This window comes from Lichenostomus cassidix, chromosome 11 (genome assembly GCF_008360975.1).
Source record: "Lichenostomus cassidix isolate B80296 chromosome 11, HeHo_3.0, whole genome shotgun sequence".
Lineage (NCBI taxonomy): Eukaryota > Metazoa > Chordata > Aves > Passeriformes > Meliphagidae > Lichenostomus > Lichenostomus cassidix.
Genome location: NC_139492.1, coordinates 4,675,101 through 4,819,279, shown reverse-complemented (window position 1 = coordinate 4,819,279; position 144,179 = coordinate 4,675,101). Strand labels below are relative to the sequence as shown.

At 39.5% G+C, this 144,179-nt stretch overlaps 1 protein-coding gene and 2 long non-coding RNA genes across 4 annotated transcripts; 1 reads left to right on the top strand and 2 right to left on the bottom strand.

Annotated features, from left to right (window-relative positions):
- The first annotated feature begins 46,916 nt into the window (after positions 1-46,916).
- CDYL2 (chromodomain Y like 2) lies at positions 46,917-105,887 on the top strand. Its single transcript, XM_085071480.1, has 7 exons — positions 46,917-47,271; positions 77,628-78,222; positions 86,385-86,602; positions 93,453-93,625; positions 98,188-98,398; positions 99,113-99,256; positions 101,383-105,887. The coding sequence occupies exons 1-7, from the start codon at positions 47,248-47,250 to the stop codon at positions 101,539-101,541; spliced, it is 1,524 nt and encodes a 507-aa protein (XP_084927606.1). The 5' UTR covers positions 46,917-47,247; the 3' UTR covers positions 101,542-105,887.
- LOC146432100 (uncharacterized) lies at positions 53,252-61,412 on the bottom strand. The gene is made up of 3 exons (XR_014854484.1): positions 61,314-61,412; positions 60,508-60,640; positions 53,252-53,420 (listed from the first exon to the last, which is right to left on the bottom strand). It is a non-coding gene; the product is annotated as an uncharacterized LOC146432100 (long non-coding RNA).
- On the bottom strand, positions 77,768-142,415 carry LOC146432098 (uncharacterized). 2 transcript variants are annotated; one of them, XR_014854483.1, is made up of 5 exons: positions 142,209-142,415; positions 110,874-111,000; positions 88,060-88,196; positions 78,015-78,068; positions 77,768-77,898 (listed from the first exon to the last, which is right to left on the bottom strand). It is a non-coding gene; the product is annotated as an uncharacterized LOC146432098 (long non-coding RNA). The 2 variants fall into 2 exon arrangements; XR_014854482.1 differs by lacking the exon at positions 78,015-78,068 and having other exon boundaries at positions 77,780-77,898; positions 142,209-142,414.
- Positions 142,416-144,179: the final 1,764 nt, after the last annotated feature.

The following is a 144,179-nucleotide window of genomic DNA, read 5'->3' as shown; positions in this document are numbered from 1 at the left end:
CCAAGGGAGAACAGAACAGTCCATGAGTGAGCAGACTACTTTGTCTCTTCAGTTGTGTCCCTGGCATGTTGTGTAAAACAGCACATTTAGCTTTCCCTGGGTCATTTGTGCAGTGCATGGCACAGCCACAGCTGGAGACTCTAGGACCTGTCCTTGCCTTATTATCTGAGTGAACTGGTTTAGTGCATCTAGGAAATGCTGCCTGTACCCTACATTTCCCTGACAGGCACACTAATGCTGATCCATTACTCTCTGGTCAGTGCAGTTGATACTGGAAAGCTAGAACTACCCCCACTGAAGAGAAAAGAGCAAGATGCATTATGACTTTTTTTCCCAATAATAAGGATTATGCAACTCCACCAGAAGCATTTCCTTGGAAATCTCCCTGTTGCGTCCTCACATGCTTTCTCTGTCTCAGCCAGAATTCTGCCCTTCCTAAAAATTACCTACCCAGGAATTCCTACAAGCACAGCTTCTTCTGTTTCAGGGTGGGGAAAAGAACTCTGGAATGCCAGTGCCTGGCTGTCAGAATACCTCTCATCCTCACCCGCTTACATCTACTGAAGAAATGATCCTCTGTGTCTTTACACATTATGTCAGGGCACAACTGACAATATTATGGGAATTAGGTATGTAGAGTAACAAGAGTTGTGTTTGCTGATCATGTGTTAAGAAAACAAGAAAGTCACTTGGTTCAGTTTCAAGTGTGTAGGCAAACCAAGAACTTACTCCTGTCAAGCAACCATACCATGAGCAGTCTGCCACGCTAGGGAAACCAGGCAATGCCACAGTGATCCGGAGTCTCCTCTCCAAATTTATGTCACATTTATTCTCTCAGCTCAGAAACACATTTGGTTCACAGAAAAAAAGACAAGGAGTGGCTTTAAATGACTCGTTTATACCTCATCCATATTGTGCTGATCTGCAATGCTTCTTTTTCCTAAAAGCAGCCACTCCATTCAACTCAGAGCCTGCTTTATTCACAGTCCTGCCAGGGCTATTTTTCCCCCTGAGAGCAGAGCTCCTGGAGCATATCTGCATATTGAATCCAACCAGACATTCCCATGATGAGGGAGCCACAGTGAAGGAGTGGGGAAGCCAAAGAAAACCAAGGAGCTCTCTTGAATGCACACTGGGATGGGAGATCTACGAGACCCCACTCCTGACACAGTGAGGAGAAGAAAAGTCAGGGAGGGAAAGGAACATAGTATTGCTGCCCCAAATTAAATGACATTATTGGCAATTCCACTAAGCAAACTGGATCAAAAAATCAACCTGATTAGGGCACAGGAGCCTCTGAGGAATCAGGGGCAGGGTGGAGTTAGAGAGCATGGCAGCAAAAGAAGGCTCTACAATAAATTCAAAAGAAAACAGGCAAAGTGGAGAAAGTTTCGAGATGCCTGTGGGTAGAACATGTAGTGGTGTCAGTGAAAACACTGAGTCCTTTGAAATGCTGAGTCACTGGTGATGGTGGAGGTGAGAGTCCATGCCACATAGTCTAAAAAGAAATAGAAAAGGAACAAATAATTTTTAAATATAGAACCAGAATATGGGTAAATATTGGCTTCAGATAAATATGTCTATGAATAGTTTTTTAGAGGAGAGCATATCTAGAGATAAAAAATGCCCTTGAGTTCAGCCTTGGGTTAGGAAGTTTTAGGCAAGCATGCTGTGATTTCTAGATACTTCTCAAGTCTGTACCTGAATGTCCTGCAAGAATTTCCCAATCAAATCTCTCTGCAATCCCAGCACTTGAAACAGTTGAGTTCCTACAGAATAAAAGGGGGAACAGAACAAATCTTTCAATAATATTCATTTATTTCAACTTTACGCAGTTCTTTAAACACCTGTGATTGAAACTCCTCACAATCACTTAAATTCAAGAAGCAAGAAAATGATACTACTGATTAGAAAAGCAAATAGAAATACATTAAAAATAATTAAATGTAAAAACATGTATTAACTATCGTTATTCTTTACATGGGAAAAAATCTGTGCCACCTGAGAACTGGTGTATCCAGCCATTCAAAATGCATCATTTATCCAAGCCAGGAATGTCAAAAATAATCTCTCCACATATTCAGCTACACAGACTTTTACATAAATCACTGAAGCTATCACCCTAAGGGAACTGAAGATGAGTTGCCAATTTCATTCTGTAGGCTTGCAACAAAACTCTCTCAAAATGAATTTTGTCAAATCAGAAGATCAAGGGCTGTTTGGAAAAAGCACAGTATTTTGCTGTATTCTTCTCTTCCCACTTGTGCCAGAAGAGATTTCCAGAGCATACAAGTTGGATAAATAGTTGCACCTGAATCCAGCACTAATGCCAAAGCCTGTTGAATTAATCCAAGCCATGACAACTAAATTAAGGAATTTTGCTGTCCACAGAGTGACACATGCATGGACTGAATCAGGAACCAGATTACCAGTGCAACACTGTGCTGTCAAACCAAAGCAAACAGGTTTTATTACAGGCACTACAAGAAAAGCCTTACTACTCTAGCTTTAAATGTTTTAAAGGACAGATTCTTGGGATGCTGAGTAACACATCAGTGCCAGAATCAGCAGCCCAAGAGAAACTCCCCATGCCAAAGAACAGAACTGGGGAATTCACCACACAGCACTGGGGAGTGAGGAACAAGCACTCAGCAAAGGCTCCCAAACAAATGCCACTGAACTTCCAAACAAATCTGCTCTGACTGCATTGCAACCTTCTGTGATTACCATCCATGAATATTGTATCAAATGAAGATTGCTCACTGGAACACTGAATTTTAAAGGAATGTTGCACAGTAGCTGAGGGAAAGGGAACGATGAATTTTTAATTTAGGCATTCACATCAGAAACAAGCCTCTAAAAGTTTTGGGTCTTCCAATCAGATAGACATTTGGTGTGACCTGAGAGTGCAAGTAATACAGTTTTAATTTCAAATGCCAAATAAGAACAATGAATCCTGACAAGTAGCAGACCAAGAATTAATAAGACATTGCTTGTATTTTTCCTGACACTAAAACATTTGAATTTTAATGGCATAGTATTTTTTAATCTTTTTTAGTTTTTAGTAGGGGGAAAAAAAAACCACAAAAGGAATTCAAATTCTATCGTCTACTGTCAGCCACATGTAGTAATTTATGCAACTGCAACCCACTCTAACTCCCACTTACACCAAAAGAAGTTGATCCAGCTGATTCAATCCAGTGACTTAAGAGGAGGGGGATCCAACTGATACCATTCCTGGAGCAATAACAGAACTGCAGCTCTACAGCTAAATCCGGTAACAAGGAATATTTTCGTTCTATTGAGCCACAAATGGTGGCCAAACTTCATCAGGCCTTAATGGAGCTGAGTCATAAACCTTCATGATAGCAAGTGTATCAATCTTTCCCCATTTGGAACTTTGCAAGTTATTTTTGCAACGTAAAATTATTTGGTATCATACATGACAAAATATATATACATTAACAAAAAAATATCCTCATTTTAGGTTACACCACACAGAAGTTTCAGCTGAAGAGGAATTCAATAAAGTGTGCTAAGCATCTAAATTTTGGGAACTATTACAAAAGCATCAATGAGGCATTTAAAACAGTCATTATTAATTAAGGAAACAATTAAGAGAACATGTGCACAGAACTTAATGATAATCCCATACATTGTCTAATTGATACAAGAACATGCTATAAGCTTGATATCACTCCTGTTGATAATAACAGCACAATTCTGTCATGTACAGCCAAGAGCATTAACTTCCTGTTAACTTCCTTCCAATAGCTCATTGGAAATGTGCTATTCAAAGTTGAGCTGAGAAGAAAAAGAACAGGAGGAGGAGAAGACAGAAGAAAAAAATACACAGAGATATTCTTGTAGAGGTTCTGCTGAGCTGGAAAGATTCCATGTCACTCTCGTGCCCCAGTGAGGCAGAAGATCATATTTTAAATGAAGTGTGGGGCAAATGTAAATTACTGTTTGCTTTTTGCAGCTGTGCTTCCAAAATTACTTTCTCTGCAGACAAGAGAACCATGGCAAGGGCAGGAGGGAGGATCAACAGCTCTGACCAGGCAAAGTTGAAGACAGAAATCTGTAGAAACCCAGTGGGATATCAGCTGCAAAAAAACCAACCAAAAAACACTATGACAGAATGTCTGGAATATCTAGGCCAGAATGAGGGGGACAATGAATTCTCCATATGGAGTTGTCATAAGCTCAGCCCATTCTTCAAGTCTGGGCTCCTAAGGGCACCAGTGAGTTAGACAGCAGCTTTTACATGTTTTAGTGATTAAAAAATTAGATGGATTGTCAGTGGCTGGACAGGTATGAATCAGTCTGTAAACATCAAGACAGAGTCCTCAAGAAAATCTCATCTTCTACAAGGCTTCAAGATTATTTAACATGCCAAGACATATGTCTTAGGCTTCGAGATTAAAGCTTTCATGACCTTTGCTAAATATCACCTTTCATTCTCCTCCTTTATTCATGTGGTGACCCATGAAAACATCAAACCCTTCTTTCCCAAACATCAAGTACATAATACCTGCTTTCCATTGTCACACGTCTTCTGTCACTGTCACTCTTAAATAAATAAATGAATAATCTTTCTCTTACTCAGTCCCCTACAATAAATACCCTGAAAAATGTTTGCTAAGAGCTACAGTAGTCAGAGTCATTTCATGCTAATATTTCATGCTCTGATTATCTCTTTTTCCAATGCATTACCTTTTAAAAAAAACCTGTTCAACAATACTATATACAGTTCATTTATGTCTTCTGACTGTTTTGTGCTTATTCATGATACTGTTCTTCATTTCTTTGGTTGATGACACTGTCATCTGTCACCTCATCTGCCATTTACATCTCATTAATATCAATTGTGCCCTCAGGGATCAGTTTTGTCATCAGAAAATGGCACAGAGGGTCTGCAAATGGAAGAAATACCAAGCATCAGTGCCAAAAATAGCAGCAAGGCATCTCATCTCTTTTTCCCAGACCCCACAGATGCTCCTGTGTATAATCACAGCACGTTGACATCATTCTGGTCACTAAGGTATACGGAAGTTGTATTTAATAACCACACTGGTTTTATTGGAAAATTAACTAAGTAGCAGAACAGCAAGGTGGTATTGACTGCAACCCACAGCCTCCCAGTGCCCAGGACCTTGAAACAAGAAACAGCAGCTACTAAAGACAAGGCTGGATGATTCAGAGTGAGAGAAAAGCACTAGGATGCAACCACTGAGGCTACTCTTCAGGTCTTCGTTTCCTAAGAAAAGCTGAGAGGGATGTGATGTTGATAAATTCTGCTCAGGCCAGTGAGGGTAGGCAGAAACACCATTTCTCTGAATACCCAACACACTCTTTCCATGTTTACAAACCATGAAGAGTCTCTACATTGTGATACAGAGATATGCTTTGGAAAGAAACTAAAATGTACCCTTCCAACCACACCATCATGGCAATGCTGCCAGTCCCACCCACTGGAAAAGGTATGAGACAGGCTCAGTTCAGTTCAGGTCTCATGTCAGACACCTGTTGAACACTGGAAGTTTTTCTACAGGAGAACCTTGTGAGCTTTCCTGCAGCTGAAAGCTTTGGGGTTTATATACCTGTATGGCTTTTAAGGTGCAGGTTCAAGAAAACACTGTGAAACACCTGCTAAAGCCTTGCAGCCTGCTGGGCTGTCATACTCAAATGCTCTGGAGTGTATTCTGCTGTGCTGTGGGAGGTCCAGCAGCATGTTCAGCTCCTTCTTTCTGCTGATTTCTATTGTTGAAACATAGAGAACAGATGATTTTCTCTTGAAAAAATCATTCCCCAATGAATGTCCATAATGTGGCATTTGAAGGCCCCTGTGAAAATCACAGCTGTAGCAGCAGAATTTTATGTTCTATGAAAGCTACAGTAATGTCATTCTCATTTCACATTGGACAGTGCTGCACTCACTACAGCCACATAATTAACCAACTTTTAAACCATGGACGTGCTTGGTTCATTTGCTCACCATTCTATTTAGTGAAAATATCTCACACTGTTGGCTGCTCAGTCACTTCCCTCTGCACCTTATTAGCCTGAGCACTGGGAGAATCCTCCACTGAGCCCCAAAAATGCAGAGCAGCAGACTGCACACACATGTGCCTAACTGCAGAAAAATGAACTGGCATCCTATTTTATCGCAAATAATGTCTACCAGATTTTCCAAGAGGTGTGTATTTCACACATCCTCCACCACTTACCTCCACCCCCAAAACCTTTATCCTGATTTCACTCACCAGTGTCTGATGTCTTTATCTATCACATTAGCATCTAGCCTGTCTCATCTTTTCCACTCCAGTGGCCGTAGATGGCATTGTGCTGCAGTTTATCCATGAGGCCCACACCTTCCATGCTGCAGCATCAAGATGACCACTCAGCCAGATAATCCTGGTCAGTCCTGTCACAGCTTTGACAACAGACGACTGTACCTGTCACATTAGATAAGCCATCCCATTTGCTTCACATTAAACAGCAGGGCAATACATAGATATCATCTGTCACATGGGAAGCCTTGGTGAAAAGACAGCTCTATCACACACGGCACCCATGGAAAGCAGAAAAAGCCCAGCAGCGGGAGGAACTGTATTTTAATGTTTCAAAGATTTGCCTTCTGAATAAAAATTAATTACAAGGCAAAATCACACACACTTCTACAGGCACAGTCAGTTTTCTGAGAGGTGGCCTATTCTTGCCCCTGCTCCTGATCAACCATCTTGTTTCCATCGGAAACACTCTAAATATGATAAGAAGTTCGAAAAATGCAAGGAATCGGATGTAAATCTTCACCCAAGTGACAGTCTGTGCTCTTTACATCATCTTGAACAGAAAACTGAATTATAAGAGTTTGAAAGTCTGTAAGCAGAGTCAGGGGAAAGATGCATTGGAAACACTTGCTAAAATATGAGCAGCTTAAATCTCTCTTTATCGAGCTTTGTAGGAAATATATTGTATGAAAGTCACACCATTTATGATGCTTTATCCAGACAGACTGATGTGAATGGTTTATTTGTAAATTGTCATCAAGCATCAGCTTTTCATTACCTAAGCAGACAGGATCCTGTTACTCTGGGCTCTGGAAACACAGGAGCTCTTCCAGCCAAAGTCTCAGCAGCAAATGCCTCATAGAAAGGGGCAAAGGCAACCAGGGGTGGTGATGTGGTGGACATTTGACCAAACCATGAGCGTCTATGCAGCAGTAACAACTCAGCTATGTAACTTCACTGGTTTAACTTTGTTTTGATGCCTTAAAACTGATTTATGGCATGATTTACATGGATTATTATCAAATTCCAAATGAGGCGTTAAAATCATTCCTTGTATGCAAACAGAAGAAAATTTGGGATATTTATTCTACACTTAGGAGACCTTAGTGTATAAACTCACCTCCTCTACTATGCGATCTTTTATGATATATCAGTCATAAAAAAGAACAACACCCAAAATCAGTTTCCATGGCTGGTAGAAGAGAAGTTAGAACATCTCAGAATTGCTGTCTTCTCTCTCTCTCTAACCCGATCACTAAAAATGTAAGCTTTTTTTAAAAAATTAAAACTGTCGAGTTATTTCAATAATTTTCCATATTTTGATAATTTTTATTACAGCTATTTTACTTTATTAAAAACTTAACCTTTGCGCTTAGTAAATAATTCAATTTTACATCTAGAAAAGTGTTTTATATAAAATTTTCAAGAAGCACTTTCAAGGTTAAGTTTATATTCCCTTGTTAATAAGGATAAAAATGACCAAAAAGTGCTAGGAGAATGGCAGCCTAAATTTAGGACAAGTGTGGAATCTTCTCCCCAGATTGCAGCCCAAACCAAACGTGAGTTTCTCACCAGAGTGATGCTGTATATTATCACATCTAAAACTCCTTTCCATTCATGCTACACGGATTATTAGCAATCATATATTTGACTGGAGTGTGTACATACACAAAGCCACTTAGCTTTTAACCCAAGCAATAATATCATCTCAGCAGGAAGCTGTAAGGATAGAAACATTCAAGATCCTGCAGCATCCATATATTATAACAGCAAGACTAATACAAGAAACTTAATAGAATTTTCTGCCTACTGCTAACAGATTTGCCCATTAACTCTGGGAACACAGGGAGCCTCACAGGTATAAGGCAACATTTTCAAAACCCTCAAAGTGGTTTAGGAATTCCCACAGGACTTGGGCTGAGTCACGAGGGTGTTAAAAATGGCACACAAAAAAACTTTAGCCCAGGAGCCTTGTTTCCCACACAAAGGACTTCAACAAAGGCAGAGACAGACAGGAGCAAGTCTCTGGGGAGGTGACTCTGAGAAGGGAAGGGCTTACATTAATTGAAAGATACTTTTTCCTGGAGCCCAACTCCAGGTGGAAGCAGAGGCAGCTGGGGCATGCTTGGCTACTGCAGTTCTTGCTGCAGTGGCCACAGTGCTCGAGGCTTTTCCATGTGGCAGCAAGATCAGCCCTGGTCAGTGCTCCTTCAGCAGAGCCTTGGGACAGGGCTGTGGCTTTGTCTGAGCAAACACCAAACCCCAGCACACATCTCACGACTCTGGGTGTGCTACAGACCAGCCAGACAATAGTAACTGTGATCAGTCACAGATGAAGTAGAAAACTACATCTAGATGGTGGAATTCACAGGGAAAAACAAATGTCTGAGCAAGTGTTGGGTTTTGCTTTGACTTGATATTTTGCTAAATCTTAACAGATTAGCATCCCCTTCTGTGGGTTGGGGATGCTGTGGGATCCATCTGTGATGGTAGTTACTACCTGCTCGACAGGAGAACTGTCAGATTTAATCAGTTTATACCTAAATGTTCTAGAGATTGAAATTCAATGGCAGGCCAAAGAACTACTATTGCTTAAGTACTACAGAGCAGGTGCAGCATTTCAAATCTCAGGTGACTAGAAAAGAGACATTGCATAAAGCATAATACAAACATTTCATGTTTGGGGCAGCTGCTGCAATGCTGCTGTTATTATTTTCTTTCATTATTTAAATTCAGTGTTAACAAAAAGTTAGGTCATACTGGAAATTACTGCTAAATATTTTATGAACTTCACTTTTTTTTTTTTTAATTTTTACCCTTGTTTATGTACTTAGAGTAATTGACGCTTTTTAAAAGGATCGATTCATTTGTAAACGTGAATCACACGGTAATCTTACAAGGGAAAAGAGGAATTAGTCATAAAAACAATTGTGTATTTAAGCTGAGAAGAATGTGTAGAACAGGATAGGGGGAGGGGGGAGGCTGAGATAGACACAAAGCTGCCATAGCTATTTTAATCAGCAAAAATAATACTGTCATGGAAAAAAAAAAAAAAGAGAGAAAAAAAAAAGCTGAACCAGCTTCATAGCCAGCAGAGGGAGCCAGGAAAAGCCCTTCATATCCACAGTTAGGGAATAAAGACAAATTTAAACAGATGCATCCTTTCTCACACTATTTCTCTCATCTTCATCTCTTTGGTGGAAGTGTCACACTCCTGGATTCCTAATCCAGATTATCCATTTCCACTACCGTGGAGGTGTATTAAATGCAATTGAGTATCTTCAAATATTTCCACTTACTTTATATCAGAGACAAACAGGATTTATTCCATTTATAGAGAAAACAGAGAGTTCTGCATGGACTTGGATGACTTGCCTGCTGTGCACTCTGATCCTGATATCAGAGACAACAGTTCTCCTGCAGTATTCTGCAGAGCTGAGCCACAAAAAGGATGCATGCACTGATCCATGGCTCGTGCTTCTCCCAGAATACCTCTCCACAGACAACTATCCCCGAACTGAGAAACTGATAACACACCTGAGCGGAGAAATGACTAATGCTGGATTAGCCATGGGCTCAGACATTGCTGTTATTCATCAAATTGGACAGCAGATGATTTGAAGCCTTATTCAGCCAGCAACAGAAATGACTGAAGAACTTACTGGATAGATTAATAATATCACATAAATCAACTCTATTTCTAACTGAACAGACAGGATCACCATGAGTTGTAGGAATACCCAGGTGCTCTTCTTTCATTGCAAGTTATCTTATTTACACAGCTCTGAACATCTCACCCTGAGCTGGGCAAACTTTTGGGAGAGGTGGGTGCCTACTTTGCATCAGTTCAGCATTTCTTGGTTGCTCATTTTGGGCTCTGCTCTTCAAATGCAGAATCACATCAGCAGCTATTTGAGTAACCCAGAGTCTGAATGGTCTGATCTTTCAAAGAGGTGCATCAGCACCTTCTGCAAGTAGGAAGAAAGATAGACTTTGGGCAAATTTTTCATAATTAATTTTTTTCCCCATAAGAAAAATACTTGTTCCAGATGATCATAACTTTCATGTAGACCATCAGAGTAGCTCCAGTTTCACTACTGCTGTAGCTTGGCTGTTCAAAGACAAGGTTTTGCAGGGATCAAGTTGCAGGCATTCTTCCAACCAAGTTTTCCAGATTTTCTGAATACAGATTTTTGTCTAATGCTAACAGAAAGATGTATTCATATTCATAACCCTCCAGGTTCACAAAAAGCATTTGAAACAAGCCACAATATTCAGCCCAGCATCACTTCACTTATGCCACCTGAAGGACTTTGATCAACATTAGGCATTCACAATGTATCAGCTAAAGTGAGCCAGAGACCAGGATTTTTTTTTTTAACTTATTTTGTAAACAATTCTGAAGTGCAAGGAAATGTCAGTCTATTCATGAACAGGATGTTAACAGAAAAAAATTGAAATATGATTAATAAAACCCAGCTCTTCTTCAATATCCTTCTGTGCCCTTTGGACTGCCAGAATAAAAAGTAATACCAGGCATTTTAAAAGTCTCCAAGTTGGTTATGAGTGCACTTAGGACCAAAATGATTTACTGAAGCTTACGTCATGTGCTATTATTTTCCACTCTGACACAGAATCATGGTTGTTCAGCCCATAACAGTGATACGCAAACATCTTCAGCCCCAAGCATTGCTCTATGACAAGGAATACAGAGAACATTATGTTCCCAACTCTCAGAGCAAGGATAGGGCAATATGCTGCTGGCTGAACAGAAAAAAAGGAAGAAAATGATTCTCCATAGCCTGTATTTATGTAGAGTCTTCTGCAGTGGTATAAATGTAGTGTATTTGGCTGCACACTTTGGATTGCAAATGCTGTTTGATCTACCAGGCTTACCCTGAATACAAACATATTTCCCTTGCTGTTACATTTAATATTTCTCTTTGAGGGTTTTTTTCCGGCATATTACTTAAAAGTCTTGTCAGAAGATTTTACGGTGCTGTAAGAATGGTGAGAAAACCCAGTTATAAGGAAAAATGTAGCAAACAGGTCCAAACTTCTTCTTTTTACAAATTCAGTGATTATACCAGTGCTGGTGTTTTTCCCCTTTGCAAAGTGTGTACATGTTTCCAAGAGATACTGATATGTGTGCCTTACCAATGTCCTTTATCTTAAAAATAGCATTAGTTACACACAATATAGGCAGTTGCTTTGGTAACTGATTTTTCCCCTTTTAAAGGCTGAATAAATAATTGTGTAATACCCATTTAAATTATCAGTGTATGTGATTGCATTGGTCTGAAGCAACTTTTAACCATAATTTTTTCTGTGGTGCCATGAATATGCATAAATGTTGAGGTATGGCATGATTACTAAGTAAATAACTGTGTCAGCATGGCATGTTGTGATTAAAGAAAAGTATTTGGACAATGATGACTTTGAATAGAAACTGCAAAATTAACAAGTGTTGTGGGAAGCAAAACTTCAACTAGTTTCACTCTACTGGTAATCTCCACCTTAATGAGAGACCCAAGTGTGCAGGACTTTGGGAATTAAACCATTACATCATGTGCATTTTGAGCTGATTTCAGTAGCAAAATCCAAGCCTGTTGTTTCGGGATTCTGGGCAAAGCAACAAAAAGAGACAAATTTCTTCACCTGCACAAACTATTGATGCCTGGCCTGGAGTCCACTTTCCCTGCAGATTCCTCACCTTTTAGAGCAGCCACAGCTCCCAGCAGAGCAATCCTGCACTGCACTGATTGTACAGCACATTTACATTGCAGTGCCCCAGGAAAGCAGAGGAAAGTCCCTCCAGGCTTAACGCCCTGCACAGATTCAGGGAGCAGCTGATGAAGGGTCAAGTAACTCTAAGTGACTTCACTGCCAGAGTCCAACTGACCTCAGAGAGAGGAAGGAAGTATCTGTATCTCTCTGTACCTCTCCTGGCAAAATGAACCACATGGCTCCAAGCAACACCACTTCCACTGAGAAAGCACTTGTGGCTAATGCAGAAATGCAACTATTTTGCATATGCATGGACATACTTGGACATAGTAAAAAATAAAAAGATAAATCATATGACTGTGTTATATCATTTCTCCCCCTAGAATGAGTGCAAATATATTTGATCTCAACTATTATAACATCTTTCTAGTGACTTACTTAAAATTAAATACTATTTTATTACCAAGAGCATTAAAATGTCATGTTTATATAGCGAAGATTTAATTAAAATTCAGATTATAATAATAATAATTTAACACTGAGGCATAGAGCTAAATTTCTTCTGCTAAATTCAAAAGGGCTCATTAGCACTCACACGTGTGTCAGGAACACACCACAGTATCACATTTGGGAATTAGGTGGAGATTGGAGCAGATGACCATGTTCTTGTATCTACTGTTGAATGCCCAAGTACATCATCCAAACCCAGTCAAAGATCCCTGGCAGTACCAAAGAATGAATGAATAAGGGTAAGAATTTCCTAAGAATGATTCCTTACAAAGATGGACTCAACAGATTGGATGTGCCTCACACATGGACTATCAAAGTCAACTCAACAACTCCTACTGATTTTGGCATTAGACCTTAAGAAGTTGCTTTGGAAAAGCAGCAGCCCTGCCTTAAGCTCTCTAGCAATACAAGGATAGGGGATTAAGCAGCAGCTCCAGTCTTGAAAGTCTCAGAGGTCCTTCAAGGGTGTAGTAAAAACAACATAGTAAAAAACTACCATGAAACAGGCACAACATCAAATATAAATAAGTTTCTAAAAAAAGCACTGTTTTATCAAAGCTATATGTAGATTGGACAAAAGGTGTAGCTGATACAGCTGACAGAAGTGATTTAGTGCATCAGCTCTAAAAAATTTTTAATCCTTCTTCATTGTTCAATACTAAGAATTGAATTTTTTCCTCAACCTCTGAAAAGGATTGCCCCATTGCCACCTAAAAGGGCAGTACATCAAAATTAGAAGTCTCCTGGTTTACTGTTTCGAAGGGCATGATCAGGTATCTTCAAACATCATCCTGACATCTTTAGAGGAAATATGCAGATTGGTTTTCAAGTTGTTTAATTTTTGTACTTACAGGTCCATACCTACACCTTGGCCTGCTCAGGAACTTAGAAAGAATTTTATTCACTGTCATCAATTATTTCCCTGTGTGTGACAGTGCAGAGATCTATAACATCCTTGTTTGATTGGTTTCACACTCCCAGCACCTGAGATAAAGATTTTGATGTTTTCAAACAGCCATTTCACGTAATCTGATGCCCAGTGGGACCTTTGTCCATTTAATGTTTGTTCCATCCATGGGACTGTCATGTCTCTGCTCCTGTTTCAGACGTCCCAACCTAATTTAAAACACCCAGTGCCACTAACCTGCTCTGATGCCTCACATTAACCAGCAGTTCCACCAAGTGAAGTACTTCCCTTTTATCACTATAGGCAGTGAGTTTCATGTGATCTTATTTTCAACAGCAAATTACTTCCTGTTGTGAGTTCAACTGTTTGAAACACTCTGCAAAGGATCCTACGCTGCAGGAAATAGTCCTGTTCTATTTAAATATTTGCTAGTTATACAAATTACTTCCTTTCCAAATTGCTTTGTGCTTTTTAAAAAAGTTTTTACATTGTTCTGTTTAATTATCAAACTGCTTTCAAGTACAGGGTAGCTTGTTTGGGTTTGGTTTTTTTTCAGAATACTATTAGTTTTAAGTTATTTCTGTAAATAATACATGTTTTTCTTACATGTCTTTTGACTCCCACAAAAGTAATTTGAAAATAACTACAGCATCAGAAAAAGTAATGCTGGGATATTTAAAGTTTAAAGGGTAAAGTTTAAGTGACAATTAAACAGTGATTTTTCCATTCTGATGAAGACAGACCTTGTCATTTCAACACTTAAAAAATCAAAACAGCTAAAAAGCTAAACATTTGTTTTCTTTTTTTTTTTTTTCAAAGCCAAAACATATGATGATTTTATTTCAAATGGAAAATAAGGTAGTCTTGGGTTAAATTAAGTGCATTAAACAAGTACTTGGAATACTTGATGAAATGTTTTGGAGGCAAATGCAGAGTGGCATGGGCCTAATGATCTCCCAACAGCTCTGATTTGATCCCAATGACAGCACTTCCAGGTTGTTTCAAAAGGTCACTGTAAAAATAACCCTGCATTTTTAGGATTAGCCCTGATACCTGCTTGCTCAGTGGACCAGCAGGCATGGAGCAATGACAAAAGCAGTTTTATGAAAGTTGAGCAGTTAGGGCTTAAGTGCGGGGTTGACATCAGGATCTAATTTTAGGCAGCTGGGTCAGGCACTGGCTCTGCCCTTCCTGGGGAGCAGCAGCCCCGGGTGAGGCAGGGAGAGGAGGCTCCTGCTGGGAAAGGCTCTTCTCACCTGGCACCTGCTCACAAGGGAGGGACAGTCAGTCTGATTGCTAATGTTGACATCTTTAATACAAAAATGCTCAAAAGGAAAAAAGGAAGCATGAGAGTGCAATGATCATTCTGCATTACTTTAATCTGCACCTATTCAAAGCCCCAAATGCAAACTTCGCCAACAAATATGTTTTGGGAAATGCAATTAAATGTGTGAAACAAACTATTTCTAGGTTGCTGGGGTTTTAACACCATTTACTTGATCATCTCATTGACAAATTAGGGAAAAGTCCACAAACAATTTTCATCCACAAAGAATGAAATCATCAGAGGGGCTGAAAGTTCAGACTTCAAGGCTGCTTTCCAAATGACACCAAAGACCTGCATTATTTGTAAACTTACAGGAAACTCTTGTCTGCTGTGCAATACAATTGTGAAACAACTAAATTGTGTAGGGGGAGGACAGCATTTTGTAATAGAGGTGGATGGCTCTGAAAAATTAATATCAAAACCTGCACTTAAGAATGGAGGAAACTCCTTAAGGTTCTCGTGCTGAAACTGAAGTATTAAATTGTAGTTTATCTAGGAGCCAGTGCCCAAAATGCCTTTGTGAATAGAGTCAATACAATACACCCTCTATTTTTTATTGGCTATGCTTCAACATTTTAGTCTACTCCTGCTAGATAATCTTTTAACTTCAGTCCATTTACCACATTTTAATCTCACAGGACAACGGAGAGAAAGGTCTGGTCAAATGAACTTACTATAAAAAGGGTGGTAATTATCAATAAAAGAAGTACTGTGCAGTTTTGAGATTTTTTTTTTTGTATCACCAACCTTTCCCAAGACTATTTGTTCCTGACTTTTGGCATCCTGGGACATTTACAGTGATGTTAAATATTGCTTTTTACACAGCTACAAATTACAAATTAGTATAGTTACAAATTAATTGAAAAACTTTCTGCAGATCGAACTTTTACTAAGACAGAAGTATGTAATCATATCTGAAAAAGGAAATGTAATGAATTTCTAAAATCCATGTTTACTGATGAGTGAGCCCTAATTCCAACTGAGCTGAATAACTCCAGTCTGCAGGAACAGAGAGGGTTACTAAACAAGGAGGATATTGCAGTGTGAAAGGGAACACAGTATCTTCATTCAACAAAGCAAGGAACAAGAGGGTTCTGAAATATAGGCAGAAGGCTGAGTGCTTACAGTTTTCCTTTTAATTAAGGTGATAATTTTATACGACTGTATTAAAAACAAAAGAAGGTACCTGATCATTGCTGGGAAAACACTGCTTGAAGGTCAAATTCTTCTGCAGCTGCATAGAGGTCACCTGCATTTCATATAAAGGGCAGAACTGGTCCTGTGGTAGGAAAAGAAAATACCTCTAACCTGATTTCTCATCAGCTTTCGGATACTTACTGCATGATTATATTGAATTTATTCTATAAATTTATAAATCTGAGGAGCCTAGTCTTTGAAGAGTCTTACAGAACTAATCTACTAACCACAAAAGAAGGCAGACATTTAGAAATCTTAGCAAGATTTGCCCACCAAGACATTTTCTGGCAAGTAAAATTATTTCATTATTTTAAAGGTTGATGAAGTTAAAGGATGACAAAAGCTGTAAGATACCTCAAATACACAATGATTGTTTAGTGCAAGATATCAGTCCTGCATCAGTCAGCTAAAAAGTCTCACTGTGCTGCCAAAGTCTTGTAGGTTAATATTTAAATCAGTGAACAGCCACTCCTTCAGATCGAGTCATCTCCTGCTGTTGACACTAGGCCAAAAGGAACTCTGATATTTCTCTCTCATCAAGGATAAATACAGCAAGCTTTGTGTCTTTGCCTCTCCAAATACATGTTAATAATGCAGACAGAAATTATAAAGCATGTTGTTTAATGCAGTAACTGAGAGCTTGACACAGTTTGGAAGATTTGTGCAACTCTCAAAGTAAGTTCCAGAGAACTTAAGTGAACATCATTGCACCAGCAACAGAAGGAATTTTTAAAACACTGTAACCAAGTACTCAATAACTAATGGGGACAATGACTCTTTAGTGTGAGCTGCTAGGCATCTGACTGAGGAATATTTTGAAATCCATCCAACCTTGCTGTTTACAAGTAACTACAGTCCAAAAGATTCTCCAAAATACCATGTTACTTCAGCTTCCTGGGAGGAAGAAGGACAAGAGGTGATTGTCCTGCTCTGTCCTTGTGCAGCCTCACCTTGAGCCCTGTGAGCAGCTTTGGGAAGAACATGTAAGATATACAGCTATTAGAGAGTGTCCAGATATGAGGATGGTGAATGGTCTGGAGTGAAAGCTATGTGAGGAGAGAGACTGAGGGCACTTGGACAATGCTCTGAGGCACATGGTGAGATTGTTTGGGCTGTCCTGTGCAGCACCAGGAGTTAGAATCTTTGTGGGTCCCCTCCAGCTCAGGGCACCCCATAAATCTATGACACAAAATTGACTGGACATCAGTATTGTTGCCAGATAACATAACATGATTTAGCATTCACACTCATTTTTCCACAAAGCTGTTAAAGTAAAATATTTAGAAAAGCATTTCCATCACTAATACAAACAGCAGAAAGCAGTCCTGTTACAATATTTTTAGATATCAATTTTCATATACTGAATATAAAGTTCACCTTTGGGGCTTTGTCTCATGCTTCCTTGTTGCTGCTATGCACACTTTCAGGTCAATGTCCCTGCTCTTTTCCTGCTCCCAGATCCCATAATTCAGCCACAAACAGCTGGATCCATTTTTAGCCATGAGCTGCAGTGGGGATGTGTGTTGTGGGGCAGGAGGGTGGCCATGGCACTGCACCCCAGCAGGGTACCCTGTGTCCCAGAAGCTGTTGTCCTTCCCTGCCACAGCACCCAGCAGGACCAGGGATGCTCATGATGGGATTAAAGCACTGCTGTCACACAACCCAGCAGGATGACACCCTGGGATCCACGCCTGCTACATGGTCTGACATGTGAATTGATTCCAGCAGGGACACTCAATTCTGGCTCCTTAGCAGATCTGGGCTTTGTGCCAAGTTTTTAGTAAGTCATAATTAGGAGCTCAGATGGCGGGGATTGGTATGACGATCAGATCCAAGCAGGGAACTTGGTTCCAATCCCCTCTTTTCACCATAGAACTAGAAAAATGACCACCCAGCACTGAGAAAGCTCAATTTAGCAATGCTTATTGCTCAGTTTAACAGAGTGAATTGCACGTAATAATCTGCTCTCAGAGCAATCCGTCTCCTGCAAAATTCTATTTCATCATTGTGGACTAGCTCAAGAAGAAATTATTTCAGCCTTGGCATGAGAATTCTGGATAAGATATTCAATACTCACAACTGGACAAAGAAAAAGGTCAGAGGAGACATAGTGTTCTGAACCTCATTTTCCTTTTTTATGGCTTTCCAATTGTATTGGAGACTAAGAACACAGTAAGGAAACAATTGGCCAGAAACAGATCCTCTCCTCGTCAGCACTCGACTTGGTGCAGGAGGCAGAGCAGATATTAGTCAGGACAGAGCTCCTGGGCTGAGGTCCAGCTTTGCTGTCCCAGCAGGGAATGCTCCTACAGCAAAGGATTTCTCTCCTAGCCAGCTGTGGCCAAACCCCATGTCCTTTGGATAATGGAACACACAGACCAGGATGTCAGAATCCATTCCAAGAATTTTGCCAGATAGCAGTTAACAAGGATACTCATTTTTACATATTTTGTAAAAGCTGATGGCTTTTATGTGAAGGCTTTGGGCTTTGCAGGAGAGTATGAAAGAGTCTACTTTACTTCCTCCACTGAGGTTACTTCTCTAGTTCCAAGCAGCAGGACTGCAGCAGAGTCAAGATAAAAGAGTAGGTCATGTATAATTAAATATTACTTTCTACCACGTTTTTAGAAATGCCAATAATATGAGTCTCAGTACTTGTGAGAACTTGAGTATTTCATCACTTTTCTTGAGTGTTTTACTCACACTAACCTGCTAGTGAAATTTTCAGTAATTTAAGTTTATATTCACCTTTTGCAATTAATAGATTATCTACGTAAAATTTTATTTTTCTTATGCTGCATAATTTTCCTAACAAAGTTAGTCTAATATTAAAAGCAAATTTAGACTAAATGCATCTTTTGAGGGAGAAAATATTTTTTCTTAGTAACTTTTTACAGGAATTCCAGGTTTGGATGCATTCTACTAACATTACAGTACTCTGTATTCTCCCACTGACTTAGATGGGGTAAATTAAACTAAAAACAATTAAACTAAAAACTAAACTAAAAACTAAAACCAAATGCCATCCCCGTACTTGATTTTGAGCAGACACATAATTTTTTTATCAGTTTTAAATAGATGTCATATCTAACAGGATCACATTCCTTCTTGTTAGTCAGCACTTTAATAGTAAAATACTTGACCACTGCAACATTTTTCTACTGGAGTAGCTAATGGAAACCTCAGTATAGCTCCTATTATGTATTCAAAGTATTTGCCAATTTCCTCTCAGCATGTGAAAACCCTTATTTGTGAGCAATGTGCTTCATACACTGGGACTGTCCCAAGGATGCAATTACTGCCCAAACCGTGGTTATGGTGTAACGTCCTCCAAAGTATAAAAGCATCAGGCAAAACACACAAGAATGACTTTTATTGATACCAGAGCCTGCAAAGGAAGAGCCACCCTTTAAACCAGCTGTACCCAAGGCTGACCTTTCCTAAGGTAACTCAATCACATTCCAGTTGGCAGCACAGGGATTTTATCAAAACACCTTCTCTTTTCATAATGGACTTCATCTATTTTTGCTGAACTTGCTATATGTTAAATTTTAAATTCAGCTGTAGCTTCTCTTTTAGGAAATACAGAATATTGAATCATTTGAACTTTAAGATACAGAAGTAAAGAAACAGATTTGCACACATCAGTGATGCCTCCATAAGTTTTATGGACATCTACTTCCCTTTAAAGTACCTAACAGATGGCTCACAAGTTTCCAGAAACAATCACAGAAGTCAAACTTATAGGTCAAACCATCTTCTCTGAATATTAACAATAGAAATGGCTGTAATTCAAAAACCAAAAAACCACAGCCCTACTAAAGTACTCCAATATAAAAAATAACATGAGCATAAAATGCCCTAACACCTCCTCAGAATTCAAACTGCTCACAGGAAAGAGTGGAAAAATCAAAAAATCATACCAAGGAAAAGGTGATTAGGGATACACAAAAAGAAGTTCAGGAACAGTTGTTCAAAGACCTTTCAAAGTAGGGATGTGGAACTAAATAGGAAATAAAATTCATGTCCTAGAACACAACACAATCACCTTGCAAACCAAAAACATGATGGAAAAATTCATCTCATATGAGCAATGATGATTAAAAAAAAAAAAAAAAAATCATGGTATTTACGACTCCTGTAACACCAAAAGGACACCAGAAATCAGACCCTAAAAAACATCCAACAACAGTTACCCATTGAGTACTGTGGTACAGTGCATCTTTGAAAGCATAACACTTTTATGAATCACTTTTCCTTTACACCAGTGTGGAATATGACTAGAAAATAACATCTCTAAACTATGCAAGTTTAGGTTCTACAAGGAAATATGCAATTTCTTACCTTTCATTTATCAAATTGTATAGGAATTACCCCTAAAATCCCAGTAATGAAACTTCACTGAAAACTGAGATTTTGCTACTTTTTGTGAGGTCAGAGGAAGTTTTCCACACCCAGCTGGGTGATTCATCCCAGCCAGTAGAAAGATTTTTGCTTGGCTTTCTTACTCATGTCTTCAGTGCTGCTCGTATCACAATGTACAACACGTGCTCAGCCAGGGAGAAGGGATTTTCCACTGCACTGGATTTCAGCTGAGGAGTGGAATTTTGTATCTTCAGGACCAAATTCCAGTGCTCTAGTGCCACCTGCACTGCCCCATATGAATGTTCTTACACATTTCTTTGGAGCCAACCCTTTCTAGGGAAGCACCTTTCTCACAGTGCAGCTCCTTCTTACTTTTCCTATTGCAACCTTCTCACTCCTCGAATAATTCCTGAATTAATTGTCCCAATCCCATGTAAAGGATGGGCTGAGTAATGGAATTACCCTCACAGACAGGGAAATAGCTCAAGCAGAAGTGATAAGCATCAAATTCTTTTCTGAGGGCTCAGCTGAAGCCAGAGGTTAGTTCCACGTTTCAAGCTGGCCACAAGGTGTGGCTCCATTTTAAAAGAGGTGGCAATGCCTGGAATGTAAAAATAACTGACGCAGACTCTGCTCTACCTGGGGTTTTTCCATCAGAGATCTGATATCTTAATGATAGGTTGGACTTGAATAGTCCTGCATGGAAACATTCTTTTGGAAATTAAAAAATCATAGTCTTTGGATTCTTTCAGACTTTTTTCCTCAAAAATCCTACATCATTTTCTAGGAAGCCGTGTGAGAGCTATCCAATTTTACAAGCTATTGCAAAAGTCTATCTGAGGTATCACTTACTGTTTAGTTCCAGGGGTAATCTTAAAAGTTTTGGTGGGACTTTATTAAATTCTAGTAGAATCCTACTGTCCCTGCTCCTATTAAATTTACTATTCTTTTTCCACAGGGGTTTTCACAGCCTGTTAAAGCAAAAGCCTGGAGTCAGTATAATCTAATTTGGACATTCTGATGAATGAATGAATGAATGAATGAATGAATGAATTTAAAGGGGAAAATTGAGTCATCATTAATTTGCAACACATTGCCAGATTTAACAGTAAATATCATCACCATAGTTTTGGAAATATCTATCACAAAACTTATGCTCCAAGACTTTTATGAACTGGTTTACTACCACAAACAAACAATCTCAATAATTTCATGCTGATGTAGACAGCTGGGCATTTGCAATAGATCCTAAACCCCCATCCTTGAAAATATAAATTTGAAAGTCAAAATAACAGCTTCTTCCTTCAAATATTCTAACAGAAAATAAAAACAAGCAAACAGAAAATGGTTTACTGTTACCTAATTGGAAAGCAGAGGTTCTAGTTTGAAGCAAACACATTTTATGACTATCCAGGATGAACAAATTGGAGCAGAGAGCTAATAATTTATACCAGCATTGCTCCATGCATCAAGGATCTTTTATGCTCCTGGGAGGGCATTACAAAAATTAGAGTAATGTAGCAGAAAGAATGAGTTTGATCTTCTGTTACAGCATTATTCTATCACCCTTGCTTTGCATTTCTGGCAACTTCACAAGGAACATCTCAAAGACTGAGAGAAGTGTGCCTGCTGGTCGGAATTCACTGGGCTTATCTCGGACTGTGAGACTTCTAAAAAATATGTAGCAGATGAGAAAAGTGGTATTTCCTCTGTGCTTGCTCCCTTTCATGCAGAGAGCTGTATATTTGATGAGAGTATTTAAAATCTTCTCCAGCCCCTTTGATCATGTTGTTAATTTTGTTTAATTGGCTCCATCCCTGCCTCAAGAGCAGGGAATTTATAGGACTCTCTTTACTGGCATGTGAGCATCATAAGGGGACAAACCCAATGAGTTTCAAATGGCAGTCGGGAAGATACTGTGAAAATACTGTGACAAGCAGCAAGAAGTCATGAAAGTGAACTCAGGATTTACATTTTGAACTAATTCACTACCTCAAGTGAAGGAAAAATTCATGTACATTAATTGTTATTGATAATAATAGTAAAGTAAGTAGATAAAGCCCAACTCATAGGCATTATACATAATCTGCTTTGCAGTGATCACAGAAGGCAGCCACCTTCAGCAAAATAACCCAGGAATGCCCTCACAGGCAGTATAAATTACAGGGGTTTGATGCTGAATATATATATATATATATATATATATTCAAGATTTCCAGTAAACATTTAAATGAAAATAAGATGAAAGTGACTGCTGATTTATAGTCCTGTTCTTCAGATATCAGGATCACAGTTTCCAAAGGTGGCAAGAAACCAAAACAAGGAGTCTGCAATGTACTACTGAGGGCAGGCCACACCCCTATCCAGCTACAAATAAGACCCTCTGCAGAATTTTACCAGAACATGGAACTGCAGCGTTTTGCAGGAGATGCTGCAGTAGAAACTTTCCTGCAGTCTCACCCTTTACAACAAAAAATTAGGAAAGCCTTCAAGAAACTTCTTGAAATCAACAGAAAATCTCTCAGTGACCTTTGGTTTCCATCATTAACTTGTAACACAGCTGAAAATAAACAACTTTACTGCAAAATAACAAGCAAGGGCAAATGAGGAGGTTCTCTTACTGAAAAGCCCATTTCAGTAGGAAAGTTCACTGGCTGAGTAAGCACTTCATAATGCTTTTCCTAATTTTTTTACATATATATTATAAAAGCTATTGTCACATATATGATACAGGCGTGCATATATGACAATTTTGTACTTCATACACTTTCTCCATTCAGGGTATATTTTGTGACCAAACCTCCAAGACCCAAACCCTGGTAACTCATTAGCATAACAACAGTATAGTAATAAAATCAGTGTCATAATAAAACAATAATACTTTAAGCAACACCATTTTGTCACCCATGTATCTCCCATGAAAAAGAATACTGATACAAATGCCACTGATAAAAGTGTGACTTCATTCTTCTGTCACACACAAAATACCACTACCATATAATTACTGCCAGTGAACTCACAGGCTGTACATGTGTGTTGCTTTTATCCCCCTTGGAAAAAAATAATTCCAATGGTTTTCATCATATGCAAGTCAGTTTTGCTGTTCAATCCTAGAAGAAAACACTTTTAAAAATTCATTAAGCACTGTATTTTCAGTCCAGATTCCTGTGCAGAAAAGGAAGGGGATTCCCAGGAAGGGAAGGATTGCTCCTGCACTGGAAGGACCCTTGCCTGTGGTTGGTTTGCCACCATTCTGCAAGGCACTGAATCCACAGTATCACTTGTTCTGGCTAATAAATTGCTCCTACTTACCAAGGCCCTAATAAACATCTTCCAGCAGTTTTTGCATTAGGTTCTAACTCAGCTGAAAGTAAAAATATTTGCAGCAAAGAAAGAAGGAATTGCAAACACACCAAAGCTACGAATGATATCGAGCCCTCAGGATCTGAGGCAGCTCTTGGGACAGCACCAGCAAGTTTTGTTAGTGACTCTCCACCTGCTGTAGGCAAAACAGGGCTGATTTCTGTTATCGATCAGCCCACACATCACAATAGCTGGTTAGAGCACATCCAGTGACGCAATCTGACCAGAAAGGTGAGAAAAGAGGTGAGTCACTACCGTGAGATGAGACACACACGGGCATTGATGCAACAGCAGGGGGGTGTCAGTTTTTAAATTAGTGCTGGAGTGCCAGAATAGCCCTCAATCCTGTGTGCTTTGGTAAAGAAGGCTCAGAGTTAAGACCCTCTCACTCAGAAGAGGTAGTGCTCATCTGGACCCACTATTTAGTGAAGTTTCTTCCTCCCCTCAAAAGTTATTTGGACAGGGATGAAGTGGGGTTCACTGAAAGCCACCTGCAGTACCAGAATTCTGAAGTGAAGGAAAGAAATCACTCCTGATGTCTGTGAAATCATAGAGGTTTGGTACTTCTCCGTGTTACTTCTGACTACAAGGTGATGCCTTTAAAAGCTTTGCCCTTACACTAGAGCAGGGGTGTTTATTAAGATATCTTCTGCGATTCATTATCAATTCTAGAACACAATTTTATTTCCTGAACAGAGCAGCATCATTATTCATGGCTTTTCACTTGCAAACAGCTGCTATTTGCATGTGAGTGGGGTCCTGCTTCTCAAAACAGAGGACAGAAGGAAAAAAGTGAGTAGTATTGTTTCTTATGATTGCCAGCTCCAGCCTTCATTGCTGGGTATGAGGCCTCAAAAAAGAGATCTTGCAAAGCTGAGCAGTTTTTTGTGTTCTTCTGCACAGCTTAGACCATGCATCAAAAGAATGTCTTCTGCTGGAATGTCTTTTCCATACAGAAGAGAATATGTGAAACTTAAAACTCCATGATGAATGTGAAAAATCTTCAAGAGCAAAGAATTAAATGCAAGCTGCTGCAGCCTCTGAACTCTGCAGCACAGCTCAGTTCTACCAGCATGAAAGGAAGAGGTGGAGTAGACAAATGACGGTAAATTGAATGAAGTAGGAGGTTAAAAGGGAAGAAAAAAAGGTAGTATGTCTTCTGGAACTGAAATTGCAGGAAAACACCAGAAAGTTGGAAACTGAAAACAGAAGTGGAATGAAACCTTTATATGCTGTGTGAATCACTGTTTGGCTAGAAACCAGGAAATAATTGCTGGAACAGGCAAACAGTGAAAAGCCATTATAAGACCCTCAGCAGGAAACAAGCAAGATGGCTTGGGAGAAGCTGCTGGGCTGGATCTGGACAATTCCCATTGATGGTGCAGGTTAACAGAAAACCCTGCAAACAGGAATTAAGGAAGAAACCCCTGCTCACTGTGAGATGTAATACGACAATGGTCTGATCTGATAAGCTACAGGAAACACTGACCCTAAGAATCACAAATTAACTTGGTAAGAATGAATCTGCCCAAGTCAAAGGGTGACATTAAAATATCTAAAATGGAAACAAAAGTTTTCTTTCATCTATCCTTCCATAAAGTGGATTGTTACATCTGGTTTTAAATGGAGTACATTTTTTTCCAACTAAAAAAAAGTTTTCCATAAAGTGTTGGCTTTTCTTGGTAAAATGCTGATTCATTAAAATAGGGGGGGAAATCATTGAGAAATACACAGAGGGCTTATATTGTATTACGGTTCTTGAAGAGAGATGTAGTTTGAGTCTTTATACTTCCATGAGAGGAAAACTGAAACATAACTCTAAGACGGCAATAGCAAAAAAATAAAAAAGACACCCTGGAAGTATTTCCAAATCCAAAACTTGAGGTTTTAAACCAAAATCTTTTCACTGAACATTTTTGTGTTTTCACTATTTATTTTTTAATTTTTTTTTCACAAAACAAAATCACAAAGTATTCCCATCATCTTTAAAGGCAAACTTTCAGAATAGTTATCTCTAAACAGAATAATATCTTTACTTAGCTTAGTAATTGTGCTACAGTTGAGTAGGACATGTCTTTGAGAAAGAGCAGGAGGATCAGATTGTACTAACCGGATTTAGGCAAAAAGTGTTCTTCACTCCCACAAGATTATTAAGAAGCTGAAGACATTACTGAACTATATTTATCGAAATACAAGGCATAAACATTTGCTGAAATCTCCCTCCTGCGAGGTCAGATCCCAAGGTAGCAGCAGGAGGATGCTGATGAGGAGCTATTGCAATGTGAACGAGGCTGTGGCTCCTGCCCAGCTCAGAACATGATCCAAGTGAGCTCTTGCCTTGAAGAGACTCAGAGTCCAGAGGTGTATCTGACCTCTGTGCAATTAATGAAAATATTCAATCCTCACTCTTGGCAAGTCTGACTTCTGGGTGGTCATTAATGTTACAATATTCAACCTTTGTGAGAGCCATGAAGACATACTCAAGTGAAGAAGATTTTAGACTTCAGCCATTAACATAATTAGCTTTTATTCTGTTTTTTTAGGGCCAATTCAGAACACTAAATGCACTTACAATTTTCCTAGTTCTTATGGAGGACACAGATGTGAGCTAACTGAAACATCTCAGAAAACACGTATCTTTTGAAGCAAATATATATTTCTTGTGCCTACTGATGTCTTTGCAATTTCGCCCTCTTAAGAGATAATAGCTGTCTCTTTCTTTTCCCTTGTAAATTAAAGGTACCCTTATTAACTCAATAAAATAATAGTGGTGAAAGAGAACAAGTATCAGGCTCATTATACTCTTGCATTGCATAAAACTGGTATCCTTCAATAGAACTTTTCACTGTGGCTGGTCTCTAGAAATTAGACCTCTAAGGAGGAAAAATATTTACACAGGATTTGAAGATTTTAAAATTTAACTTCATTCTAAATTAAAAACAAAAGTTTTTAAAAGCTGCACGCTATCACACAGACTGCAAAGAACAAGGCTAGCAGGGAATGGTATTTCCTCCAGAATACTCTATTAGATTACTGAGCCAAAGATTGTGTTTCTAAATAAATAGCTGTTGATCCGTTTTCTTTCATAAATTTGTCCAGTTGCTTTTAAATTTATGAAAACTTTTGCTTTCTGCAGCATCCTGTGGCAGAGAGTTCCACAACTGAATCCCATGGCTCTAAAGAAGCACCTTCCTCCGCTGTTCTGAACCTGCCTGATGCTTCTTTCATTTCATGCCCCACACTTCGTTGGGAGACACAGTGATCAACCTCCTCCTCACTTTTTCCATGCCACTCTGATTTCATGGGTATCTACCATATCCTTCACTTATAGGCTAAAAGGTCCCACTCTTCATTCATTCATTCTCCAGGAGGATGCAGCATCACTCCTTTGATTTGGAATGCTGTTTCCACAATTTTCCATCTTCTGGAATTCTGCTGCATTTCCTCTGAGGCACAGAATCAAAACCTTGCATACAGTGTTATGGATTAAAGGGCACAACATGCAGCAACATTATAATGCTTTCTGGTTTGTTCATATTTGTCCTGATTTTTCTCAATATCCAATTTGTTTGACCATTCCTGGGTATTAGCTGACACACTGAACTGAGTGACACTCAGCTGAGTGATACCCTGACACTGCTTTGAGCAGGGGGGTTGGAGTCCACTTTCTCTAGATGTCTCTTCCAATTTCAACAGCTCAGTGAGCCTGTGATTCAAGCTTAGGGGATGGCAGATGAAAGATTTCTATTTTGCTACTGTCCAAGACACTGGAATCACTCCTGTCCCAGGGTTATGCACAGCCTCAGCAACCCCCGCCCGAGAAAAATGAACACAAACTGGATCAAGCACAGAAAATCATTACTAAGATGAATGGGAAAGGCAGAGCTTATCTTCCACAAGAAAACTAAATGAACTTAGGCTCAGCCTAGCAGACTGAAGTCTGAAAAGGTTTATGATTGATGTCTGAAGTACATTAGAGAGCTAACTACATTGAATGTCTATTTTAGCTATAAGACAGCATTGAATTAACAACAAATTGTCCAGGTGTAAGAACCATTCTCGAAAAAACTCAAGCTGGAAAATAGGAGAAATATTCTATGAAGGTTTTAAACAACATTTTCATCTGCCAGTGATTCTGGCAGTACCGAAGTCAAAAGCTCATTATATTTAATATGGAGTTTACCAAGTTTTGACATTTTTGTGAGCTCCTTCTTTCTTGAAACTAAATGATGGGAGAGACAATGCAATTTTACAATGTGCTTTAGCTTTCATGGAATTTCACACTGTAATAGAATATGACACTTGAAATTTCTCTATACACATCTGTCTCAAGTGCAATATATGCAGTTTGAATCAATGAGCTATAGCAACAAGTCAGAGAGAGGCTTTCCACAAATTCTGGATAAAATTCTTAACAGTATAACGAGGAAAAACTTCAAAAGTCTCAGAACTGTCTATATTGGAAAAAGAAAGATGAGTCCAGAGAAATAGAGCTCTTTGAAAAGGTGATTAATGACTTAGAAATTACAGTTGCTAGCTCTTTCTAAGGAGATGTGACAAATGTTTACAGAGCTAAAACAACCATTGTTCTATTACCTCAAATAAAGGCCCTTATTAATGACTGGAAACAACAACAAATTCCTTGAACATTAGGTCAGAAAATTCAAGACAACAGCCTGTATTTCGCCTATTAAAACAGAAGAAAAAAGTACGATCAAATTAATCAAACTGAACAGGCTTCTAAACTTGCTTTTTAAAACCTCATGTTCCCTGACCTCCCTGTCCATGAAGCATTTAAGCTACACAAAGGTGGGGCAGAGTTTGGGAGCCTGTTGGCCTCATCCCTCAAGAGCTGCTCAGCTGCTGATGTGCCAGAAGACCCAGCATGTCAGATTTTATTTGAGCTGCAAAAGTCAATCTGGTAGTTAGAAAGTGCAGAGCATGAGACATTATACACCTCATAAACTCTTTTAGTCAGAGCATTCTACACGAAAGACTTTGAATCACTGACTTTTTCAGGACTGGTTCAGTCCATAAAGCATGTCCAGTGCGTTGCTGCTACAATGGAAGTTCTGTCACACCATGCAGAGGGCTTGTGACTGCTCATAAACAGCTTGGAGGAGACCTCCTCCCCTTCCCAGGCTGTGTTCACCCAGACACACATGTGCACCACGTTTTGGGGAGCACCACATGCTGGGACAGGTCAGCTCAGGGGAGAGATTTGTTGTTTTTCTGAAGAAAAAGCAACAGAGCTTTTCCAGCTCTTTAATTTTAAACAGGAAAAAAAAAATTGTTATTCCAGATTTTAGACAAATATCAGCATCTCTGAGGATCATTTCACTCCTCCTTTGACAGAGCAGCATTACCACATTATTTCTTGGAGAGGACACAAGTCTCCCTACAATTCACATTTTAATTCTCGTTTTAATCACTCTCTCTTACCAAGTCTTGACCTCACTAAGGGAATGGCACATACATCATTGGCCTCAGGGGAGACAGTTTGAGACACTTTTTTGTACATAAATTATTTCTGGATGTATATGCAAGACATAGAAGTGCGCAACACTTAAATCTTTAATTACTATTATTACAGATTACAGGAATCTCCTTCTTATTAAAATAGTGAACTTCTGACAGGCTTGAAACAAATTATTCTTGTGTGGTGGAACACATCACATCTAGGAACAGCTAATCCAGTCAATCACCATCCTGCTATGGAGCAATAGTGATGGTAGTTGCCTTGTAAACCATTTCGCAGCTCGTGGGGAACACAACGTGAGTGAACAGGTTCAAGGTAGGCTCAGTTGTCAGTGTTTGTTTGTGGATCTTTTTTAATGTTTTAATTTGATTGCTTAACAGATTTTGTTTCAGAGTCTTTTGGACACCTGAGCTGATTTAACAGGATGATTAACTCAGTTAGATGTTAGTATTCTGATCAAAAATTTGATTTGAATGTGAATACACTTATTTGCTCAAGTATATTCCCCTGCCTTTTTTCAACTTAATTCTCCTGTCACTTATTGAAATTTACTGCTTGAGGAACACACTTAAATATTTCAGCCAAAAGGTCTGGCTCAATCCCATCTCATTTGATGGGAAGTCTTTGAAAGGCTTGGCTGGAAGTGGCTGGGTTCCTAATGGTTCCCTGAAGGAACAGCAGGTCTAAGGGGCAGCTGACTGGACATCACTGCCCTTTTTCACAAATATTTACCTAAGTGCCAATATACATTTCATATTCTTCCTTAGGGTCAACAAATCCTGAACATCAAATAACTTTCTACAAACTAATAAAAGCTAAAGACTTCCTTGGAGATTCCTGGAGCTCTGGATAGAGTAGAGCTGAAGGCTTTAGCTCCAGCTTCACTATGCTGCCACTTGAGCATCCATTTTCTTTAGCTCAAAGATTTATGATGAACAGAAATTAATCAAAGACCACAGATACAATGCACATGGAATCCTCAGTTACATGTATGTAATAATATGGATATGATGAATCTTAATTAACTCAGATTCTACAATTTTAATATTCTGTGGCCCAGATTTACTGACATCTTGCAGCCACTCACTGGTTATTCTGGTGCTTGCCTGCATGGAACTACTAAGAGAAATTATATATTAGCCTTGTCTCTGTAACTTACAGTAACTTCCCATTATACATAAATGGAATCATCTGGGACTGCATCATCCTAAATACTAAAATAAATGTGGAACAAATACCACCATCTAGATGTAGCTACTTTTGGCTCTATCAATATGTGCCATATTCTACTAAGAATAAATAGCTCTTCACTTTTCATGAACGACGTTTATAAAATTCCGGTCTTAGATTAAACAAGCTTATTCCAAAGTTGCCAGTTATGAAATATTACTTTAAAAATTTAGATTTTCAGCTTTTCTGTACCTTCAAGAGTTGACTCAAGCATTAATGCATTAATTGTGACAATGATCAGATAATTCATCTACACCAACTTTACCTAGAGATTACCACAATATTAACACAAAATCTTCATTGAGTTTTCCTTCAAGTGATCAAAAGTCACAGGACTATAGCTGATGATGCATCTATCCTCTATTTCACCATCATCAGTATAGTTCATACCATGAGTCATATCCCACAAGGTCAAAATGTTAAACACAACAGAAGATCCATTCTATATAATGCAGATCTCTGTAACAAAATTTAGACTTACTCTGATGCAATATTGTAAATTACTTTTGGTTTATATGTTCAAATAATAAAATTCATGTAGCCTATAATAGCTTTTGATATTATTATTCTTATGTTACTATAATATTGAACACATTAAAAGGCAACAGGATGTAAAGATTCCAGCTTGTACCACTTCAGTGGAATTAAGATCTTTGTAACCAAGAGGCAAATCAAACCCAAAACATAAATTTTACTATCTACATAGTTTAGAAACATGAGACAGGAACAAGTTCAGCAGGGCAAATAGCATAAAGTAAATTCAGTACTGAAATATATTTTCCATAGAACAGCCTGACATTTTTCTGAAGGTTTGCAAAAGGTACTTTATGACCCATTAGGAATCAAATGCAATATTTGTGGCACAAGTGCATACACTGTAACATTTATTGAGTCTATTTATCTGAGATAAAACACATAGGATACAAAATGTGAAAGCCATTACCATGTTTTGTCCCCATTTATTTACCTGGCCAGGATACACTATTGAATTTCCCAACTCGTTTATGATGGAGTCATGGGAATATGGCAATTGCATAAATAAAAGTCAAAATGCAAAGCTGTAACCATTGAAAAAGTACAATTGCCTTTTATAGCAGTTCTTAATCTGCTCTTTCCTCCCCACAGAAATATAACACATTAACCATTTATTGATCTTTGATGTCATCATGTGACCTTTAAAATGAAAATGCATGGACTTAAACAAAAACTCTGTTTTATAACAGATTCATGCAGTTGGCCTTTGTTGTGACATTGTTACAGCTTCCAGGGCAAGTGTTTGTGATGCTGGATGCCAAATATCATAATCATGGACAGAGCAAGAGGAGAGAGAGGCACCATGGCCAGCATCATTGGTTTTGCCTGGTAATGAGAAGTAACCCTAAACAGAAAACACTTGGGTACCTCTAAAATAAATCATATCTTTTCTTGGAAACAGTGATTAAAATACATTGAATTAGTAATAAAATTAGTTTTCAGCTTCCAGGTAGGCCATACCTGGACTGCACTCACTAAATACTTTCCACCATGCACACATCTCAAGCTAGAAGAGCTGGATCCTCTACACACAAGGCATTAGAAAACACCCAAATACCTGGGTCCTTCCAGTTTTTAGTGAATGCACAGAACTTACAGACAACATTCTGCCTGCATTGATAAAATAACTACTAATGATGGAGTCATATACTTTAATTTCCGCTGCCTTTTCCTTTTTTTTTTTTGCATCAGTTGTACTTGAATACCCCAATCAGATAAACTGCTGAGTCATTCAGGATGCACTGCTGACTCATGACTGCTTCAGTTCAGTCATGAAAGAAAAGCTTGAACAAAATTGTTTTAGTTAACTAGTTGCAGCAGAATTAGTATTTCCTATCCTGGTTCTACTCACATGAAAATAATTACTATATTTAAGTGCATAATCACCTTCTTGCCTACCTAGAAACTCAATGAGAGTTTTATTTGCTGAAAGGAAAAAAAGGAAATATATTAATTATATTCTCAAACAATAGGCTTTGAAACAGAAAAGGACAGAAATCTCACCATTTTAGAAAATGTAAAGTTCTGTACCAGTAAACAACCAATGTCAACCATGTTTTTGGTCTCAGAATTTACCATCATTTGGAATGCTGGAGTAAGTGATCTGGAGAGCTCTTCTTGAGGTTCCAGCATTTATTCCAGAGGCTTCCCCTGAGTTTATGCTCTCCATGAACAACTGTAGTTGACACTCTACATCTTACTTGATATTTCCACAACAGCAGCAATGGGACATATGTTTTGCAGCTACAACAAGAACAATGTGTGGAGAGACGAGACTCTCAGACGAGGCAGTGCCAAATACTTCTCCGCTGCAATGATGTGGCCCCACTGATTTCAAGATGTGGCTTTCAGGATAAAAGAAAGCATGGAAATGCAGCAACATCACAGGCCAGATTTTGAAAGAAGAGGCAGAATACAGTGGAGTGTGAGCAACATTATGAGTAACGTATAATTATGTTTTAAAGCAGAACTATGAATCAAAATAATCATTAATGGAACCCCTGAATTTATTAATTTTGCTCAAGAGGTAAGCCACTAAACTGTCTTCAAAGTGGTGTTAATAGAAAGGTCAGTCAGTCATTACCAGCATAAAGTATCCTCCTGCACTTTGGAGAATTTGAATGCTTAGTAATGGACGTTAAAAGACAAGCTGGAGTTTATTCAGTGCATTTTAGCTGAAAATTGGAATATTCTTCACACAGAAAAATACCAAAAAAAAAAGAGTAACCTTTTCACAGTAGGAAATGTCAGTGCTACACTACAGAACAACAGAAATATTACATTTCTATTGGGGTTTTTTTGAAATGCGACTGTGTAAGCATTGACTAATAGTGAGCAGGGAGAGACACTCAGCAAATATTACAAGTACTTTTTACCGTATTTATTGGAGATGTAAGTGATTCAAAATTCCCACAGACAAACTCCACCTGTGAAAACCCAAACAGTGTCGAGCAAAGGCAGCTGGGAAACCATATTTTTAATTTCATGGGAAGTTTTAATCAGCAACAAAAATATTTCAGTAAATCTGGGCAAGGGGTCTGTATAAAACATGTTCTTGATTATCAGAATTGAGAACATTTGCATGTTTTCAGATTTTAAGTAAAAAAATAGATGACCCAACAAAAGTTCTTCTTCCATCCCAAAAGTAGTATTTAATTGAAAAGACTCTTTCCAGCAAAAAAAAAAAAAAAAGGAAAAAGTTTTGGTGAAAAATGTCCTTCTTGCAACTACTGGTTTTAATGCTCAGCCTAAGAGTCTGGAAACCACTGACACTGATAAATTTGCTTGCAGTAGCAGAGCAATGCTGCAAACTTCCTGCAATCCCCACCTCCCTTCAGGGACCCAGAAATAGCTGCTGAAGTCCCACCATGGGTTTAGTTGATTCATGAGAAATGCAATTAGGCCAGGAAAAAAATGCACTGAGTAGTTATTTCCCAGCTAGGTTTTTGCAGGTGAGAGCTGCAATCTTGGAGAGGCTTTTGGCTCGAAAGGAACTCAGCCAAACTGGAGAGGCAATACCAACTGTCCTCATTAACTGACTCTTAATCCACAAGTAATTTGTGTTCTGCTTTTAGGGATTAATCTAGGCCAAAGCAAGAGTTTCTCGTGAGCCTAGTGCACAAGAAAATCCCAAATGCTAAAGGATAAGGAAGCAAACAAGAACATGGTTTGATACATATCTTATCACCTCCCAGGTTTTTTGGTCCTCCTTTTTTTTCTGGAATTCAACAGCATTTCCAATCAGTAACAAGATACCTGTGTCGATAAAGGATATCTGCATAATGGGCGTGGTGAATTTAATTACTGAACCAGTGCTCCAGACCTGGTAAATGCAACAAAATTTCTCTGGAAAATATACAAACTGTTTTGCCAACAAATTAATGAAGAACATTTCTTGCAACTTCTTGTCCAGTTATGTGTCTCCACAGTGCTTGTGTGCTGGACCTGTGATTGCTACAGACCAGTCTTGGGCCACAATTTATCCACATTAGCACAGTAATTTTCCCTTGAAAGGATTACACCAATCCTTCCTCTACACATGATGAAAATGGTGCTGCTTTTTCCTCCTGTAGGTTAGGGAGGAAGATTTAGACAGTTTTTAAAAAGACATCAACATTATTGTTACTGGCCAGTCCAAGATTTATAATGTCTAAACCCCTGGATTTTAAAAGATTCTTAGAACCACTTTGACAAGCTACCATGGTTGCCACAGGCCTTTGAAACACAGAAGGCAGACTGCCCTTAAGCTAAAAAAAGTGCCTTTTCTTCATCCCTTGAATTGTACTCAAGCTGAGCAGAGTTACAAATTGTTTAAAATTGACATTTTCTTCTTATACTTGAATTGCTCAGGAAAATTTAGGAACATGGGACTGGAAGGGATCTCCTGAGTCATCAGATGCAGTCTGTAGGCACCACATTATGTAATTCTTTTCATGAAAGTATTGAGCTCCACCTTAAAAGCCGCTGTTCTTTTTCTGAACCCACTACTTCATTTTCAGGCTGTTCCAGAACCTCATAAAAATAAAAAAAGCCTTCTTCTGATTTCCAGTCAGAATATATTCACAGACTGTTTAAACCCCCTTTTTTTTTTTTTTTTTTTTAATAAGCAAACACTGCCCTTTTAGCTCAATAGTTCTTTTCCTTGTCTTGTATTTATTCCCTCAGGTATTCATATTGTCTCTCGTTTTACCCTCCAATGCTGAACAAGCCAAGTCTTTTTTACTTCCTTATCCTAAAATAGGTTTCTCACTCCCCTAATGAGCTTCAGGAGCACAGCAAAAATGAACTGTGCATGAGCATGCTAAAGGGTCAGGTGTGCATGAGTGTCCTAGAGCTGCCACACCACTCTTCCCCAACCCAAATCATTGAGCATTCATCAATAATTTCAGTTAAGAAATTGATTAAACAAAACTCCTGCAATGTACCCAGTCCTGGTGTAATCTTAGTGGTTTTATTTCTCAGGTTCTTTTGGAATTGGTAAATCTTGGAGTATTTGATCTAAGGACAAAACCAGAAAACATCAAGAAGGGTTTTTAAATGTCCTGTAAAAAGCCACCGAAATCAGCCTGAATTTTCTAGAAGCTCTCAAAAGGTTTTTAAGCAATGGGGGGCAGGTTTTAAACATTTTTTGACTGCCTCCACAACACAAGTAATGGAACATAGGCCCATGCAACAACATTGTATAAAAAGATTGGTGTAATTTTGTTGCCTGTGGACTTCTTGGTGGATACAATAAACATAGTTCTGGGAAATGAAGTGGGAAAATACAACATCAACAACGGGAAAGAGAAAAACAGGTTATATAATCCCATTTGGTGAGTCAATGTTGATTTTGATAAAGAAAAAAAATCACACTGTATTAAAAAAAGCTCATGATTTCCTAGAGCCTGGAAATTGCAAAACAGTGAAAGTCTTAAAGTTTGTAAGAAAATTCAGCGGATGAACAAACTAGCATTGACCTGACAGAAAGAATTTTAATGCTCTATATGTTCTGTCTTTTATTTCTCAGGATTTGAGATGGTCATTGTTTGTTGGTTTTTGTTAGCTTTTTTTGCATTCTACCCAATAAATTTCCTTATAAATCACACCCTGAATTTCTCACTGTATAGGAATTTCAGGACAATGGATCAGAAAGGCACCACATCTCTTTTTCATACAGTGAACACACCTGATGCCCTGGAGCAGGGAGAGGAGCCTCAACACTGTTCCACCATTCCATTTGTGTAAGTCCAGAGCTGAGAAGCACTGGAGAAAGGCAGTGAGAGCAAGGGAATCAGTGCATTTGCCAGCCTAAAAGATGAACACTCATCAACAGCGTTTATGAATGACTTAGTATTCAGAGTGCACTTGGGACACTCTTGTGCATCCATCACAGACACACACAAAGAAAGACACATAAACCAGAAAATTAATCCTTTATATGTAGTTTTAGCCAGCACAATGTGTCACTGCTGTGGTTCAGTTCAGCCTGACTTAAAAAATACATTCTGAAGACACCACAGTGGGACAGCAGCAATACATTTTACCAAGCAGGAGACTTGTTGCTTCAATATTACATTCCAAAGTCTAACCTAGCTGAAAGATAAGGTTGGTACATCTTTTCAACGTATCGCCACTTTTCTTCCCTCCCTTGGGTAGCTCTGAAATCTGCAGCAATGCAGATTAACCTCTTAATAAACAAAGTAGAAAAAGAGTTATTTGTACTGAAAAGAGAGGTGAGAATATATAACAAGAGTCTTTAGGGCCATCAGGTCTTGCATAGCTTTCAAGACCAACCACAGGTCAAAGGAGCAGTTGCTATCATAACCGATTATTCACTTGATTTAGAAGTTCTCCTGAGTCAGTTTTATCTGTTATTGCTCAATTTTGCTGTAGATCCCAACAGCAACTACTCAGTGGCTCTGTCCTCTAATAAGAAATACCTTTTTTTTAGCTTTACATATTCTCTGTCCATATATGAAATTTCCTCCGTGTCTGCCCTCACTCATGAGATACTATTGAGAGAAAGAAATATTATTAGATCTGAAGGGAAATAGCTCAATTTGAAATTAGTCTTCTACATTTGAAATTAATGTTCCTATTACACATCTGCAGAAGTAAATTTTCTGACTGTCAAGAGGAAATACTGCTTTTTAGGGTGCCACCTTCCAACTCAGTTGGCATCAGTAGTGTGTTCTCAGTGTTCTGTTAAAGCTGGCTCACGAACCAAGTTACTTTTATCCTATTAATCATGTGAAAGTAGAGGCAAGGTTTGCTCTGTAAGGAATTTTACTACCCAAGAAAGGTGACTGTTAACAGCCATTAAGACTGAAGTGTACTCATGGATTTCCTGGGAGCAGACAGCTGATACACATAACCTGCAGGCTAAGCAAGCCACATCTGAAGATGACAGGGACATTCTGGGTTTATCCCCACCAGCATTAGCCTTTTGAGACCAACAGAAAAAGTGGCTGGTCTTGTGACATGAATAACAGTTCCTCTAGACTTGAAACTCGAGACTCCAAACATATTTCACACAAATATTTTCCTTTTCTAGTTGGGAGCACACTACTGCTTTTATGAGCCTTCCTCCACTGCAGCTGCTTTTTCAGTCTTTGATTGCACTGACAGAGTCAGCAAGGAGGCAGCTACTGAGCACAATTGGCTGCATCAGAAGGAGCCAAAGGCAGTTCCTGCCTCTGCTGCTGTCACCACCATGTGACAGCAGAGCCACTGAAGCCATCCCATGAGTTAAGCAGAATCCACAGCCCAGCTTGTCCATGACCTCTGAGAAGTCCATGACAGCAGACAGCACAACACCCACACGTGGCCATGGTGAGACATCACAGGTGGGTCAGGCAGGATTCACTGACAGGCAGCGAGGGAATGGGACTTGTGGACAGGGGAGGAGGTGTTTCTGGGCGTGGGAGGGTGGCACACAGGGTGGTACCATTGGGACTGTAAGCACAGCTCTGCATTCAAGCACCGTCTCTGCCACTCTGGGCGACCAAGGAAACATCCCCTGTAACAGTACTGGACCCTCCAAGGAACTCTGCTTGAGGCTGCAGCTCCTGCTCACCAAACAGCACCAACGCAGGGAGAGTGACCAGACACATCAGCCAACTCTACCCCTTTCTGAGTGTCAAATGTTGGCAGATACACCCAAGAATCAACAAGCAGCCAACAACCACCATGTCCTTGGGCTGCAGTGCCCTGTTCTGCTGACATTCTGGAGCAGTTCAAAGGTTAGAAATAGCCTGAAACCTAAACATAAAGGGACATGATGTGATCTACATCACAAAGATGTAGAAAACACTGTCCTCTCAGCAACGCCAAATGCCCGACTTCAGGTGTGTTTTACTAATGTTTGTTTGTTTGTTTTACTACACATTTGAGTAGAGCACCAGCATCACAATGATCACCAGCAGACCGTGATTGTCCCCCAGGTCCACTTGGTTGCTGCCTTCCTTCAGCTGAAGCCACTCTGGTACTCACACCCAAGGCAGTGAAGAAAGCACGCAGCAATGCAAAGAGCAGGAGCTCTAGCACAGGATACATTCTGCTACCACCCTGTTTAATTACTATTTGCTGTTCAAGGCTGCACAGATTACCTCCACCCACACAAGGTAATTTGAACACTTTTATTTCGTCTAACTATGCACTGACACGATGTTAACAGTTGCAATTTCAAGAAGTAAAATCCTTAGAACTGCAGTTACAGATCAAGGGAAAAAATCTCAGGTCTCTCCCTCTGGTTTCATAAAATTACAAAATAGCTGAGCATGGAAAGGTCCTCTGGGGGTCATCCAATCCACCTTCTTTCTCAAAGGGTTAATTTCAAAGTTAAATAAGGCAGCCCAAGGCCTTGTCCAGTTGTGTCTTGAAGGTCACTGAAGATAGAGAATCCACAACCTCTCCTGGCATCTGTTCTAATACTTGATCTCCCTCATTAAGATTCTTCTCTTCTTTTTTCCTTCTGTCCAGTCATATTTTTCCCCCTAGGAACCTGTGATCATTGCCCCATATCCTTTTGCTATGCATTGCTCAGAAAAGTCCCTATTACCACCCCATAGGACCATTTTTGGATGCACCTTAGCCTTCTTTTCTCTGGACTAAGCAGACCTTTGTCCCTCAAGCCCCTTCTTCTGTGAGGTTCTCACCCCTCAGCCACCTTAATGACCCAACTGCTCACACACCACAGCCCTCAGCACAGACACTGTCCCGCTCTGCACCAACAAGGCTGGGAGGGCTGAAAACGATCCCTACCCAGGACAGTGACATCAGGTGCAAGGTCCCAGTCTCCACATCAGTCTAAAGTTGGCAGTGAGGCCAGGTGCTCACCTGAGACCTGTGCACCTACTGCCACATCAGAACCCAAATTCAGTTCAGGGGATGAACAGGGATGAACAGGGATGAACAGCATGTGTCAATGATTTCTGCATTAGAGAGAAAAAATTATCAAAAACACGGGAAAGGAATTGAGTAGCCGTTTTTCGCAGGGATACTTAGTTGACACATGCTCTGAAACTGTGTTATTAAAACTAGAACAGAAAATTATATGTTTCATTACCCAGAATTAGAATGAGAATGGACTGGTTTGTGCGCAAAAAAAGAGTGTAACTGAGAGGCTGTTCAAGATAACAAAAAGCAAACCAAGACTGTTATCTGATGATATCAGCGCCAATATTCTGCACTGTCTTGTATGAAAAATTATCTGTATCATATACCAACAAACAATAAGTTGCATGAACTCACAAATAAAACTCAGCCCTCGTTTCCATACAGTAAGTTTAGACAGGCTGATTTGGTTTGGTGTAACTGGTTAACAACAGAGGGAACACACAGTAATATAAGTCAGGGAGAAGTACAACAACAACTGACCAGAATGCCAGGCTGAAACAGTCACAACTTCTGCTTTCAGGGAACTCTGAGCCAGAAGTAAGAAGTCACACATTGCCAAGAGAGCAGATGAAGAAGCAAAATTAATGCACTGTTATAGAACTAGAATAACACTGAGCAAGACTAAGTGGTGAGAGGTGAGTTGGGAGTAATCCTTGGGTCCTACCAACATGGGATGTATCTCCAGTTAAACAGTCCAGGTCAGAATTTCAGGGAAGGTGAATTGCTGTTGCTATGTTGACATCATTCCTTTAAATTCACTGGAAGTTCAGCTTTCAGGTGATGACTTTTAATACACTCCAACTTGCATTTTTCTGACCAGACTGTGTAGGAAATTTGGGGTTGAGTGTAAAGGTACAGACCTGACTCTCATCTCCCCTCAGGTTTTACGTTCCCTGATATTTCAAGAGTTACTCTCAATTCACACTGATAAATGAATTAGTCTTTCAATTTAAAACTAAGCTTTTTTTTCATTGAGGTCTTTTAACTCTCACCCTAAGCCAGTCCTTCTTGGTTTAAGAAAGCCTATTATGGCAGCTGTGGACCAATTCATGCCTCCCACAAGTGGGCTGGCTGCCATCTCATCTGTCCTGATACACTCTGGTAGAGACACTAAAGAAAAGTTAAATGCTTCATTATTTGGAAATCAGTATTGCAAATAGATTTACAATTTTTAAAAATCACTGTAATGCAACAACTAAATAGAGTTATATTCTTGACAATTCTGAAGCTGAGAATATTTAATGTCTAAAAATAAAAAGAGATTATAAAAACTTAGAATGATGTCTAAGAAAAATATATTACCAGTTTCCAAGTTCTTTATGAAAAAATTGTGTGAGTAACACTTTGGAAGGGTACTTTTCCTGCAAATAAATGTAATGCAAATACTAAGTCCCATAAGACCAAGTTTATAGCCCTTACCCTAAAAAGCAGCCCAAATGATTAGCATAACTAAGTATGTACTGTAATGTAGAGCCTGTTGCATATTCATTCACAGTGGGTATAATTCTCTTCTTAGAGACACTACCAAACCAGCAGCAGCCCTTGTATGTAAATGGAGACTTCCCCTAGCTTGTATTTAAAGGCATCTATAATAAAAAATAATTAACATGTGCGATATATTTATAGTCTTTTAAAGTGCACACTCTATGATAAGGCACCATTAAATATATATTATTTCAAAACATAAAGCATTTTATCAAAATTTTTAAAAAATAAAAATATTCCTTTAAAATTTAATCTCCATGCTCCTATAAAAAACCCAATGAATATTACATCTTTCAAAAATGTGCCATTAGGAACTTTAGGAACTCTAGCTAACTTGGCACAGAAGGAATATCTGAATGACCAGCAGATAAAATGAATGCTGCTTGTCCCTGGGCTACATTCGGTGTCTCCCATTTTGCCAAGATAAAAAAGCTCTTATTTTAACTTTCCAGACAAAGAGTAGCTAATACTTGACTAGCTCATAATAATATTTTTCTCATTAGTAAGGAATAATTATTTTATTTTTCTGGAATGCTATATGTCCTTGCATGGTTTCAGAGTTTTTATTAAAATCATGCAGTGATTTTCCTTTTCTTGGGCAACCCTCATGAGCAGCCTACTATATACACAGGGTTTGTGAGAGGCAAATACAGAGATACAAGCTGAGTCCATGATTAATAGTCACAAAACACAGTACTGCTTAACATATTCAATTTATACACCTAGATCTTAAAACCCTGCATATTTGTATGCTGGATATCGTTATTTCAGTGCAATTTTTATAGAGCAAAGGTTCAGGGAGAAAAATCAGCTTAAAAAATTAGCTTACTAATGTGCTGTAACACACTGTGATCACTCTGAATATCACATGCACTCTATGTGCAAACCAAACTGAACATGTCAAATGTCTTCTCTTAAAAGAATCGCTCAGATTAATCTGTTTTCTATCGTCTTGCTATTTATGGATTCTTTCTAATGATTCTAATACATCTTGCCCAGATAGTACTAATAAAACATATCCCAACCTTCTTTAATTGGCACTCTCAAGTGGGCCAGTTTCAAATCCCATGTTCCACTACAACTCAGAACATTCTAGGTGTTCACACACTATTATTTGTTGATTAACAGAAGAAACCACTAGAGCTCCACTTCACACTTCAGTTTCTAAAACTAAAGGCCATAAGCCAAAGTCTCTATACCAGACTGCCCCCGATGTTCAGGATATATAGGAATACAAGAAAACAATGTGTGCCATTTGCTCCTGCTTGATGTACATCATGATTTCCTAAATCAGTTGAAATTCAACTGCTGAACCAGCAATTTTGAAGACTTTGTGTACACAAGAGTTCCCAAATGAGATTGACTTCTACATACATGATCTACACTTTGTCATTTTTTTTCACCTTAGCTACAAAGTCAGCAAATTGTCCAACAGGAATGTTTTGGCACCTTCCTATTATCTATGACAACATGTCAAGTGGGAAAAAAGGCATTTGCAAGCAAGAGGGAGCAGAATGTGGAAAGATGCTATTTCTGGTGTCATTGGGAGGTACTCACTGTGTTCAGAGAAAGACAAAGTTATCTTAATTTTATCTTTGTTCCAAGTTTCTTTTTTACCCTTCTCCAATTAAGGCAAGATGGTATTTGCCATGCTAAATAGAACAGACTCACAAAATCGTAAGAAGTAAAGTCACTTTTCAGAAGAGCAGCCACTAAAACGTACTGTAAACCTAGAAAATTTCCCTTCTACAGTGTATGCTGCACTGCAACAAACAAACATTACTTTGTTTTCTATATATTACTGTTTGTTTCATTATACTGTGGTATTTCAGATTCTATTTCAAATGCTTCCTCTTGATAAGTAATTGCATGTTATAAGATCCAAAGGAGGGTTTGGAGGAAGACATTAATTTAGCATCAGAATCAAATGATCACAACTACTTGTTTGCTTTCAAAGACAGCATGGCACAGGGCAAAGTACATTAGGCTTTTCCCAAGTCTACTTCTTGCCATAAAATTATGTCACTCAATTTTTTAAAAAGCATAGTGCTTTCCTAGTTTTCTCAAATTCACCTAATTTTTAATTTCTAGATGCTATGTACATGCCGAGGACATCCTCCTCTTGTTTTGCGGTTCCTTTTTGACTTCACGTCTTGGATAATTTTTGTGATAAGCTTTCTGAGGTATCCTAGTGCTTCCTCAGACCCAATAGGTGAGTATGGAGCCATTGCACTCCCAAGCCCTGGGAAATCCATGATCCTGCCCATCACCCATCCAGAACAGTGGTGCCTCAAGTGATTCTCCTCTTCCTGCTCTAGCTGCTCACCATTTCCTGTCATCTGCTACTCTATGAACCCACTAAGACTAAATTTGTTTCATTTTCACTCACTGATTTTTTCCATGTTCTGATCATCCTCCCTTGTTAGGTTGGCGATAGACATCTTGTTACCTTGTTCCCTGCTTTTGCTTCAGTTGCTGCTGCTAAAATATTCCTTTGCCTCCCCCATTTTTTCACACACCCATGGCTTTGCACAGCCTTCTCCTTGCATTTGCCTTTGGTTCCTTGTTCTTCACCCATGCCTTGTTTTCTCCCTTCTCTTGTATAATTTTCATACCTTAGCACAGGAATTCTCTCAATTTTTCCATTTACTAAATTAATCTTGCCCACTATTCAGGTTCCTCTTCAAGAGCCAACACAGCCCCTCATGGCAATTTTTCATACAAGGTATTTTCAAATATTCATCTGCACTCCTTGGGGGAACTGTGTCAGTGTACAGTCCCCACATATTTGTAGAGCTCTGGGCTGATTGACTAAACAGTCAAAAAGAAATCAATGGCCCAGCTATGACAGCAGTATTTTTGCTTTCTGGAATAGAATAGTCTTGCTTTTAAGTTTATTCAGACTGAGAGATAATTCCTTCAAATGAAGCAGTGGAAACCAGAGCATCCACCAAATCCAAAGTGTTCAAATGTGACGTATCATGCTTGGAATGCCTCCCTTGCCTGCATTACTCTCTCGGGATGGGAAATAGGAGAAGGCAGCGAAACAATAAGAGTAATGAATAATCACATACTTAGCAAAACCATTAAGTTTAGAGTTTGAAATTTGTACAACAATCAGGATTTTGCTGCAATTTCATTTCATAGACGTTACCATTGAAAGGCAAATAAAACTGGAAAATACATATTCCCAGAAAATCTATTATCAGAAACCTTAAAAAAATTATAATAAGTTTAAAGATTTCTAGTTTTTACATAAGATTCAGAAGGACACTGCATGCCCTGTCTAGTTACAATAAAGACCTGCTGGGCAAAGGAAGGTCACTTGAATTTTTAAAAACTTTAAACCTTGTTTTCTGCTAAATGTCAGGGAAATACACCGAACCCATTATCAACTTTTCCTGGGTTTGACAAATGCAAAAGTGTTCTTCATGCTCCTCACTACTGACTCACAAACCACCACATCCCAAGGGACTGTGCACTCTGAAACGAGGACTCAGTAATCAGGAAAAAGATGTTTCCCCTCTTCAAAGTATTCACTAAAGCATTCATCCTTTCAAAACTTCCAAGCTACTATTTGTTTGGGCTGTAAATCGTACAATATTGACAATGTTAACCATAAACACTGTACAACGTAAATGAAATTGACTAAAATATAGTCCAGGTCTTGAAAACTTCACCATGAGGGTGAGCTGGTCTCATTTCAGCTGTCTGGGAACACAGGAACAGCAAAGCCCAGAAAGAACAGTCTGATTATTAGACCTGTCTCAAAATAGAAGACTTATACTCTTCTACAGCTTGGGAAGGGGATTTTTTAAAATTCATTCAAGACACCTTTGGAAAGAGTTGATACTCTGAAGGAAGCCAACAGTTTAGAGAAGCAATATTTTAGGATGCATCTGAAAAATTACTCACTGGCTCTGACTGCCATTTTGTTTGCTGCTGTGGAAAGCTGCAAAATGTAGTTGTAATAAAGCAGACTTTGAAGTGAACTGTATTAAAATACCTACTTATAAATGGATATACTCTTATATTCTGCTCAATGAGCTGATTCTCTGCTGTAAACAATAAACGTCACTTTACAATAAGACAAAATAATTGATTTATCAAGAAGAAACCATGGGTTGTGATTATTTAGTATTGCATTGCTTGGCAATTAAGAAGTATTTGCTGCATTAATTTTTTAATTAATAGGCAGGGGTAGATTACAGTATTTCTTAATCTTTTCAACATTTTACTCTTCAAATATCAAATTTCAACAATCCAAATATTGCTGGCGAATTGGAAAGCAGAGGACAACCCTCCAGTTACTACAGTCAAGACAAAAAACTGGTTACATTTTATGTAAGCAGTGTCTTGTCCTTAGGAGTTCAACATCATCACATCCCCCAGCAGACCACACAAACCATAAACATCCTTGAGCTCCAAACTACCATTTGATAGTTTTTATTGAGCTCTAAGTCAATACTAAGCTGGTTAGCTGGCAAGTTCATAATCACCAGAGGTAATATTCACAGTTCAGGAGATGGGGTCAAGCAAGAGCTCGATGTGCATGTGTGATTCCCTACTTTCATGATGAAAAGTGACAATGGTCAAAACACCCAATATTGATATTTTTAAAAGGAATCCTCTCAGCCAGAAGAGTCTTTGGCTTCACACCACTTGAACCACAGCAGCATTTTTGGTCATAAATGAAATTTCAGAAATAATTCAGACTTGATACCAGCAACACTTAGTAACAATTATCACATTCAATAACTCTCTCCAACCTGCACTCCAGTAACAGTCTGGGCAGTGCCAGTTCTCACATTCACATGGAAAATCAAGAGAGGAAAAATGACGAACACAAGAAGATGAACAAAAGCCACAACCATGGCAAAGCCAGACCATGAAGCATCTACCACTGATCCCAGGCTACAGGGAAGGGTCTGCTGTGAGTTGAGAACATCGGGTCTGAAACTCACCAACAACTCGAGCCAGCTGGCTATGGAGCCAAGTTGTGAAGAGCTGGTCAGAGAACACCCTCATGGGTGCTCTTTCCTATCGATAAATAAAATACCAAGAGGATGCTCAACATTTTACCTGGAGAAACATGTTATCCACAGGGCAAAGCTGCAGGAACGTGGTGCTCATCAGCCTTCACCTTCACGGTGGCCAGAGCATCATTCACAGAGATCTTTGCTACATCCCGGCTCCTGCCTCCTCCAAAGTCCATCACTGGTGCAAAGCGGGGCTTCCCGCCACCGTGAGCTCGTTCCTCTGCACGGAATCACCAATTCACAGCATCAGTAAGGCTGCAAGGGACCATAGTGGGTCATCTGTCCAACCACCCTGCTCTGGGGTCATGCTAGAGCACATGGCACTGGATGGAGTCCAGACAGTTATTGAACGTGTCCGGACTGAGGTCCCTCATGGCCGGGCTGCTGTGAGGAGAGCTCCTCAGCCTGGGGCTCCGAGTGCCTGAAGAGCTCTGCGGTGATGGTGGGCAGTCAGGGTGCCGCCCGCCTCACTCGGCACACCTTCACACGTTCCTTGTCCCTCAGGTAAGCACCGCGAGGTCGCCAGCGGCCATGGGGAGGCATTTTTCCCCCGAGAAAGAACACGGACGGCTTTAAAGCTGCGACGGCCGACGGCTTCGTGTCGCCACTTCAAAATCGCGGCCGCCGCCTCCACGTGAGGGGCAGGTGGCGGGAGGCCGCTGGCTTTCCTTCCCCTGTACACCGAACCCGTGAAACGGCTGAGGGGCAGCGGGGGCGAGAGGTGTCCCCGAGGCTCGCCGCGCTGCCCCTCAGCCGCTCGCCGGGCGCTGGCGGCACCGCGGGTCCCTCGGCGATGGCCACGGGCGGCGGGGCGCGAGAAGGTGCCGGCAGGGCCGCCCGAGGCCCCGCGCCCGCCTCTCCCCGTGGTGACCTTGGGCGGGCGGCGCGGCCCTCCCCGCCGAGTGCCCGCTCCGCCACCCACCCCTCCCGCCCGCCCCTCTGTTTTTATTTTTTATTATTATTTTTTTTTAATTTATTTATTTTGGCCGCGGAAAGAGTTTGAGGCGGGGGGGGCGGGGGGAGGAGGAGGGAGAGGAGGCCGCCGTCAGAGCGGCCCGGGGACTTTCCCGGAGGGAGGGCGCGGGGGGACCCGTCCCGGTGCCGGTCCCCGCCCGGGGCGGGAGGCGGCGGCGGCGGGCGGGGTGTGAGCTCAGGGAGGGCGGGGGGCGCCGGCCCCGCCGCCGCGGGGGAGACGCGGCTCCCGGCGCTGTGCGCCCGAGCTGCTGCTGCTGCTGGTTACGCCAGCCCCGCCGCCTGCCTCTCCGCTCTCCTCGCCTCTGATTCTGCGCACAGCCAGCCCCAAAGCCTGTCATTCTGCAAAACACAGTTTACTCAACAGAGAGAGCGAGTGGGGGAGCGGGAGAGGTGGAGAGAGGGAGACGGCGCGGAGGATCCCAGTCCCGCACCCCAGCATGGCTTCGGGGGACCTTTACGAGGTAGGGGGGGCCGCGGGGCGGGCGGGCGGCGGGGGGGCGCCGGCCGGGGCGCCGCCGAGGGCAGCGGGGGCGCGTTCGGAGCCGCTCCGCCGAGCCCTCGTAGTTGCAGAAGAGCGGAGGAAATCGCCGAGGGAAGGGCTGGGGTGGGGGGAAAAGGGCTGGCGTGTGTGCCCGGCGGGGGCAGGGAGGGATGGAGCGGCTCCCCTCCCTTCCCGCTGCCTCTCTCTTTCTCTTTCTCTCTCTACTTTCCATCGGGCTTGATCTTAGCAGGCCTTGCAAGAGGGAAGGAGGAAGGAGTGAAGGAGAGCGAGAGTTAGCGGTAGGATGGGGAGGCGATCGCGGTGTGATGAGCCCGGAGAGTGGAGAAAGTCCAGGTAAAGTCATAGGCGCTCTGGACGTGCTGAATGTGCAGATTAGTGCGAAAAAATGCGCCTTAGCGCTGCCGGGAGGCGCAGGGATGGAGGCGGCTCTGCGCCCGCTGTGCAAAGTGCAGGAGCCGGCGCCAGGTTGCTTCACCTCCTGCCCGGGGTGCTGCGGGGGCGGCGGGGGCGGCGGCCGGGCCGGGCCCCGGCTCCCCGCGGGCCGCAAAGTTTGGCGGGGGCCCCGCTCCGGGCGGCCCGGGGTGCGAGCTGGGGCGGGCGGCGGCCCCCGGCCCCGCAGCTCGCCGTGCGATGTCCCCCGGCCGCGGCGGCGGCGACAGCGCCGGGGCAGCATCGGGCGACGGCCGCCCGGCCGCCGGGTCGGGGACGGGCAGGCAAAAAGGAGCCGGCGGGCAATGGGCGAGACCCAGCCGAATTTTGACCTCCGGCACTCAGTTCTAATGCCCCGACTGAGAACGAGTCTAGCCACTCTTGCCATGCCACAGAAAAAGAAGAAGGGAGAAAGCTGAAATGAAAAATAAGACTGACTGTTCCTGGGTGTTTGAAATACCCAGTTCCAGTACGTGGAACTAGGGTGGAAGGGTACCATGTAAAAACACCAAACATGACTGGATGTCCTACACTTCTTGGTCTGGAGCACCTCCTCAGGCTCCACGTTTTTTGGTGAAATGGCCATTTGTGTTGGGGCTCTCTGGAATTCACAGTTGAAGGGCTAGGACAGAAACCATCACCTTCCAGTTGGAGCTGAGTGCTGATGACAAGCACTGCTCAACCATCAGGGTGTGCTTGGGTGTGGAACTACTGCTTGTGGTTGGTTGGACGTGGTTGGACTTATTCCCTGTTTGATGATCTTGATGATCAGCTGTAGGGTCTCAAGTGCCAGAAGTGGAGGATCTGAAAGGTTTCACGTAGACAGTTTTCTCTTTGTCATTGTCTTTCAAAGTCTTTAAGAGGTCATAGCTAAGGGATGACATTGGTCTATTAGGATGGTATTTTACTGTGTGTGACACAGACCTCCTCTGAAGTGAACAGCACTTAAACTCTCTTACGTGGTGTTAAATTATCAGAAGTACATGATGATCTGAATAGTGTCATTGACCTTTTCCACCCCCATTTTGTGGTATCTGTCATTTAACTTTGTAATTTTAAGGATATTGTATGTCATCTGTATTGGTGTTGTGAGTTTATAATAGCCAGTGGGAGTTCTGTGAAGAACAACTTTGACCCAAAAAAGTTAGCAATACAATTTTAGTATTAGTAGTTTCTGGGATGCATAGAAGACCTTAACCTGGTGTTGTCTGAATTTTCTTGAGATGTTTGGATTAGTTCTAGAAAGAAATAAAGCTCGTGTGTCTTGGGCTAATGGTAGCTGGTTTAGCTCTGACTCATCGTTAAAAAATTCTGCTGTTTTATGATCTTTGTGTTGTAAGATGACGTTTGGTAGTTGGATGTGGGCTGTGTCGCTGTGTCAAATCCCAGTGAGGTTGCTCTAGTAGTCACCTGGTGTGTTCTGTGAGGAACAGACTCACAGCCCAGTTTGCAGGTAGTGTTAGGCCCAGTCTCTTGGCAGGCATTTGCACTGATGAATGTGAATTTTTGGTATTGTGGTTCAAAGCCTCTGAATCACTTCCTTTCTTTGTTACTTAATTCGTAATATTTTGCTTATCATTGTACAATATAGAATTGTCTCCACCAGAACAGGCAGGTGGAAGAAGTGTGGCTGTTCCTTTCTTGTTGTGTGAGGTGTTTGCAAAATGGCCTCAAATGGTCATGGTGTAAAATCTTCATCTATATGTTGGACATGTGGCAAAAAGTGCGGTCAGGGCTTCAGTTATCAACCCCTCTGCATTTTGCATCTTCACTGGGAAGTTCTGTGTGACAGAGGTCAGAAGAAATGTTGAGAAATCTGAAGAGTTTGTATGTCTAATAGGTAGCAATTGTGTAGATGATAATGGCTTCATTTAAAAGATTATTCAGTTTTGCCTCCCTGCTTTTTCCTCTTCCCAAAAAACCAAGTGCATCAAGGGGATTTATTAGAAAGGTGCTCCTCAAGCTGGGATGTCCCACACCAGTTTGCACGTGAGATGAAGTGCTTTGTGCTTTCAGAGCAGTCCAGGCTCTTGAGCAAGTAAAACACTGCATGGATCACAGGATGACCATTAAACAGTTTCAGGATTTTACCTTGAAATAATTTGAGGCTGTGGATGTAAATAAACAATTGGTCTTATTTGGTCATACCAAAGGTGTGGTGGAGTCCTGATATCCTTTTGATTACTTAGAATATCCAAATCCTTCAAGGATTCTTACTGAACTTCATCAAATAAGACCAATAATTAAATCTGCAATTTGGAGAATTTAATACTGGCTGCAAAATTATTTGTAAAGCAAATCATGATATAGAAGCCATGATAAAGCACATGGGAAAAGTACAGTGTGCATACTACCTATATGAACTCATCATATTTTGGTGTCACCCAAGAAACTTCTATAAATTTTGAAGTTTTGGAAATAGATGTGCATATTTATCCTGTCAGTTCATTCATTTTCTACTATCATGTTATTTTAAAAAGCTTTTCAACCTTATAAACTTAAAGATAAATTCAATTACTGTCTTTATATTGAAGCAAAATAAGATCACAGACAAAATAACCTCTGTGTTTGGTTAGCCAGGTGCTTTTTCCAGTTAGAAATGGCTTTTAATCATCTGAAATACCTCCTATTACATCTGGGTTAGGGCTCTGAAACACGAACTGATTTATTCTAGAAGCAAAAGAACACCCTTGGGGAGTTCTCTGTTTACTGGTAGTCAGTTCTAGGTCTGTGTATTAGAACCAAGACACTTTACAGCTAAAGAGAGTTATTCCATTTTATGGTAAAAGGTAGGTGTTAGTTTTGACGTTTTAAAGTACATTTCTTTTCTTTTAACATTAAGGAATGTTGTGTATGTTTTAGTGTAATTCTCAGGCTATATGAAATACTGGTTTGATTTTGCTTGACATCCATGTCCTCATGACTTCAAGCTTTTATGAGTGGTGAAAGTGTCATGGAATATTCCTTTTTTTTTTCCTGGCTTTTCCTCTTAAGAGGTAACCTGTTAAAGACCCATGGTGCATGTTTCCTTAGAAATAATAATCTGAAAATGAAAGACAGACAAAAAGGGTCTTCAGAGTAGCCTTCAGTAAGGTAGTCCTGGTTTGCCTTGTGTTTCACAATACACTGTTGGATGCATTGACAGGAAATCCTCGTTCATTTTGGGAACAGACAGAAAGGGAAATGTATTTACTCTTAAATACCAAGTCTGTTGATTCACATTGAAGTTGTCAGTAACTTGAAATAACATTTTTCATTTTCCATGTACAATTTGTTACATTATCTGAACCCAGACAGTTATCTCACAGAGACTCTGGTATTATAAGTCTATGAGGTGGCTCTAGAGGGGAAAAAAATCTATATGAACAGTGCACCTAACTTTCTTTTCCTAGCCCAAAGCATCCTGTTTACTGCAATAAAACCCCATTTATTGATGAATATGTGAATCAGTTATCAGTATCACAGAGATGCTCTTGAAGCTCATCTTGATGCTTTATTTTTATTTAATATTTTGGTGAGTTGTATGCAATGAACACCATTAGACTTTCAGGGATGATGATGTTGCAATGTAAGGTGGTATTTTACCGTTGTGTCAGATTGTATTACAACACCTTTGCTAAGTGATCTAAAGATTAAAGCCAAATCTCTGAAGGGGACTTAACATGTATGCGTTTCTGGATCACAATAATAAAACCAGTCTTTAAAGCTCAATAGTTATTGCATTAAAGGGAAAACGTGACATTTAAAAAAATGGCTTCTTCTCTGAAATGATGCAATGCCTGTGGACAGAAACATGTCCCCCTCAGTGACACATTTTGATTCAATCTTAGTCTCTTTATGCAGCAGTGAAAGACTGAGCTGAAGTTTATTTCAGTTCACATGATCCACCAGAAAGATAATGTACTTCCAGATAATTGCAACATTTCCCATTTATACCTTCACTCAGGTACCAGCAAAGTCAAAACTTGAAGATAATAATGGCACTGTTTGGGCTGCTGAATCCCTGTGACATGTGGAGACATGCAAATGGGTGAGAACAGGGTTGAACTTTTGGATGCAAGGTTTGGCTTGAGATGTAGGGTTTAGAAAATCATCTTTGCTTTACCAGGAAATGCAAGTTTTTGAGCACTGTGCTTTCCATCTTGCATCTCTTTCAATGGAGTCACTGTTTAGCAGAGATACATAACGTAAACCTGCTTACTGAACTGAAAAGCAGAAATCTGTTTTTTAATTATTTCACGCATGTGTTTTCTAAGAGGTGACTAGGAAGAAGATGGTGTATTTTAGTAAAGGTTATTATTTCTCAAATCAACCTCTGTATTGATACAACTTGTATCAAAGCAGAAAACAGTGGCTTGATGCAGGATCTGGGGAATATAGAACTGTTAGGCACCTACTTCTGTACACTGGCAAGCTGTGGATGCAATGCTGATTTCAGTAATACTGGGCTGGCACTCACCAGCCCTAAGATTTGGTCGTCTGTATGTAACACCTTTTAATTTTTTTAGTGGAAAAGTTTTACTGACAACTATTTTGAAGAATCAGCGATTTATCAATATGTTATTGTTTATCTGTTCTCAAAATCAGTATTTAGAAGGCAACTGTCCTCAAAATCAGGTAACCTCTGAGCAGTATTACCTTCAGTCGGTAGAAATCCAGAAATTTTGTTGCCTGATGAAAGTTTCCAGGACTCTGTTCCAAATGTGGCGTGATTTGTAGTGCAGCCTGTATTCTTCAGTCCTAAACTGGGCAATCATCTGGACAACTGAGGTGTAAATTGAGGTATACAGACAGTTACAAAGAGTTAACCAGAGGTCTCATCTGCCCAGGTCTTAGGACTTCTCTAAACAAAAGTCACTGAGCGAGGTTCAAAAGTGGAGCTGGATAACTCTGGCGATATCATTGTCTTACTAAGGAATTCCAGTGCAGAGCTGCATATGGAACATTGCAATGCACATAATGACTGTCTTGTTTACCTACAGCGTCACTGTCACCACAGCTCAACTTCCTCATTACATTGTAAACTGCTGAGCATATTTTGGGACACTGCAAACCAATGGATTTCTTGTTACAATCTTGATAAAGTGTTTCATCTGGATCACGTGTAGCTTTCTTCAAGGTACAAGTCTTCAGTGCACTCCTGCTTGGGGGGATACTGAAAATATACCCTTAAAAAAGGCTGAACATTTGAAGTGAAGATACCGCCAAAGCCACTGAACTGAACATGCTTCCTTCCCTTCAGTGTCCAAGTTCAGAGGCCATTACAATCCAAAGATTAAAACTGAATCATTTTTTGTAATACTTCCACAATGACAAATAGAGTGCTTTATTTTGGGCTGGTCTTTGATTGAATATTAAAATCCAGCAATAAACTCATTGTTTAGTAATTGCTTGTGAAAGTTAAAATATTTAGAGAGAGACAGCTCAAATAATGGCAAAATTTAAATGTGGTCTAATATTGAAAGAAATGGGCTAATTATTTTTTTAAAATCAATGGCGTGATTGTGATGGCCAGCTATGTTGTAAATAGTATTTCTTTGTCCATTCATTTGACTTTTAGCATTAGTACAGTTTCTTGGCTCTGTACATTTTCATCCGTGCAATCCCTTTTTGTTGTTCCTTCTCATCCATATATTTTTCACTTTTTTCAGCACATTTTATGGCAGTGGCATCCTGACACTGGCAAAAAAAATTATGAAATAGTTAAATGTTACTTGCATTCAAATTATTAGAACAAGATAATTAAAGTGAAATGTTTGTAATGTAGGGCAACTAGTAGCAGGGTATGTGAATTCTGGCTTGCTTTACATTCATGAAAATACAGATATTTTGGTTTTGACAAAAGGAAATTCATCCTTTCTGCCTGTTGAATAACAACATAACACTTGTAGTTTATTATAAAACCTTTACATTGGTAATGTTGCAACACTTAAACGAAATACATTTCAGTCTGTTTTTGTCTATTACACAGAGAAAACGTAGATTACAGTACTACTTCAATAATACCTCATTATGAGTCCTGATATAAAATATTGCTGCAAATCTATTAGGTCTCTAAAGACTTTTACAAGAAACTGGTGCAATTGACCTGTGTAGGAAAGAATGATTTTTCTCATGCCTCACCAAAAAGAGGAATTATATTGACTCTTACAAAATTGTAAAGGATAGCAGTATGAGCATGAGACTACAACAAAACTCTAAAACAAAAACAACATTTAAAACATCTGTCAGAAGGACACTTCTGTCTGTAAATAGCAGTTGCCCTACTTGGGCTTTGCTAGATGTCTCACAGACTATCCCCAAAATTTGCAGCCGATTTTTTCAGAGGAGCAAACCAGAAAAGAGGATATTTTCTTCCATCAGGCTCTTCACTGCATTTATTTGTATTTTGTTGGGGTTTTGTGAAACCACCTTATATTAATCACTTACATGTGCTCATACCCAATGGGTTGAGAAGGAATACAAGGGACTACACAGCACTGTCTGAGGTCCATTGCATACAGATTAGTAGCAGCTGTCAAAAGAAATGGAATTTGCAGATACTTGTGAACATCTCTTGGTTTGGACAAGAGTTAACATTTTTATAGGACATCTCACAGATCTCTTAGTCATTATTTAGATAAGAATTACTCTGGCTGGTGTAAAAGGTTTTTCAAAAAACCTTCTTGTCAGACCCCACAGGAGAAGCAAACCAAGCTATGGTCCAGAAGGATTGATCATCTCTTAGACTACCTAGTTTACAGAGAGGTGTCTATGAATAGAGTTTTCAAACATTGGTATTGGGACCTGTGTTGTACAACAGAGGCATCAATTACTTGAAAATAATCACATTTACTCTTGATAATTTATAGATTATTATTATAGTTGTCAAGACAAAGGTTGACAGTGAAGAGCTGAATGACAGCAGCTGAAATTCAGTGTTTACAAATGCACGCTAATGACCAAAGGAAAAATAATCCCAACTATACATGCATAAAAATGAGCCCTGAAGAAGCTGGTACTGTTCTGGACAAATCTTGGAATCATCGTGGAAAGTTTCTGGGTGTGTCCATGTTAGTATTTTAATTTGGATCAGGTGCATGCTTTTGAAGTGAATCTCGCCGTGATCCCCAGTTACCACACCTCTGCACCACAGCATCATCTTGGAGAGCAGTGACCACACTCTCTTCCGAACCAGAAAATGTGTTCCAGCTCCTAATGGGTGTCCTGGCCATGAGACCAGACCTCTGGCAAACAGAAGTTTACATGTTATTAAAAAAGCAGTTGAGAATGAAAGAGAAAATGATCATCTTTGTATCCAGGAGACACGGAACTAGAAGTAATGCAGAGAAGGGCCATCAGGGTGTTGCAGGGGATGGAGTGGCTGTCAGTGAAATGACACCTTATGACAACTTTCTGGCTTAGAAAAGAAGTGATTGAATGGTATGGAAAAGACAGATGGGAGATGTTTAGTAAAGTCAGAGATGAATGCTATTTCTCGTTGCACAAGAAAAGATATGCAGCAAAGGAAATAATTAGGCAAGTGACGGAGACAAAGAAAGTACTTCACAGTGTTTAAATCTTTGAACTCTTTACCATGCGATGTTGTGGAAATCAGAATTGTCAATGTTTTCAAAGAATGGTAAAATGGCAGATTGATCCTTTTATACTTTTCAGCACAACCAGTCTTTAAACTGCTAAGGGTGAGAAGCTGGGAGGGCAGAGCAAGGGCAGCACTTACTCCATAGATGCTGTTTCCTAAGCATGCAGTACTAATTTCTATTTGAACATACAACACGTTGAGCTAAGTGGACCTTTAGTCTGACCTCGTATGGCAGTTCTTAGTTTTGTACTTACTACAGTCATTAAACAAACATAGTTATTGACTAAGGTGTTGATGCGGTCTGCAGAGGTCACAAACACACTTGTCTTACAAGCTGTATCCCAGTATTCTAATTCCTAACCCATGACAATTAATATTTTTCCAAAGCAAAGGACAAATCAGAATAGTGGGTTCAGTTTCTGCTTTAGAGCCCTCACAGTCTAGATTTAGAATCATAGAATCATTATGGAAAAGTTGGAAAAAATTAGAAAAGTCTGCTAAGATCGAGTCCAACCATTAACCACCACATCACCGCTAAACTATGTCCCCAAGTGCCACATCCATGTGCCTTTTGAGCACTTCCAAGGACAGTGATTCCAGCACTGCCCTGGGCAGCCTATTCCAGACTTCTAACAAGATGCAACATGTGGTAGAAGCAAACAAAAGACTAGATGAAGAGAGGAGGTGATGAAGTAACATTGAATCAAACATATGCAATAAAAATGAAGTTTTAGCTCCTTGCTGTAGCTCTGGTGAATAACTGGGGCTAAAGGGTTAAAGATAAACTCCAAAACATTCCAGTAAATGCATGGAATGAGGCAAATGATTGAGTCAATGTTACTGGAAAGTTACATTAATGGAATAAGATGTTTCTGATGAACAAAAACAGATTTCTTCGACAAGAAAAGCATTTTAGCATCTAAAAGAGTTTATCCACAGCTTTCCCACATTTATGGTATTGGATGATATTCATAGGCTTCCTTAATGCTGTACAGGATTGTCAATCTGCCTTACCTGAATATTTGTCAAAAAGCCACTAACTTTTAACAAACCCATGAAGTGCTTCTGTTTGCTTCTGTTGTTTGGGTTTTTTTCCAAGAAGTGATTACTAATATACTGATAAATAAAAAGTCTTATTTCTAACTAACCAGCCTGACCTGTCGAATTCTTTCACACGTACACAATGAAGTCACTGCAACAAAGGAGAGAGCGTTGCTCATGTATCTTATTATTCTTAGTAATACGAGAGATCTTACAAAATAAAACGTGGCATTGCATTGTTTTTTAAAAGACTACATTGTAAAATTTGTTTGTGCTAATGGACTTGGCTTTAAATATTATGCAATTGAAATTTGCTCTCATATTTTTTCATTTCTTGGGGAAGGGATGGTTTTACAAAATATTAAATGACATTAATACACCTGAATAATTTGTCTTCCAGAATTTTTTTGTGATAGATTTTAGGTGTTTTAGCACAGGAAATGTGACAGGGAAGGTGCTGGAGAAATGCTGAGAAGTATGGTTCACACGGAAGGAAAAGGCACAGTAATGCTTACAGGGCATGTAAATGGCTTCTGAGAGAAACTGCGAAGATGTTGATCTCAAAGTGTTTTGGTGATTAATGTAAGGGAGGAATAGCAGATTGCAGTGCAAATGGGAATGCATGAGTTTAGGATGACACAGCACGGGAAGACCTTCGTTGATGTGAAGTGACTGAATTTATCTCTACATAAGCAGATGAAGTAGCAAACTTTTAGGTTCAGCAATGGTGCAACATAGCAGTAAGCTTTAAATTAAATAGGAATATGACTCACATATCAAAACCTATACAGGGTGGAGGAGGGAAACTTTGGATCCCAAATTAAGTACTAGGAATTAGAGGGAAAACTAATATTTATGTACTAAAATGGATTTAGTACTTTCACATGATTCCAGGGGAAATAACCTAGAAGTTCTCGAAGGAATAAATATTGGCTGAGGAGGGGCAATTAGAACTTTGTGATTTGTCTGCAGTAACTGGAAGCAAGAGTCTGAAATAGAGTCCAGGTGTACAAACTCAAGCTTTTCACCATCTAAAAATTGGAAGAGTTGAGCAAAAACTTCCTCTATTGTGTTAAGTAAACATTAGCACTGGTTCATCATTTTCTACTGTGCTGACAAGTCAGAACCAAACTAGAACAGTCAGAAAAAGAGATGGTAGAGATGATGAAGAACTTGACAGTCTTGTATCCAAGTGGTCACTATTACAGACCTAATGCTACTGTTTCCTGCAGATTAATACATGGTGGGATGCAGTGTTTGTACAGTCAGCAAAATACAGCATAGTATGGAAACAGTGATAAAAGTAGCAGGAAATTGAAAGAAGCAATGAAAAAGAAGGGCTGGGGGCTTGGGGTTTTTGTTTGTTTGTTTCGTTATTTACAGTGGAAATGCAAAATGACCACTTTGCTGTCTTTGTAGGTAAAAACAAAGTGTGAAACAGGCAATTAAATAGTTCAGATAGCAAAATTTAATAAGACTGAATGTTCCTGTAACTTGCCTTTATGGTCTGTTAATATCTTATGTGCAGTAGAAGCCCTAATCTTCTGTGCACTGATGAGACACAAAAGGTGCAACAGAAACACCAAAGAACACTGTGCTTGATAATCTGTTTTTACATATACCAGTGGAAAAGCTTCTCTTTCACCCTACACCCACAGAAACCCTCAGGTTTCTTAAGAAAAGAGAAGAAAAAAGGTGAGGCCCTTGGCCAGCTTTTATGGCCTTCCCAATGCTGTGTTTATTTGCCTCTTGGTGTCAAAAAGGGTGATCATCAATTAACTGTGGCAAATGTAGGTTTCTTCAAGGAAAATATTTGGGCATCAATGTGCTGAGCAACACCTTCAGAGCCCAGATGATTTGGATCAGCTCCTGCCTCTGATTTTTTGCTGTTTTAGGACCTTCTGCAGCATTTTGTACATAACAGGGATGTGTTAGTGCTTTTAGGGAAGCTGAAGTATAAATACACCACCAGAATACACAGTGAGCAGGGTGCTCATGTGAGCTGTGCTCCTCCCATGTCCTCACTCAGCCTTTGGAGGCCATTGGAAGGAGACTGATCCACTGCCTTTTCACCAGCAGCAAATCACTTCCAGTGCCTTTCTCTTGCACTTGGATCAGGTGATGGGTTAAAGCAGGAGTACCAAGGTGGCCTTGTCATCTCTCCCTGCTGACTAAGTCCTGTGTGAACAGTCTGTTGTAGGGCATTTATCAAATGGATCCAGATAATAAAAATTACAAGCTCCAAGGAAGACACCCTTTTTTTTAAATTGTACACATCACAAGCTTTGCCTTATGATTGTCATCAATCTTTTGTTACACTGATAATGTGTTTTCATTGAAGAGCAGCATGCCTCAACACGTGGACTACCAGTTGTAGTTCATAATCTCCTAAGGACTGCCTCTTGCTGCCTCAGGAAGCATTAAGAAATAGCTATAATTGAGGGAAGACTGCTCTTTCTCCCAGCTGAACAGCATCTCCCCAGCTTTGTCATGAGTACCACAAAGGATGACAGATCTTTTTCCTGTATTGTTTGACCATCCTGTGCTTTGGCTTTCTGACATGACATCACTTTCAGTATTTCTAGTGAGTGCCTCTCGGAAGCAGTATCAGGTATTGCAGTGTGCACAGGGTGACCACTTACTGACAAGCTGCTGTGGGCTGGGATTTGAATTGTTCTGCAACTGTGCTGCTGTTAGTTTTTGTGCTTCATCCACTCATGTCAAACACCACTGACAACCTGCTCTGTTTAGAAGAAAGGCAAGTCTCCTTTTAACATGAACTGAACTTTCTATTTGTACCATGAATGATGCAATTTCCTCCCCTGCTATTAACTGCTGCTCTTGTAGCCTATTTAGTTTACAGGACAAAAAAGATCTTGCTTACTGATCAATAAGATATGTAGTTTACATATAGCTTTTATTTTGGATATGCAGTCTACATTGCTGGTGTATCTTAGGTTACAAAACACTTCATTTTCTACAGTCCATATGAAGGTATGTGTCCAAAGGACAGTTGACAAACCAAGGACAATATTTTTTAATGGTTTTTTCTTTTATCCCCAAGCCACAAGGCAGAATTCCTTTAGGTAACTGAAATAAATTTTGCTTTAATGTAACACTTCTGTAAGATGCCTAGATTCCTTTATTAATTTGAGGATTTTGTGGAGCTCAGAACAACTTTAACAGAACTTTTCCTTAACATCTTTCTTACTTCATGTCCAGCTGCTGTTGCTCCTTTTACCACCAAAAGGCAGCCATTCCAGGATAACAAGCATCCTAAACGTTGCAGTGTAATGGCAGTTGATCTTTCTAAGTGCTGGGTTAGACACTGAGGATGTTGTTTAGTGCTGAGAATCACCAAGGAATGTTTTGGATGTGCATTTAAATACGTATGCTTTCACAGGCATTGAGGGGATATCTGGGGATTGCCTACAGATATTTAGTAGTTGATATATCACTTATTTAAGATTTGGAAAGTACTTGAGAAGTAAGCCTCAGGGTTAGCAGAGGAGCTGTGTGATAAGCCTTAGATCTCACAGAAGAACTGATAGCAAGACCTACCTTTTCATTCCCCCTCTGATTATACAGTAGTGCAGTGTGGCTTTGCACAGACAGATAGAGCCTAACTGAGGGAGGCAGAGGATGAACCAAGGCTGGTTTACAGTCAGTTTTGAGGCTTTTTTTTTCTTTTGAAGTGACTAGCCTGTAGCTCCATTTCTGAGAAGGTTCCTTGAACCTGTGACTCAAACAGAGACATCTCTGAACGGGGTAAACCGGTAGCTGCAGCACTTCTGGGACAGAAACTGCCGACTGCTCAAAGCACGTTCCCCTCTGCAAACATGGTGGCAGCTGCTTTCGATCTGTGGCTTCTCACTGCTATTGTGTGAGGGAATCACACTCTGAGTTTCAAGAGCCACAACAGAGAGTAAGTAAAGCTGTGGCTCATTTAGGACTGGGTGTTATTTTAATGAGCTTAATAAATCCTATATAGGACTGAAAGTTTCTTTGGAGTTCTCAGTCCTGCAAAGCAGTGCTCTCGGTGTGACCTTTGAGCCTTGTACACTGCAGAGCTCTGAAAAACTGCACCAGTTCTGTGCTGCACCAATTTCAGCTACCTCAGCAAGCCCAGTGTAAGTAGCTCACCCGCTTTAGCAGCTGTTCTCAGCATCAAGTTGATCAGACATTGTACTGCAAAGGGCTTCCACTGCCACAGCTCACCAGGGTCACAGACCTGAAGTACAGGAGGTCCACATTCACGTAGAAACAAAATTATTTGCTTTAGGAGAGAGGTGCCCACAGAAGACAAGGAGTTGGCATTTTTGTTAACCAAAATCATCACATGATTAAAGCTGAAACGTTCATGAATGTTAATATTGTTCTTGTAAAACATGAATGGCAAGGATTCATTTCATGAGCAGTATGGACACTGACCTTCAAAAGGAAAAATTTATTGCAGCAGCATTTAGCTCACTTTTGGCAAAGCAGGGTGATGAACTGGTGTAATTTTTTTTAAAAAGTATTATCACAGCTGTTTTCTGGCTATGTTACAATTTTATTAATGGATGTGTATTGTAAGTTATCTATCCTTGACAGTCTACTTTGGAACAGTCAAACTAAAAAATTGCTTTTATAAAATTATTTCAGTGTATTTTAATACCAAATGCTGAGAAATATGATAGATATACCAAGAAAATTAAAAGCCCTAGGGCTAAATATTTTTATAAAAGTCACTTAACAAACAGAACTTCAACCAACCAAGTTGGCCTTGGTAGTTACAGTGCTGGAGAGCTTTGGTTGTGCATAGCTATGAGTATAGCACTGTTTGAATAACTTGTCAGAATCTGCCATGGTGTCAGGTTGTGACTTCTACTAAGACAAAATCTGCAGCTTTTGGGAAATGTCTGACATGCCATTGAAAAGGTTTTCAGGTATCTAAAATGAAAACATACCTTGAGACATCCCACTGCCTCTCTCTACTGCCTCCATGCACAGGAAAGCTTGGAGAATAAGACAGGTTGTCCACAGCTGACTCCACCGAGAACTTGGCCTCAAAATTAAACACAGAGTGTATTTTCAAATATCATTTAGGTTACAAAAGTGCTGCAAGGACAGGGAAGTGTCACCCTCATACCTCCCACAGTGAGTGGAAATCTCCCTCACACTTGGCTGCTCTGGACCAGGGAGCTCATGTGCCACTAATGCAAACACTGACTGAATTTAACCCGTGGAGTTCCCTGATGATGCAGACCTGGGTTATTTGAGTGGAAATTGATTCACTAGTCATGAACTTCATTTGAGAAAATCACGTAATTTTTGGTTCACTCTCTGCTCCAAAGTGACAGCAGTTCTTTTACATACCCCAACAGGTTCAGTAAACTTTTAGTCAGTTTGAGATTGAGAAGAAAACACTGTTACATCTTCATTACCCAAATACAGTCGATGGTGAGTCACTTGTGCCTAGTGAATGTTCTCTCAGGTCAGCAAAACCAACCCCTTTCTTATTTTTGAGCATATATATCCAAAAGACACTTATTCTTTGGATAAAAGATGTGAACGTACTTTACCATGGTAAAAAATTTATGAGACACTAACTTAAACTATTTAAATCCTTACACTTTATTAATGTTTTGTGTGTCTGCTTTCAGAAGATTCCTAGAGTGTTCTGTTTCAATTTGTTTAATTGATATTTTTTAATTCATGGCATGGGGTTTTAAAAAACCCAAACAGTGAAAAGTTGTTTTTTTTTTCTTTTTGGAGGGTAAATTTTTATGGTTTTTTATAGACGTGCATCTTTCATAGATGACTTCTTTTCAAAGCTTTTGCACTTAGGTAGTATTATGACTCTAAATAAATGCAAATAAATATTTAGCACTTGAGCTTTTCACAAAGGAACAAGGCTGTTGTTGTCCTGTTTCCAACAGGGTAGAGATCTATGCAGATGTAAAGCACTTTGTAGACAGATGTGGGTAATTATATAGTTGTTTGCAGTAATCTAGTATAGCACAGTGAAAACATCTCTCTGGCCATGTGACTGAGCACATGGGTACAGATTTAAGACAACCAGTAATGAACTTTTTGCATAGCAGGAGTAAAACTGGAGCACAGAACTGAAGACTCCACGTATTCCTTGCATTTAATTTGTCCATTTTCATTAGTCAGAACTGTGCCATTTTAAGAGGAGGTGCATTTTTTTTTTCTAAGGACTAAAACAAAATAATTTACTTTTATTGCTCTGGTTATTTCTGTTATTATAGTTCCACACTTCATAAAAGTGCTCTCCCCAGTATTATACAAAATAACATGAATTTGAACTTTAAACACAAGTGATGAACCCTAACGTTTAGGATGAAGTTTTAGAATATGGCTGTAAAGCAGCTACAGAATTTTAGACAGAGCCATCACATTAGGTCCCAAATTTTACAAAATGTAAAGAAACACAGAGACCATCTGTTCGGTAAGTTGCAAACCACTTTGCAAGATTTAATGTTCGGAAAATTAAATTAACTAAGAGATATAAAAAGTGCCAGTGGCTGAAAGTTTACCCGTGACAAATTAGAGTTGAGACACACTTTTTAACATTAAGATTACAGCATTTTATTTATGGGACTTTGACTCGCTACCAGCAATGGTGTACTTTCTGTGAATCACTTCAAATGAAGATGTGATGACTTTGTAATAATGTGGTTTAAGTAAATCAGAATTTGGGACCTCGTGCAGAACGTGGATGAAGAACATTTCTGTGCCACCCAGGATGGGTTGGTGGCTATAATTGTCCCTTCTGGCCTTCAGTTTGGGACTGTGAGCCTGTAAGTAATGTCAGGAAACACAAATAAGCAAATCTGGGCCCTCATACAGGAAGGGAACATGGGTTCCTCTTAACGGAGTGGCTCTGGCACTTCTTGGTGCCCTGGGATGCAAAACTTATGCTAGATCTGTGTTTGAGTTTTAATCTAAGTTTATTTGGTTTTTTAATGCTATCAAGACACTACATCCCCAAAGGTTTATAGCCACAGAATAAACATTTCTCAAAAAAAGGAAAACTTCAGTGACATTGAAAACAATTTTGTGATATTGTATGTCATTTACTCCAGAAGGTCACTATTATTTTAATAGTTTTGTGTTTTTCATTTTAGATTATACTATACACTAAACAACTAAAATGCTAGAAACCTCAAGTTCAAACATGCAGAGTCTGTTTCACCATTATTTTTAGAACAGTTGATGAGCAGGATATTATTAGCTTTTTACATTAAACCATGGTTAAAAATCTATAGTTTGAAGAAAGGCATAGTGACCAACTGTTGGAGAATGAGTTCTAGTGTGTGAATGAAGTGCAGATCACTCTAATGGAGCAGAAACTTTCAGTACTTTATGCTGTTTCAAATAACAAGTGATTTCAGATTCTAATTCTTTAGAATGATACATTTTTTCACTGCACACAGCATATTTAGATTATCACTGGATGCCCTTCATTGAGCAATACCCACAATTACTTACATAATTTGATTTCATGTTGCTGACTTATGAGTCTGTAACTAAATGGGCACTAGAAAAGGGGAAGAACCAAAATCATAAAATTCCGATTCTACGGTAAAGACAGCCTGAAAAATATCTTTGCTCCCTAAATATCTTATTTTTTTAATCATGCTTTTTAAAATACCATTAAAAAAATATGGAGACAAAATAGATTTTTTGTTGAAGATAAATTGCACTTCTGACCCTTACAAAAAATTGAAGTGCCTTATCGATTAACTTGGACAGGACTGTCCATTGTTGATACGTATGGTATGAAGGGTTTAAAAAATGAGAAAGTACATCAGCAAACAACTGAAAGTAGAAAGATTTCAGACATTCTGATTATCTTGAATGAAAATTATTTTATATTCTATGGCCATCAGAGTAATTTATTCAACACCTCACAGTGCTCATCTGAGTAACAAATGTTTCCAACAAAATGTAGATGTGCAGGTGATTCAGACATGTTTTTTCTCCCTTCCTGTCACCTTCAGAAGACTCTATCCAGCCATTTAGAGAGAAACTGGAGACCATTCCATCCATTTCTCCCCAGTGTCACCTAACCTGTTTTTATCCTTACACATGTTGTAAAATATCTCTGATTCCCTTCAAAAGTAATTCACAGGTGCAAACTTGCCTTTTCAAACCTGCGCTATTGATGATTGTTGCATTAATGGAATCAGCAAGGCAAGGACTGTAAAGATCCTGCAGCATACGGTGCTGCCTGTGCTGCCTCTGCCCTGAACTGCACAGTCCATGTGACATTCAGCAGCCAAGGGCAAGGTCTTTTCCAGAATAACACCGAATTTTTGCACAGAAAAAACTAGCATCTCTGTCTTTGGGGCACGCTAGGCAGTCATAAGCACTTTTCTGGCAGACACTCTGTGGTAGATTTTGTGATTAACATATTCTGAGCATTTAATTTCAAGCACAAGTCAAACGTTATGGCATGCTACATATTAAAGGAAAGTGCTCACTGCTCTAAGCTCCACCTCTAATGCTGCTAAATAATTGTAATGATCATTAGTATCAACATAGGATAGGTTTACATGGTGCTTTGTAACTATGAAAATAACATTTCAGAGTGGTAATTGGGGAAATACATACTCTCCAGGGAAATCCTCTGATTATCTAAAGACAAACTTGGTTTGTTTCAATCCTTCTTGCATGACCACAAAAGTTTCTTGTTTCCTTGGAATTAAAATAAAAAATTTAACCATGTGCACATCATCTCGAAATCTTCGAAATATAAAATACTTTCTTATTAGCTGCAAGGCAAGTTTAGTTATTCTAGATACTTTATATTAGTTATTAGCCCTAAAAATATTCCAAAAGGATGAGGTTTATGTTCCTTCATTGGACTACACCTGATAAGAATAATAAAAGCAATATTATTCCAAATATTTATCAGTATTTCTGCTGAAGTGGTAAGAACATAGCACCTCTCCCTCATGGGTGTTATTGTTTATTTCTGTGATATTCTTTCTCTGTATGCCTTTGTACACAACTGCTCTTTGGAGAAAAACAACAGTTGAAGTGTGATCAGAAATTCCTTATGTTGTTCCAGAGCTATATAATCCAGGTGTAGTCTTTTTCCCTTGTATTCAGTTTGTGAGTTTCTTACCCCTCCCAGGTATGCCAGGAACCTTCTGGTCTTTTCAGGCCATTATACTGCATAATCTGCTCCCAAACTGAGATGCAAGCAGCAAGCACCAGTACAAAATGCACATATACAGCACGAGTTAATCTTGGGATTTTTCCCATTTTTTATTTCCCATTAGGCTTCAAAACAGATTTGCTTCATCAAAATTTTCATTTTGTGCACTGCTGTACATACAAATTATTTCAATGCACCTTTCCCATTTTCAACACCAGGTCTGAAATCACTTCACAGAGTGGGTGTTCTTTTTGGATGAGGCACATAAAAACAAAGAGAACAGCTGAGGTGGTGACAAGGAGTAGAAACAGACTCTGAAGCCCCATCTAAGCATCCCATCCTGCAGAACACTCTTACTACCTCAACACAAACCTCCAGGACAGGTACAGGAAAAACACAAGTATATTTTTATTAGCATATTTCCTCTTGCCTTTGTGGTAAAGGTTTGGTAACTTATCCCTCTTATCCCTGTCTTTAATTCCTTCATATTGGATGAAGAGCAAATATACAGCTGTTGCTATGGAATATGTTGTATGTTCACACCCCAGCTTAGCACATTCCTTGTTCTACTTATACCATGAATACTGAATGTTCATATTAACACTGAAAAGACACTGAGGAATGACTTCACAATGTATCTCAGTATTAATAAACATCCATTTAATGTCTAAGAAAATATTTTTAACCCTGTGAGCAGCTGACCTTGGTCCTCCAACCCATCTTTCCTTTGTACATCTCAAAGAGTGGATGGCTCTTGCTGTATGATTGAAGGCAAATAAACCCTGATGGTACCAGGTCAAAGAAAGCTGGGAGTTCAGAGCTGCTTGTGGGAAGCTCCCTTCCAGCTGCCTGGTAGATCTAAACTCTGGTTAATTGAGTCAATTCACACACACACACATTTCCACAGATTGCACAGAACTCAGTTTTGCAAATGGAGGTGCTTTTCCAAGTGGGAAATAATTAATAAAGAATTAGTAAATTATTAGTAAATATTTGAAGTAAAATGTATTATAGAAATATAGAAAAATATAGGGACTTTTGGAGATCATCTGATCCAACTCTTTGCTTAAGGCAGCACTGACTTAATTAGGTCACTGGAGGTCTTGCTCAGTCAAGTTCTGGATAACTCCAGGGGTGGATATTCCACAGCCTCTCTGGACATCTGTCCCAGTATTTGACCACGTGTATGGTTTGTGCTAGGCATGACAGCGAGGACAGCAGAAGATTATTATTGACTCATTAGAATCAGATTAATTAGCTGTGCAATTCGTAAGAGTCATAGAAGTTAAAACTTCTCTTTGTAAGCTCATAAACCATTTGCAAGTGGGATCTTAGTATTAAAAGTGACTCAGAGGTTTGTTATACTAAAGTAGAAATTTAAGCTTCCATTCATGAAGTATCTGGAAAACAGTTTGGGTGTTGGAGCACCAATGTGCATTGGTCTCTGCACTAACCCTCAATTAATAACAAGCAGACAGCTGCAGCATTCCCCAGCTCCAGTTTGTGACTGGCATAGTGCCACGGAAAGAACATACACTAGCCCAGTCCCAGTGAGACAAATGCGGGGAATAAATCTGAGAAAAACCTACATTTATAAAAATATAATTCTATAATTGCCCCATTCTACAGAGGGACATGGAACAAAGCCCTTTGCCACATCATTGCTGCAAATGCATCCAGGAGCAGCTGAGGTATTCACACAACCGCCAAGTTAGGAATCTGACTAACAAATACATGGAAAATTTCCTCAGTAATATATTCACTACTTACATATTCAATACTGCTTCAAGCACAGGCATTTCTAAATGGTTCCTCAGCTTCATCAGAGCTCCAGTCTCACCCTGATGCTTGATGGGTCTGCACCATCTCTGAACAGAACCAGAAGGTAGCTGCAGCATGGAGGTGTGCACATATCTCCACAGGAACCCTTGGAGTTATCTGGCAGGCGTTTGGAGCAGGATGGCAAGGTCTGCACCTCTCCACCAGAGAAAACCCAGTGTTGTTCCTTAGGACCTCCCTGAAAGGTGTAGTGGATTCCAGTTTATTGCAACCCCTGTGGCTGGCAGTACTGCCAACACTTAGCTGAAACATTATCATCAGGAATCACGATGATCTGAAAGAACTCAGGACTCCTCAGTTAACAAGTCCTTGACTTGTGTGGATTACCAGGGCTGACACAGGACTCTCTGAGATCAAGGAATGATGCCCATCTGTTGCCAGTGGCAGTGCTTGAGAGGACGTAGGGCCTGAGGACAGCAGCAGGGTTACCTGTGGTTGTCCCCTCGGCAGCACGTGGCTCTGATGGCAGCTCCCAGGGACTCTGCATTGCAGAGGAGTTTCAGGGCAGTGTGTGGCCAGAGCCTGCCACGCAGCGTGGTGTGGCCAGCCTGACTCACTGCAGACACTGGGATAAGGACAGATGTGTCAGTGCCTTTCACCCACCCTGGATGCAAAAGGCCTCCTCCGAGCCCAGCTAATTGCTCCAAAGCACACTTCTGTTAAATCAATGGATATGCTTTTACACCCTGCATCTCTGTGTTTAGAGCACTCTCCCCATATTTTAAATGCAGATTTCTCGTTAGCTGCACTCTCAGATGAGTTAAGATGCATCTGTCTGCTGAACATTGACAGCTTTCATAACTGCCTTTACTACTGTCCATAAGATAGTTTGTTCCTTCCAAGCACCAGTAGGAAGCTGGTTTTACCCTGGGCAGAATTCAAATCTCCAACACAAATTAAATTTGCAGTGAAAACCAATGCAATAATTGAGGCCAAAACTTGGCCTACTGACCCTACTCATTTGAATGCTATTTCTGAGGGGATAATGATGTATTATTCTTCCTTTTTGACAATTACTCCTTCACAGATAATTTTTGAAATTTTCTGTGCCATTTTTGTGTAATGTTGCTCTGGTATCCTGGATACTTAGTTGTAATATTCTGTGCTCCTGTCATGCCATTATAGTTGCCTAAAGCATGTTTCTTTATTCCTTTTTTTGCTCTACCTTTCTTTTTGGCTCTTTCCTGTATTCTGCCACCACATTAACTTCATTTGTGTAACCAAGAAAATGAAGAATTCTACTGAATTCTGAAAGAAACCTTTGTGTTTCATGAGTTTTCTTCTCTTATTATCCCACTACTTTACAAACTGCTAGTTCAGCTTTTCACTCAAAGGATCACCCCTCAGCCTTCTGTATTGTACAAAGTCATCTATTTTTAGCCCTTCCCGTTAAAACCTATCCCTGCATGGTATTATTCACAAATTTGACTGTTACTACTTTTGCTATATGGATGTTCCAAACCAGTTGCCCCCTATTCCAGTGTGGATAGAAAGTATGAAGTGGATATACGATTTATCCTTCTGATATCACATTATTCCTGTCCAGTCACTCATATAACATGGACAAGGTTCTGCATTTTCTTCTTCCTGTGTCAGTGATGGGGAGAGATCACTGTCCTCCTTCACATTCAGACCCATCAGATGGGGATTGTTTTTGATTTGCTTCTCTGTCAGATACGTATTATCATTGCTCTGCTTCTGGCCAGGACAGGGTTCATTTTTTGCAGTAGCCAGGAAGGGCATGGCCAGACCCTGATATTATTGTACACCACCTCACATTGCTGGGGGCAGGGGAAGGGTTCTCTCCCAGGGAGAAGGGATTTCTTCCAGTTAAGAAAACATGGCAGAGGGAGCCGTCTGGTGTTGTTTACTTACAAGGAGTTTTTCTGTGTGAATTATTAATTTTTTTTATACTTCTCGTTGCTGTTGCTGCTCATTTTTCTTATCTCATTGCTGTTTCCAGTAAATTGTTCATATCTCAACCCTTGATCTTTGCTTGTTGTGCCTCCAGTTAGAAGGGGAGAAGGAGCAGAGGGTGGGAGTACTTAATTGGAGAATACCATTTCTAAGCCATGACAATCATTTAAAAAATAGTTATGTCTCCCTGTGTGCAGTAGGTACAAAATGCATACTGCCACTGTGGAAATTCTTTACACAAAAATTGCTGTTTCATATCCCAGATCATGGAGTAACTACATCTAATTGTCCATTTGTCTTGTTTTCCAACCCAGAGACTTCATTTTTACCAAGCTGTCATTTCAGTCTTCAAAATCTCTGCAAAACCATTGCATTATCCTGTCGCAGAGATCACTGTAAAATCTACTTCAAACCCTTTAGTACAATGGCCACTTGGACTGACCAGTGTCCCACTGTTGCCCCCTCAACAGCTGTACCCTTCTCTTGTCCCTCATCTCCTCCTTGCCGTGTCACCTTTGCAGAGCCCACAACCCTCCCTTCTCAGCTGGTAAAGCCTCTCTGAACATCTGAAATCCCAAATCCTCAGCACCTATGGACACATCTAGTGACAGATCACTCCCCAAAACCAAGACTTTCACTTCTCTGTGCTCAAGTCTACCACTTTGCTGTAAAAGGGCTAAAAAAATATTTTTCTACCTACCCCACAAGAACATGTGGTTTGTTTTATGACAGTCGTACCAGTAGCATTTGTAAAGCAATGACTCACTGAGTGGTAGTACAGCAAATAGTTCAAATATTTGTTTATGCTGTATTATAGTTAAACCTTTGTATTTTTTTAATGTGGAATCTTCACTCCCGACTAAGCTTTGGGATAGATGTAAAAGTGTTGAACTGAAGTCCTGGCCATAAGCTGCATCTGAATGAAGCCCAAATTTTGCTGTACAAAAAAGACCCAAAAAAAGCCATAACTGAACAAGGCAGAAGAGAAAAAACTGCCAATGAATATAAAAGAAAACAGCATTAATATTTTTTCTAATGATTTCAGGTGAAATTTTTATGTAAATTAATAATTGCTTCATGTATTTCTGGACTTGCTATAATGTTGAAGAGCACCTTTAGTGAGAGTCATATTTTTATTTTTTAACTATTACTTGCACATTTCAAAATCTGTTTGGAAACATGAGTATTTTTTAAAAATTCCAGGCAGTTTTACAGTGAGAACTGTGAGCTCTTCATATAAACACAGGTTTCCTAAGAAGTCTCTTCAAGTCATGCTCCTGTTCCTATAAACTGCTTTTTAAATAAAACCTAAAATCTTAATGGTTTAAATCACAGGGATTCCTACTTAGATTTTACTTGCATCTAAGTAAATAGGGAATAACTGTGCTGATTTATAGTACTCTAAAGGAAGCACAGGCAGAATCAGAACCTTGCTAGGCTGTGCTGAGTCTTTTTTGCTGATAAACACACACATTTCCCACACACACTCAGATGGTAGAAAACTGAACAATCCCACTGAATTTGGCAGAAATTAATTGTGCCAGCAAGTTTGTTGTGGGTGTGTTCAAAACTGACCATTTTTAGCATAAAGGACACCAAGAATTTGGTATGTCTTTCTTCTTGCTTTCTTTTCCTTAAGAACTATGAACACTGAAATAATTAACTCATTTATTGTTCAAAAAACCCCAGGGATTTGATAAGTGTGTGCTTTAAAATAAACAGATACCCCCATGTTCTTTGGATTTCCACATGTATCTGATAATTAATGTCTGTAAGTCAAAGGGATTTAAACCATTTATGGAGGAACAGACCCAAAGAGGTCTCCCCCACATTGCATAACATTTTTGATGATATGGGTGCACTGCTGGATTGCAAAGGAAAAATTGCTGCTCTTCCTCCATATAAAGAACATTCTCAAGATAACCTTAACCTGCTGCTTTTGAGGATCTTTATTTTTTCATGCACTTTACTTGCAACTTTGAAAAGTCTCTTGCTTTCTGTTAAAACATTTTTAACAAAATGAATGCATTTAGGAAGGAATAGCTGTTTGCTGTGCAACCTGTGAGCAATAAGCCTGGACAGAAATATGTTCTGTGTCATGAACACGTCCAATATGAAAGGGTTTGTATGATGCAATTACCTACAAGGCCAGGGACTACACAGGTTGACCAAAAGGTCTGTTCCTGATCCCTGTGTCATCTGTCAATTTTTCTTTTCCAAGGTACAGTACCAGTCTGTACAAAAACACCATTCCTCCAGTGCAAGACTCTTGTGGATATAATTATTCCTGTTTGCTCCAAAACCCACAATGATTGTGGCACTTCCACCACAGGTATAGCTTATACACATGTACTTCAATATCTTAAGAAAAGAAAATTTTGTAGATTACATCCTTAAATTTTTAGTGAATGGCTTTAACAGACTGAGAGAATTGAGCACTCTTAAGTTCCAACCAGAAAAACACTTTTGGAAACAAAACAAGAGAGGACAGGGTTATGAAAATGGGTCCAGTTAGTAGAGTCAGCAGCAGGGGCAGATGGAACCACGGGGGAACCAGGGCCCTGGGGTGGGACTGCAGATGCAGCACTAGGACAGGTTTGAAGAGAGTCAGATAAGAACAGCTGAGAGAGCAGACCAGAATTTCAGTTTCAGTGAGACTGAGTTTCTCAGAAAGGTGGGACTTCCGAGAAAACTGGCGTAAGGTGGCTGCAGATAGGAGTGGACATGGAAGCTGTGCTTGGTTTTGGCTCTCAGCCAGAGCTTCATTGGATCTCCACTGGCAATGAAGGGAAACTTCCTCTGCCAGGAGGCTCCTTACACACAGAGGAAATCATGTTGCTCAGGGAAGGTAACAAATAAAGTGTACTTATGCAGGCAAAATGTTGGGTCCAGAAAAGTTAGGAATGTGAAAAAATATCACTTTGAGTAGTAACTTCTAATGGCTGCATCATTACTGTAAAATGCAACTAATGGCATTGCACTTCTGCTTTTCCATCTAAACCCCAACCATGGAATCTCATAGCAGGAAACCTCTGCAGCATTACTGTCTCTCAGGAAGGGAAGATCAAAGGTGCAGGACAGGGAGCAGCAGGAGATCTTACAGCATTTATTTGTTCTGTTGTAAATCTTCCTATGTCTGTGTTGAAGGACACAAACAGCTGATGCAGTGGTTTCCAACCATGTGTAATACCAGGCTGATAGGCTTTGCCCAGTGAAAATGCAGACGTTCCAGGATTTCCCTAGTAAGTTTAACACCTCTTCTGATTCTAAGAAATTGGAAACCAGAAAATTAAAACCCCATATGCTTAAAAACAGGAAAAAGGAACTGAATAAAAAGCAGTCTTTTGACGTTAATGGGGTGTTCACTGGTTTTCCTGGGAAGATGTCATTTGATGTTTTGCCTATGAGTAATTCAGATGAAGAATGGCTTCTCTTTCATTTTTAATACTATCTAGGACTTTCACTTTCATTTTGACCTTCCAGGTAACACCACAAATTTAGTGCTGAGGGGGTTTCATAGCTGGACCTACTCTATGGGTCAGATTCTGAAGAGAATCCCAGTAGCCATTCCACTATTATTTTTCTAACATGAATATTGGCTGCTTCAGAAGACATGTTGCCATATTTTTTGTACATCTGGAACAAATGCTCCAATTACCAGATTTTGTGAAATTGAACACAAATACGAGAGAAACAAAAATAGGTTACAAAGACAAGAAGGCAAGAGATTTACTGCTAATGAGATACAGTATTTCTCAAAGCAAAGGTAACAAAAAGGGGGAAGTTAGGGCAACACGGAATTTTTAAAAGACAAACATGTTGAATCAGATGGCCTTTATCTCTCTCAGAAATCTTACTGCCTTTCCTTCCTTGGCGCTTTCTTCAAATACCCTTCTAATACCCCGAGGCACAACATGGGACAAAGACCTCCAATGGAAAAAAAACCACATAAACCAGTACAAGTCCTGTAATCATAGTAATGAAAGGCAGTTTTTCTAGTGTCTGTCATGCAGTTGCTCTGATGCTCTGAAGAGTTCACTAACAGAGACCATCTGAACACTACAGATTACAGTTTAAATTGCTTATGTGGATGGGCATGGCAAGAAGAGGAGATGACATGTATTTATTTTGGAAATCACTATGTAGATATGCAACCTTCCAAACCTTTCTAGAAGTTAACTGATCTCCCAGAAGGTGTTTTCTGGAAGCACAAGGATTTTTATTTATGCTCTTCAGAGCTGTGAACTGAGATGAGTATGCTGTGCTTTGACTTTACAGCTACATCTGTAGAAATAATTCCATAGCAATTATCCTTTTTTTAACTTAGTCTAGATTTTTTTTTAATATGTAAACAATAACATTGTGTTGTTAAAATTTTTTGACCCAGAAATCTTCTGTGAGGGAAGGTGTGTGGGGGTTGTACTCTGCATATATAAGCATAGCACTTCTGAAGCTCTAGATATTTGGGCTGTAATTCACTAGAATTTTTTTTTAATTTCACATAAAGTTTAGAATATAGATGTATTTTAAAGGCTTTTTACTTAAGACTTTCATCCTAGTTCATGCAGCTGTGTATAGAGCTAGGTTTAAGGCTACTTGGAAGCTAAAAATGTGCTCAAATGCATTTACACAGATGTCATGTTCTCATCCTATTTGTTCTCTTTAAAAGTATTTATATGATAACAGATCAGCACCTCAATTCATCCAGAATGAGCCAGGAGGAGCAGGGAGAGAGAGAATCCAGGGAAGTGATAGTACATGACATTTCTAGCACTCTTTTAACTGTGATACCTCTACAAAGTTTGTTTATAGTCATTGCACTTCTATTAAATTTAACTCTTTAGTTTTCCAAAGAAAATATAGTGAAATCATGGATTTGGCAACTATAACTACCAAGGTCACTTTCAGGAACATGTTATTCAGTTCTGATTAAAGATGGAACTGAGGGAAAATGGAAAATCAGACACTGAAGCCCTAGATATTTTCTGCATATTCTCAGAACCATGAATTGCTTATTCTAGGGGAGGAATTAAGGTATTATTTCTATTAATCACTAGCTGTCACAGAATTATTTCTCATTAAGAAAACCAATATGATTTGTGCAACCTTAAGTAAATGCAGAAAGATTATTACTTTACACAGTACCTGTTAAAACAAATATACATCATTAAAAAAACAAAGTAGTGATGTTTGTTGTTACTGTGGACTGTGGATAGAAGGAAAATGGGACAGACAGTAGCAGGTGTGGCTACAACCCTGATATTTATGCCTCCAGTGAAGCACTTCCCAGTGGCACTCTGAAGGGGATAAATATTACTGAAGAACTTAAAGCCCTGTGATAGAAAAGGGACCATGTTGAGAGGTCAAGTATGTTCGATGCTACCCTCAGATGCATTCAGTGAACAATGAGGCAGAAATGAGGATGAGAAAATATCTACTCAGACGTTTTATGCATCATTAGTCAAACCAGTGGGTATTATGGTTGAACTAAAAAAATCAAGGAAAACAAACTAATTTTGGATCAAACCACATTTTTTTCATTTTCTCCCCAACAAAACAATAAACTTAAAAGAGGGTTGACCAGAAACAAAACATTTTGTCTTCAGTTTATTTAGTCCTTCTTTATTTTATTTAGTTAGCTAAATTCGAACATTGATAGCTTTGTTCTGAAAATACTGTAATGACATGCTTAGTCCTTCCCAAATATATTTGTTTTCTGAATGTTTTTTTCACAAGCTATTTATTAAATTTGACCCAATTTCATAAATACTTCTATTCTCCCTTCATGATATGTTTAACTGATTAATCACATTCTCCATTGCCATTATTTTGTTTCCCAGGAACAAAGACTACTCATATTTTCTCCTTTTATCCTCATAATTGAAATGCAGGATGCCTCATGACCAAAATACTAGAGTGTTTTCCATATTAAAAAATGCCCTCCACAAAACCTTTTCACACAGAGCAACAATGTGAGAATGAGAAATCTGTGTTTTTAAAAGATATATGCACGAGTGAAAAAAACGTGAGGGTGGAGAGATGGTTTTTATATGTGATCCCAAAAAAGGTGAGGTATTTGTCCATCCTTTCTGAAGTTCTTCCTTCAGTGAGCAAGCTGGGGAACAAAGCTGGTGCAATCCCCAAAACAAAGACAAGTAACTCCCAAGCAGCACCAACCTGACACAGAGTTTGTGTTCCAAGTCCAAAGTCCTGAATTAGAAGGGAGGGGAATGCTTGTGTTGTTTATCTGGTACAGACAGAACAGCACTCACCCAGACTCTCCAGTACTGATAGCTGTGCTCTACCGAGTTTAGCAGCAATTTCATTTTTTCCCCAGGACATACATATATGTGTTTTGCTCCTTGGTATAGCAAGCTGCAGTAATTAAGGTAACAAATCCACAGGCAGCCCACACAGAGTTCCACAGTTCAATGTACAGTTTTTCTGGCTAGTCCCTGATAGAAAGATGAAAGTATTTTAAAGCCAAGGATAATTTGGGCAGCTGCTCTCTATAAAGTCAACACGATCATAATAAGTCTGCTATTAGTTTGACAATTGAAAGCTACACATCCCACATGAGGACAAGAAAAATGCCAGTTCATTTATTTTCTGAAGCCTTTTCCCTCTTTTCAGACAAATTATCTCAAACTTGCCCAGGCTGAGCTTCAGTTAATTGTTTTGCCTCTCTGAGTAATCCTGAAGGGGACTGTGCTAAATTCAGAGTTAAGAGGATGCCTTGCTTTGCTTCTGAGTTCTGTGTAGATATTTGATAAGCCAGAGCACAGGAAGGAGCTGTTTGGGATGCTGCAGTGAGAGCCCTGGAGATGGAGGAAGGTGTCCACTATGACTCAGAGACAGATATCTTAGCATAGTTCCCATGTAAATGAACTGAGATAGAAGTATAATGTTTAGTTGCTAATTACATTTAGACTCCTTTGGGGAACCCACCAAGATTTCTATGAATGTACAGTTCCAGCCAGTGAACAGACAGAATTAATCCACTGGTTTACTCTAACAAGGGACCTAAAATGAACAATTGCTTACACTGCTGTGATTGCCCTTCTTCAAGGTTAAATTCTCCATACAGATTCCACTGTTGTTCTTCACGTGAGATGATTTTTCTTTGAAGAGTAATGAGAGCTATTACATGATCTATCCACTTATTTATTTTTCTAAATTAACAATACTGCTTTGGGTAATGATTTTTTTTTCATTAGTAGCATCTTTATCCTTCATAAACCACATATTAAAAACAAAATTAAAAAATTAAGAATCAAGAAATAAAACCTGGGAGAGTATTTGAAGGTTTCCTTATCATAACTGATCTTCCAGCATTGACTTCTCCTGGCAGATGTATGTAACAAAAACTTTGTTCTAAGAACCCTCCCTACCTCCCCCACATTACCTATTCTAATGCATAATTCCCACTACCATTACAATTTTTTTCCTAATTACTCAATCTGAATTTCACTTGGTATGGTTTAACCGCGACTTGCTGTCCACTGGTTCTGTTTGGATTTTCCTCTGCACTCTCACTCTACTTGAGGCTGTACCAGCACTGAGATAGCACAAAGATTTCTTCAGTTGTACAGCCCAGGTTCCACAACATCATGGTTCTGTTAATTCACATTCAGGGTGCAGTCCCAATACAGTCCCTTAGCCCCTGGTGCAGAAATGTTCCTTACACTGACATTCTCCAGCATAGGCTGATGAGATTCATTCCTTCCATGTACCAATCCTGCCTTTATACCCTTTGTTTGCTTTTTTGTCTTTTAATTGGTGCATTCAAAAATTTTGTGTATTTACTCAAATATTGCATTCCTAAAAATACAAATTTTTATAAGTTTGAAGCAGCAAAGTGGATGTACACCACTGCAAACAAGATCTTTGCTGTAAAATACTGCCATTTGTTGTCATCAGTACTCTGTTCAAGGTAGTTTCAAGACACAAAGATGGGGAAGTTTATAGGGACATAATACCTGTGTGAATTCAGGAGAATGATCAGTAGCTAACAATACAGCAAAAGATGGTTTATTTACCTCTTTGAAACAAGAGGTAGCTGAGGAATGGAACAGTAATAGTCTCATTTTGCAACCAGATTTTCAAAGAAATTGTGCTTTCATTAATGATCTTAGACTCTCTCTTGTTTCTTCACACTGGAGCTATTGCAAGTGCCCAGATCACATTTGAGGATGTGTTTATGTCTCTTTTAATGTTTTCAGAAGGGGCAGTGGCCTTGCTGTCAGAATACCACTGGGGCTCTGCATTCCTCTCCAGTGCTGACAGGTCTGTTCTTAGGAATTCTTTCTAATACAGTTTTGGTTTTTCCTTTTAGGTAGAGAGGATTGTAGACAAAAGGAAGAACAAGAAGGGCAAGTGGGAATATCTCATCAGGTGGAAAGGCTACGGGAGCAATGAAGACACCTGGGAACCTGAACATCACCTACTCCATTGTGAGGAATTTATTGATGAGTTCAATAGACTACACGTTAGCAGAGAAAAGCGATCCCGGCACGGGAAACAGGCCAGTACACCAAAACTATTGCGGGAAAGCCGAGGGTCGTCCGTTGAGAAAATATCACATAGACCTTCTGAATCTGGGAAGTCTAAAGGATCAACACACAAAAGGAAGAGAATCAATCCATCGCATCAAAAACAGAAACGAGGATATGCAGCGAAGCCGGGATCTGCAAATGACAGGGCTGCTAAAACTGTGACTTACCGAACTACTCCCAGCGGTTTACAGATCATGCCACTGAAAAAGCCACATAATGGTCTGCAGAATGGAGATGGCAGCCATGAGAAAGATTCTAGACATTTTGGGAATGGCTCACAGCAGCAAAATGTGGATTTAAATGATCACGAAGGAGAACAAACCTTGCCCAGCATGCTGGAAGTCAGTAACGATTCCCCTGTTGTGAATGGAATTGGTATGTGATTTAAACACCTCATCTTTGGGGGAGGGGGGTGTTAGTTGCAGCAATTGCAAGTAGAGCCCACTCGTGGAAAAATTGTTATCACACAAGTGATGTGGTGAGAACCACACACAAACAAGTTCCACACTTTCTCTATATATTAGACACTTTTTTTTTTATCAGTTGGTTTCTCTCTTTCCTTTTCCCATGGAGTGACACAAAGCAGTGTGGGCTCTGTCATGTGCCTTTGCAGTGTAAATCCCTGTGGGAAATGAGGGCAGGGCACGGAGTAGGGACGACAACTGAGGTATGTACAATGCTGCAACTTTAGGTTTGTGTATCACCATGTAACAAATCACTTCTCAGTTACGTGTGCTCAAACCCAGTGGTCTAGAAAAAGCAGAATTATTTTACAATTAATACCACTCTTGCTAAAGCGTCCTGGTAAGTATGGCTGAATAAGATTCAAGTTCTCAGTGTTAATGCTTGTCATGGTCAGGAACACTGAGAATAGCCAGGTCCTTGTCTCTGACAGTGACTGGACACATGAAAAGTCGCAAGACAGACTTTACAGGAAGGTACAAACAATCTTGAAGTGAACGAGAAGATGTAGGAAAAATTTGTTTCTAATCTTCATAGTTACTGACTGGCTTAGTTCTCAAAGAATAAGGTTTATGTTCTCTATAAAAACTATTCAGCTTAAGACAAATTAAATATCTTCTCATTATCCGTACGCATCCAGTCTCTTTGGTTTGTTTGTTTTCCATCGTACCAAATTTACAGCCTCAGTGGTGTTTGCTGACAGTAATTTCCAGGAGTTAACAGTAAGATGAACATTTTATTTGATCAGGTTTTGGGATTTGGGATTTTGTTGGGGGGGCTGACCTTTATTTTCATGGAATAACCTCTTGTCCCTCTATGAAGGGGTGAAGTGGAGGATGCCCTGTCAGTCAGTAGGCAGCTCCAGCCCTTCCAGCCTTCCTACCACCTGGAAGTCTTTACAGATTCCTGACAGTTTGGAGTATTCTCTTGTGCCATTGGTGTGGGGGGTGGTTTTAATACCTTTGAAAAACAGCAGGAGCTGTTCCAAATGATTTCCTACTGCTTACTGATACAGTAATGATAGAACCTTTGGAGAATTATTTTTTCTGCTCTTACACACTGCATAAAGGTTTTCATTGAGTGATCCACAGTTGCTCTTGGTTTTTTTTTTCCTTCCTTGTTACAGTTAATTTAGAACACAGCTTTATGTATGATCCCTTTCACTATGCATTTAATCTGCTTTACTGTTGCCAATTCACCTTTTTCTTATGATTCAGTGAAGCTCCTCAAAATCTTTCCTAGTTTTCACTCTACTTATTTTGTATTGCCTTCAAATTTTCCTCTCATATTTCTCTTCCCAGTTCATTAATACATACATTAAATAAACTAATCCTTCTGCAGGTCCTTGGGACAGCCAACTTGACATGATGAAAAGTAGCCATTTGTTCCAATTATTTATTTTTATTAGCTACTTTCTATAGCCCATGATAGTACTCATTTCCTTAACAGCTTCTTGTGAATTATACACTGCCAAAAACTTTTCAGAAGTCAACATAAATTATATCACCCCTTTCCTTTTTCCACCCTACTGGCAACCTGGCAAATGCTCCTTGAGTTGGGAAGGAGAACTGACCTTGCCCAGTCTTACTGGCTATATCTGATAGCTACTGAGATCTTTCAAACCAAGCATCAAATATGCTATTAAAAGACTCTCAAATCAGCAAAATGTGTGGTCAGATTTAAATGCATAAGTACTCCTGATGATGTCAATAAAATTTAAAGTTGGGAGTTTGAGTTCATGTAAGAATGCTTAAATGTTACTTGCTTCTTTAAAACAACTTGCATATCTAATTACAGATGTGTATCAAGTTATTTTTCTTTTTCTCCTTACTGTTTCTAATGAAGTTTTTTTAATCATTTGTTTCATGTTATTCATGGGGAAATTCTGATACAAAATGTATCTTTGAAATGCATTAATTCCCATATTTTAGAATATTTTGTTTAATGAACTAAAGGGTCACAAAGAACCGTGAGGTCAAATGAGCCTTTCCTTTGTCCCCACAAGAGCTAAGGAATGGCCTCTACCACCCCTGATTGAATAATCCCTGTCAGAGAGCTCTAGTTCAGTGGAAAGCTGCTTTGCCTGAGCAGCCAGGTGTTCTCTCCTGGCCCAAGAGCTGATCTCTGCAGCTCCTTTCAAACAGCTCTTTATGACGGCTTTGCATTCTCCAAATCCATCACTTGTGTTCTGTATTTTGCTCCCCTTGCATTCTGTAGGCAAAAGTAAGAGATCTCTAAATCTCTGCCTGGTTCTTTTCAGAAAAGCCCATACTCAGCAGCACTGCCAAGGTCAGAAATCCCTCGAGTCCTGCTGTGTGATACTCAGCACATGCAGAGTAGAGAAAACTACAAAGAGGAGAGATGAGACTGCCAGAGTAAGAGCAGACAGAAACTGGTGAAGAAGGGTCAAAATCAAATTAGTAGGTTTTTTCTTAATATTGCCCTGCAAGCTTGAGAGAAGCCACATTTCCTGATACAGGGGTCTGAAATGTCAAGTGGAAGAAACTTGTACTACTGCTCACCAAGGCCAACAATTTCCTTAAATCGCTCGGTATTCACACTCACACGGAGGATGCCAGTGTGATTCTGCCTCGTGGCCCATTATTATCACAGAAACTCACTTTAAATTGGGATCAATGCCACACAAAAAAAAAGGGCTGAAATTTTACAAATTACAAATGAAGAAAGTTTCAGAGGAAAAATACCCAATTTGTTGAAAACCAGAAATTTTGTTCCAAACATCTTGCGTTTCAAAACTTTCTCCAAATCTGAGCCAAGGTCCTAAGGCTGTGTCCCTGGGGACCAGGAGCAATGTGGCAGTCTGCTTGGCAGGACTCCCACGTTTAGCTTGGAGGCAGCCAGCTATGCCAGAGGTTTCAGGCAGTCTGCCACTGAGTCTGGAAGTTGAAAGCCTGGCATGCTCCAGCAGCGCTCGCAGGGCTCCCAGGCACTAGATGTGGAACAAAGAGGGAGCCTGGAGGACCTGGTTTGGCTCCCAGAAGCTGTGGCTCCTGGGCAGCCCTGCTCAGAATCCAGGGAAGCAGACATTTGTGTCAGCTTTGAGATTGCCTGTATGGAACCTAAATGAATGTCAGACTCATTTCACATTTAAGTGTAAGACTGCACAGAAAAAGTGTATAGAAATTTTAGGTTTGTCTTGAGATCAAGCCCAGATTTGGAAAAGTCAAAAATTCCCTACAGTTTGAAACCCAGCTGTAGGCCCAGCTCTGCTACCAGAGTGAGCTATGCTTGAAGGTCTCCAAAACCCACCAACCTGAACCAGTATTGTTTCATATTATAATAATGTTTAACCACCAGTGCATTGGACCAAGCAATATAGACAGTAATGTTTAAACTAGAAGTAATCAAATAATAGCTATTTTGTTTGTCTGTCCCTGCCAGTTCTCTTCAAACAAATAACAGCTATTTGAAAATCAGCTTTTGATGACTCCTTGAATGAATTTCCACCAGTCTGTTTGGTTTTGTGTATAAATCCACTTGGGTACAAATGTTTCTTCTTCAACCACTAGATGAAACTCTTCACCAGGAAGCTTTTTACCTCAGAAGGATGTGTGTAACCTCCAGGTGTGTGCACAAAATGATAAATGCACCCCAGTGGAGGCCTGGGACCTTGTGGAAGCTGGGACAGATCTTTAAAGCCAAAAACTGTCTTCTACATTCTACACATGCTGCCATAAGGAGAGCAGAATCATCTTTACTGACAGTTATTTAAGGGTCTGCAAATTGGAAGATGTTGAAAAACTCTGTGAAGAATATCCACTGATGCTCCCAGGAGCTAGCAGTACTGTTCTTTCTGATGATATTTGTTGTCTTCTGTTACCACATTTCTGTTTCTCTCCAGATATTGTAATTGAGAGTGATTGTTTTGTCAAGTTTCTTGACAGCATCAAAAAACATCCCCTTTTAATTTTCTCTTTCCTTTTTCTACATCGCTCTATTTCTGTACCATCTGCTGTAGAATTTCTGCCTGTCATGTATCACTAACCACTCTTTTTCTCCATTACAAAAATCTTTGTAGTCTCACAGTGCCCTTGATTTAAATACTCTCGGTGACTTAGTCACTGCTTCCTCTTGGTTTTTTAGCTTATTCTGTTTTTATTTATTCTGAAAGAATACTGGCAGTAAAAGACAAGCAAACATGCTTGCTCTCTCAGTTTGGATAAAAACTCATTGCTTTTAGATATCTTACAGATGCTCCCTTAGCTGCAGAAGTCTGAAATTATTAGTAAATTATCAACAGAACACACTTTTTAAGTATGTACAGTATTAACCATGACCCACAAGAAAGACAGAGAAGAGGCAGCTAAAGGCTATTGGGACAACTGAGAAATGCCAAGCTGCTTTACCAGGGAGAGTGAGGGAGCATGGCTTATTTCACCTAGAAAAATTAAAGCCTCGGCTCCATCATCCTTTCCATTCAGCATGAATGCATACTGCTAATAAAAGCAGCAGTCCAGCTCTCCTTCCCATGACATCCTGATGGTTAGTCCCATCCCTCCCTCTGCACCAGTTTTAGTACTCTTGAGGCTATAGGGTGAACCTTATCTGTTTGAAAATTAACCAGTTTTGCAGGGTGGGTTTTCAGCCAGAGCAAATCCCCAGGCCAGTTCATGGTGTGTACATGGCTCACAACTGTACTGTGATTGCTGTGGAAGGTGGTGGCACAGGGACTGCACCACTGAACTGATGAAACACTCAGAAAAGATGTATCTGAAAAGAAAAGTAGCTTGAGGTGTCCTCTACTAGCAGGCAGAAGCAGTGGAAGGAGATGTGGAGCTCTGAGTTCCCCAAAGCACTGAGGGTCAGTGCAACCTTTCCTCTCATTCCTACTCTTTGTCTGCCTCAGCTTTTTAGAATATAAATTTCCAATGTGTTTTCTGCAATGCCTGGTATAATGGAGCTCCAGTCTCAGACCCTTTGGCAGTGGTGGAGTGCTGAAGAAGATGCAGAGACAAGCAGATAAAATGAAGAGGATATTACAGGAATAAAAGAGGCTTCAGTTAGGAGAGGGGGTGGCTGAGGGGGAGCATGATCAAAGTTTACAAAACCATCAAGGCCTCAGATATACTAAATGCAGAACTGTTGCTCATGAAATCCCTCGATAGCAGAACTAGGGACCACTCACTGAAACTGGTGGAACATCAGATAAAAGCACAGATGAAAGAAAATTATTCTTTGTGTAGTGGCTACCCAACTTCTCAAACTCATACCACAGGAAGCTGTGGAGACAGACAGCATCAACAGGCTCAGAAGGGGATTAGAGAAATCCATGAAAAGGTCCACAAGCAAACACTGAAGGAAGCAGGAGGGATGAGCCCTCTCATATTTCTGTACAACACTTAGGGATGATACTATGGGAAAGGACTGCAGAAAGCAACCAGGCTCAAATTTTCTCCTTAAATAGCATCCTTTACTGCCATCCTTTACTGCCATTCTTGGAGAAGGATTACTGCATGCACGAGTGGTCTGCGGATATCTTACATTCCCTTAAAAAAATATTGAAGCTTCTTATAAGTATAAATGTTGGTTTAGGTGTTCCACAAGTTCTACTGCTGATTAAACACTAGGTAATAATTAAACTCCCACTAAAGGAAAGAGTATTTTCTCCCATTCTGTTTTCTCTACTTAGACTGACCATCTAATACTTACTTATTACTAAGCCAGTAAACCACACTTAGATGTATCTAAAGCTTCCTTAGTTACTTTGTGACATCCTTAATTTGTTTCACGTGCAGTTTAAATTGTTTTGTGTCCTTGAATATCTCTTTTTGCCTGTCACAGTCATTTTTCACCTTGACATACTCAGGTGCTGCTACCATTGTGTGCATTGAGCAGGTGCTGACATTGATCCTCCTGCAGGGACAATCCCAATGGCTCCAGTGGCTCCAGAGCAAACCTTCAGGAGCTCCACCACCTCCATGCAGCAGACATGCTAAATTGGCCTGGTTTCACATCAGTGTTGCCTTTAGATTGTGCTGATCATTTTCTCCAGTTTATCAGATTAAACAAGATTACAGTGATGCACTGGAGACACGGAAACAACAAGCCACTCACTATATATTGTTCTGTTGATGATCCACTCTTGGAAATTACACTTTTCCATTTATGTTTGTCTCATAATTAATATAGATCTTTTCTCTGGTTAAATTTCTTTCAGCTGGCATCCAGATAGTTAAAATACTGTGGTAAGATCTATAGTTTCTTACATCATATATTCATTTACAAACTGAATGCATGAACAAAGAAGAATAAAAAAAAAATTTTGGTTTTGTTGAGCTGGATTATCTGAGTGTATTAATCTTCTACTTTTCTCTTACTATCTGTATATAAAATAGATCTGGCATAATCTTCCACACTAGGTAGATAATCACTATAGTTAGTTTGACACACCTTCCATTCAATGGGCATTTGTGCCTCTGATTTTATAAGTTCTTTACACTTTTTTGCAATTTTTAACTCATCTCATTTAAGTAGCTTATTGCTGGGTCAAGCAAGATCCTAAGGATTGAATAGATAAAAATGGAATATTTAACAGCCTGCCTCAGTCAAATAGTTAATTAGTTTCAGTATATTATTCCCAATGACACTGGTGTCCCATTAGTAATTTCACAAGTTGATTTCTGTTTGCCAGAATACATCCAAATAGATGCAGTAGCAAAACCTTATGAAAAAGAATAAATGTGCCATAGGAAATTATTCATAATGTTTAAAGTTCAAGCACATGGTCATTTCCAAACATGTAGATACTTTTTGTCAAGAAAACGAATTTCAAACTCTTCGGGTTTCAAATGATTTTTTTAAACTGATGATCTAATGGAATTTGGCAATGTTTGCATTGCACCAGGTAAATCCTCTACTCAGTACAACCCAGGCAATGCTTTAGATGGTATCTCTTAATTCAACAACAGAAAAGAGCTTTCTGATTGACTGACCAGACTGCTGGACAAAGGTGGATCCCCATGTGTAGATGTGTGAGCTGTGAGTACACACATACACACAGCACACGAGACCCAGTCACACACTGCTGAGCACTGGCTGGATTTTCACATCCCATCTCCCAGCTGCAGTGCACATACAGCATTTCACACACTGTGAACAATTCCACAGGCCACTGCCAACTGTGAGGTGTCAGACAGATCAGTTACCTACGTAAGCATCAGGCTGAAACGCAGCTAATCCAAAATGAGGGTAAGTGATTTTGGTTTAGAGTGATCGGTCACAAATTCACTATTCAATTCTATTCCAACAGAGCATTTTTAATTGGATGATGGTCACTTAAACTATAAAATTTAAATCTGTGTTCTAATATTCATGTTGTCTGCCCTTTAAAAATTCCTGGCTATTTGAAACCAGGAGCTGGAACAGGTCAGCTTTGGCAGGAGCAAAGAACAGAACAAACAAAGGTGTTTTCATTCAGCTCTCTCTTGGCCTTTCTTAAAAATGGTGCATTGTGAGCTGGTGTCTATTTAAACAAAAAACCAGTGACTTTAATCTCTGTCCCTCAACAACCTGTCTCTGCTTTTTTTTTTTAATGGCAATAGTGTGAAACATCTGTAATTAGAAAAGGATTATTGCATACAAATCTTGTAAAGCTCCTTCAACACCCCTGCTCACACTGTTACCAATCATCTTCTATTGCCTATTACAGAAACACTGTAAACATCAGCAAAGGAATGGTTTGCAGTTCATACTCAGTGTAAGTCAGAATAAACTGTCTTTTAAAACTGACTTATTATTACTCTCACTTGTTTTTAAGGAGGAATTATATCTTTCTTCTCATAGTTTCCTTTTTTCCTTACTGCTGGATACTCTCCAAAATGGCATCAGTTCATTGGGTCTAGAAGTTGTCTGATCAGAGAACAAAAAGTTCTGCACGTTGGAGTACAGAATAAGAACAATGGCTTGAGGCCACATTTGACTAGCCAGGCACATTTTTTATTTATTTCACAGTGTTATTTTATATTTATTTATTTTTGTTGAAGGTAAAGGAGAGTATCACTCCATTTCTTTGACGATATAGAGGTAATTATGCTTCGATTCTTTCCATCTGCAAGGTTCTTCTCTGGCCAATGGAAGCTTGAATCTACATAGCACTGTGAAAAGGAAACTTGATGGAGAGAAAGATTATGTCTTCGATAAGAGACTGAGATACAGCGTGAGACAAAATGAAAGTAACTGCCGCTTCAGGGACATTGTAGTCCGGAAAGAAGATGGTTTCACACATATATTGCTGTCGAGTCAGACTTCAGAGAACAATGCACTGACCCCAGAGGTAAGTATTTAGCCCTAAAAACCAAAGCAAGCCATCCTAATGTGTAGGTTACCTTGCAAACACTGCATTTGAATTGGATTTTATGTATTTTTTTTCCTAGTTGATGGTCTTAGAAAAGAAATCTGGAGTACAGACATACCTAATTTTTTCACGCTTGGGATTCCTATCAAAAAGAATGCAATGGAAATTAAATTTTATTTCACCTGTCGGAAAACAAAAATTAGGAGAAAAGAAAGGAATGATAGGGTCAGCATGGCGTTGTGTGAAGCAGCTTTTCACATGTTGAAGTTACTGATATTTACTATCCTTAGGAGAAATATGGTCTTTTTCCATTCACTAATTTAAATAGTGCTCCAGTTGTATACAGAGAATTTCAGTCTATATCCTCAGACAGCCATTCTAAATTCTATCTTGATCCCTAATTACTTTTTTTCTGAATCACTGTATGAGTCCTTATTTATAAAATCTTAACCAATTAGGGGCTCTAGCCTCAGCTGAATTGCATAAAGTCATACAACATATAAAAGATAGAAATGAATGTGCTTGTTCCAAATATGATGCACACAAGGGCCGACTTGCAAGGGCAGACTCAGACTTGCAGCTTGTACTCCCCCGTGGATCACTGGAAGGGCTGAGGAGCTTTTCCTTCCATTCCCTTTGATGGCAGTGAAGTGGGCAGTGATGCCCTGCTATAGCATTCCCCTGTCAGAAGAAATGGGGTGTCCATAAGTGCTGACATCAGGATGTATGTCCTGCAGAGAAGAGAGCATGCCTGAGCATGTTCCACATGGGCACTAATGGCCTGATGGACAGGGCTTGCCCTGGATCAGAGAGGGAACAGCAGGAGTTGCTCCCAGCACCAGTCTGGCCTGTCTGAGCAGCCTGCAGGCAGAGTTCCTCCAAGGGCTGCCCCCACTGGGGACATCTCAGCCTTTTCTGCCTGCAGACACTCCAGCACAGCTCCATCCTACACTGCAACTGCAAGATCAGAGTGTAAGAAATACCAGTTTGAGCACCACCTGAGGAAAGAGTAGACTGTAGCTTTGAGTAATCATTTTATTCAATAAGGAAATGAATAACTTTGAAGTTAATTACTTACAAGTGGCAAGTATGATGGGTCCTAAATTTGAGTCCCTTTCCCAAAGGCACACACAGACACAGGCAGTAGTACACTGAGTAATATTAAATAGTTAAAACTGATGGTACATAACATTTATCATTCCTAATTTTTAAACTGTCTAATATTTAGAAGGACTATCTTGGCAATTACCACAGAACACCAAACACTTGCTTTTAACACTAATTCCTTAAAATGCATTAGATTGCATCAAATCCATCATTCCATCTCTGCCTTAATTACCACTAATTGACACTGCAGGTAGTTTAAATGAAGGAGCTCAAGGGCCTGAAAAAATATGAAATCATGGACTTACTGTGTTCAGACTGAACAGACATACCTTTGCATTTCTGGCTGTGCTGTTCCACATCAGCAGCGTTCAGATGCTTTAACCAGGGGATTAATTCAGGCTCTTTGGATCTGCCAAACCAATCCATTTCATCCTTTGAAAGTTTTCAATATTCCAGGAACCCACCTCTGTGGAAGAACAAATGATAAGCATGTAATAGTCCTCTCCCTGCATCACCAGCGTAGACTATTTCTAGAGCCTTTATTGAAGCTCACTTGAAAACCAGGAAACACATTTTAGAAAACCACTTTACTGGCCAGGATGGTGAGGAATTAATCAGGTGATGAGTTCTCCACATGGAGATTGTCTTTTTAAACCTCATCCAGGCCAAGAGCAATGGCAGGCCTTTGCCCTAGGAAGGCTCATGGCTGCAAACATGAAAAGGCTTCTTTGGCCTCAGTCCAGGCTGCTGCCCATGATCATTCACACCACAAAATCCAGCACCTCCAGGATTGGCAATTTCACATTCTTGCTGGCAATTACAGCAAAAACCCAAGGAACTGAAAGGAGGAATGTGTTGAATGACTTGTCCCTGCAGTTTGTCACCCATAGCCATAGGTGAGACAAACTGACAAACTGCTTTGGGGAGGTTTAGAGCATTTTCAGCTTTGATGCTTTTTATCCCCTGTGAATACCAAGTACAAACACACAATTCCTACAAAATGAAGACAGTGTGTTTCATTTTGTCTAAAGAAATCCTGACTTCAAGCTTTATTAGACATTCAGTAAATTATGTTTGCCAAATAGCAAATGAATCATTTATTCAGAGCAGGTCTACTTAATGTGGTTAAATAGTGGCCTCGTCATACCCAGCCATCTACATTAAGGAAAAAAACAGGTGTGCACTGCAATCATTTTAAACTTTTAAACTTAAGCTTATGTAAAATTTGTCTCACCCCTCAACAGCTCTGCTTCCCTTTGTGCTTTATCAGAATCGTCAGATGAAATTTAAATAGTTGTGTTCAACCACTGGCCTCCACTATTTAAGCCAATTTAATTAAAACAACAAAGAACTTATTTATACCAAAAAAAAAAAAAGTCTAGAGAAGTCTACCTGACTCTTCATCCCATGTTGTTGTTACCCCATTTGTGCAGGTGATTTGAGCATGAAATGTGCCAATGCTCTTTCCAGCAGCCTTTGCACTGATTGAAGTTGGCTCAATGCCTCTTTAGTAATTGAGTTTTTTCCTACAAAAATGTTCAGGGCACTATAGAAATTCTTTCTTATTTTTTAAAAGACCTCATAAAACTTCCAAGACAGTGTCATGAACAGCACAGCTTGTTCTTATTTCAGTAGCTTAGACTTACTACTTTTAAAATTTGTTTTTTAAATACATTTGTGAAATATTTCATCATTATAAATTACATTTTTTCTTGTGGGACTTTTGCTGCTCCTGAAGTTCTTTCTCCAGTGATGCTGCTGTTTTAACTCAGCGCATCTCAAGGCTCCAAATTCTGTTTCAGACTAAATGGACCCATCTGCTGTTTTTATTTAACACTATTAACAGAGCTAGGAGTTAATATTGCCCTGAATTAAAAGCATAACATTCCCTAAACAGCCAATGTTTCCACCGAAGAGTGACAGAACTACCTCAAGTACCTTCTCACACACAAGAATCAGGTTTCAAATTTCTGGCCATGTGAATTACAACGTTTAAAGTTCTGCCAGGTGCATTTTGGAGCACTGCTTTGCCTTCACTTTTCCTAACTTGGAAATAATAAAAAAGAGGCAGCTACAAGTTTACTGTTCTCTGTGGTTCTGCTCTCACACAAAAGTGAGTTGTGGGTTTGGGGGCTCTATTTGTGCCTGCAGCTTTAGAGGTTCCCAAACAGAAAGGACTTGGAATCTGTTTGCACAGTCAGTAACACAAAGTTTATTTATGTAAAAAGGCACAAGCAGGCAAGAGGTTCTAAGAACAACGGAATGGCTTTCAAATTTGGGTTTACTGTAATATTTACAGAATAATTACCTTTAAGAATATCACAGTGAGTCCTCAGAGATTCCGAGAAGTTAACTTTTTTAACTAGTGCTTCTATTTATGTGAACAAGAGACTTCTGTTCAAGATACTTTGTGTAATTACAGTGATAAATTCCCAGCTCTTTGATTTTCCGAATGCAAGCAAGATGGAAAGCAAAGGGCACCAAATGTCTTTAGAAATTTCCTGCATCCAGCAAAAGGCATTAAAATAAGATCTTAGAAGTTTAATGAAATTTTTAACTGGTTTATGTTTATTTTGCAATATGAGATGTCCTGTTCAAGAACTAACCAGATTATTTTCTTGACAGGATTAAAAATACAAGCAACTTCTGAGAAGGTGATAATTTTATTATATATTTGGGTTTCAATAAAACAGTAAGTGAAGCACTAGGCCTGGTCTAAATTTACAATCCAATCAATTATCATAACCTAAATAACTAGCCCATGCTGTTCTGTAAATACTTCCTCAGAAATCTTCATCAAATGCATTCAAATAGAAATACTGTCCCCACAACTGAAAATTACCTAAAAGGCCATAAAAAAGCTAATTAATAAAAGCATGGATCTGGAGAATATTGCTAAGGAGCTCTGGAAATAGTAGTATTAGATCTGGTCCACTAGAGAAAATAAAATTTAATTGGACAAATGCCATAGTTCTAGCAAAATGGGGAAAGGTTTAAGGACTATGGAAGAAAGAAAAAGACTATGGAATCTGACAAAGAAATGTAACTAAAGACAGGTTGTATCTCTGTATCTGAGAACTGAATTCACCATCACATTAAACAGAAATTTGTCCTTAAAAACAGAGAGCAGCTCTGAACTAAAATTATATTTACAGCACCGAAATTTAATACACAGTTCTGCAGCCCTGCAGACAAACCAGTTCTTTTATCATTACTTTCCTGTTTGTAGTTTTCCTGTAATCATAAAAATAGCTGTAGAGAAATGTCCATCCCCAGATAACCCATGGGGAAAGCCAAGGCTCCCGGAAGCAGCAGTGAGCAGCAGTGGCTGTAACCAGGCTGAGTGACAAGGGGACCCAGGGAATTTTGGGTTGCACCAGCAAAGGAACCATGGCACAGACCAAGGGAGTGAGAATTGACTTGGCTGGAAATGCTGGATTCCAATGAGCCTCCAAGCACCTTTGGATGATAAAGTTAATGACAAACTTAGAGCTGTTTAGAAAGAAAACAAAATTGTGGAGCCTGAAAATGCTGATACATAATGGTTTCCTGGTTTCTTTTGATAGAAACTAGTGGAGCAGGGGAGCTAAATTTCCCCGCCTGCTCAAAAATAGTAAGCAAAGCCTTCCCACTTTTAACCATATCTGAGAAATTGATTCATAATAACAGACTTTCAATGTCATCCTTTCCAGAACACTGGAAAAACAGTGGTGGCAGAATACTGTTTTTTCCTACAAGTGTAACCTCTGCTCAAAAATTTGGATGGCTTTTAGCTGGCTTTAGTCATCCAGGTCAGTGAGGGGTGAGAAAAAAAGAGGCAGGTTTGTAACAGTAATGGTGTGTGTGAAGGAAAGCACTGGTAACAGCAAAGAGGTGGTACATAGACAAATACCACTGGAGGAAGGGGTAATAATAAAGAAACTTGCTGAATGGAGTGTCATGGCATCATATTTAATGAAACATTCCTCACTGGACAGAAAAAATGTTTAACTGGTATTCCCTGATACTATTATTTATACATTCACCCTAAGAAAGAGCAGTTTGTGAGATCTTTTAAAGTGAGTTAAGAGGACAACGTTGCATTCATGTGGAACTAGGAAAATCAAAATACATATCTTTCATAATTTTAATATCTACCACATTCTCAAGTTTCTCTTTTAACATTGAACAGAGGTTTTAGGGGCTTTTCCCCTTTGTTTCCCCATTATATATGCCGTGTTGCTGTGTTTCTTCCAGCTGAGGTCTGAGGCAGCCTCTGAGACTCTCAGAATAAACAGTGCTCCTAAAATTGCTGATGACATTTTTGTACCTGCATAAGAATTTCAAATACACTTCCAAATTCTGCAGCTTTTAATTACTTCACTTCCACCCACTGTCACACACTCAGAATTACAGGCGTTCTGAAGTGCTCTTGTAGAAGTGAAGCATCTAAAAGTTCACCACCTGCTCTCTCATGCCCAGTTCCAGCAGCCAGTGATACTCATCTTCACACAAACCCATAGGGAAAGCAGCACAATCCACAGGATTTCTATTAAAAAACTACCTAGGGTGGCATCAACAAAACTTCAGTGTTTAGGGACATTTCTTAAACAAGGCACTTTAGAGATCTAAAGAAGTCTTGGAAACAGAAAGTAGTGAACAGAAATAATCACAGGCTGAAAATCTTGAGTTTCTCTCACATGGAAACTCTATTTAAATCCTCAGTCACATTTAGCTCTCTCTTACCTAAATTTACACCAACAGCAAATCTTTCAGTGCAAAAGAGAAAAATTCGAGTCAGCAGGACCCTGTCCATAGGAAATACTTTGACATGTGGGTATGATTAAGGAGGAGGTGTCACACTAGATGAAATCATGGTCCTTGCAGTGAGGAGCAAATCATTATAGAGAAGAGGGGGCTGAAATGAGTTACAGCTCACAAACCCATGTTCAATTGTGACCAAACAAGAAGCCACCCATCAGAAGTTTATGAAATAATATTTTCTTTTAAAAATCCTTAGAAAACAATTCTCTGCTCAGGTGAAAGGCCATTTTCCTACAATACCAGCAGCTCAATTCTTTACAGATTTTGATTAGGTTTGATTTATGGTGCAATTAATAGCTTGATCCAGTTGTAAAACAGAGTCAAAATGTCTCTTTTTCAAGGGACTTTTTTGCTTTAACTTTTGTAAGCTGTAAAAATGTCGCTGACCACAGAAAATGAATAATATATTTGTCATGTTGATGTTTATGATGTCCTCTGGTCCTGCTTTGCTCTGGTTGAAGTCATATAAACCAGAGTAGTTGAAGAACTGAAAACTGGGGTTTACAGATTTTGCTTACAGGCTGTTGAGGTTAATAATAGGCTTTCGCTGTGATAAACATGTTCCCCAGGATACAGTGATGTACACTGAATGTACACCATGAAAATAAAAATGTGATATTTGAAATTTGAAATTGCAATCAGATAGCTTAAGCCGGGTAGAATTTCCCATACAACAAAGAACAGCCAAGTCCTAAAACCTCTTTGAATTAGTAAAACATCAACAAAGCACTGCCAAATACAAAATAATTTGCAAACTCTCAGTGTTATCATTTGAAGTATATTAAAATTATATATAATTGATGTAAGTATTAATAGTGCCCAAAATTGAAGTCTCTCAAAATCAATAAGGTTTGTAAAAGTAGGGAAATGATATTGCCACGGCATGCATGTCGAATTGTTTACTTTTCTTTATCCACAGATCATGAAGGAAGTTCGGAGAGCATTGTGCAATGCATCAGCTGATGACAGTAAACTCTTACTTCTCAGCGCAGTGGGAAGTGTATTCTGTAGTGGCCTAGATTACTCATATTTAATTGGCAGGTTATCCAATGACAGAAGAAAGGAAAGCACTAGGATTGCAGAAGCTATAAGGTGACCCAAGCTTACCTATGATCTCTAAATTATGAAATGCAGTGTGTGATTATAAAGATATTTATCAGGTCCAAAAATGTTGTATATTTAAATGTTGATTGCATTCTAATTATAGTCCTGCAAATTTGTTTAGCAAAAAGAAACTTGGACCTTTCTGTATCAGAAAAGAAAGCACATTTATTCCAGTGCTAATATCTATAGGGATTTGTTTTATTCCAATCTCTGTATTTAATATTTCAAATCATTCCTCCAAATTCAAATACAACTTCGTTGTTGTTTTTCCAAATTCAGTATTGCTTCATGTTCTAAAGTGGTTCCTGAAAGGCAGATCTTTTACTTGTTTTAATGTTCATCATTTTAATGAATTTCAGTCCAAATGGGAATCCACGGCTTACTCATATTCTATTGAAATAGCAGTCTGCCACTGTATTTCAGAACCTTACTAGAAGGGTCTCCACTCTTCTTCTTAAATTTAAATTACTTAATATATATGTAAATGTAGTTTTATTTTTGTAACTAAAATGTGACTTTCCTTATATATATATATCACATCACCTTAATAGAATTCCAGGGTTTATGACATGCAGTCTGCAAATCAATCTGCACAACACATCACCAAATATTCCATTATCCACAAGGTAGATTTTCCAGTATAAATCAACATTGTTCCACTAAAGCCAATGGTATTTCACCAGTCTGTATCAGGAGAGGATTTGGTCCCTTTTTTTTTCGCCCTCCATTTCCTACAAATAAATATTACTCTTCTGAGAGCTTTAAAACTTTATGCCACAATTCTATGAAGGAATATTAAGAATTTTTTTAACAATAGATCTCTACTTGGGATTTATTAGTATAACATAAGATCAGGTTTAGTTATTACACAACATATATTAACCACCAATTATCTTGGTTACAACTACTGCAGATCAGTTTGGATTCTTGGTTTAAACCTTTTGAAATTCTCAAAGTAGCAATTATTTTGAAAGCATTTAAAACATACTTCCTAAATGTAATAAGTTACAATCTGTTTATAAGACCCTAGCTATGCTTGAATATCATGAGTGATATTTTTTAAAAGAGAAACCCTTTGAAGGACACATCCTAATTTTAATTTTTAGATGTGAGAGGTTTTTAAACAATGTGGAACCAAAAAAACAAGTGAGGGAAGAAAATCACTATTCTTGTCTGAAAGGCACACTTACAGTCCACCAAAAGATACACATTTAGTATTATACTTGTAAAAACTGTGCAGTTAGGTATTGTTATATATGTTTACATTTATTTGCACACATCTGATATACAGGTATACTTATCAATTCAACATTTAAATGAGTATAAGCCAGATTGTGATACTGTTTTTCCACTCTTGGACTCAGAGAACACTCTTGAAATACTGGTACAATGTACTGCTCCTTGTCAAGAATGTCGGCTTCAGGCCCACTGAAAATAGATTTTTATTGTACTTCTGGAAACAATACCCTACGTTTTCCATTTAGCACTCTCTGTGCTTTCTGTGAACAAAGGACTCAACTCATGGAAAATACACTGTAATAGGAGAAGAAAAAAATGTCCATCACTTTTTCAATGTCCCTTCTCAGTTTGGACGTCCTAAAACACATTCACGGACCTCTGCCTCCACTGCTTTACATTGTGAGACTTATATCAAAATGAAATTGAAATCTTGGTTACCATGTGTTTCCAGTTCCCCAAGTGTGGATCTCGTACACCAGTCACAAGTCACAACTGAAGTTTCAATCCCCACCAATCTCCTCTCCCATGAATGGTTTATTCATTGGTGCTGTGTCCTCAGCCACTGCCAGCAGGGTTTGCAATGAACAGATGTGTGGCACTGCAGCTCCTCAGCAGTCACTGCTCACAGATCCATCACAGATCAATGACAGATGCACCAGCCTGAGCTGCCACCATCCCCACACCCTCCTGGAGCAGGGAAAAGGCAGGCAGGCTGCCTGCAGAGCCCTGGGATCCACACACTCACTGGAAGGCATTCCCAGCATCAGGCTCACACCATCAGCTGGGCAGAGCTGTGTGACCCAAGCCACAACATTCTGGCTGTGCTCAGAAGAAAACACACAAGGACAAATTTACATGCTCAGCTTCTTTATAGCCCTGGAGGTACTTACAAGCCCTGCCCAGGAGCAAGAGCCTGAAACAGTGCAGAGGTGTCTGAGCATCCCATGGTGTATTCGATGGTCAGATTCCCAGATATCCTCTAGCAAAACCAGAAGCCTTCTGAAGACCCTTTTTCCTATCTTTGAGCATCAGGAACTACTGTGCAACAACAGCTACAATCTGAAATAATTTTCAAAGACTGCTTTGAATTGAAACAAGGATCTTATAGCCCAGAAAGTCCATGTGTGAACTTACGGTTTGGAGACATGGAAATGTGCCAGGTCCAGGGTACAGAACCAACTGAAACAACATATCAAAGAGGAAACAAAGATCTGTGGAGTGCTGGTCACTGCAACTTCTGGACACCAAAGGCAGGCATTTGCTCCCCTCATAATCTCCCAATATTGTAGCCTTCCACTCCATCCTATAGGTGGCATGTTCCATACCCATCCATTTTACCATCCTCTGTGCTCCCCATTCTTCCCTCATGACAGAGGCTTGTTGTGCCTTCTCAATGTTATGTTCTACTCTCTCCCCATCTCCAGATCCTCCCTTCCTTGCTCACTCATGAAGATTTCCTTCAACCCTTCCCCTCTATTAATGTGTTCTGCTTTGTTCTTCCTCCCCATTATCTGTTTCCTCTCCACATCCCTAATTGCTTTTCCATATTCACTTCCAGTCCCATTTATCACCATGATTCCTGCTTTTCTCCACAACACTGTTTTTATCTGCCTCCACATAGTCCTCAGATTTACTGCCACCATTTATCCTTAGTTTGCTTTCTTTTTACCTATCATTCATCACATCCCTATTCCCAACTATAGTCCTACTTGGAAGGCATACATAACTACCGAGGTTCTCAAAATTCTGGGATTAATGACGTGCAGTGATCCACAGTCATTACTAAGTCATAAACAACCAAAGAAATAATGAGATAAGGGAACAGCATTGTTTCTGCAACGAAAATGAACTACAACTCCCCCTAACCCTGCTCTCCTCTAGACAGAAATGGTCTTGAACAGACAAAAACAACGTATTCCTTATTTCACTGTCTTTGTCTTGACAGTGATCTCCTGGTTTATTACTGTGAACAGAGCTGTATCACTTCTCTATTTTCCCATGGTCAAAAATTAACTCCTTACTAAGACGGCTTGAAAACCAGAATGTATGAATTGAAAATTTAATGCTGGGTCATCTCAGATTCTTTGTCCTCATTTAAAATACAGCCAGTGCCCCTGCACTTCAGCCCAGTTTCAACGTGGGCTGTCTAACCTGCAAGGCCCACCTGTGCTCAGGTACAGAAGCCTAGATCCTTTTGTCCTCAGTGGGAGAGCAGCAACTCCTCAAAGGGCACATTTGACAAAATGTTCTTTCCTAAAATCTGTCAGCAAAGATGCACTCTGGATCTAATAAATACCCAGTGCAGAGACAGAATCTCCTCTTTTGCTTGGAATTTGATTTATCCATGTCTTTTTTTCTAAAGTAACTGAGCATCTCGTTTGCTTCCATATACCTGCTGTGCACTGAGCTGCTGGAGCCCATAATTTGCCCACAATTACACTCTTGCTTCTTCCTAATTGGTGTAAAAGCTGTTCCATTCAACAGATGTCTTTCCACAGTTGCTGGTAGGTAACTTATTTAATAGATCTCATTGCACAGAATTTAACATATTCTAGTTTGTTCATCCAGATGAATCCAATGACATTTAACTTCCCCGTTATTTCTTCTCACATTTACTGGGGTAGTCAGGCAAGGGCATCTGCTTTGTAATGGCTTTGCTGAAGACTTTTGCAATGAAGACTCAACAGATCATTCACCCTATTCAAACATTTCTCTCTCTGACTTCCCTTTGCACGTCTTGTTCTTTCTGCTGGTGTGCCATGAATATTGACAATCTCTCAATCCACTCATGGGACTTGCAGTAACCTTTGACACAGGATCTTGAGAGAAGTTTTTGACAAAAATAAATATTCAGCAATCCACCTATGAGTGTCCTGTCTTTCACACTACAATTTTTCTTCAGTAGCCAAACCAGGTCCATCCCAGCCACTATGGAGCAAACCACGAAGTGCTGTGTGTACAAACTCATGAGCAACTGGTCCAGAAGTAAAACTAAACCAAACCAAAAAGTCTACAAAAAGTACAACAGTCAGTGCAATCCACTTAATCAGGTCATGTACAACATACACAAAACTATGCAATAACCCAGGTACTCAGAAAGATTAAATAACTAAAATTAAATAAATTGTGCAATAAAATAAATAAACCATGTGCAAACTAGAAAGTATCTTGCAGTTCTGACTTCATAAAACTGGGCATTTATTGTGTTCTTCTGTGGTTCTAATTTGTTTTCAGATTAAGTACTTTTAAGTTGGGTATTTATGTAAGTGTTACTTCTGTATTCAAGATCTTCCTTTTATTTTTTATTTTAGGGATTTTGTAAAAGCTTTTATTCAATTTAAGAAGCCAATTGTGGTTGCTATCAACGGCCCTGCTCTGGGGTTAGGAGCTTCTATTTTACCACTCTGTGATATCGTTTGGGCAAGTGAGAAGGCTTGGTTTCAGACACCATATGCAACAATCCGACTCACTCCAGCTGGCTGCTCATCATACACATTCCCACAAATTCTGGGTGTTGCACTGGTAAGGTTTTCCACCTCAAATTGCTGACAAACCTTTCATAAATTCCTGTCCTTCTTTCTCTCTTTAAAAAGTAAACAGTTTTCTTAATTGTCTTTAATGGAAATGAAATCTGTGGAAAGTTCTAATCTAATCACTACGAATTTCTTATCATAAAATAACCTCAGAATTCAATATACAACACCTGCTGTGCACAAGAAAGATTGGATGCAGGTTGAAAAAGCAAAGATTGTCAATGTCATGGTAGAAAAGTGAAAAAACACAGTAGCAGAATAACCTTGCAGAGTAGTTGCCTGCATTGTGGTAGGAGTGGGCAGAAACACAGCCAGATACAGCTGTCTGGTCTTTAAAGATAATCCACAATGACTCCAGTAAGACTGATCAGCTTTTACCAGTATAATAAAACAGAATTTGCCCCACAAATATTTCCTACTGGGATCCATGACTCTCAACACAGTACTACTGACAGTTAGTCTTGTAATATCAGCAATACAGATTCACCATGCATGCCAGCACATTTCTCTTAAATGAAACCCATGCTGTGCTCTGGCCACCTGCACAATCCTTAAATAGCTACTGAAACTCCTTTTAAAGTATTTTGCAGTATGGAAAGATACAGAAGAACATTTGTAATTTAATCATAAAAATAGCAGGCAAGTATGAGAAAAATTTAAGGGAATTATAACCCAAGATTACCAGAATCTTTTGGTTTCACAGGCAAATGAAATGTTGTTCTGTGGGAGAAAGCTGACAGCACAGGAAGCCTGCAGCAGAGGACTGGTGTCACAAGTATTTTGGCCAACAACATTTAGCCAAGAAGTGATGCTACGAGTGAAAGAAATGGCATCCTGCAGTGCAGTGGTAAGAAATCAAACTCCTTCATTAAATGACATTTAATGAGGTAAGGTGTGCTCCCAAGGCTCATCACATGTGGGCCTTCAGTTTCCACAACCATACCTGTGAAAGAAGGCTGCCATCAGAAAACCTGGATGGAGATCAGTGAGCTTGTGATGTTTCTCATTTTTCAGGGACTGGGCAGGTTATTTCCTTGCCCCATCTTTACATTTATTCAGTATGAGTGCCACCTCCTTGCCCCAGATTTTGAAAAGAGATTTTAGCACAGGTTTCCTTCAAGAAGTTGTGGCAGTCTGAAACTATACAACTGTACTGGGAAACCTCTGTAGGCTCCTTAAGAAAACAGATTTGCCTTTCACTTTGTCCTGGCCTACCATGTTTCAGCTGAGTCTGCCTTCTTTTCTGCACCTGCACAGTTTCTGCTGCTGCAGAATGTTCTACACAGCACCCCAGAAGGGTAGGATAGTGCCAGCTAAGCTCTGCTGTGAAGGAGAGGTGAGATCCAGACAAGAGGCATTTGAACACAGTCTGATCACAGTGTATTATAACTTTCCTTTTGTGTACACAAAAGTTGAAAGAAAATCCTTTCCTATCTTTACTTCCTAGGGTTTTTTCCCTTCAGGCAGATATACTCCTATTCTGGGAACATCCTTCTTTAAAAAACATGCCGTGAAGAAAGCGATACTGGCTGCAATAAAACTGCAATAATTAAAGTGAAAATTGTTATCGTTTCTTGATATATATTTCCTATGCCTGAAACTGTCTCAGCATCTCTCAGTTTCATTTAAAAGATCTGTTGTAAAAGGAGGTAGAGAGAGACACAAGAGATTTTTAATTAAACAAAGTGTAGATTAGATCTCACAGAAGACATTGGGAATGAAACTCTCTGAAAACATAGCAGAATTTTATTTGATAATGCTGATATAATGTGTATTATTTGATTTGGCAAAACCTCTGGGCCTTCCTGTGAATTCTTCTTTCCTTCACTGGTATTGGCTGTCAATGAAATTTTGTTGAGATCCCTTAGGAAGATGGGTGCTGACTTGTGGACAAAGAGTTAAACCTTTCAAAGACTTGTTCACAAAGAGACAACAAAAAATACACAGGCCCTTTGATTTGCTATTAACATCTTCTACTTGAGTTAAAGACAGAGACTTCTTTGCAAGAGCAGTGTTGAAACCTACAATAGGTAGTAACTGGGCTTAACATGAAGGTGTTGACAAAGCTGAGTGAAGGGAATGCACCTCCCATACCACAGAACACTGTATTAGTTATATGAAATCTTCTGCCCTCAGAAAATCACTAACTTAGGAATTATTAATGCATTTGACGAGTTGAGTTCCTTGTGATATACATACTGGTGTTGTGTATTTCAAAACAAATATTAAAGGCATCAATCCCAATGTGCTTAAAAATGGGTCTGGGAAAAATGAGCTGAACTATGGGAGCAACCATGGACCTGCAGTTGGTGCCTTTCAGAACTTGCTACAATTACCAAGGGCTTGAGGTTGGGCTTTCTATTGCAAAGATCTCAGGTGATTTGTTGTATCGGCCAAGTAAATGTAACTCCAGAACACAGTCAGAGGGTGCTTGTTTTGCTCAGCACCATTCTTTTACAAAATATTTCACTTTTATAAAAATATAAATAAATAGGCTTAAAAAGGGACTTGCAATAAAAGCCCTTGTCTGTTAATTTCTGTTTTGATAAGGAAAAAATACATGAGGGAAAATTGTTAAAGAAGATGGACATCCACTTTTGGGTTTCCATGTCTAACCTTGAAGGCCACCTTCCAGAAAACAGGTAGCAGGTATATTGTCCCTCACACGTTTTCATTTCAATGTGAGGGAGTTCAGCTCCTTCTTGTGCTTCATGGCAGACCTTCAATAAACTAAGGTACTTCAGAATCCCTCATTCTTTTAAAAACTTGGCACTAACCCATCAACCTCAATTCTTAAAGATGCTGACTATCAGCAAGTGGAGTTGTGGCTATAAATCAAATGTAGTTTCTGTGCCCGAAGGAGTTAGGTAGATTGTAAAACAGCATCAGTAGTCTAAAAACACTGGTCACACCACTATCTGTAGTAATCTTTTCAGATTCAAAATAAAATACTGAGTCGTATTTTGGCTTTAGGTACTGGAAGAGTCCAAATGTCTCGTGCGGAGCTTCCTGAAATCTGGACTTGAAGATGTGAACGAGAAAGAGTGTCAGATGTTAAAACAGCTGTGGAGTTCTTCCAAAGGACTGGATTCATTATTCAGCTACTTGCAAGACAAAATTTATGAAGTCTGATGTCTCGGCCTAACTTAAAGAGAAATTGCTCCAGTTGTGACCAGAGTCAGACATGACCGTGTTTGAGAAGCAGAGGCAATGCATCAGTGAGGAATTTGTGACAGTGATCCCAATGCCTGTGGCTGTGTGGATTTCCTTGTGAGCTCCACAGCTGCTTGTAGCCGGTTTGATTTTGTGTAACCAAGACGTGGGCAGGCGTTCAGTGCACACAACCTGTGCAGAGGCTGCATCTTTCACATTGCTCATCCACATCCAACTCTACATTCCACGTGCTGAGAAGCACCACTGAGGCCCAGCAAGGCTCACCCACCTGTAAGGGTTTATTTTGTCTGTCCTTCTTAACTTATTCTTGCTGTTGCAGCACATCTGGGCTGACAGAGAGGGCTCAGTCTAAAATCTGGGTCAGCATGACCTTTCGTAGACCCAAAAACCATATGTTAGGAATATGTTAATTATTTTTTTCTAAGTTCTAACAGTTTAATGGAAAAATCTGATAATTTATATGTATAATATGTAAAGTTAGTTTACAAAAACTACTAGAATTTTTTTCTTTGTTGAATTTATTTAACTTATTTATTTTGTGTTCATATTCAGCTGTTTATTGATCACAAATCTTATTTTCATATTTCCCTTGAGTGAATTAATGGCATCACATGAGAATGCAAACACATTTTTAGCAGCAAACTGAGTAGAAAAATAAAGAATATATAGAAAACCCACAGAACATTGTGGGCAGTAAACGAAACAGCCACATGCATGCTCCTCTATGTGTAAAATTGTACAAAAAATGTATGAATCAGATTCATTTGCCAGGGTTAAGAGAAAAAAGTGGATTCTGACACAGTGAGTCCCCCTTAAGTCTCTCTTCACTTTCTGCCTTCTTGAGGAGCACTGAAGGGCTCGCCAACCAGATGCTTTATTTAAGTTTACTATATTCCTGTTAGCCGGATATCAGTAACAGGGTGAGTGGTGCCGTTCCGTGGCATCGTACTGTTTTTCAGGTTTAAACACCCCTTTCAGTCTGAAGTCTAAAAGCAAATCCTTATGAGCCTTAGTCTAGTTGCCTGATTCCTCAGGTGTGAGATAATTTCTGCTCTGGAGGCCTTTGGGTGTGGGCCAGCAGTTTATACAAGGTGCTAGGCATTGAACTAAGTGGAGGCAGAGGTTTTGTTTTGCTTTTCCCAGCTCTCCACATCTGGCCACCCCACCACCTGTTACAAGAACTTATGGCTATCCATAAAAGCAGTCCCCAATAAACAAGGCAAATCCAATCTGCTCTTTTCGAATGTGATCCCAGTACTGTTCAGTGACACTGACTGACTTCTGAACACTGGATCTCTCTCAGTTCTTTCCTGCTAGGGGCAGTTCATGTGGAAATGACAGGAGCACGCTCTGAGACTTCACCTGCCATTATAGTATGCCCAAATTGAAACCTCTTGAAGCAGAAGCTTTGCACATTTGTTTGCTTCGTGATTTGTGCACTTGCTCTCCATCCTTGAGCTCAGTGACTTATTATGGTTTAAACCTCTGCAAATCAGGCTGCTCAGCTTTCTCCCTCTTAGTATTTCCATAAAGAGTTTCAACAAAGCCTTTGTAAAGTTAACAAACAGGTGATTACAGTAAACAGTAGCCTTCAACACGTTAATGTAACATTACCTTTTCCACAATTAATTAGAAGCACTGTTTTTATGTCCTAATTGTACCACTGAATTTTAAGGAAATCATTACCCTAAAATGCAGAAGTTCTCATGGAAATTCTTCATTAAAAAGACAGAATCTGGCTTCTAATTAGCCTGTTTAAAATGTTTTTTAAAATAAACATCTAAAACAGTTCGCTTATTTTAAAATGACTGAAAGAGAACCCTTTCAATAGCTATTTGAAGTGATGGATGCACCATTTATTTTACACCAATCCTTGCTTTTGTCCACAACCTGCCAGCAGTGCTGCAGGGCATGTTGGATCAAGGCCCCCAGCATGGCAGGTGCACACAGAGTCACCTGGAAAAAGAGGGATTCCCCAAGTGAAAAAACCACTCACACACACGTGTTTGCACAATCAGGCCTCCAGCATATACCTTCAGAAAAAAGAAAAAAGGCAATGGAAAGTACCACGATTCCTCAACTTCCTTTATTCCCGTCCAGAGAGCCATAACTCCTAGTCATGTGTTAATAAGATATTAGGAAGTTTGTTTCACTACTATGCTTAGTTTTTGTAGATAAATATAGCAAGATTGCTCAGCAATGTGAAGGAATGCGTTCCGAACGAGATTTGCAAATGGAGAAGAATCATGTTGTTGGATCTTTTAAACTGTACCATTTCATCTGAATTTTCAGATATCTGTATCTTAGCATTTTTTATGACAAAGGAATGGTTGAAATACATTTTCTATAATTATTTTTCCATTAAAGCAAGCGCTAACCATAGTTAACATTTTTAATTATTCATATCTATACAGTTACAATCTAGTTTTCACGGAATCTATTTTCCCTTCAAAAAAGAGTAGTAACAAAGTTGAAAGCTTCTTTTCCAGTATTTAAATATCAGAATCTCAATTTTCTCTTGTGTTTCTATCCTTACTAGGTATTCAGATATCTAGATGTACTGTACATATTAGTCTGGGTACCTTTACTAATATTCACAGTATTTAAGATTAAAAATGCAATTTGTTGTTTAAGTATGTTATTTTATTCTTGTGTAAATTGTTTTGTACAATCTTTAAAAATCTACAGTTTTGCATTTGTAGATATTAAAGGTAAGCAATTTATTTTGTGTTGTCCTGCATGTATATTTTTGCTGTAGATAAGTGTTGCTTAGTTTACTATTTCAGTACATTTCTGTTTAAATAAATAAGCTTACAAACTTTAATACAGTATATATTTTCAAAATATAAACTTTTATATTTCTGTGGTAGGTTAGGGTATGCGTTTTAGGCAATCTTTTTCACTACTCTGAACTGTTCTTTTAATCTATAATATAATGGTTTTGTGCCAATAGTTTTTCATTAGAATGAAATGCTCTTTTAATGTTAGGGATGAACAGACAATTTTGGTTGGGGTTTGTTTTATTTTTGGTTTTGGGTTTTTTAATTATTTTGCCAGCCTTTACAGTTTTAAATATAATTTATAAATGTATTGCATTTGTGAATAAGCCTTACCATTAGGTACAAGAAATCTTTAAAGCTGCATAATTGCTTATGTAGCACTAAGGACTTCCCCAAATAATTGCTGTAAGAAAGTTAGCAAATCAGAGTACAGGGCCTTAAGTTTTTCTTGTGAAAAGGATAATACGGGTTGTTTCTTCTGAACAACATAGGTAGACTTGTCAGCATGGGCTTTGTTATATATAAACTGTGCATTTGTGCTCCCAACCATGGTAGTTTAATCTCAGGCTTTGTGTGGCTGGGTCTATAAAAGTCAAATCTGGCTAAAGCCAGCACTCTTTAGGAGACACTAAAGAAGTTTACATAAGAGACTTACAGACAATCTTATCATAGTACATTTGGGTACTCGGTATCCTCGATGTGTTATCTGTGTCTGCCCAATTAACCGTATGTTTTAAGCCATATTAAATCTCTTTACTGCTATTTTAAATACTACACTGAAAGTCATTCACTAGCTTGCTTGCTCACAGACAGGATTTCAATTTTTAGTGAATAAAAATATTATGCCTTCCATAAAAACAAAGGACCAAAGAATTGCATTCTTCTAACAAAGCATTAGTTCCTTTGCCAGTGAACTAGTTTGACATTTGTACCGAAGATGAAATAGTCTCTTTCTGCTTCAAACACTGCGTTCTCATCCATGTAAGGTGGAAGGGGGAAAAGATGTATCCACTGAGCTATTGGGAAAGGAGTGATGTTCAGCTGGGATGGCATGTCTATTGGTAAGGCTTATTACCAAACCTCTGAGATGAAGCAAAGAACCAAAAATTCACAAGTTATGTCAGTGTAAATTTATTTTCAGAACTTGCACAAATAATTAATTGTAGAACTTTGCAAATTAGGCCCTTAAGTTATTTTGTCAGAATGCCATGGAACAGACTAAAACAGTTTCTAATATTTGTAACAATGAGTACATATTATAATATTATAAGGGTACAGGCACCCCTATATCACAGTGTTGTAAATATTTTCTGAAACTGGTACAGTACTGAGGGACTTGTATCTTCTGATATATCAAATATTGACTGTCTAGATCAAATTGTACACAATTTATTTGTTGATGGTCCTGTAACTAGTGTATGGACACATTTCTGGGTGCCTTAGAAGTTGTATTTTTCATGTGTGTTAATATGCAGTATTTATACATTGTGAGAAGCTGCTTTGAATAAAAACATTGAAACGTCATTTCAATGCAGTGATTTTCAGTTTTACATAATCAGAATGAATGTGGTAAGTGGTAGCCATTATATATGATAATGCTGTTCATGGGCTCCTGCCTCTCCAAAGAGACCAGGCACACAACGGGCTTTTCAAAAGAGAATTCTTTTTTTTCCAAATGGCAAAACCCAGGGCACTAAGACACACCACCATAAGAACCCTGTGCAATCAATTTTGATCCATTTCAATTACCATTCCTTGATCAAATCCAAGAAAACCACCAAGAACTGTCTCACAAAAGCATTTCTAGGACACCACCTCCACTGTTATCACTTCCACTATTTGACATGTGCACATCACCTGAAACATTCCTGCCCAGAACCAGCTGCTCCATGCAGGATTTCAGCTCCACATGAGGGAATTTGATTTTGAAGTGATGTTTGCCAGGGGGGCCAAGATTCAGCCCAGAGCCAGCCTGGTCCCTCTGCATGGCTCCAGACAACATTCCTGCCAGGGGCTCTTGTGTACCAGGGGATCCTTTGTCTGCAGCATCCACAAATGCTGTTTCCAGTCATGTATCTCCCATGATTAGAAGAGTAACTGTAAATTACTTCTGCCTGGGGCAGGAAAGGAAGGATATTTTTACAGAGAGCCAGGGTTAGCCAACCCAGCTATACAACAAGGTCTGAAAAAACAACCTACACTTCACTCAAAGGAAACAATCATTTTCTAGCAATTATATTGGTTGGCTTTAAACGGACAGACACTGTTAGTAAAAACCATGGTCAGCTATTTGGAGCAGAGGATTGAGCAATTTAGTCTTGCTCACTATCAAAAAAATCAAATTATTTATTAAGGTGACTCTTGTCAGGAATGAACTTATTGTAGCTTCCACTGGACTGGGACCAATGTGCACATGATGAACAGGTGTGACACCTTTCCTGTCTAACAGTTTTATTGGTAAGTTTGGGTATTAACATAGATTGTCAACATATGACTTTTATTTTAAATAACTCATTTTTCAAAGAAAGCAAAAATTCTTCAAAATTAAAAACTCCATCCAAATATTGGGGGTATTTAAGGTATTTCAAATGTCAGTCCCTGTTGCAGCAAATTAATATACAATTTACATGGAAGAGGAACCTGTTAAGTAGATATAAAGAAGTAATTGCATGTATAAAAGAACAGGAAGGTAATAATCCAAATTAAGGTATAAAAACAGGTCAAATCTCAACATACACTTAGATATGCCACTTCTAATTTTGAATAACAGAAAAGATACTGCATGTGGCAAGAACAAGCAGAGGTTCTGAAAGAAATGAACAGCAAATGAAAGCATGTGAAGAAAACCAGAAAGACACAATTTTAAACACTGGGGGAGTTCAAAGCAAATCAATTATCAGAAGTTTGGTTTGGTCACAAAGGAAAAAGCCAGGGTGAGGTTCTGGACTTATTAACTTCAGGAATTCACCTCTCCTTGGATATCTTATTTGTCATGAAACACCCTCAGAAGTAAAGTTTAATCAAACGTAATGCATCTCTTCACAACTCTAACTTAACCTGAAAACCAATCTCCAGTCATAGCATGGAGAGTTTCAGATTACTAAGAAAACCAGCCTAACAGCCCCCTCTAGAATTCAAACCATTTGAACTGTGTTAGCACCACTTTGCTTTAATTTATACTCTTTCCTTGGTTTTACAAATTTGCTCATTACAGATATATAATAAAAACTGAACTGTTAAAAACTTTGTTAAATTCCAATTATTAAGTCCATCTGGTTTGACTCAGTAATTTTTATCTGTAACAGGCAAGAGTAAGAGAAGTAGGGGAGCAAGAAGGTAATTTTCATTTTGAACAATCCCCATGGATTTAAGCCAAAAGCCACCAGCATTAATGGAGATCCTCCTCCTGACTTCACTTGTTTCTACAGAAACCCCAGAGTCTGATGGATACCACAGCAAACTCCTTCACAGTCATCGTACAGGAATATCTTGTAGCCATCTCTTCAAAAGATAATGTGCTTTGATGAGAAATATATAATTAGCACTGGAGGAAGGGTTCCATTAGTTCAGAATTGAACAGCAGTGTCTATGAAATTTTGTAGACAATTCAACATTTTCAATGTTACTGCTAAGTCCTGTTAGTAGAAAGTCATGCCCTGCTGTGTTTTAACCTTCCTCAACTCTTCAGTCACATTTATCAACTTGGATTCTGGATGACTGTATAACACAACATCTGTGAAACTGATTTTATACATTGGTCATAGACCAGTGTTCACATATTGGTGAATAACTGTAAAGAGAAAAGTGAAAATACTCTTTGCGGCAACGAATCATGTTTGAAACAAGGGCTCTTGAACTGCTGCTGCTTCTTAAGCTGTGAGAAAAAAAGCTGCATCTAACACTGGAGTTTCTAGAATGAAAAATTATTTAAACACTAAGCAGCAATCTTGACTTGTTAGAACCGAGTTAATTACTATCATCTAGAAATAAGTTATTCACAGTCATCCAGAAATGTGTTTCTGATATATCTGTGTAAATAAGTACTACACTGTCTATTACTCCAAAAGGATCAGCAATTTCCTACTGCTGTCCTTCCATATGCTGCCCACCCGGCTCTGAGGTATTTGCTTTCATTAAATGAATACAGGAATTCACATAAAACTGTTCCCATAACTCTTCCCATTATTCAAGATATGCATTATTTTAACCTCTCACTTTTTTATTTTGCATGCAGCTGCAGCAACTTCGCCAGGGGCTCAGACTCTGGCAAACAATTCCCTTCAAGTCTCCTTTTTGCCCATTAGACTAAAAATGAGCAACAACTCCAAACTCCTGCTGGCTGCACTGCCAAGGGATGCTCCTGCTCCAACGGCAAAGGTCAGAGGAGCAGCATCCCACTGGTTGGAATGTGGGGTCCAGAGCTGGTGACTGCTTGACCCAAATCCTCCCTTCATTTCTGAGGACAAGCCCCAGACATGGTGCTTGTAACACCCACCCCATCCCCAGCAGCTGCCTTCATCAGACCAGAAAAACAGCACATTTTATTCTTCATGTATTTACATGTAGCAGGATGTAGCAGACTTATTTTCCTGGATAATAATGTGATGCCAGTTGGAAAGGAATATCCCAAAGCATGTTAGACCTGGTAGGATTCATCTTCCATACATGGCTATAACTAGTTAGAACACAAAGACACAGTCTCCTTCTAAATGATGCTTTTTAAATAAATGCTTTCCATATAAAAATATATTCAAAGGTTAAAACTGAGCTTTAAAGGAACAGGCTACAATATGGCTGACTTGAAAGGCTAGAACTTTTCCCAACCATTTCAAGTATGAGAAAATCCAACAGCTCTTCATTTGTGAGTCAAGCACTTGGTAAACACACTCCACAACTGTACCATGGCTGTGTGCCAATGAAATGGTGAGTCAGCAGGCAGGGGAGGGAATCAAGTGTCAAGAATGCATTTAACCCTCACTCAGAGAACACTTTTCTTACCAACAGAATGAAACCGCACCATAAAAATGCAAAACATTACTGGAATTTTTTATCCACTAGTAGAGGCAACCATCTCAATTTTCTTCCAGCTTCGCAGAGTTTCTCAAATTTTAAATTAGGACAAAAGCTTAAGAAAATAGCAAACAGCAAACTGATAAGAAAGAGGTTCATGAACATGTAACTGTGCAGTCAGTCCTACAATCCTTACTCTGACCAAAAACCAAGGGATAACCCTGGCAAGGCTGAGTGCCACAGGGTTTCATGAGAGTATTTCAATTGATAATATGTAATACTTGTACAGATATAAAAAGGAGTACATTTTCCTAATGAAAATACAGTTCAACTCATCAGTCCTATTCCCAAAGGAGTATCTGTGCAAGCTACTTTGCTTCACAGTGTTCTTGTGGAGTGGTTGATGAAATCACAAGATTTCCTATATAATTTTTAAATTAACCCCTCTTAAAAAACTGCCCACTGAAGCATCACTGTACATGATCACTCTAGGTACTCTATTCAGGATGGAAAAAGAGCATAAAAAAGTGAGGATTAAAAAAAAAATATTTGAAAGAGTACCCAATCTTCCACCTGAAGATTTGAACACTCGTTTACAAGGTTGTTAAACACTGCCAAACCAGAATGACAGCATTTTATACCTACTTTCTTACTCACTCTTCACAGGTGTAAATAACCACGTTGGACACCTGTGGAGGAGGGGAAAGGAGAGGGGGAAAAAGACTCCAGTAATTACCTTTAGAGTGTTAGTTAAATGTAATTATAGACCAGCAGTGAATTTACAGCTTGCCCCCATCGGGGAACAGATAGAGTTTCCAGTTAAAGGCTGAAGACAGCACGCTCTGCTGTCCTCACGCTGCTCCAGCCTACAAATGCCTTCACAAAAGAGATTTTTTTACACATCTGGTCTCACTGACCTCCATGGCCTAAGCCATCTTCTCCAGGAACTCAACTCACAGCCAGTATCATCCATTTAATGTTAGTTTGTCCTGCCCTGCTTAAGCCTGGGCTGTGAAATGGCAGAGATAAGAATTAGTTTGAACAGACATCTAATATTTCTAGGGAGGAAATACTCACAGTAAGCATCCCTTCACAGATCTGTGAAAGACTTTCCTCCCATCTAATGGCCCTCATAAAGTCTAAGCCCAAAGTTTAGACAAAACCATCACCTATGGCATTAAGAGACAAGGCCTTCCAAATCCTACTGGAGTTGTAAGAAAGACTTTCACCCCATCCTTCATCCCTCTTTCTGCCAGGAGTTAACTGTGGCAGGGGCTGCAAATTACACAGACAGATCCAAGCTAAAGGAGATAAATTTGAGCCAACTGAGCTCAAATGGTTGACCAAAATCTATGACACCTGAAAGTAGGCAATGTCCCACAGAAGAACACAGGAGTAGGAAGAAGATTTTCTCTTCAAACACTGTATTCCCCTCCAGGATCTTACAGAGTGGAAATACAGACCTATGACCAAAGAATATGAGAAACCAATGTCACTTACTGTGAAGGATTCTGTCTTGGGTTGCACTTGGCCTACACAAGTGTGAGAAGAGAACCAAGTCCTGCAGAACTTCAGTTTTGAAAGCAAATTCCCTATGCATGCTGCTCAATTCCTCCATCTGAGATTCCTAAAGAAAGAGGAATGTAAAAGATTGTCAGTGTGCATTATTAAGCTTGCAGTTTATAGAAGAAAATCACGACACATCTTTCTAGTATGCAGAAGGCTCTAAGTAATCTTCCATCATTATAATAACATTAACACCTAGAAATCCTGCAGAGCTCCAGAACTCTCTCGAGAGCATTATTTTATATATCTATCACTCCTCCATCAAAAATTATCTTTTTAAATAAATACATTTACAAATAGGAAATTCTTTAACTTTTCTCCCAAACACAAACACCTTTTTGGCTTTCTGTGTGTCCATCCCTTAGAAATGACATCTCCAGGTCACACCATTCTACACTGCTTGGAACCTATGGAACACACCAGGAGAGTCAGAGACCAAAGGAAATTACACATGTAGTGGCACTACCAGGCTAACACAAGTGTTGATTTAGCAACAGAAAAATCTGAACACTTTAGACTTTAGTGGCGTGTTGTATGAAGGCTCTTCATCCAGATAAGAATGTGAATTACTGTGGAGAATTTTATTTATATAATTATTCAATTTTTATGCAGAAAGCATTAGCAGATACTGTTTTAAATAATTTCAGATACTCAGCACTAAATAAGTAGCTCACTTTCAAGAACCAACCAAGAAAAAACATTCCACAGAATGTCATATATTCCTTCAAAAGGAGAGTTACATTTCATTAGCATGGATGCTTAAGTGGAATAAGTCTCAGTATGGGGACTGTTTTCAGCAATAGTTGTTAATTAAGTAGTAAAGTGCTAATAAAATGTTTAGGCAGGTTGCATTTAAATAGCAGGATAATGATATATAATTACTAAAAAAGAGTGCCAAAACCACTCTGCAATAGAGCACATTCAGTTTGCATGCACTGTGCAAATCCATTTGAAAACAGAAAGGATTCCAATGTCCACTGTACAGTGGCCAGGGCACAGGCAAGCTGTGAAACTCTCAGTCACAGAGAAGGATCTTTTACTTAAAAGCACACTCCAAGTTCCTCTCACAGAAGCTACAGAAATTAAAAGAAAATATTCTTAACACATACAGGAACAAATAAACACACAGTAGCAGTGAGGCCAGCAGCTCTTCTGCAGGGTCATGATGAAAAACCACCAGGAAAACAAGGAAGAGCCTGTGAGGAAGGACAATACTCAGTGACCTCACCACGGGGGACACGGCAGGAACCTGTCCCTGCAGGACGTGTCTAAGGGTGAGGCATTCAATTCAAAAGTAAAATTGGTGGGAAAAGTACCAAAATGTTCTGCTGCAGCAAGGTATGGTGAGATAATTCTTTGGGTAAGCAAAAAGTGCAGTAGGCAAAAGGAACTTGGCAGAGCCAGGATAAATTTCAACCAAAAGAAAATGCAAATACTTTGAATCTTTTTAAAACAAGAGGAAGGTCTTGTTCATTTGACAAGAATGGTTCATTTTTCAGAGATTCACATCCTACAACTAGAAAAATAGGTCATCTTCAATGGATATAAAAAGAATTATAACCAAGGAAGAACAAAAAGCTGAACCCACATGCTTGGGGTGAGGTTCTCACCCTGTAAGTCAACTAATGCTCTAAAATGTTCTCATTTTTATTCTGCAAGACCTCCCAATTTTCCCTGTGTAAAATCTGTGCTTTGAACATTAAGAAAGATGACATGTATATTAAGGGAGTAAGATATTCAGCAGGTTAATGTTCTACTTTGTGAACAGATTACCAAGAAAGAACCTTCCCTTGTTATAAAAGGCATTTCTTTTCTTTGGATTCAGAAAGCTGACTTCACCATGTAACTGAGTCATCAAGGAGACTGCTGAGCAGCACCAGCCAAGAAATAGAGATCAGGTTGCATCTGTTGCTGCTCAATTCTACACCTTTTTTTGCTCAATCCCACTTGCACAAAGCCACCTCAATCTCTTTGGCAGTTTGGTTTCCAGATGTGATTACCCACAAAGTGACACTGCTGAAGCAGAACAGGAACTTCATTCCCACCCTCCCAGACAAGCATCCTGACCCATAAATCCCAACATTGTGTTTGCTCTCCCTCACTGATCTACAGAACAAAGAATTATAAAATTGAACAGAGTGGGCAAATTACTGGTTCCAGTGTGGCAGCAAGGTGATCAGTAGCACCCAAATCCTTTTCCCCTTTCTTTCCCAGTCTTTGCTGTTGGTAGGCATGGTGTTAAGGGACATGCTTATGTGGTGGACTCAGCAACGTTAGGTTTGGTGTTACGGTCAGACTTGAGGGTCTTAAAGGTCTTTTCCAACCTAAATTCTCTACAATAGAGATGAGATCCTAAACCCAGATTTGTCTCTGTTGCCAAGATGCTGTGGTAATACAGGCAAAGATAGTTCCTGTCCAAGGAGGAGGAAAATTCACTATCAGAAATGCAGTTATAAATACAGATACATGGAAATTTAATATTGACCTTGCTGTACTAAAATCAATAAGAGATTTTTCACCAACTTGAATGGATCAAGCCCAGAGACAGGAGATATGCCTGCTTCACTCCTCACTCTCTACCCAGCCTTTGCACAGTCTCATTTATTACAATCATCACATTAGAGGGAAGCCTTTAAGATCAATACAAAGGAGAAAGAGGCGCAGTAGGTTTGCATGTGATGTAAAAATGGGTTTTGAAGCTGGGGACCAAGAGACAATGAGACAAAAGACAAGTAGGAAAAAGCACAGGTTAGCAGGTAATACAAATCGTTACAACTCCAGGAGAGCTGTGAAACGTCTTCATGAACACAGGGCTTGCAAACTAACAGGGTAAAGCACAAGGAATGAAGAGGTTGAAAATGGGGCTTTACTCCAAGAAAAGAGGATGGCTGAGTGCATTTTTTAATAAAGGTAATTAGGGGAAATAAAATGTTTCTCTCAAAATCAGGACTTGGAATTACTCAACGGATTTGTTGTCAGCCCTCACAGTGAAAGGTATTGGGTAAGAAGGCTTTTAGTGATTTGAAGGGAAGTAGGGACTAGCCTGAACATGAGGGACAGAGTAATGCACTGACTAATTTACACAGTATTTTGATGTCAGAAGCAACAATTGTTAAAATAACCACAGAACTACAAAAATAGAGAAAATTAAGTGTTTTCAGAGTGAACAATTACATTAATAAGCAAATGATTGTGGGTATCACATGACTGGGTTTTAGGTTCACTGTTATGAACAACCTTTGATTCAAAAAACATAAAGATGCTTCCACTGTGACTGATAGCAAAACAAATGAATTAGGGGCTGCCAGCCTAAGAGTCTATTTTATCTCAAGAGAAGGGTTGCTTACTCATCTCTAGTCAACAGCCCCTTTTAAACATGCTGGAAGTAATTTCAAAACCCCAAGGAATGATGGAATTTAAATGATTTGTGAGGGTGGAAGACTGAGAGGTTTTCGTACATGACCAGCTATTTACCAGAAAATTATCAGATGCTCTACCATCATATTTATGATAAATTTTTTCCTCAAATTAAACTCCAGCCAATACAGCTAAACTCAGACTCATCACAGCAGATTGAATTTGCTCTCCCTTTCTTTCTAATGTACATTTGTTGTGATCTGCTACTTACTTTTCTCATGGTCATATTTCTGAATAAATCAGCGCATTCAAATCATTCCAGTGAATCAGTTAATATTTCAAATGAAGTTCAAATTAATTCAAATGAATCAGCCAGCTTACAGAGAGAAAACAAGTAAGTAGGTTAATGTGGTGGGTTTAGCTCTATGAAACCCAGGTTCAACCCTCTGCTCCACCATGAGGTGCTCCACACGTGGTGCGACATGGGAATTTCTTTTGGTATCAGTGTGCAAAATATTTAAGCATTTTTCACTGAAATTCCCTAAACCAGACTGAATCAATGAAACACCCTAGTCCTCCAGCAGTTTCACAGAGCCATAGAGTAATTTTGGTTGGAAGGGTCCTTAAAGATCATCTCATTCCAGCCCCCTGCCATGGGTAGGGACACCTTCCACTACACCTGGTTGCTGCAAGCCCCATCCAGTATTTCAAGGGATGATGGGGCAGCCACAGCTTCTCTGGAAAACCTGTGCCAGTGCTTCACCACTCTCTGAGTAAAGAATTTCTTCCTACCATATAGTCTAAACCTGCCCTTTCAGCTTAAAACCATTGCCCCTTGTCCTGTCACTATCTGCCTACATAAAGAGATCCTCTCACTCCTTTTTATAAGCCGCCTTTAAGGAACTGGAAGGCCAAAAATAAGGTTTCCCTGGAGCCTTCTCTTCTCCAGGATGAACAGCCCCAGCCCTCAGCCTGTCTCCGTGCCCCAGAGCAGATGTGCTCCAGCATCTTCATGCCCTCCTCTGGATACCTCTAGCAGATCCATGTCTTTCTTGTGCTGTTTCCCCTTGTATCCAAATTATCACAAATTATAACTCCAAAACTGGGATCAGTTGTTCCAAGTCAAGAGAGAGATAGCAAAACCATAAGCTTTTTTAAAGGCTCAAATATCAGAGGAGAATGGAGACATATTTTTGTTCACTACATGCACACCACTCCACACTTGAGTTAAACATCTCTTTCTGAGATACTAGGGTTCCTCTGAAAAATAAACATCATACAGACTAACCATTCATCCATCCATCCATGAGATAAACTCAAATTTCCAGCTCCATAGTTAAGCAAATGCAAAATAAAGTGACTAAGAAATTAGTCATTGAAGAAGTATATTTGTAAATAAATTATGCATGTCACATGAATGGTGTCTACAAATCTCTTTTGAAAAGAGCACAAGGACTCTCTAAGTACTCTACAAGGACTGAAATCAGTGAAACAGCCCAAGCTGATTTCCACAGGTCTGGATTACAGCCTTGGACCCCCTACTGGCATCCTAGGCATGGAACATGCACTGGATCAGCCCCTCAGCAGATAGCAGGCAGTACTCTCTACAGGAAATCTACCAAGGCTATAAAGAAAGAAACATTGAAAAGAAAATGAAGTCCCAAAAGTCCTTTACTATATAAGACAGACACTATTTGTGGATGGCAGGTGAACCTCAGCATTCAGCTCCAATATAAGGTAGAGAGCTGCAAGGGAGTACATATTTCCATCTGGGCACAGCTCCAATTTTATATTAATAAACTGGCTCTTTTTTGTAAACAGAATCAATATCCTGTTTAAAAGTGATTCTCAGAAGAGCAGGAAATTAGAAAATATTACTATTAAATTAATCAAACTTCTTTTCATGAAATATTGTTCATGTTAATGAACACATTTATTTTTTGGTTTTTTCAGTGTATATACACATGTACATTGAAAATGCTACCCTAGGCATATGAGCTATGTGCTCATTTGAGATATACAAAGCTACATATTTCCTTCTTATTAATTCTGATTCCATGAACCCCGAATGCAATTTTTACTTTCAGGGATTATGAATTATAAATATGATAAGATTTTTCAGGATGAATCATCAAGAAGTTTCTTTTCGCTCTTTGGTATTTCTCAGCAATATTGGATGTGCCTCTGAAGGTAAAAGGGACTGGAGGAAACCACACAAGAAAGCTGAAATTTCCTAAACCATTTATTTTATTACTGGTACACCAAATCCCCATTTCCCTGTCCCTGGGAATCAAATGTCATCAGTTACATCATTGAAGGCATTCTAGTCCATGGCTTGCATTTTTACATAGCTGAGGAATTTCTAAGTTCTCCACAGTTTTTTATTTCCAGAAGAGTAAAAGCAGTTCCCAGATTAGAAGAAATATATCCAAGACAGAGAGAGGTCTCCCTGGGGAAAGAGCAATGAAAGCAGGGACAAGGAGGAAGGCCACAAGAGTGAAAGGGGATGAGGTTTGGGGGAACAAAATGTCCAAAAAGATCAGAAGTGGGGTTTCGCTTGTGGACCTGATGAATATTAAAAGCACTCAGAAATTATTATTTGGTCTGAATGTGGATAAGAGGTATGGAGATAAGAGAGGAAAAGAAAGATTTTGCAATCTTTCTCAAAATCTAAAATCATAAAAAATCTTCTGTAAGGTTAAAAAAAAAAACCTGCTGAAAAGAAATTTGTTAATAAAGCAGGCTTACTGTGCAAGTCTAAATTTAACCTTAGCATTCATTACCAAGCAGTTTTTAGAACCAACCAGGGAAGGTTGGTTATTTACTCCATCCAGGCTGTCATTCTAAATCTCAAAACTGTGCTTCCTTGCTGCATCAAGGTATTAAAATAAATAATAAATAGCTATTTTATCTTTTGAACTGAAGAGCTTCAGGTGCTTTGGTATGACCTATGAAGGAAGTTATACTCGAGAAGAACATACCTGAAAGTATCAAGTGCATAAACCAACACCATATTGAGAATTACTTGCAAGACTGAAGTGGTGTTTTATTTACTGAGCCTTCTTCCTTTTGTGTCTGCACACTGACAAACAGTAACTTTTTATGATGTCTACTGGAAGCGCAGTGTGAGAGTTCACTGGGATGCCTTTGAAGCAATAAGTAAACATTTTTAACTGTGTGTGTGCCAGACTAGCTGGGCATCTCCTGCCCTGCAGCCAAGATCATTTCTGACTGTCCCTGAGTGTGGATTCCACAGGCTGGTGCGTGGGAGAGAGATGTGACAGTTCTCTGAATTACTCATTCATCCCAACATACACTTGGTCTTGTATTACAACATACAGAATTCACTCAGGGGAAAGAAAGTAAAGCTATTCACAGTCTTCAACATTTCTACCCTTCCACTATTATATTTCAACAACTTCAAATCATCCCTCTTCTCTCTGCTATCCTTAAAAGCTTCAGGTGCTCATACCACCAAAATTGGAGATATTTGTCCTCAAAACTGGGCAAGTGAATCTCTGAGTTCTAGTTTGCAGCTCCCAACTTATACACACAAGTAAAAATGTCCACAAATTAAAACATAATGACTACAGATGCTCAACTGCACATACTTGCACATTTAGCTCAAGTAAAGACAATTTGTTCTAGAAAAGGGAAACACAAACTACAGGCTCTCCACTGAATATAATTCAAATGAAACCATAGATAATGGCCAATGTTCTCTTCTATTGTGCTCTATCTTTCATAAGTGTTTTAAAATAAACACTAAATAGTAATTGTTTAATGCACCTTAAATATGCCTTTGGGATGTTCTGTGGACAACTGCAGAAAGTCAACAAGTCCCACAAAATACTCAATACATATGACACATCAACTTCTGTTAAAATATAATTATTTCTATTTTTACTTCTGTGAGCACTAATTGCAAAGGATATTTTTATAGAAAAATTCACTCTTCTGTTTCACTGATTAAGGCTTCAATACAGCTCCTCAAGCAAGGCAAATACAATGCCAACAGATACATTGTATTTTTTTCAGTCCTAACCCACAGTAAAGCCTCTAAATCAGTAGCGAACTTGCAGTTAAATACAGAATGCCTCTTTATTCTTATGCACTGAAGAAAGCAGAGGGATATAAATATAGTTAAAGGTTAAACCAAACTGTGTTATTTCATACACAAATGTAGGGTCAACAGGGTAGCACGTTTTACATATGAGACTATGTACAACACATAATCACACCTTCTAGGCAGGGAAAACTGAATTTTCACATCTTGAAACAAAGATAAGAGCACCTTTATTGAAGCAGTTAAATATTCTTGCTCCAGGTAAAAGGTATGATCTCCCAGAGCAAGCCTGTCTATTAAGGAGGTTTCATTGCAAAAAGTACTAAGAGGCTACACAAAGTGATTGTGAGTGCATTTAGGAATGATACTCAACCTGATTATTTGCTTTAAACGTTAAGTAAACAAATCATTACACCTGAAGCCTAATAAAGCCTCCTGCACAATCCCATGCCTGGGAATCGCACGGCAGCAGCTCAGCAAGCCACAGCTGAGCTACAGGAATGCTCCTGGCCTGGCAGCCCCAGCAAGGGAAAGCCCAACACTGCAGTTCTCCTTTCAGCTCACAGTGCCTTTGCCAGACTTTACACATCCATGCCAGTTGTCTGTCTAGATGGAGGAGAACAGCAGATAAATAGGGAAGAGAACTAAACCACATTTGGCAGGATAAGACTTTTCAGTGGGAAGGGAGAGAACTTGGGAGGTGCTATGCTAGGTGCCAGCAGAACTAGTATTTGGAGGAACATCCTATACATTATGTAGTACCACATGGCCCTAGATTATGTAATTCCATGATCTTCTTTTCCACACTCCCTCTTGCTCAGGACAGAATCATGTGCAGCTTGGTTTTTTCAAAGAGAAAGGCTCCCATGTTATTGTTAAAGGTCATGAGTACATTTGAAATGGTAGGGAGTGGGGAGAGAAAGGCAAGCAAAAAGAAACAAGTCTCATGGTAGGACACCTGCATGTTGCAGAGTGGAATGGGATTTCATCCCTATCTCTGATTTACTTTCTCATGGATGGAAAATGTTTCGAATCAAACTTGTTCCTTAATTTCAGAGCTTCTGACTGGATACAATGTTTCTGAATACTGACTAGCTGCACTGGAAGCTGTTCCCTGATCATGGAGTGTGTGGGCTACAAGGGAGTTGAAAACAGGTAACTTGAGTCCTAGGTGCCACAAGTTAGGCTATCAGAATCAGTATAGCCTGTCATTCATTTCCTTTGCTACAGTTTTTTACCTGTAAAATGGAGATGGTACAAAAATCTGTCAGACTGTTTTGAAATAAAATGGTAATTCAAGAACAAACATGCAAGAAAGCCTCTGAAGGAATTAATCTTCTTGTCTGTGTGGCTTACTGTGAATGTTGTGCATAGGTCACCTGAAAAATCAGAAAATAAAAAAGTACCAAGTTGCTGTCCATTTTAATGTGCAAGGAGTTCATTCACAAATTTCATTCTTGACAACCTTTCCAGCAAGTCTGACAATGTGCTCTCACCATTTTGCATAAAACATTTACAGAAGGGATACCACTCATCATTAAACTCAGCTGACATAAAAACCTACAATGAGCTGGAAAGCAGTAATCAAAGCTTCAGTTTTTTGATGGGGCATGCATGTACTGAAATTCCCTTCTTTTCTGAGCATGGCAAATGAGGCTGCAGAGTATTTTGCATCACAGATCTTCCTCAACATCACTACTTTTCTTAACACAGCTTATTTTATTATTGCACTCACTCTGCTCCATGCAGAGCAAGAAGTACAGACAAATTCTTGCTGTTACAGAGAAGAAATTAACCAAGAAGCAACACTAAAACCTCCAAAAATAACTTGCTTCTTTTGAACTCTGACTAGAAGTACTTTAGAAAACACACACACTCCTGGAGAACCATGTGTTTATTACTGGAAGCTCTGGCTTCCTTACTACAGTCTTTGTATATGGGTATTATCAGCATCTGCAAGAAGTTTCCACTACTGCTGAAAAGAAGAGGAAGATGTACAATGTGGAACAGAAAAAGTATGTGCACTGCTTATTATGTTAAAAAACAGCTGTGAATGCATGCATTCATGTGCAAGGATTACTGCAGCAAAGCCTACAACCACAGATAAAACTGAACTGATTTATTTTTCAGCCTCCATAGTCCTCATGTAATATAAGATTTTTACTTTCCCTTTCTGACATGCCCTAAAGCTTCCCACATTCCGATCCCATGGTCTTCAGCAGTGCTTAGAATGAACCCAAAGCCTCTTGTTCCAGTCAGCTGCACTTCATCAGATCTACTGGGAAGCACCAATACTCAAGCAGAACTATTCGGGAGACTCTGAGCTGTCTGAGGCATTTACAAGATCACAAATGCAGTTCATCTTACATATTTCACTTATTTCATTCTTTACGTTTTAATTCAGAATTTGAGAGGTGGAGTAGATGAGAATAGCATTGCAGGAGATGGTTGATTTGGGAGAACCCCAGTACTTTGTCATAATATTTTTATACAAGGAAAGCCAATGCCAAAGCCAAAGCCAAAGCCAAAGCCAAAGCCAAAGAATATCATATTAAAAAAAAAAAATTATAAACCCATTTCTTGTTTCTTACTGATCCGTAGGAAACAATACCAGATTTTTACTAGTTTGTATCATCTGCCAAAAACAACACTAATCCATCCAAGCACATCAACACTCAATATCCTCTTATAGGTGTAAGGGAACACAGCAGGAAGCTGAGATTACATCAATTTCTCAAACTTGGTTTCTCAGTTTTAAAACCAATACATGATCACAGCTAAGACTTTTGTCATTTTCACAGCCTGGACAAAGCATGAAGCTCAAAGGCAGTACTTGGATTGGCTATTCCTTCTCTCAAACTGCTCAGATAATACATTTTCTGGGTTTTTTTGGTGTTTTTTAATGTAGATATTTGCCAATCATTTATATTATCATGGCTGCAAGAACAATAGACATAAATATTCATGACATCAAATCAAATATTGAAAGGAAAATTCTTCAGAAGAAGATCCCCAAGTTGTAAATTTATATACCATGATCTACTAAAATCTACGGAGCTGTCATAATTTACATCCATGGAGAATCTTGTTCATTACATACTTCCACTAAAATAGTTTGTCCCTTGGTCATGATACAAACATCAAATTTAGGATGCTTTCATTTTGAAGGTCCTCTAGTGTGTACTACACTATGGAAGGCACTGAACCATATGAAAAACAAAGCATCCAGATGAAATAGTGTCACTAATTTCAAAACATGCAGCTGATTTTTATCACATTTCAATAAGGCTTCTAATCTCCCATCATAAAATATAAACCAGCTCTCTGAAAGGCTAAATAACCAACTTCAGCTGCTATGATCTGCACAAAGACTCTGCTTTGGTAAAAGATATTTGCTTCCATAATTTTTAATACATCAGTTTCTGCTGTACTAGATAATCATTTATCCAAGTTTTAATTTCTAAGCTCTGTGCTGTTGACATTTTACAGTATTTTCAAAAAATGAAAATCAAGAACAAAAATATGACAACAAAGAGCACGGTAAAGATGATCTAAGAAAATATTTCTATTTTATTACCTGCCTTAATTGTGTTTTATATTGTGTGTCTCGAACTCCTGCAATGACAGGAGTTCATATTAATTACTTATCTTGTTATTTTCTGAGAAAGAATTGATCATAACAGACTGAAAGCTGTCCAACAACTGCTGCTCCAGAGCAGAGGCAAGCAGGAGCTTCACTGATCTTCTGGTGGGAAGATTCAACACTATGAGAGACCCAACACTCACTCACAGCCAGTTTTCCTCCAAAACTTTGGTGGTAGAGCTGGAGAAAAGAAACGAGAGTTCACACTTAGTTAAAAATTAATTTTTCTGTTAAAACAATGCCACGGGTTCTTAATCAATGCCTCATTAAGGCTTAAGGTCACCATATCGGCAATACCGTAAAACACAACTTCTGCCACCAGTTCTTCTCTGCTTTTCAGAGGCCTTGATCAAGAGATGGGAAGAGAAGGAAGATGGGGCTATTAATTCCTGAAGAAATGTCATTCAACTAATGGGAAAAAAAGAAAATAAAGAGCAATATAATCTCAAAATTTTCTTGCAACTGTGAAGTAAGATCTCTGCCAATCCTTTAAAATGACAGTATGCTCAAGTGTATTTTCCTGAGACGTATAGCAAAATTTCCTTTAGCTCTGCATTCCAATAAACTAATAAACTGTACCTGCCCAACAGGAAGGGGTAAGAGATAATGGGAAATTAACACAGAGAGCTTGCCACACCATATGAGTACCCAAGGGGTTTGCAGGTAGCCATGCTTCTCACTGGACTCTTCCTTCAGCTCTGCAGAGAATTTGGGATGTGGACAAACACCCACCACGTGAAGGCTGTGCTGGTGGAAAGTGTTTATCCCCAGATGTTCATCAGCATCAGCTGCAGAGGTTTCTGCCCCTTCAGAGCAGCTCCCAGCTGTCCACTTTAACTGGTACCAACACCACTTCAGCCAAAACAACGTAGATTAGCACAGACCTGCCCCTTAATACTGTCAGAAAAATGCCACTGCAAGCTGGCAATACATCCCTTGCCCTTCCCCCTCCAATCCACTCATCCTCTCTCTCATGCAAGCAACAGCACTTAACTGACCCCTTCAGGCATCACAGGATGCTAAACAGACAAATAATGATTTTTTTATTGAACAGGAGAAAAAACAGGAGAAGGGGGAAAGTAGGAAAGCCTTCTTCAGTTGCCAGCTTCTTGTCTCCTGAATTAAAATAACCAGGAAGCCATGGCTTTATCTTCAGTACGCAAATGGGAGAAGGAAGGTTAATTTATTTCACCTAATGAGAAATATTATGTTTCCTCTTTAGCAGATAAAACACAGAATGGGCCAGAAAAGAGTAAGTAAGTATACTGCAAGACAGGTCCAAACTATCCTAGGTCTTCCTCTCCTTTAGGATCAAGATCTTCTATCCTTCCCATGACAAGAAAATCTTTTACTGTGCAACCATTTAGAAAGACTATTCAGATTGGTTTACTTTAAATTTTTCAAACCTGAAACACCAGAATGAATAATTACAAGTGCTCACCCTTGCTATTAGTTTAGGGCCCTCAAGGGCAAGCTGTTTAATTCTTGCCTTTAAGATTAAACATTATTTTTCCTTCTTGAGAAGCAGTTCAGAGAATGCCATGGGTTTGATCAAGAAAGATTTGAAATACAGAATAAAAAGAATCCTTCATTATGGGCAGATGCTAGGAATCTCTTCCCTCCACCTCTTTTTTCTGTCTTTGAGGAAGACAAATCACTAAAAGTTTAGACATATAAAAAAATAACAGCAGCATCAATTTTGAAGCAATGTGTATTTCAGCAGACAGCACATCAGTCAGTTTGGTTTATAGAACCTGAGAAATGATGTTTTAACTTTTACTATTCCTTCTGTCAGAGTAGAAAAGATGTAGTTTCTCTCCTTTGGAGTACAACAGATAATGCTGTCATATTAAAAATTATACTTATTGTTTATGCATATAATAACTACAGCATTTGTCCTGCATTTAATTTTATGTCTGTCTTCAAGTGTTTGTTTAGTTAAAAGAAAAAAAAAGAGAGAGAGAGAAAAAACAGTGCATGTGTGTTCTGCATGTAAGTGTATTTTTTGATGTGCAGTGTCTAATTTGTGGAAACAAAACAAAAGGTAGAACAGCTGTGTGTTTTAGGGAAGGTAATTCAAAAGCCTTGTAATATTAACCTAAAAGCTAATTACACCTTTACTACAGCAAGCACATTTCTGCAACACAGTGGTAACAAGCTCAGACCAAAACTTTCTGAACCCTTCAGTTTCTCTCACCCACTGCATAGGTAACCCTCACCAAGTGGTGTTGGTCTTTTTTAAATAACATGTTTTAATGCATTCTGGGTAAATCTTGCAGTTCCAAATTTAACCCATTCATAGAACACTCCAATAGGAACTTTTCTCACAGAAAATAAAGACTTAGCAATCATGTTTGTAACAGATGGCAAAAACACCAGGTTGGACATAATACTGATGTGACCCAAGAAGAGATGTCTGGTCCCTTCCACACCAAAATGGCAGGTGGAGGTGAACCCTCCATACAGCCCATCCCTGTCCCACCTCATATGGATGAGGTGATTTAGGGTAGCAAATAAAACATTGTGTGAGCTCTGTCATGCAGTGGGTTTACCCACAGTACAAGACACTCCCTTCCCTCCTTCAAACCTGGAGTCCAAGCTCTTCTTATTCCATCACAAACATTAATCTTTCCTCCTGGGACATCTACCCAGAATAGCTTAATTCTATATTCTAACTCCTAGTATACCATTCCAGAATCATCAGCTCATTCTCCTTCCTTGAAAGCTGGCTAGCTAAAATGTTTTAAGTGCCAAAATATTAGTATTATGCCAGAATTGCATTATTCAGCCAGTCAAACAATACCTCAAAAGAACAAGTAGCACTGCAGCAGGATCAATAACATCCAGAGGACACGAGCAGAACCAATCCCTGAGGCTCAGTCTGCCTGAGCTCACTGACAATTAACAAAGACTAGATACAACAGGTATCCCTGGCAGTTGAGGCACTTCACAAATATAGTGCCCTGGAACAAAATACTCTTTGGTCCTGATGGAAGTAACCCCTTTAAACAATACTCTCTCCTCCAAAAACTCCCTACTGTAGACAAGACTTGAAAATTACTGATCCTATTCTATGTGTTTGAAAAATGACGATAAATCTTTATCGTTTCACACACTTCCTTATTCCTCTGCCTGTCTATTTAATTGTAAGCTCTTCAGGGCAGAGGCTAGGGGCGTTTGAATGCTGCAGTCAAAAGTACTAAACCAAAAATGGCTTTGAGCACTACATTATTTTCAAAACAATAAATGTCCACTTCATCTTTATATTACTTGCTAGGGAAAAAAATCAAAAAAAACCAAAAAAACCCCAAAAAAGCCCCAAACAAACAAACAAACAAACAAAAAACCAAACAGGGCATCTAGAATCCTCTCCTTTTCTGTTTCTTTGTTGTAAGATTAGTAAACCTTTCACTGGGTTCATCACTAAAACATGGATTTGACTCAAAAAGGACTTCTAATAAGACTTCCTCAAGATTCTACTCCTTCCTGACTCCTATGACTTTCTGCTGCTGACTCTTCCTTGTTTTGCCAACTCCTCCTAATTTCCTCGTGTGTGTGATGCTTACGTGTGTGTGTGCGCATTTCCTGCTCCACTCCCGAGTTCTTCAAAGCAAGCACAGTGCTCCCGACCAACACACAGAGGCAGTAAGGGAAACAAGGAAGACAATCTGACTCAGAGTGGCTGTTAAAAGATAAAAATTCAGTGGTTCAAATCAGCATCAGCACCCCCAGGCGCAGGCCCCTGCCAGCAGCAGTGTGCTTTGGTTCTACAGAACGAACTGGTTCCTTCCCCCACTGCAAGAAACGCCCCCCTGACCTCCAGCTGCCAGATGGAAGGGACAGCCAAGACTCTGCTCTTCCTTTGTTACCAACATTCACGTATTGATCTGTGTCCCCCCAAAGCACAGGACTCCAGCTCAACCTCAGCTCTCCCACCACAAGCTGCTTTAGGTCCTGGGGCAAACAAAACACTGAAGCCTCATAACGAGACCCCCAGGCACCACATTGCCTCTTTACTCCTGAGCTGGTTTCTCACATTTACCAATGGATAACCCTGCCCAGGAGCCTTTATACCACAGTTGTGTTAGTTCAAGCTGAGAGGAGGGAAGATGAGAGATGAAAAGGTGGCACAACATTTAATTTCTTTACCTCTTCCAGCCCCTTATTATTGCTGGAATATAACATTATCCCTTTTCATATCCTAGATGGTTCTGACCTTGTATTTTAACACCAAAGCTCTTTGAATCGCTGTCCCAAAGAACAGCAACTATAGAGATCAGCAGAGAAGAAAGAGCCTGAACTAAATGGTACAAAAGAGAAAAACCACTGAGAGCACCTGTATCCTCACTGTGATCTGCTTCTCCTGCTTCTCCAGGATTATGGGCTACATTTTTCTTTGGTGTGAACCAACACAGGCTACATCTGAATACATAAAGTTGACATCACAAACCTTGTAAACACAAGGTCTAGGGGGAACTTGCATCCTTCAACACCATGCCAGCTCCACCATCTCCTCAGACACACTTAGTAAGCACTGCCCCAAATGTTTCAACTAAATCTGACAAGGTACAAGAAAAAGCTGTAGAAGAGGTCTCTTAATTTGACAGAAATAGGTTCCAGAGCTGGAAGATGGCCACCTGTCCACAAACCATTGGAAACCATAGACAGACATCTTTGATCAATTTCCACCAGGATCGTGCCCTCCAGCAAAGGTGGATTTAACACCTCTAGGAAGAGTTTCTTAGGGAATGCTCACACAGCTTCTGCTGCAATACAGGAACCTTGGCAAAGATAACTATCTGGGTGAAGCAAACTCTCTCAGTAGCTCAGCAAAATGAGCTTCATTTTATGGTCCAAGAACCTCTGAAGTAGATGGAATGATATAAAAGCAGAAACAGCTGTGATGTGGATCTAGGAATTACAGAGCTGCTCTTGCTTATGTGAGCATGGAGAGCATACAAAGAGACAATGCAAAGTAGAGGTGGAGGGAAGAAACAATGCTCTGGGCTCTTCACCCCATCTCAATGGATCTGTCCCTGTTGAAGCAGCCTTTTTGATTTTGTGACATTCTAGTTACACTTCACACGGGTAAAAAGCAAGCAGTGCTGGAGCCACAATTCAGGGCAGAGAATGGCACTTTCTTGAAACTGCTTTGTCACAAAAGCAGCTCCTGTATCCCAAAACCTACCTAAGTACCTAAATCAGCAGTTATTCTCCTGATTGAACACTTACAACAAGAAACAGTCTTTTCAGAACAGCTTTAGGTATGGATGTGTGCTACCCACTGACAGTAAGAAAAATCATAAAAACCTTGAAGGATGATACAGATTTTCCAGGCATGAAATATCCAGTTGTCTCTAAGAGGCAACAACAGCTGCAGAAGTGAATGCCGAGAAGCCTTTGCTGTCATAAATGTTGTGTTATTTTAATACAATTTTACTTTTATTTTTACACAGAATCCATCCCTTTTCCTGCACTGGTAATTTTATGCCTTCTAGAATGCACTAGTGTAAGAAACCCCCAACATTGTGGTGAGTTCCAGAGAACTGGTGACGACATTATATTGTCAGCACCAGTTTTAATATCCAATCAGCTGGGACACTGAACAGAGCAGGGGACCTTCCTCACAGACACACAGAAACAAAAGGCCTCTTTTTATTCCTGTAACAAGACCAAAATATGCATTAAAAGAGATTCATAGCAAAAGTAAACTGTATTTCAGAAAAGCCTATGCAAATGGAAAATCAGGTACATTGTTTTAAGTATCCTTAAAATACTTAAAAGGCAGCCTTTTATGTGAAATGACAGAAGATGCTGGTGTGTCTGAGTTCCTCTGACTCACATCTTTTGTAATATGTTCCATACAGGCAAGTCACTGTCTTCCAGTCCAATTGTCTTTCACATGAATTTACAGGAGTCTGATGACACAGAGAAGTTTGCAGCTGGTTTTGGAGGCAAGCTGTCTCTCTGAACATCCACATGCAATGCTCCATGCACATGTTTCTCAATACTGGGCACAGTGACCCTGCCCCAAGGAGATCCAATGCAAAAGCTGCATGGCAGAAAGTCATGGAGCATGAGGGAAGACAGGAAATGCGATTTCTGCCAGCATTCAGTACTGCTCCAAGTGGAATCAGTGGAAGCTGCTTGCTTCAGCAGCTTATAAACTCATTCTAGTTAAATTTATAATATTTAGGTGCACAGAGCTTTCTGCTTTTTCCTTTTTAAGGCTAGAAAATGAGCTCATTTTGGACACCTCAGGTATCTTGTAGATGCTTCTGTGGTTTGCAGTACCAATTAACTTTCCCAAGTAATGAGGTATGATTCTCCCTGAGAAAGCCTACATCATCTGTGATATACTCCCCACAGAAATGTGGAAATCTTGCAGCCAAGGCTCAGATTCATGAGATTTTGGTGCTTTTTTTCAATATTCTTTGAGAAGCTACAGGAATAAAAACTTTACATGGGAGCCCTCTTACTGTTTTCCTCTCTGAGAGAAACACCATATAATAATTGAAAAGTGTTTTAATAGCAAGAAAGGTAACAATATTTTATAATCAGTGCCCATATAAAACTATGTGTATTAAAAAGTTCAGCCAACCTCTGCAGAAAACAATGAAGATAAATGACTGTTGCGAATCAGTTTAGGGCTGCTACTATAAGATGGCTCAGTTTCTCTCATATTATAGGTAGTGAAATTAAAAATTTACTCTGGCTTTTATTCACTGCCACTGTAATAAAACAACCCAACAATTTGGCAGCAATATAAATGGTTTCCCATCAACATGAATAGTGTCAGTGTGTGGACCTCTATCTATTTTTACTTGAGATCCAGTAAATCAGAAGTTAACCACTTCAATGTGAATTACAGTGATACAAGTTTAAGAAGGAAGAAATGAGACCTAGACATTGATTCTGCATGGCCTTTGCTAATGAAACCAGTTCTGTCATTGTTTATACCTTCACTGAATGCTCTCACAATCATTTGGATACAGTAAACAGCTCTTGCAGATGGCTGACTGCTAAAGAGGAGGAAAAAAAAGAGGTGTATAATGGCCACACTAAAAGGCTTAGATAACAACACATAAACTTCATAAAATTGTGTCCTGCAGTAACACAAGTGAACATTCAGCTGACCACAAGGAACAAAGGAGAATGCTGATGACCTCATCAGCCATTAAGTCTGTTGAGCCCTGATCTAACAGCATGATTCAAAATTAAAATCAAGGAAATTTGTCAACAAGCATTTCCTCAGCTCAGAAGAATCCTCAATTGTTGTGGCTTTTCCTCTGCACCCATTAGGGAGTGTCCCACAGACAATGAATGGGGAAGATTGGGAGCAGACCATCGCTGTATTTTACCAATTCCAAATCAATAAAACTAGTCACTGAGGCAGAGGCTCAGCCTGTATTGGGTTTAGTTTACTCTGGGGACTCAAACAGATATACACCATCACACTCCAACAGTTTCATCTCTTCCTCCTGCACCGAGACCTTCCAGGCTTGTTCAAACACAGCAGAACAGCCTCTGTGAGTCACAGTGGTCCTAGGAAGTGAAACCCAGAGTGGCTTTCTGTGGCTGTGGAAAGATGTTCTTCAGCAATGGGAGTTACAGGGAGAACCCAGAACAGATTAGATGAATATTCATTATTCAAAGTAGGATTAAGAAGTAAATGGTGGTTTGAGGATGTAATTTATGAGGGAGAATGACACAATCCCAAACCATTTAAAGAGTGCCTTCTCAAACTGCCCCCGTACTTTCACACCCACACTTTTTCCCTTCCCTTAAATGTTAAAGAGCTGGGGAAGAGGCCTCATGCACAGAAACTGCATATGGATACCTACCAATTTTTTTCATGTATTTGTGAAAAAAAAATTGAGCTCTGGAATATGCAGGAAAAAAATGGCATACAGAGCAAATTACTTCAAGGCCTATTTTACTCCTCTAGCCAATAAGTATTTCCAACTCATACATGTGGCAACATGTTATTTTCTGGAACCTTCTCATATAAATACCAAGCTAGTTTTCAATACCAGTAAGAGTATTTCATACATGTCTTCACTGTCTTCACATTTTGCTTTATCAATGAATTCAATCATTTTCAGCAATTAATCTGCTGAAGTGTTATTTTTAATAAACTTCTGATTTTAATCTGATGAACTGCAACATAACCTAAGATCTTTATTCTAGTTCCATCCTTTAGAAATCTACTTTTTGGCAGGTGTTCAAGGCAGCGAGTGTTTCTATAAATTGCAAGTGCAAATATGTCTCACAGAATGCACTGCAAACAGAGGACTGAGGAGACATTTAAGAATACACAACTGAACAAAGTGGTGACCTGGATAAAAGGGGCAATTTGTTTTACACACTAGTATTTTTTATATGCCAGTGTTTGTTTCTGGCCAAAACCCTATTCTTTCAGAGCACTCTGCTGAGTGGTGTAATTGCGAATTCTCTTTGCACTCCCAATTTTCCACCTTTTACGGGTCTCAGTCTAACAGAAAATTTAAGGATTCAAAAAAAAGTTCAACAGAGAAGCTAAGAAAGAAACCAAAGTAAAGCATGGGAAGGAACTCCAGGCACTCAACCCATGGCTGGTAATCCCCACTTTATAAATATTGGTAAAACAAAGGAATGGAGTTAACCTGCCTAAAGTCAGCCCTTGCCAATATGACAGTAAGGAATTTCTCCCTCCTTACTCAAGCTACAGTTCTTAGAAAAAATACTCACAAAAAGCTTATTCCTATAAGGGAAGCAGAGGAGAGAAGAGTCTCATTGAGGTAAATACTTGTTTGTGGAGATTACTGCTTGTCTCACCAATACCCCAGGGACCACCTTGTCTACACCCATAATTAGGGCAAGCCCCTCTGTAACTGCATGAGGTCATGTTTTTCTTTCAAGCAGCAGTAAATTATCATGCTTGTTATCTCTCCCCTACACAGATTCTCTCAAAAATTAGATTATCTCCAGGGCTTCCCTCGCTATTTTATCATTTTCCATATCACTCTCACTATAGTAGGAAAAAAGGCCAAAAAAATTCAGCATTTAGGGTTCGAGAAAGAAAGGTATTAATGCATTAAGGGGTGTAGGGGAGGAAGAGTGAAAGAAGCAGATCATCCTGGAACTGCCAATTTTCTGTATCCTTTGAGGATTAGATCCAAGCTTATAATTTCTATGAGCAATTATCTAAATAGAAATGCTCTAATTGCACTAGGATTGTGTTTTCTCTGGAGTGTTATTTCTTTCAAGTATCCTGCTGTTTATTTATATTCAGCTAAATAAAAGGTGTGCTGAGTTACCCAGTGATTTACACCGCAGTAGGGACGTTACCAGTGGTACACAGGAGACTGCTGTGGCATCACAGAAAACCCTCTAGGCTGTTCTAACTTACTACAACTAAGCCCATTCCAGTCTCTGTCTTCTAAACTCACAGTTTAATAAAGAAAACAAAGCAATACTTCCTGGATGATTGCCAATGAGCTGCTTTGTTGCCTCTGGAATCACTGCCAGCTCAGGGAAAAGTAGGGAAAAAATTAGGTATGATGCACAACTACCCAAGGAAAACAGCTTACCCAGCTTGGTATCCCATGTGTCTGGAAGTGTGTTAGAGAGCCTGGCATGGAGGCAAAACACAGCCACACACATTGTGCCCTCAGCAGTGACAGCAGGTTACACCAATCATTCCAATGTGCCTCCATGGCTGCTCTAATCAATATTAGATCACTGACACAGGCAACAGCACCAAGACAAACAGCCAAGACATGAAAGACCCAACACTTGTTAGAGTTTCATTCCTAGGAGAACAGGGAGATTACAAGGGTTGGCCTCTGTCGTTACACACCATGCGCTCCATTGCCCAGGAAAAGTTCTGTCTTAAAGGTTAATAAACCTGTAAAATGTGCACACATTGGAGGGGAATGCAAAAACTCTCCCTCACAGGGAATTGTGGGGATTTTCTAAAAAGGACTCCTAGTCCCCCTTCTCCAGAATCACAGCAAAATGTCAGAAGAAAAAGAAGTGAGGGTAATCTCACGGCTCACTGCTTTCAGCTTGAAAACCAAAATGGATCACATTACCCTAGAAATCCTTAGTGACAACATCGGGGTGGGATACAATTTTTAAAGGGTCAGGCAACAGAGAAAGTCTTCTGTTCGACAAATTCATATCATACATGACTTACTATCTTAATTTGTGTTTATTTATGTTTATACACAGTAAGAGAGAAACAAGAAAAGCAGAAGGGGCCAAAACTAAGCGAGTTTAGAAAATGCAGGACATTGCATGAAAATTATAGTTTCAGGGGCACTAAGTATCAAGACAGGAATAATTCCCAAGAAATGTTACTCCTTTTTCCACATTCCAATCAAGAATAACCACCTTATGTTAACAGGAAAGAAACAACAAAGAACACATTCCTTCTTAATGTGCCATCATGAATGGACTGCTCAACAGGAGTAAGTGAAGAGGATCTCTATCTGTTTTAATTCTATTTTTATGTAGAATAAATTAATTGTAACCATTCGCAAACAGGACAACAACTTTTAGAACCATGGCTCTGTTCTCATTTCAAACCAAAAAAGCATGACAAAAGGGAGTTTGTATAGAAGCCTAATTATTGTACCAAATTTTACCATGCAAAACATGCACAGAGCACTTGTTGATGAGCCACAGGCATCTGTGAAACCAGTCCCAAGAATAAAACACAGAAATATGTAAAATAGCAACTAAACCCATACCAGTAAATACATTTCAGTCCCTGTCAGGGACCGAAAAACATACATTTCAGAAATACACCTACTTAAAGCTAATTTTCTATGCTGCCATGAACATTACCATCACAGAAACAGTATCTCCTTGCCTGTCCTTTAACAATGAGGAAGATGACTGTGAGTAAAATAAACATGATAATTTCTTGTCCAAAGCTGTCACTCAGATTGATGGAGCAAGTCGGTTTTTCCACAGCTGAATTAAAGGAGACACATACCTGATAATTTTATTGCTTTTCTCTGTTTCTCCAACTGAAGTGAGAACTTTCAGAGCCTGGGACATCCAACACCAGAACAGACAAGTCCTACTTATGCATATGCAAAACATGAATTAGTGTCAAAAAAAGGGTATGCTGAACAGACCAGATTCACAACTACTCTTGAGGGAAAAAATTTTACTTTAATCAACTGGAAGTTTTTCCAGTTTAGTGGCTTTCTACCCTTTAAGGCCATGGTTCACTTCAGCTTCTTAAGAAACATTCTTGCTTCACATTACCAAAATATTTTCACATAGAAAATTTTCTAAGTGCATTTTAATGACTAAGCCTTTGACACAAGAGGGATAGGTAAATCTTTGATTCTTTCTTGTTCAAGTCTACTCAGCGTCATGAGCTCAAGGCCATAAAATCTCCATGTGGAAGCAGAGATCCCCAATAAGAATTCAGTGGGGTTTTTTTCTCCCAAAACAGAGAAAAAAACAGGAAAAAAAAGCAACATGATAAAGGGTCCTGGAGAGCAAAGCACTCAAGAATCCCAGACCATTCTTCAGCTCTTCAATGCTTCACTTCAGCTGAAAAGGCAAGAATGTGCCAATGAAGAGCTTGGTGTTTGGAATATCACACACAGATTTTGGGATCTATGTTTTTTAAGTCCTGCCTGCTCACCACTGTTTTTCTTCTGGCTCCAGAGGAGCTCCAAAATTATATTCAAAGCCAAATCTTTCATGGCATTTTAATGGCCTTGGGATCCCCAGTCCTTTGATAAAAACCAGGTCCTCTACATGTGCTCAAAGGTTTAGCATTTCTCTCTTCAGGTAGCACTGATGTTTTGCTATTTTTATCGTGATATTCAGTGGCAGAAAGAAAGCCTTTCTGAAACACATTCATACTTTGCTTTGTTTTCCACAAAATAAATTTTTTACCACCTATTTTGCAAAATGTGATTACACAATTTCTCTTGCCAAATTACAGCAATCATTCAAATTTCCAGAAAAACAGGTCTATTCAGGAACACTGCATTTAGAATTTAAAACCTGGAGGATACACAGTAAATCAGTACTTTAAATTCCAAACATAGCTGGTAGCAAACCATAAAATTCTATCAACACTTTTTGTCCATTTATTCTTTACAAAATGCCATTGAATAAAAATTTGAAGCTCTCTGTCTAGGAAGGGAAATAATTTTTGAAATGCCTAATTTTAAGACAAAATAAGGAGAATAGTTTTCCCTGCAATTAATTTGGTATTAATTTTTACTAAACCATTCAAGGAAGAGGCAATATCTCGAAGGCTCTCAGTATCCAACTTAATGAAAAACCTCTGGATTTTGAAGCCACAGTTTGTATCTGTGCTTAAATCCTACTTTATCTCTGCTTCATTACCTCCATCTCAGTGGAAGACAGTTCCATACTGTTTTCTATGTCATTACTGGGTGCAGTAGCATTGTGTTTCTATTTATTACTAGTGCAGTACTCTCTCATCACACATCCTCTTCTGGCTGCTTCAATGCTGCCTTCTTAAATATATGCTTTGAACTGTGCTCCAATTTCCTGTTAATAAGACTCTCTTATAGGAAGATGTCTCCTATGATAGCCTTCTCTTTCTCATACATATTCAAATAAGAAATGGAATCTGTATTTCTCCTATATTTTTTTGCACATTCATTTAAAAAAAGAAATCAAGACAATTACGGCAAAAACTAAAACCACTGTTCCAGTCATAATTATCACATATAGCAGAAAAGGGGATCAGCTGCCTTCCTGGTGGAATTTCACCTAGAGTTTTATTTGATGATGCTGGTTGATACCATCCAACAGACAGGCACTGGTCCCTTTTCCCAAGGAACAAACCCAATCTGTTCTGTTCATGTCCAAGAAACAGCCAAGCTTGAACAGTTATATCACCATAAGAAATCATTCATCACTTGTGTTCATAAATACTCTCTCAGCTTAAAGAGATTATTTTCAGTCTCACTCAGCACACTGGTGACCTTAAAGAATCAAAGATCCAGGGTTGTAAACTCTTTTCACACACTTTTTCCACTATTTGTCTGGAAATTTCATCCACAGCAGGCAGAGCACAGGTGTGCAGTAGCAACCAGTGGTCACATTTTATGCTCTAGAGCAACAGCAGCTTTTCATTGAATTAAAAGAAAATAGCTAAAGCCATCACTGTCTCCATGAACTGTTCTTCTCTAATATAAATTGAGGGTATTACCCTGGTGTCTATGAACAACAAGTTTTCCATACTACTTTCCTCCTGTCTTAAACCAGTCTCTAAGTGAAGATGTTTAATTGCAAATGCAGATGCAGCTATACTAAATTGGCACTTCAGGCTCCAGAAACATGGAAAGCACCAGCTTTGAAAACTTTACCAGTTTGAAACTGTTTGAAAGCTTATGAAAACAAACGACAAAAAGAGATACTGAAATTAAATGAACACAAAAAATTGCAAGGCTACACTAAATGTATGTGCTGTGTACCACAAAGCCAAGGGAATTGGATCAAATGGGTGTGCATTAAATAAGGGGGAGGGGAGTGGAAACAAATATATCAGGAAAACAGAACAATGGCATAATTTAGCATATTTGTACTTGGGTCAGATCCAGCTGATTGCTTTGGAAAGGATTCTGCTCAAAGTGAAAGGTGAATGGAGGAAGGGAGCTCAGGAAAGAGGCGGGTGTTTGTCTTCAAAATAAATTATCTGCAGAATGCAATGAGCAGTGAATGCATTACATTGCAGTAAACACTCCAAATACCTCAAAAATACTATAGCAGTGTCTTCATTGCCATGATTGTTATTAGGTAGAAGGCAAACAAATGTTTCTTTGTGAAAAAGAACTTGGAGCTCTGCCAGGAATGGTCACATCTAACACACATTATTTATGACTGTATAAAGTGCAAGAATATTAGTCACTTAATGAATAGCTGGAGGATGTCTGTTACAAGACATGAAATGATGGTAACTTGTTAAAGGTAAAGAAGGTTAAAAAAGGGAATCTCTGCACTCAGGAAGCTGCTGTGAGTCTCTACCTCATGTCTACAGAAATGTAGTTTTAAGCTTCTGCTAGAATAGCAGTCCCATGCATCACTGCAGACCTTTGTAAATTCAAGAGCCAAGATTGTCTTCTTCACATCTCTTATACATCCCTATTGGTATCTTTGACACCATGAATTACCCATCTCTCCCTAAAACTTCAGTTTGGTACACAGCTTATACTGTGGGCTTCCTCCCTGCCCTTCTTTTTAGAGCTCCATTCAGTGGTCTCATCATCTTCCTCCTCCACACCCTGCAGACATTTTCCAAGGGGCTCTTCTCACCTCACCTCTTTTTCACATTGTCTACTTTTATCCCTCTGTTGACCTCATTCACTCATACGGTCTCTCCTCAAGCAGGGACTGACAACCCTCAAATATTCCTCTTCTGCACATCTGTACCCTGCCACCCTTCTCCTGGCTCACAGATACTGCAATACTAAATATAACAATAGAATTACACATTTATCCCACCTAACCTCATTCCAACCATCACCTTCCTCTCCAAAAAGGATCTTTTACCCAACTACAGATGAAGGTTTTGAGACAGAGCAGTCATAAGAGATGTTTTTCCTTTATTTATACCTCACTTATTTCCACTTTATATCATTTATTCAGCATATTAAAGAAGGAGAAAAAAAGAGCTGTCTGAGAAGGAGGAACTCTCTTTGGATTTATATTCAAACAAGGAGATGAAACAGGACAAGAAGAAACAAGAGCTTTTTGTTGTTGTTTAGAAGATAACTGAAATTTCGTGAAATGCAGAGCTCTTTGTACCTGGAATCTAATTACATAAAGTGCTCTGCACCTCTGCCACTGAATGCTGTGGGTTACAGGGTTTGTTGCTCGGGGTTTTTAAATTGTGGGTTTATAGGATTTTGGCTCTTTTAAAGCAGCTCCCCATTTTCCTAAAGAATGGCTGTTTCAAGCCATCAGACTTTGCTACCTCTGCTACAACAACGTGACCGTGCCTGGCTAATCACTTGCTCAATCTATTTATTCAGCTTCCAGCACAGCTCAGCACCATGTATCATACACATCGTGCAAAAATTTCACTCAAGCATAATCATGGCTCTTAAAACTCAAACTTTGCCACACAATGACAAGGTCTGCACATTACCAGAATTACTTTCCCTCCTCCTCCGCCCCCATCCAACTCCTCATCAGTCTCTAGCATGACTCAACCCCGTTGAAAAGCTGTAGGTTTACAAGTCATTTCATTTCTTTCAAGTGAGATACATCATATGGAGGAAATAAATAAAATGTTTTCAGTGCCTGGTTCCCGGTGGATAATAGGGTCTATCTGGTTTCATAAGCTGCTTTTAACTGGGAATTTTTTTACATTGGTTTTGGCTCAACCAGAATGAAATCCCCATTTTGAAGCCCACTCCCTGATGGCAGCAGAACCTCGCCCAGCAGCACATCAACATTTCCTTCTTGCTCTTTGAGCTGACAAACGGATTTTGGAACTATTCCTGTTACAATTCCCGCCTTATCTCCAAGACTGTGGGCAGGGTAAAAACTGCCTTCAGACAAAATGCATTTTTCTTAAGGTCCTGTGCTGAGAGCCATCTTTTACTTGCCAAAACCCCAGACTTCAGCCGCACTCTGAGGTTTTCAAGACATTTTTAACCATTTCAATTCCAAATCCTTGGCAGTTTTATGGCTAGCCATGAGATGTTTGTGTATGTGTTCTTCTCTGTCTCCCTCTTACTGGCCTGTGTTAAAATTTATACAAAACAAAAGCGGGGGGGGGGGAGACAGAAAATTACTGTCATGGATCATCCTAAGGAAAATTAAGTTAAAGTATCTTATTTTCACTGGTCGTGAGGGATTAAAAGCAGAAACAAACATTTATCTGGATCAACTGATATATCATTATGATTGCAGCTGCTTTCCCTGCCCACAAGAGTTCCATGATGTTAAAATTTTGAGGATTAATTATTCCAAGTGTTGAGTATCCCCTGCTAGCTGGTACTTGCCCTTAGTTCTAGTCAAATTACTTGAACTGATCACTGTCAGCACTGTGCAGAATTAAGAGGCCCATTGTAAAAGCATCCCCAAACCTACAAAAATAATTGCAAAAGAATCAAATGCGGCAGGCGTGAAAAAAGAGCAATGAGGGCTAACAGAGGAGAGAAGGTTCATTGAATTGAAAGAGGCCAGGTAGTAGCTGAAACTTCAGTATTATAAATAGGACATTATGTAGCTGAACTAAAAATAGGAGTTTTATTTTTACTTGATGTTCCTCGCTGCTTGCTGCTGACCTAGAGAAAGAGGACTCAGAAAGGAGAATTAAACAATTCCCCACAACCACACAAAACAAAACCACTAGCCTGGTGCCAGTGTCTATTTGTAAACAAAAAAGAATAAAAATTTTTTTAACCAATTTCAAAAGATTCTAATTGAAAGAGCTCCCTAATACTGCTGTGAAAAGAATGCAATAGAATAGAACAATTTCTGCAGAAAACCAACTGCACTTACAAATTCCCTGTCTACATAATTGCTTATAAGAGAAAATGGCTGGTATATGTACTCTGATTCCTTCACCCACTCTGTACACATACAACTGCTCTCTATGCTGGAACCACTCTCTGCTCAGCAGTAATAACATATTATCATTCCAGTACTCGGTTTCAAGTCAAGATTGAGGGGCCCAGCATAGGTCTGGAGGAAAATGCTCTGTCAACTTGCCACCTGCCAACTGTCTCAGGGCAGCATCTTGTGTTCTTCCCTTTCCTAAAGGCCAATTTTACGCTTACACTGAGAATCCTAATTTAGGTATGGTAAAATGGCAGCTTTTCTGGCCAGCTGCTGAGGTGGTTGGTCATACTTAATTTCATCTAAAAAAGGAAAAAAAAATTAGCACAGGCCTAAACCACCAAATCTGGATTTAAGTTTCAAGCCCACATATCTAATCCTCAGGACAAAAGAGACTTGAAACCATGGTTTTGGTTCTGCTTACAAAGATAAGAGGAAGTTGTAAAATAAAACCAGATTTGAATCTGAACTTAAGTTCACAGCTGTTTCAGTCCATGGCTCTTGGGGGGCCCATCACTAGCTAAAATCTAAAAGACTCAATAGACTTGAGATTTCCCTGGGCTGATTTTGGCTAAAACTGCTAAATATTGGGTCTTTGCAATGTACCACAGGCTCAACGGGCTGTGATCAAGAACTTATCCATCACCACTTTTGTAGAAAGCTGAAATGAAGATGAAACATTGCAATTTGATTTTTAATAGTAAGCCATAATTACTTAAAAAGCTTTATAGCAACAACAAAAATACCTTGCATTACTTGTCATTGCTGATCAAATTGAAATACTTGTATTTATTATAGGAAATCATTATAATTATTTAAGGAAAAATACTAAGCATCTGTGTTGTGTATATGCAAATCTACTAGTCAGTGATCTTTTCCCATGGGCTGAAAAACAGAAAAATCCTTATTTGCTGTATTTGTACACCATTCATATGTGTCATTACATCAGTGATCTGATTTGTTTGGGAATGGTAAGACTCAGAACATAATTCTGCACTTAGATTAAATAATTCTAAAATGCAGGTTAGCACAGAGGCAGATGATAATTCAAAACTTCTTGCTACTGCTAAGCTATTTTAGCTTCTCTCACTGTCAAAGCCAAGTCAAACATACCTAAATTAAAATGCCTATTTGCAGTGTCTCAAAAGACAACAGAAAGATTAATGTATTTCGTTTCCTCTCTTGATTTTTGGTAATATTTTTTCACTTTTCATATGCTGAATCAAAATCCCCAAATAAAAGTAAATGCCCTCACTAAGGCTGCACTGTTGTATTACTGCTGGGTTTTGATAAATCAGACAGCTTGAGAGGAAAACAAGGACCAAAACCCTTCCATATTGGAAATGTTGGCTAAATGAGCCTTTTCCTTTCTTTTACCATTGTACTAACTTTTATACATTTACACATACACAGATATAGGTACACATACTTCAACACTACTTCAAATCTAGTTTTGGATGCTACTAATATTTTCAACAACCCAACATTGCTGCCTGTATTTTTCCTCTTCCCCTTCCTTAATAACTCACAACAAACAGACAAAAATTGCTGGGCAACCTCTGGACCCCTCCTGGCAGGACATGGAACACAACTAAGGAATGGGCACAGCAGAGACCCAGGTTCACCTGACCCACGCTTGCCAGGCATGACCTACATCTCTTAAGCACTATTTTTGGTGTGTGGGCACAAGGAAACCTCACCTTAGCAGCACCACAATACACTATAACTGGCCTGTTGATCTCTATCCACTTTAAGCCACAAATAAAAGTCCTGATGATTAATGTCCCAAGTTCTTCCTCAGATATTCAACGTATTAAAAGTCATATTTTCATACAAACCAGGTTCCCCTCCTGCTGGTCTGCTCAAAGGAAGAATTCTCACCTCCTTGCAAGTACCTTCACTTTGTGCTTCTCCAGTAACACATAAAATACACAACTTCTGTATGCAGCATCTTCTAAAACATTGTAACACCTAGTTACCAACAAGAGATAAAAGTACAACATCTCCGGTGAGTACTGGACACTGGAATGGGTTTCCATTCAATGCACCACTCCCTGCAGTAATATGCAACTTCCCAGCTAGGAGATTTAGATCAACTGCATCATTTTTGCCCTCACCTTGGACGTGGCCCCAAACACAGAAACAGAAGCCCAGCACAAAAAAATTCAAGGGAGAATGTCTAGCTCTTGTTATAACCAGATGATTTAAGAGTCTCCATTTTGAATACCAAGCAGCTCCAGAGGAAAGTGTCAGGTTTCCCTGTTGCTGCGCCCCTTTAGCCTTCACCATCTATTCCTGGCCATCCTGCAAACAGAACCAACAGCAGTACAGCTGCATCACACTAAGGGCGAACTGGCTTTCCGAAGAAACTTCTAGAATTTACATCTTCTCCTCACACCAAATACTGTAACTCAAAATAGCTTTTTCTATTTTCCTCGTTCAAATAAACTCTTATCCCCCCAAAAAAGCATCTTGACACCCATTCTCCACAGCTGTTCCCTCTGTTGCAGGGAACAGCCAACAGGTTTTGGACTGTTTGCTGCTGCACACCACACACTTGTACATCCACCTAAATGAAGCCACTGTGGACCAATTATGAAAGATCTGTTATTCCGTTTGGAGTTACTCATTTGGGGGTTTGATTTTTGATTTGTTTTCCTCTGAGGTTTTTTGGAAGCACTAGTGGGATGAAGTTTAAATTAAATTGGGACCATCAGCATCCCAAAGACAACTATTCAGTAGCACACATTTAATATTGATTTAATATGATTATGTGGGCTGTTTGCAACCGCAGCTGTCTAACTAATGCCACTTAGACACAAAGTAGTTTATATATTCATTACCAGGAATGTTAGAATATGAACCAAACCAAAACACAGCTAAATAATCCACACAAACATGCAGCTCTGAAAGCTACAGGAAAGTTAAGAATTAAAAGCTGCAGTTTTCAATTAACAGAGACAGCTGAGGTAGATTGTTTTGTGCCTTGCATGCGTGGTCTAAGGTGCCACTGGACAAATAATTACAATATTATAGAATACTCAAAGCAAATGACAAACCAACCATTGTGCTACACTAAAATGAATCACTAACAAAACAAAACTGTATCAATGCCAGTTATCTTTGGGGATGACCTCTTATTCCTGGCTGCTTCCAGAGCCAGATGCATCAGCCAGCTCCAACATCCTGCTGAACTTTGGAAAACAGCAATGTCTGTACTATGGCACAACTTAGCTGTTTCTAAAGCATCCCTTACTGCTATAACCGCTATCAATTCAGTGGGGCGGAAGAGAGGGAGGTGTAGTTTTCTAATCCTACCAAATACCATGGAGAGGATTTTTGGTCATGTCAGCGCCAATCCCTGCTGTGGCTTGTGGCCACAGATGGAACCATGCGCCAGGGCCTTGCTCAGCTCTGGACACAGCAAGTTCAACCACGTTTGCCTATTTCAGCAGTGCTGCTCTGAGTACAACATGGACTTGATTTCAATAAATAAAAAAAGTGGGTGGTAAATAGAAGTAGGATTGTGCAAGACAGTTTAGCATCAACGACCGATCAATATCATCCCCAGAGTGTGTCAGAGCACAGGGGTCAGCTGTGACAACTTTTGGTCCGTGACAGAAGAGTGTGGACGTTGTCCTACCCAAGGCGCACACTGTGGTCGGGCTGCACAGCACCCAGGAGCGATGGCAACTCACCAGCACCCAGCACCTTGTTCTCATGAGGGCTGAGGCCATTCCTCAGCCCAGCAGCGGCAGCCGGACAAAGACCAGCACCTGCACACCGCAAGGTTGGGCGACAAGCAGTACCCAGAGCCCCGCCAAGATGGCGGCGCGGCCTGAGGGAGCCCCGCCCGCGCGCCGGGGAGGCCGAGCCTCCGCGCGACGGAACGGCCGCTGGGCGGCGCTGCCGAGCCCCGCCGCGTGCGGTGAGGGAAGGGGATGCGGGATGAGGGAACGGGCTGCGGGGTGAGGGAACGGGGTGCGGGAGGCCGGGCCGAGCCGTGGCCGCCGGGCCGAGCCGTGGCCGCCGGCCCTGGCGACGTTCCCGACTGCCAGGTGGCGAGTGGAGACGGCGCTGCCGGTGGCGGTGATCCCGCAGCGCCGAGCGCTGGCGGCTGGCCCCGGGAGGCAGCGCAGGCCGCCTTGTGCAGCTCCCAAGCGGCCGCCGCCCCGCTCTGGGCACGGTCACGTCCGGTGTCTGTCGGCTGACAGCAAGCAGTCATGCCAGCGCTCGGGAAAAATAGCAAAACATTCCCAGTGTTCTTGCTGGCAGTCTGTGAGGAAGGGTTTCCCAGTGGCACCGGCGGGACGGAGCCGCGGTCAGCGCTGGCATGGTGACACAGGCGGAGAGTGGAGAGCAGCCGCCTCAGCCCGGGACTGCAGGGGAGACCAGATCTACTGCAAGGCAAACTACTCAAGCCCCGGGCTGCTGGCAGCAAAGGTCAAGAACAGTTTTCAATCAAAGGTTTTTGTAAAAATTATACCGCTAATGTCGCGCTAACACAGCAGGTCCTTTCCTTTCACCACCTGTGTTGGGGATGACATGGTCGGTTCAGCGCTCCGGTAACTTAGCCACACGTGTCCTTTAAGGCATGTGATGCTTTTGCCAAGCAAAAATCTGCAGGTTCTGGATGGCTGATGCCTGTACCGAGGATGAGTTCTGTCAAGCCATCAGTAACATCTTTCCAGGTAATGAATGTCCCAGAAGATTTTTCTGCTCACTCGTATCTTTGAAATGTATCTTGTTTTATCTAAGGGTCTACATTAAAATACCACTAAAAGTCTCACTGGTTAAAGCAATTGCTCCACATGAAAGTTCCCAGCCTTTAAAATGTCACCAAATAGTTCAAAAGAATAATTTTAAAGCATGATGGTCCACAAGAACCATCTTCAGGCTAAATATGTATTTTGTTTCCATTGATATATTTTTTGGTACACAGCAATTTAAGTATGTTTGGGGAACCTGATGTGAATTTACTATTCACTTTCAAGCTTTTATTAGTAGACCTTCATGCACTGTAAGGCAGGTTCTGTTGATGAGCAGTGTGGTTATCACTGAGCTTGTAAAATAAACAATCTAATGGGACCACAAAGATTTGCTGATACTCCATTTTAGCCCATGTTAATAAGCCCTGGTGTATAAAATAATGTAACACCAGAGCAAGAACTGGCCCTGCTGTTCTTACACTATTGCTGCTGCTATTCAGCAGAATATCTTTCATTCTACTAAAAAATATATTATCCATGTATCCTAGACTTCTATGGCATTCCAATATGGAAAATCCTCTGGCCAAAGCTGCCATTTGCCCTTTTTCTTTACCCCTTCTTCATTTTCCCACGTAAAAACACCCATGAGCTTCTCACACACAACACAATAAAAAATTACATCAAATTTTTTTCTTCTCACTCAAATAAGGCTTTTTCAGAAACAACAATGGGAAAAATGCTCCTATAGACAAAATTACAATAATGTGTCTTCAAAGTCTAGAGATAAGGTTTATTTCATGCAAGCTCACTTTAGGAAACAAGAAAAAAAACAGTATTTACCATTTCACCCTTATCCCTTTCTCTGTCATATAAATCTTAAGTAGTATTATGCCACTGTTTCTCAG

Bases quoted from the DNA above. Each gene is read 5' to 3' on its own strand.
- CDYL2 (XM_085071480.1), top strand. From the start codon at position 47,248: ATGGCTTCGGGGGACCTTTACGAG. The intron at 47,272-77,627 runs GTAGGGGGGGCC...TTTTCCTTTTAG, and splicing joins CTTCGGGGGACCTTTACGAG to GTAGAGAGGATTGTAGACAA. The intron at 78,223-86,384 runs GTATGTGATTTA...TCCATCTGCAAG, and splicing joins CCCTGTTGTGAATGGAATTG to GTTCTTCTCTGGCCAATGGA.